Source organism: Pinus tabuliformis, chromosome 6, assembly GCF_031772625.1.
Source record: "Pinus tabuliformis cultivar Carrire ecotype Pingquan chromosome 6, CPIR1, whole genome shotgun sequence".
Taxonomy (NCBI): Eukaryota; Viridiplantae; Streptophyta; class Pinopsida; order Pinales; family Pinaceae; genus Pinus; species Pinus tabuliformis.
The window spans coordinates 2,008,521,742-2,008,665,920 of NC_142292.1; positions in this window are offsets into that span (position 1 = coordinate 2,008,521,742).

Here is a 144,179-nt window from a genome sequence, read left to right on the forward strand (position 1 = left end):
CTTCCTCTCCTCCTTCCTCTTCGCTTGATGAAGCTGGTAAAGCCAAAAATCAAGTAACTGAGAAGAAGAAGGAGCCGAAAGCGAAAAGGAGCAACCAAGCATCATCTAGCGAAAATCCACACACTGCACAGACCAGGCCTAAATCACCATGTGTCATTTGCAAAGGATACCACTATCATCGAGATTTTCCTTGCATCCCTCAGATCTTAAGGGACTGGTCTCCTTGTTTGCACAATCTGGTGTCGTCAACCTCTGATGATCATGTTGAAAGTACACCATCAACTAGTGAAAGTGAAGCCCCTGGACAAAAAGGAAAAAAACTTCCTTGTAAACTATGTGAAGGCGATCACACCGTCCACCGTTGTCCCTTCTTAGATGAGGCTAAAATATTTTTGGACGACCGCCCGGTTTCACTGTTACGGCTTCGTCCTGGATATAAGAAACTCTTGCTGAGTCCGTCACTAGTTGAAAATCTGGCTGACGCACCCTTGTGGTCGGCTGAAGCATCTATCATTGAAGATAAACCATCTGAATCCACACCAAACGAAATTCAAAAGGTCGAGGCGGCAGTTGAGCCGGTCTTGCCTTCAGAGGATCCATCTTCAGATGATATAGTCATCGAAGAGAACAAGGATGACACCGTCCAAATTCTTTTTGTAAGCACAGACTCCGATGAAAATAGGGGCAATCTACTCGTTCCTTTACCGCAGGAAGGAAGTTCGTCTGAGTCGTATCCGGCCGTCTATTCGGTCCCACCTCCAAGAAACCTGGTTGTTTCCTTTGACTGGAACCCACTAGGCAGACCCCGTTTACCGGCTAGTGCACCATTTCGAATCATTGCTCAAATATATAGAATGGTCATGGCTGGTACCATCATAGATGAAGGGGCTTCTTTGAGTATCCTCTCCTCAACTGCTTGGAAAGCGCTTGGTTCACCATCACTTTTGCCTGAGATGAGAAATCTAACAGGCTTTGACAAAGGAACTATTCGACCATTAGGGATCCTTCCCAATGTGCCCATAACATTGAGAGGGAAAACTGTTCACACGAATGTAATGGTAGTCCAAGGACCCCTGGATTATAATCTACTCCTTGGACGAGACTATATTTATTGCATGGGAGCCATTATCTCCTCACTCTTTAGAGTAATGTGTTTTTCGAATGAAGGAAAAGTGGTCAAGCTCGTAGACCAACTTTCATTTCCCGGTCCACACATAGCAAATAGTCATATACCAACCCTGAATGGTCTTTTCATGCAAGGAATGTCTCATCAATTCACAGTCTGTCCTCCTGATGAGTGTGAGTGATTCGGAGGATATGACTAAAACCTAGGGGGCATGCACCCTGGTCTGCTTCGACAGGGAAATTTCAGGTATAGGGTAGGTTTCTGCGAAGGATATATGACTAGTATAACACACCCGTCCGTTTAGGAAAATGGGATTAGACTGGAATAAGATTCCCTCGTCAAAGTTATGTGAGTGGAGGCGTTTGCACCACTCACCTTTGTCTATTTCGGTAGACATCGCCAAAGAGGTGTTTTGTTTGTGGTACAGATAAAACAATCTTTGGGAACCTGAAAAAGGTAGGCCTTTCCCGGTAAAACAAATGTTTTATCTGCAAATTGAGGGGTAACCTCGAAACTCTATTCCACTATACCTGGGGGCATGCAAGCAAAGAGCGACCATTTATTTTTTAAATTTGTAGGTCCTCTAACCCTTTAAACTCTTAGGATTGGTTGTTTCCTAACTTGCATAAAGAAAGGATGTGGGGCAAACTTTGAAAAATGCCGCTTTTAGATGAGACATTCTTATTATACGACTAGATCGAGTAGTTTTAACGTGGACTTCAAGCTCGTTAAAAAATAAACATAAGCAATGAGCAAATGTTCCTCCAAAGTTTAAGCTCATTTTAAAATAAAAAATGAACCAATTTCCGGTAAATAACCATCGTGAATGTAGTACTTCAGCCTTTAAAGCCTTGGTCGTGCTCTCATCATCACCTCCACTCTGTATTGGCCGATCATTCAATTCCACTTGATTGTTTACCCCTTTTGAGGAACAGCTGCGAAGAGTGATCCTTTTAGCCATCCTTGTGACACTACCGTGATTGGAAAATTCCAAACCTTACCTGGAATCAGCTGCTCCCTGAATTTATCACTCGTTCCTCAAAAAACAAGTCTTCTTTAAGCTCTTTTCAACTAACTCATAAAATATGAAAAGATTGCTGAGCCATTGGCCTCTCCAGCTCGTTAAAGTGACCGGAAGTGCTATCCCTCCTTTAGATTTTAATCTTTTTGGGCCTAAGGGATTATTACACAAAAAGATCGAGCGCTTGTTTTGTTCGGCTCGTTAAAATTACCGAAAATTCATCCATTTTGTATTATTTTATACTTTTTCGGACTTAAGGGATTAGATGACGAAAAGGGATATTTGGAGTTTCCTTTAGGTCCCTTTTCAGACTCTTTAAAAATTGAAAAGGACCAAGTTATCTTTGTCGTTAAACTCGTTAAAACCTAATAGCGACAAACTTGTCCATAACAGACAAGAACGAGTTTCACTATTGCTAGGCTCATTAAAACATAGCGATGGGTTTGCACGAAGGGCGAATTATAGAACAAGCATATGTTATCCTCCTCAAGCTTGACAAAAATAAAGAGGTACTGGTCAACAATGACTACGGAAAAATTGGGAAGAAAACTTGAAGAAACTTTGTTGGTAGCAAGTCGCTCTTGAACATGACACTTTCACTCCGCATCCGAGTCGGGTTGGGTTGTTCCATTCACTGGTCACATCACCATGGTTCCATCACACCATCCACATTTGGGGTTAATGCTACCAATCCATCACGTCAGTGTCGCCAATATGTTCAAGAGAAGTCGCTCAGAGAATTCACCTGTGTCTCACCCACTGCAATACATTTACGCTTCATTCTTTCATGACCGCCACCCTGAACCTTATATCACCAGATCATTTTCACCTCCATTAAAATCATTTGCTCCATTCCGTGTCATTGATGTGGGATTCCCTAAGGCCCTCCTATGATGGATCACTTCTTGTCTACATCAACTCATTATCCAAGAAGTCGATCTAGGAACAACCCTTTCAGTACTTTGAAGCTTGCATGCCTCAATGGCAAGTTCCTCACTTCCGGCGACAGGTTTACATCAATGGCCTTCGACCGAAAGATTTTGCGTGGTGTTTGACGCCAAGTCCTTTATTCACACCACGTGAATTGTACTGTAGTACCTTGAGGGTCATCATCATTATTGGTGATTCCTCTTGCGCCTGTTAATAGCTTACATCATTGGTTGGTAATCAGGCGATGTCTTTCCATGTTCGACTCCAGAACAACTCTCACATGGATCGACTTGTACTTTGAGTGAAGATCGAACAAGATTGAAGACCCCAAATCTAGTTTCATCCATCCAGGCTGCGATACATATTCAGGAAAAATAAAGGCATCAAATGTACATCATGGCTGCACAGATAATCATCCAATCTAAGGGATGATGGCTCTACTAGAATCATTAGTCTACACTCAAACGATTGTCTGTCTCATGTACATAAAAAATGAATTTATAAATCTGAGCATGGGAATGCCTACCTCAACTAGATCATGAAAATATTATGAAGATAATGTATTGTATTGTATCTTATTACAGGTCTCCTTCCAGCTTGAAAGAACTTCAGATCCTCATGATAAAGTATTTCACCCGACATCGACAGATTAACGACCTCATGCTTTAGGGGGCAACTGTTATAGACATTTTTGGGCACTGCAACCCCAATCATAAATGTCAATAAACCAAGGGCTCTTAAGTACCTAAAAGTTTTTTTCCGACCCCTAAAAGAAAAAGGTCAACTGATTACATCTTCTCCCAGAAGTTCTCCATGAAAAACTACTCAGAACTGGTCAAAACTGGACCATTTCACCTGCTCCATAGGCAAAGTGCGTTGCATCCCACCTGAATACACACAGTAGGTGTGATTCAATTCAAAAAACCATTCTATGGGGTGCGATGGGTGAGAAAGGACAAATGGCAAGGTCAATCCGCAAGGTGGAGGAGCATGGAATCTTCCAGAAACCTCTCCTGTGACACTTGCCTCTCTGAATTCGACCAGGGATGAGTAAGAGATCATCAATCTCCAAGTGGAATCAAGAACTATCAGAGAGAAGACACTAATCAAATCTCAAAAGCTGACTCACCCCCCTTGCAAACATCTATATATGGATCCCTCATCCCAGAGATCCAGAGGCTCGAATTGTGTATCTTGTAAGGAAGTGCTGCTGGTTTCTTAGTGAAATATCATAGTGTTGGGTGATATAAGCTTTTCATGAGGTGAAGCATGGCTTCTTGCTGAGAGGATGATGTTGGGTCAGAACAATTGGTTGTAATCCTCTTTGTTCTTTCTTGATTATCAATAAAGCTATTCAAGTTTTCCTCCACATTCTTGTGTAATTGATGTTGTATGCATTTGTGTGGTTAATATACATATGGTCCTATATTGTTTATGATAATAGATCTATGTTCTCGTATAGTGTTATGCTACTTTGATTCTACGGGTGCTCTTTAATGCTGGGTATACAAGGAAGCACGTAGCAGAGGACTATCAGAAGCGAGAGGAATCAAGCAAGGAACCAAGCGCAAGACTAAGGTTGGTCTCCTTTATTCTTCTCTCATCTATTTCCCATAAAAGAAAACGAAAGTAGTTTAGTGTGTTTGTTTCTAAGGTAGCTATCACTCTTAGTGGGACTAGCAGTTCTGCATAGACACTAGTTTTCCCAATAACACTTAGCATGCCCTAGAACTCCTTAGCTATCATGCCCTCACAACTATCCTTACATTTTTTACAACATGGGAACCCAACAAAATCCTACCTCAACTGTAACAACAACTTAACTGTAACAATAGCTTGACCAAGTTACAATTACTACAACTAGACTATGCCTTGTTCACCTAAGAACTTCCTATAACTCATCATAGGCTACTCATGTATAATTTCAACTTATCCAACTTAAAAAGTTACGAATACAAGGCTCACATCCAACAATGGTCATAAAATTAAACATTAACTAAGCAACAAATTTTACATCTTGACATGCCATAACATCTAGCACGCCCAATAATCCCTTGGCACTATGTAGCACGTGTTAGCATCCCCTGCATTTCTTGGCATGCTTTGGCACTCCCTAGCACTCCATGACACTCAGCACACCTCATATTCGCTAGATAACACTCTCTGTCACACTCTTATTCATTAATTTCCATGCATTTGAAACTACTGCTCCCTTTTGTTTCCCTAGAACTTGGCCCTAACACTCCCTAGCATGTGTTGGCGTGACACCCTCGTGCCTGGAACTTCTTGGCATGCCTTAGCACCTAGCATGTCTTGGCATGCCTAAAATTCCTTAAAACTTTCTACCATGTCTTATTACTTCCTAGAATTCCATAGAACACCTTGGCACTCCCTAGCTATCATACCCTCACAGATAGCCTTTCTTTTTTTGTGACTTGGGAACCCAACCAAGTCATTGACAAAACAATGTTGTTCCCAACCCAAATGCTCCCTTTGTTTGAAACTACTTTGTACACACCTTATCACAACCATAGTCTTGTCTCCTGCAAGTCCTATTTTGAACTTATCCTAACACACTTTGTCCTTGGGGCACCTGGAATTCATTGACACTCCTTGTCACACTGCACTCTTATTTGTTCATTTCCAAGAATTTAGACATAGTACTCCCTTGTGATGCCTTAGTACTAGCTAGTATAACTTTTCACTCCCTCCTTAGCACACCTAGAACTCACTGAAAATTCATTTCCATGCATTTGAAATGAGTTCTCCCTTGTGTTTCCCTGGCACTTGGCCTTCACACTCCCTAGCATGCATGGATAAAATATTTACAAAATTTTCCCATATCCTACCATCTACGGTTTGGTTTTTGACTAACTAAAAATGTGATAACTGAAGAGCTAATCATGGGATATGATATAAAAATCCTCAAACTTAATTATCCAAATATATTTTAGATCAACCATGCCAAGTTGGAGGTCCACCAAGTCAAATTTCAAAAAGTTCTAGAATCTTGTCAGCAACTTTGGCCTAGCAAAATTGTGAACAATGGGTCTCAAAGTGCCACCTGTAACTCCAAGAAAGTAACTGCTATGTAAAAAATGAGAGAGGATTTTGTTTTTGGGTATGTTATGAACAAAAAAACTCCTCCCAGTTTCACAAATACTTTCACATTTGTCCAGGATCCAAGTTTGAAGTTGGTCACACAAAAACACAACAAATCCTGGCAGAAGCGCAACAAATAGTTGACTTGAAATTTTGATGACTTTAATGAGGTTTTGACTATTTCTGAAGACTTTTGAAGAAACTTGGAGATTTCCAATACACCCTGGAGTCTTTAAAACATGAAAAAACGTCATTTTAGCCTCTTCAAACTTGATTTCAAAACTAACTGTCTAGAAGCGCAACAAAAAGAGCAGGAAGGAAGAAAAACTCATATCTCTTTATCCATAAAATTTGTGCAAAAACAAAAGGAGTTTATTGTTCTTCATTCCACAGTTAACAAAAACCCCCTTTGGTTTTCCAATATTCATGTCCATTTGTTCATAACTATCTTTTGAAAATGATGATAAAGACATAGTCAAAAGCACAACAACTCTCCTATAGCAATTATATTTTGGGCATATATCCCAAACGGTAAATCCAAATTTGCTGAAATGTTTACAGAAAGTTAAAAACATCCTAATCCATCTCCACAAAAATTTTCGCCCATTTAGAGTCACAAATCGCGAGAACATCCCAAAATGGCTATAGCTAATGATGGCTCATTTCTCGAAAATCGTGCATCGTTTTGAGCTGAAATTGAGTGGGTGTTTTCATTTCATATCCATTCATCTCCTATAGCAATTGCATGGAAAACATGTGTGAGGTTTAAGCGATATGATGAGAACATGGTGACTAGGTAAAAGCACAGCACAAAAGAGCAGCAACTTAGGGAAAGGGAATGAGAGGGAAGGGAGGTAGGAAAAATTATGGGAAAAATATGGGGGATAGGTATGGGTGTTAGGAAAATAATAGAAGTGGAATTTCTCAAAAATAGTGAGAAAAAGGGGGGAAAGGTCAAAACATAGACCTAGGATAAAAGCGCAACAAATTTCTAGGGTTTTTGTTAAAATAAGGAAATGAAAGGATTTTGGTGAGGGGAATGATGGAGAATGGTCAATGAAGGATGAAGAAGAACTATAAGCTTAAAACGAATGCCTTTGGCTCCTGAATGAAGCTATGAACCATGGAAAAGGTAAAGTGCAACAAAAACCCTAGTAGCAAAATTTTGACCCAATCTCTGAGGAAAGAAGGTGCAAGTATGATTGATAGGGTTTCATTGACCATGATTAATAAAATTACTCATGAAATATGGAGATAACCTACCTTGATGAAATGATATCTTCATTTTTGGAGTTGGAGTAGAAATGACACCTATACAGTGGCTCATATTCTTTGCTTTATAACTTGGCAAATTTTGCTAGTATAGACCAAAATTTGGCTTTTGATGTTGATTGACTTGAAAGATTAACAAATCTGGATTACTATGGAACATAGGACCCTAATAGAGACCATATCAGATATTGAGGAATATCAGCAAGTTTTATGCACAACCGTCATGCTTCTATACATCGAGTACCCATATGGAAGAGTCGACCTTATTTCATCTAGTATTTAACCAAGACATACCATGCACATGATTTCAAATATATTTCTACATCTAACTCTTCCTACCATATCTATGAATCATGAATTTTACTTTCTAAACAGGAGCTCTTATCTAAATATGTGCATACCTCTTTCCTTCACTTTGTCATCTAGTCAACTTCTTTCACGAACTACCTCTTTCTTTGAAGAAAATGTCTATGATGAGGCTCCTTTCTCAAGATGATAAAATACTTCAATTATGCCTTCATGTTGCTACTAAACTAGTAAACTTCTTTGATGCTTGCTTCCATAATATGCCAGACTGCATCCACAAACTTCTAGTGGAATATACTCTTTCCAAGACTCTTCCATATATTGAATAACCTTCTCATCAAGGATCTTGTGATCCTTTCCTGCTAGAAGACTATTTCTATAACATGCCATGCCTTCTAGAGGGCATCACTGAGGTAAAAAATTGTTGTCAATGTATCATCAGTGAGAAATTCGGCTTGTTGCAAACAAGGCAAGGTCCTTGTCACTACTACAGTGATATAAAAAATAAATAAGGATCCTTTAAAAGGGAAAAATGGTGGTTGTTACAACCTCCCATGGATATGCACGAATTTTCTTTTCAAGGAACTTGGGTCATTTCTTTATAACTTGGCATCAATGAGACTATTTAATTCTGGCTCCTTAAGCTTCAAAAAGAAGAAACATGCCCGGTTAGGACTTAGGAGTCAGGACCTTAGAATGCTAACCATTCATCACATGTTCTAGCAATATCCCTTTTGTAGTTGCTGGTGAAAAGGCAATAGCATCGCAGCACCATACCATCATGTCTTCAGTGAACATGTTTGCAGTATTTTCCAGAATATTCACAACCCAAATATGAATTAATTTTCAACAAGCATTAAGGCTGAAATAGAGGTTGTTAAAGTAGCTAAAAAACCTCTTTCCAAATCTGTAATTTTATTACCATTCTGAAAAATCCTTTACTCTAAAGCAAGGGAACAAGTCCTTGCAACTTTCCTTGTCATAATACTAACAACCTTCAATCGCATTGGAATGACTTGGAGGTCAATGATCCATGTGTGGGGTGCCTTCTAAGACTAATATGGTCCCTTTCCATTATCAAAACTTTCATTAATTATTTTAAACACCATATTAGCTACTTATGCATCCACAATTATTTTTCTTTTATTTACCTTAGTGTGGGTTGTAACATACATCTACAATATAGCTACTTCTTCTATAAAGCATTTTCTTGATTTTGGTTTTGGATATAATATGTTAATTTAGTTGTAGGATGAATCCCATGATTCAAATTCTAATAAACATGCAACATTGGCTGCCTTAGAATACATAAAGTTAAGCCATTGTACTAGTCTATAATCAGCTATAAGAGAATATAAGATAATAGTTATTGAGAGATTATCCAAAATGTGAAACATGCCTATTGTAGATAATTCTATAAGAAGGTTTGTTTACTAGCTTCATTAAGATTTTTTCTTCCTACACTTTGTATTGGCATAGAGAATATTAATTTCATTTTCCATGTAAAAGCTACAAGGTATAATGAACAATTCTGGAGGTCAAGCTATTGTTTGGCTATTGTTTGTATATCCAACATACAAACAATAGAAAAATAGTAGCTTGACATCTAGAATTGTTCATTGTTCATATATCATTGCATTCCTATGTCACCGAAGGGCTTCCTCCAACAATATTTTGAAAGGATCTCTTGCTCCCTCATCTTTCTTTTCTTCTGCCATGGGATTTCGTCGGGGTTTGTGAGGTTGGTCCTGTAAAGGTTCAACGCGTTCGAGCCCTAAATCCTTATACCTTGACCTCATTGGCGACATGCAAAGAGAAAAAATAGAGAAAGAGCAAAATGCTCTCATACCACTAATCTGGACTTATACAGGAATGTGAAAAAATACAGATAAAAACATAAACACAAAGATGCAGTAGAAATAAATCTTCACTTCATTAATATCAAAGAATTGAAATATGCTTACAGATAGAATAGAAATAAAATAGCTCAAGCGATGGTATCTTATATTTCAGAAGAGATGTGGCAGATACATGCCTTTGAATTGTGATACAATGAGGCTCAAGGGCCTTTTTATTATTGAACAACAAGAGAAATCCCTAAACAACCAAAATCCTAACCCTAGGAGATGGAACACCAAGGGTTTGTGGGCCCCATCGGGGTTAGTTGGGCAGCCAACTTCCCAGGGTCATTATAATTTGGTCATATTATCTTCGTTTAGTGCGTACGATACCTCGTCAGAAATATCTCTTCGAGTACTAAAGGATTTACGTCCTATGAAGACGTGCTTGTTGTAGACCTCAAAAAAACTCCATTTAGTGGATCAAAATTGCTCAGGAAGTTCAGGACCCAGAAAACTGCTAAAAATAGCAAATGCTACTAAAAATAATGAAACTAGTGAAACTGACTGGAGGTCTAGGTGGAATAGGTAGGTGACCACCAATATCCAACTAGATCAGGCCACCATCAACAAGTAGGTCAAGTGTTGTCTTTTTCAGGATAAGCTGGTTGTCAAAGGACTAACACCAAGCCCTAGTTGTATTCCTTGTATCAATGTGATTGTAAAGGGTCATGATCACCAGTATGGGAGCTCTAGCCTATTGTATTATAGTTTGTAATATAATGAAGAAGGGTTTGAAAATGTTAAAAATTGTCATGCGTATTATTTGATACCCTAATGTGTTTATATTTCATCATGCATTAAAGTAGATGTGTTGTGGCACTTGAGTGTGTTTGCATCAAAGATTCTAAGACCAAACCCAAATTATCATTTGTCATGGAAATTCAACACATGCCTTGTTCACCTAAGACCTACATGTAACTCATCTAAGGCTACTCATGTCTAATGTCAACTCACCCTACTTAACAAGTTACCTAGACAAGGCTCACATCCAACCATGGTATTAAAACAACTAAGCAACAAAGTTTACATCTCGACATGCCATATCACCTAACATGTCTTAGAATGTCTTGGAAATATGTGTCACGTGTTAGAATCCCCTACATTCCATGGCATGATTTGGCACTCCCTAGCACACACTACGACTCCTTGACATGCCTTGGCACTCTAGCATGCCTTAGCACTGTCGCGCATATAACCTTGTCACTCCCACCTTAGCACACCTGAAACTCACTGACACTCCCTATCACACGCTCTTTTTCATTCATTTCCATGGATTATGAACTAGTTATCCCTTGTGTTTCCATGACACTCCCTAACACTCATTGGCACACATTGACACACCCTAGCACATGCCACATCTTGGCATGACACTCCCTGTTACACACTCTTATTGATTCATTTCCATGCATTTGAAACTAGTGCTCCTTCGTGTTTCCATGGCACTGCCAAACACTCCCTAGTCTACTTTGTCACACCTTGGTACCTAGCACATCTTGTCATGTTTCCTTGGCCTCTAGCAAGCCTTAGCACCGCCTATCATACCTTGTCACTCCCTCCTTAGCAGACCTGCAACTCAGTGACACTTCTCATCACAAACTATTATTCATTCATTTCCATGCATTAATTTAACCTAGTTCTCCCTTATGTTTCTCTGAAACTCCTTAACACTTCCTAGCATTCATTAGCATACCCTAGAACCTAACTATTGTATGTATGTCTTACACTAACATGGCAACTCAATTTTGTGTCTTACCCCTTCGATTAGACTCCAATAGTAACCAAATGATCATGTCTTAGGAGTCTTCAATGCCTTAAAAAATGCTCGACATAATACTCAAGAATTTGTTGTTATTCACTAAAGAAGGAGGCTAGTTGTGTTTGTGTCTCTTCCTTTAACAAATATGTACACTAACCATGTGACACAACCTATTATCACCACATTAAGAATTGTTTGACTAGGTGGTGAAGGGGCCAACGGGCTCCTTACTCATGTTGCAAGGGGCAACACCCTATAATTCTAGCAGTTGCTAAAAAGGCACCCCTTTTATCTAAATCCTTTGCAATTGCATTATAATCTGCAAGTGTAGTTTCATACAAATTAGTGTGCTATAATACCACGAGAATGTTTATGAAGGCTCTTTATCATAAAATAAGATTTCATTGCATTTGTTTCACAAAAATAAAAACACTTCAACATGAACAAGAATCCAAGAAGAATGAAACTTTGTGGCCTCAGGAAGATGTTTTCCTAACAAGATTTCATTCCATATAATATTAGCAAGGGTCACTAGCAACCCAAAGACTTTGCCAAGGCCCATGTAGATTTGGCCAAGGGATAAAACTAGAACACGTGTTTTAGGGTTTTAATTCATCTACAATGGGAGCACCATGAGTTCTAAACTCTCAAGTATATTAATATTTTATTTACAAGTATGCCCCCCATCATTAGTGATTATACAAAAAAGACTCTCTATGGCCTTACCATCGATTTTCATAGTTTTCACCACAAGGAGACCTAGGTTTTTCTTTTGACAAAATAGTTTGTTCAAATAACGATCAAGGATAAGATTAAAATAAAGCCACATGCAATACATATTAGGCTCATTGTTTCATGAAAATTAAAAAACAACCACATTTTCAATCTCACCACCAATATTTAGGTGATTGAATTATTAACATAAAAATGAGACCAATTGAATCAATTTATAAACTTGTTCCAAAATAATATTATTAGGGCTTAGCTAACATGTATGTAAGCTTGAACCACCACTATGGAAACTAAACCCTTAGATTCTAGTTTAGGTACACAATAACATTTATTTGAAATGAACAATGGTCAATAATTGGTTTCTAGAAACGTTTAGTAGAAATAAAATAATATTTATTTAAATTAAGTTGAAGTAATAATAGCAATTGACTTCTCCAAAATTTTAGGGATCAAAGTTCCAATAAAATTTTGGTTTCTAGAAAAGATTAGTAGAAATAAAATAATATTGATTTAAATTAAGTTGAAGTCATAGTAGCAATTGAGTAACTAATACCTTAGGGTCACACTAAAAACCCAAGTGATGGAAGGAAAACAAAAGATTAAATCTTCATCCTCAATTTGGTCATTAATTTCATCTCTGAGAAAAATGTAGTCACTGGAAAAATGTTGACATAGGTGCTTGTTCATCACCAGAGCTTGGCATCATCAAGAAGAGACTTATCATCACCATCTTCAAAGGATCCCTTGCTTCTCATCCTAAATCTTCCTTATAGTGCTCTTAGACTACCCCGCATGTGCCTGAAGGTGCCCTCCTTTTCATTGCCCTCAACGATGACTGTCTTCTCCCTCGTCTTGGCCACCTATTTCTTGGTGGCCTTCAGCTTCATATATGATTTCATCGTTGAGCCACTGGGCATTGGGAGTGTGCAGGGTCCTATCATGTGAACATAAACTGGTTGTCTTCCTATCTGGATGAGTGAAAGGGCTCTCGTTAGGGTTTATGTTCTTGATTCATGGGGTGGGGATAATTTTGTTGTACTTTTCCCTGGACAAACACAGAGCGAGGAGCATCAAGGTCTCCTTTGGGGTGTCCAGGGTTTCTCCTTTGGCGATTTCTTATATCATGAGTAAGTTATTCATTCACATCAAAATTCCATCATATTTATGTTAATCAGGGTTATGAATAATGAATCTAGATGTTTTAGGTCCATTGCTAGTTTAGTAGAACATCTGTACTGTTTTTTTATTTTATGCTTAGTGTAATAGTTTGCACGACCATTTCTGTATCTGATACACCTCCCATTAAATTAAGTGGAACTAGAAAGGTGATATCTATAGGATTGTAGACTCAAGCATTGAAAAACAGATGAATGAGATCAAGTTTCCTTAACAGCTCGTAATCTGAATGATAAATGAAAAAGAAATAGATATTTCCCTTTACAAAAAGCCACTATTCCATTATGTTTCCTCTTACTTCTGACTTTATCTCACAGTAATATGGTTTGGAAGGCCAAGTCAGAGATGGACAGATGCAAGCATTTTGAACAAGACAAGTACAAATAAATTAAACTCAACGGATTGGCAGTTGCCTGGAAAGTACAGAGAACATTTTTTTCGATTCTTCATGGATAGGCAGTGATTTCAACCATATTTAACCATATAATAACTGCTATTTTAAATTTGATCAAACCAAATTGAGATAAATGAGAGCTCGATACGTATTTATGTAAAATAGATAAACCAAACAACTATAAGGATAGAAGCTTGGGGTTTTGTTGTATGTTGTCTAAGTTAACTATGTATTACATGCCCAAGAAATGATGAATGGCAAGCAACAATTTAAAATAGGGCCCATTGAGACAATGTTTGGTCAAGCATGCACTCTCTCTGGTTGCTTTCCTTCGTCTTTTAACTGCTCATCCTCGATGTAGATGCATGAAACCTATGAATTTGCTTTCCCCATCAAGGCCAACCTATGATTAATTTTAAATATATTCCTCTTGTATGGGCTTAATCTCAAACAACAAGAACAAATGACAGCGGAATTGGCCAAATAGATATACCAAGCTAGAACAGACCTTTTTAATTCTACAAACTGATGTGGTCAGATTAATGACAGCAGTTAACATGCTATTTCAAGGAAACAATTTTAAATTACTTTAGAATAGAAAGTGTGCATTTCCATTCACAAAAGAAGGAAGTATTCCACTTGCAAATATAACCTTAACCAGCATGCAAGCAGGATCACAGAATTTATCAGAGTCATGAGACATTGCATTCAGCCATTTCAACAAACAGTCAGCTTACAACTTATATTTCCTGGGTACATAGCATGTTATAGTATTTTTAGTGTTGTATCCTCATATATCCTTCTCTCAAAACAGCATACAATTGCTAGTGTTGAAGGTTATTATCTAGATGAGCATTTTCATCAACCACGTGAAATATTTCATAGACTAATTTGCTGATTTCTTTATATATCTTGACAAAATAATCATACATAAATCAGCAACTAGAATAAAGGCCCAACACTCGAAGAAACTTGCAGTTAGGACAGAAGGGCACACTTTGTCACACAAAATAGAGGTAAACTTTTCTGTGTGAGGGTGAAAGGCCCCAACACTTCAGATGTACAACAATGTCAAGGTGCATGTTGTGCTAAAGAACAAATGATTTTATTTTGAAGATTTGGCAACTCAGACAAGTTCTAGATCTGTTGTCCAAGAAAAAGTGAGTCAAAGAGTGGAATTGATGGCTGAAGAAGTGACCAGTGCTGTGTATAATTGAGCAAATGGGGTTTAGGGTGCCCAATGAGGGAAATCACCCTGCTGAAAAGGGACAGGCACACTAGTTGAGGAGTTATAATGTAGCAAAATCCTACCTTTGATAGTTAAGTGAACACAAAAATCTCCTTGATGTTCCCTTGCCATAATGGATAAGAAAACAAATCATGGAAGCTATGAGCTATGAGAAAACATTTCAAAATGAAATTTCACCATGCATATAGAGAACCACCTCATATGTACGATATGATACAGGGAACCATGTAACCTTTCGGCTTATGTATAATAGCTCTGCTGAACAAACCCCTTGCAGGGCTCGGGCCAAGGATTCCTTTGGTAGTCAAAACTCATGGCTTCAAAGAGTTCCTCCTGTGAAGGCAAAACAAGTTCTAAGAAATCATGAGAACTACAAGGATCAAAAGAGGGAATTAAAGGGTCCCATGTCCTTATAGGATGAATCTCTTGGTCAATTGTCGGGACCAAGTCCTAAGAAGAAAAATAATAAGTCAAAGGATCCTTCTTAGAAGCGATTGAACCTTGAGGATTCAATGTCACATAATTCACCCATGGAGAGGTAGAGTCTACTTGAACACTTGGAACAAACCAAGGGGCATTCTGAAGTAAAGTCGAATTAGAGTGGTGATTATCAGATGCAAGTTGATCAATAGTGACAATATTCCCATTATGAGGAAAGCACATTACTTGAAAGAGTGAAGACACCACAACATTCATAGCATATACATAATCACGCCCAAGTAGCATATTAAAGTCTAAGGGGCTATCAACCACCATCATATCGATTAAGATAGTCTTCCCACCTAAAGTGATAGGCAATTGAGGAAGAACACCCATAGATTCACCAGGTCTTCTATCATAGGCTAACAACTGACTCTGAGTTGTCAACAACTTTGGGGAACCCAAAGCTTTCCAAGTCAAAGAGGATATAATACTTGCAGAGGATCCTTCATCCACCATACATCGATAGACATTTGTGGAATTAACTCTGACCTTTATTTGGAAAGGTGCAGCAGAAGGAAGACGAAGCTCAACAAGACTATCCCAATCAAAGGAAACACTCTTAGCACTTGGAGGGGGAACATTCGAAGAAACCAGAATGCCCCCTATACCAGAAGACTCTGTACTAGAGATCAAACAGACTCTTTTGTTAGGCACTTCACCCCCCAAAAGAGGAGTGTAATCGGCCAGCGATTGCACTGGCTTTACCAAATTATCAACCAATGGTTGATGGGATTGATGAGAAACCATATCAGATCTAGGAGTAGAAGAACTTTCAGACTCGGACCATATCCTTTGAACCTCTGGAATACCAGGGCATAAATGAGTAAGATGGTCTCCCTTGCATATCTTACAAGGGAACTTAGGTTTAAAACTTCTACGTCCAGGTTTCTTATCAACCTCCATTCCGCTAACATGACTAGCAGTGGTTTGCGGAGAGTCCTGAACATGACTTGCAGAGGTCAGTGACTCTTTGCTAGTATGACTCGCAGTGACTAGACTCATGCCCCCAGCATGACTTGCAGTGGCTGAAGACTCATCTCCAACATGACTGGCAGAGGTTGAGGATGAAGTGCTAGTGTGACTTGCAGTGACTAGACTTGTGCCCCCAGCATAACTTGTAGTGGCTGAAGGCTCATCTCCAACATGATTAGCAAAGGTTGAGGATGAAGGGATAGAATTGTTCTTCTTCTTTGACTTCCTCTTTCTCCTCTTTTTAGATTTCTTGTTACAAGAAGGACGAGAAGAAGGAATCCCAGATTTCTCTTTGAAAGAAGATGAACAATTAGCACCCATGTGATGCCCTTGAAATAAAGCATTCAACTGAGAAGCTTCAAGAGCATTTGGAATATTCGGAGTGAACCACAACCAAACGGGTAGTCCAGCATTCAACACAGGAATATTCAAAGTGGCCATCAAGGGAGTACCAACGTTTCCAAAGAAAGGAAAAGCACAAGGATCCCCTTTTGGGAGGGTACCTTGGTTGGCTTCCACAGGAATATTGGCCATATCTAACTGATCCAAAGACCCTTCCCTTAAGGGAATATAGAAATAACTTTTCAAGGAATATGGATAAGAAATCAAAACCTTTGCCCTTGAGGAGGCAACTCCAAAAATTCTGAAAGGCCGACCAAAAGCCTTACAAGATCGGTAGAGTGGTAAGCCGGTCACTCAGAACACAAAGTCCATAACGTGACTAGACAAAAATACCTAAAGCCAACTATATACAAGGAACAAAGAGCACACACTATAAAGTCCCTAAAGATATCAGCCAGTCAAAAAACTTCCAAGTATTTCCGCTCCGGGTGATGAGGACCGAACACCAAAATACAAGAAAGTGGAGTTAGGGGCCTTCCGAAGATAGTCTGGGATAATGACGGCCCAGTCCTATCAGCGAAGGTAATAGAGGAAGTTACACTGACCTCCTAACAATAGCCTGCACCGGTGCAAGCCCCCGAGCTTCGCGAGGGTGCCCTCCAGTAGTACCGTTGAGAGTGATGTAACGTTGACCTCAGGTGCCACGGGATTCCCCTTCGTAACCACCTGTGTCGATCCCTAGGAGTAGCGACTATGGATACGAACTCGTTGCAGAAGCCAGGCGAAACAGTCGTGAGGTAAGTTCGGACAAGTAGGAGAGGGGGTATCTCTCTTCCCTGTCTTTACAGAACCTCGTGCTTAACTCCGAGATCCGGAGCTTTCCTGGTCTTCCTAACGCTATTGGATTTTTCACTCGCTATTCAAACTCCTACATTTGACGTTCATATGGCCTTGGAGAGTTAACTCTCCACTCGCCTAATCCAAGGCCCTAAAATCCTAAACTTGTTGGTGTAACTTGACTTAAACAAAAAGTTCTAGTGAATTTTACTTAGCACTTGATTTTAAATTAGGTTGTTCTTTAAGTCACAAGGTAATAGAAGTGAAACTAGTGGTGTTTTCTGATGCAAAAGAAATTAATAAAAACTTAACTACATGCACATGCACTTTTTGTTTTTCGATGAAGAGCAATTTCTATAGGGTTCAGAGGAACTTCTAATAAAATATATTTTTCTTTTTTTTTCGTTAATTCACGCTTCACACTCACAAAAGCTAACAAAGCTATGTATGCCTAAAAAGGGGATGCAAATCTATCCTAATGCAACAAATACATGCGGATGCAAGATTTAAAAACTACTCTAAAAACAAAAAATGAAAGTTGCTTGCTTATCAATTTTTATCTTGCCACTTACACTGTCTAGATGGAATATGAGATGTTACAATTCATTTCGTCTAAACACTAAAAACAAGTTCTAAGACAAACATAAAGCACTTTCATTCACTAAAAGGAAATCAAATGAAAACCAAGTTCAAGAAAACAAAAACTAAGTTTTTCAAAAAGATTTTCTTCAAAAGTAACAAACAAAAAAGAGTCTTTTCAAAAAATGCTCTCAACAACCCTGAAACTTGTGATTGAAGAATAGGCAATTAAACACTTTTGCGAATCAACACCACTCAATGGATGAAAACTCAACAAAAATAAATGTGTTTGAAATCGCTCTTAACAATCAAAAGCAGCAATGAAAGCTTTGGCAATGAAAACCAAAAAAGATCAAAAAGATAAATTCCAAGAAAGTGTCAAACAACAACTTTCATGAAACAAAGAAGTAGATGGTCACAAAAAGCGATTTTGTCAAGCAAACAAAAAGTCACCAAAAGCAAGATTAACACAAAGATTGAGATCAATCTTCCTACCCTGATGAATCAGAGCAGCCAAGGTTCCTAGCAATAAATCTTGCGTGCTTTAGCGAAAAACGATGACGCTTGCAATCAACAAAAAACAAGACCAATACCTCTTATAATTAGAGATAATTCAGAACAATATTCTCGTAAAACAAATAACTGATACTGGAAAATGATTGTTTCAAACTGACTCAAACCACCAGACAAACCTCCAGAGACAAAAAGATTTATAAATCTTGAAAATTGCAAGATATACGTGATTGTACTTATGTACAGAATGCATGTATATGCTACTGTAACTAAGGGAACTTGTGTATACGTGGGTTCACTTAAAGAAACAAGCGTATATACACCTATGTAACTAAGAAAAACAACGTATATGAAAAGCTTCAAGAAAAATAAAAAAAAAAACAAACTGAAGAAACTGGCAAAGCTTAAAGTTCAAGAACAGACCAGACAGTAACAGCAAGCAGACAAGGCAGCTGAGCCCTGATTGGCTTGAAAAACACCCAAACTAGGAACAACAAGAGTGTTGTCCCCAGCAGAGTCGCCAATTCTGTTGGAGGGAATTGTTCCCCTAGGGCTTTTTACGTTGAAACCCTAGCAGACTGAAAGTTATCTATTCAAAGAAACATGCATTCACACAACCATTATGCTATTATAAGCAAATTCTATGATAAGGGTACATACCTTTGGTCCTACGTTTGAGAAGGCCCTTAGGGTCCAAACCCTTCTTGGAGTTCCCTTCTTCTCTTTTGTCCTGCAAAACAACCAATTCAAAGAACACAGCAGTATATGGACAAAAACGTATAAAGAAACCATCTTCATGTTATAAAGAAAGGTAGTTAGTTATGAAATCCAAACAACCATTTACATATGAATTCTAAACATGAATATCATTAACATAAAGAAAATTCATTTCGGGAACCAAGACATGTGTTTCTTTTATTATAGACAAATAAAGTACATAAAAAGGAATATTTTCACCTGAGCCACCTTCAGCAGGCTCCAAGCAAAGCTTCCTTCCGGATCTGTTCCAGCCTCAAGCCTTTAACGAACTCCTTCCAAGACTCTCTCCATGATGTCACAAGTAATGGATGAACATCAACACACACAAGGAAACAAGAGTTTCCTGTACAAATGGGGGAAGTGCAGAAGGCACAAGGGACTTCAGACCTGGCCAGGGGCAAAATCTCAGCATAATAACCTTTCTCTCTCTTCTCCCCTCCCTTAGGCCTTCCCTTTGAGGTCTTTTTATACCACTCCCAAAGTAGTATTTTAGTTGGGAGTTGGTTGGGAACAGTTGGGCCATGGGCACTAACAGGTGATCAGTAGGTAAAACCCGTGATCTCCACCCAAAAATAAGGAGCTTTATATTTTTTTAAGTGTTTTAATACATACACGCGGGTCGGCTATACACATACCCGCGTATACACGCGTTTAACTCAGGGCAATGTCGGGTATAAGGGATAAAACACTGTTTTTTAAATTTTAGGACCAGGTCTGGAAGGAGGGGTTCTCCTAGGCCATGAGGACATCATCACAAACCATAAGAGTGAGATTTGGAGCTATAACAAGATTATTTCAATTACAAATAATTTATTTAAGAGTTGAAATTTACCAAATGTTAATAAAGGTGGGAAAATCAAATTCCATATGTTGCATAAAGTTTAAATACATTTATTTATGACCTGTACCTTGAAATAACTTTAACAATCTACTTAACATTCATTACCAATTAATTATTCCATGTGTTGTTAGGAAAAACATTTCATATTAAATGGAGTTTTATTTTTAAAAAAAAGTGTCACATTTACACACTTAGATTAAACCTCATGATATGAAAATAAAAGTCATTAAATGGCTTTATATATATTTACTTACATTAAGAGTTACATTTAAAAATTGCATCACATCACATTTATGAACTTCTATCAATGCATATAGCCAAATAGAATTCTTCAAGTCATATTGGATTCTATGAAATTATTTAAACCATAAAGAAACTATTTATGAATTGAAAATGACAAAATGCTAATATGGATTGAAAAATCAATGTCTTATGGTGCAAAAAGTTTAAATACAACCATTTTTTACCCATTTGTTTAATGAGTCTAGATGGTCCACTTAACACATTGTTAATTAATTATTCCATGTTTTATTAAGAAGAGAATTTTGTTTTTCATATAGTTTTGTATCAAAACAATACAATATAAGATTAATACAGTCTTAATAGATTACGTGATAGACAAATAAAAGTCAATAAATGGATTCCTCATTAAATTAAATGAGATGAGATGATTGCATATACAAATAGTTGATTCAAGAATATATGAAAAAAAAAAATGTGTTAAAAATCGAATGCCCTGCAATTTAACAAGTAGTATTCACTTATGAGTCATAACCCGTTAGCCTAAATAGTCCTCTTAATACTTATTATCAAGAAATTAAAAGACTTATTTTTCGAAAAAATGCATCATAGTATATGGCTATTATAATCACATTTATACACTCATATTAATGGACATAACTAAGTACAAGTCAATAATATAATTATAGCTCAAGTGATATAATTTTAGTTTATTTAAAAGACAAATTTACAAGAAAAATGACTTTAAATAATGAAATTAGATGCCTTACGGTTCAAAAATTTCAATGACATAATTAATCCATGATAGTATCTAATCAAACCTTGATAATCCACTTATCAATCATTATCCTCATATATATGTTTTTTTAAGAAATGCAAAATTATTTACAATATATTTTTATCTAAATAATTACATATCACATTTATGCACTCATATTAGTGCATTTTATATGTAAACAATGAATAACTAACTTTGTGCCTTATTGATTTTCAATATGATATGATTGTGTTAGGATATTCCAACACATAGGAAATAGTTAAGTACAACTTGGTCTAGTGTAGAGTTAGGTATAGAGTTAGGTAAAGTGTGTTTCTTTACCGTTGTACATTTTGTAACTTACAATCCGACGGTCACGATATGTAGTGATCCGACGGTTCATTCTCTCCTCGGTATTACCGACACTTGATCCATGGCTTGACACCCGATTGGTCCATGAATTCTATTTAAAGCACATGGAGGGTCATTTGTAGGGTAATCCGTGCATGAGAGAAACATATGTAAATTTCCATTCTTTTATTAATAAATTGTCTGAAGTTGCCGCGTTGGCTCAGGCCGTGGACTGTTTCCCTCTTTGAGGGTCTTAACCACGTCAAAATACTGGTGTATTGATCTGTGATCTGGTTGTGAGCGGTGTCCTTTTGGTGTTCTATCTGAGGAACTTACCCTGTAAATTCCTACATGGTATCAGAGCTATTTGAGGGCCGTGTCCGTTGGTGATCCAAATCTGAAGCCGGTAGAACTGCATCCGACTGCCGTTTCCTAGATCTGTTGTTTCTGACTGCTTTCGGGTCGAGAGGACTGCTCTGTTGTGTTGGGAGCATCTGTTCCAGTGAGGAACCCCTTTCGTTTCACGCGAAAAGGTTTCTGGTAGCCCTAGCTGCATCATTTTTAAGATCTGGAGGTATACAGTGTTTATTTGCAGTTTACTGTTATTTTCTCTCTGTTTATTTCGGTTTCGGTTTATTTATCCTTTTTATTACCGGATCTATACCTTTCATTTCTGCGTATGCTCTTTGCCCTGCGACTCTGTGCGATCTGGGCAAATCAGAAACAGAAAGGAAGGATTTTTCTCATGCGTATGCTCTTTTCCCTGCGCCTTAGGGTGATCTCGGAATATCAAAAACATTGAGGAAAATATTTAGTTTCCGGCCAAAGCTAACTTTGAGCCGCAAGGTTCATTTTTGAAAATATTTAGTTTTTCGGCTAAAGCTAACTTTGAGCCATAAGGTTCATTTTCTTTGCATGTCCGTGTTGGGTTTTGTGTTTTTTGTTTTGTAGGGAAAAAGAGCTTTCTCAAAGCAAGCACGCAACCCAAAGCACCCCCCCCCCCCCCCTCTCTCTTTCTCTCTCTCTCAAATTTTTTGTATAGATCAATTGGTTCAAAGCTATTTTAAGAGAGTAGAGGTCTTGGGTTCAAGTCTCCATTTTTTGGGGGCGGACTTTTTCATTTCTGCACATTCCCGCACTTCGTCGGCAACTTCAACAACTTTTTTTCAAAAAGCCATAACTTCTTCATTCGGAAGCCGTTTTTAGAGCCGTTTTTTTTAAACCAGCCTAATTTTTCGAGATCTATCCATTGGAACACTTATTTTCAGCATATTTAGCTTCAGTTTCCATTGAAATGGAAAGTCAACCAAGTTACCCTTGACAGCACCAACTACTTCCAATGGTTGACTTACATTGAGGATTTACTTAGAAGTAAAGGTCTCTACAGAATAGCCTCAAGCCAAGAAAAGAAACCAAAGGATGAAGATAAGGCTGCTAAATGGGAAAATAGGCAAGATCAAGCACGTGGATTGATAGGGATGTCTATTTCTCCAGATCTTAGATTCCATATTGCAGAAATTGATACTCCTGATGAAGCCATGAAACAAATCAATAAAGTTTTTGGGATTAAAAATGAAATTAGAGCCCATCAACTTGAAAATGAGTTGCTTACATTGGACCCTAATAATTTTTCTTGCATTGAAGATTTCTTGTCCAAGTTCAAGACCTTTAGATATCTTTTGGAAGGTGTTAAAGTTAAGAAAGAAGATAGTAACCTTATCTATTCCATTCTTACAAAGTTGGGACCAGCCTACTCTGTGTTTGTTTCCACCTTCCATTCTATAAGAGAAGCCTTCATTTCTCAAGGAACAGACTACAAGCCCCCTTCCTTTAACTCTTTTTGTGATTCTTTAATAAGAAAACAAGAAAAACTCTTACACCTTGGTCTTCTTAATCTTGGAAACTCTTCCAAGAAAGCATTAGCCACTCAGCAGCAACCAAATTCAAAGAATCCTAAGAAGTCATATCCTAAAAAGAATGGTCCTAAACCAAACAAGGGTCCAAAGCAATTTCAGCCCCAAAATGAAAAATCATTTCAACAAAATGATAAGACAAATAAAAAAAAAGGGAAGAAGACTGATAGACATTGCAATTTTTGTAATCGAGATGGCCACTTAGAATCAAAATGCTTTAAAAAGATGGAAGCCTTGGAAGCAGCAATGAAGAAGCATAACATCCATTTGGGGCAATCTTCAACTTCAACTTCATCTTCACGAATGGCACTTTCTGCATGTGGTTGTCAAGCATCTCGGTCTGGCTATGCATTAAATGTATCTTCTTCTTCTCATCTCATGAGTGGCTCATGATTCTGGAGCTTCTTATCATATGGCCAAAAACAAAGCCATGTTTTCTTCTTTAAATGATTGTAACACCAAAAATATATATGTTGGTGATGATAGATCTCTTAATGTTGTAGGGACTGGAACTGTTCATCTAGACAATGGTCAGTTTAATGATGTATTATGTGTTCCAACCTTATCCTGCAACCTTCTATCTGTATATCATATAACTCATTCAGGTGAAGGTAAAATCGTTGAATTTTCACCTCATGATGTTGTAATCAAGGACTTAAGAGATCCTAAACAGATTTTGGCTACTTGCATTGCTGATGATTCCACAAGGTTGTATAGGTTTCACATATTTGGGTCATCAAATCTTCCCTCAATATTTGTTGCTCATAACGATGAAGTGAGCAAACTTTGGCATGAGCGATTTGGTCACTTAAACTATCGCTCCCTTCAGCATCTATGTAAAGAAAATATGGTGACAGGTCTTCCTATGGTATCTTGCAGAGATGGTGTTTGTTTCGGATGTGTACTCGGAAAACATCATTGGGACAGTTTTGAAAAATGTGCCTCTTGGCACGCCTCAGCCCCTTTACAGCTTGTGCATAGTGATTTATTGTTGGGATATTCCGACACATAGGATATAGTTAAGTTCAACTTGGTCTAGTATAGAGTTAGGTTAGAGTTAGGTAAAGTGTGTTTCTTTACCGTTGTACATTTTGTAACTTACAATCCGACGGTCACGATATGTAGTGATCCGACGGTTCACTCTCACCTCGGTATTACCGACACTTGATCCGTGGCTTGACACCCGATTGGTCCATGAGTTCTATTTAAAGCGCATGGAGGGTCATTGTTCGGGTAATCCGTGCATGAGAGAAGCTTATGTAAATTTTCATTCTTTGATTAATAAATTGCCTGTAGTACCCACGTTGGGACAGGCCGTGGACTGTTTCCCTCCTTGCACTTTGAGGGTTTTAACCACGTCAAAAATACTGGTGTATTGATTTGAGATCTGGTTGTGAGCGGTGTCCTTTTGGTATTCTTTCTGAGGAACTTACCCTGTAAATTCCTACATGGTATCAGAGCTATTTGAGGGCCGCGTCCGTTGGTGATCCAAATCTGAAGCCGGTAGAACTGCATGCGGCTGTCGTTTCCTAGATCTGCTGTTTCTGACTGCTTTCGGGCCGAGAGGACTGCTCTGTTGCGTTCGGAGCATCTGTTCCAGTGAGGAACCCCTTTCGTTTCACGCGAAAAGGTTTCCGGTAGCCCTAGCTGCGTCATTTTTCAGATCGGGAGGTATACAGTGTTTTTTGCAGTTTACTGTTATTTTCTCTCTGCTTATTTCGGTTTCGGTTTATTTAGCCTTTTTTTTAACCGGATCTATACCTTTCATTTCTGCGTATGCTCTTTGCCCTGCGACTCTGTGCGATCTGGGCAAATCAGAAACAGAAAGGAAGGATTTTTCTCATGCGTATGCTCTTTTCCCTGCACCTTAGTGTGATCTCGGAAAATCAGAAACATTGAGAAAAATATTTAGTTTTTCGGCTAAAGCTAACTTTGAGATTTTTTTTTAAATTTCTAGTTTTTTGGCTAAAGCTAACTTCGAGCCGCAAGGTTCGTTTTTCTTTGCATATTCGTGTTGGGTTTTGTGTTTTGTGTTTTGTAGGGAAAAAGAGCTTTCTCAAGGCAAGCACGCAAACCAAGCCCCCCCCCCCTCTCTCTCTCTCTCTCTCTCTCTCTCAAATTTTTTGTATAGATCAATTGGTTCAAAGCTATTTTAAGAGAGTAGAGGTCTTGGGTTCAAGTCTCCATTTTGTGGGGGCGGATTTTTTCATTCCCGCACATTCGCGCACTTTGCCGGCAACGTCAACAATTTTTTTTCAAAAAGCCATAACTTCTTCATCCGGAAGCCTTTTTCAGAGCCGTTTTTTTTAAAACCGCCTATTTTTTCGAGATCTATCCATTGGAACACTTACTTTCAGCATCTTCAGCTTCAGTTTTTTTTTTAAAATGGAAAGTCCATGCCAAGTCATTCTTGACAGCACTAACTACTTCCAATGGGTAGCCTACATGGAAGATTTACTTAGAAGTAAAGGTCTCTTCAGAATAGCCACAGACCAAGAGAAGAAACCAAAAGATGAAGACAAGGCGGCAAAATGGGAAAATAGACAAGATCAAGCACGTGGTTTGATAGGGATGTCTATTTCTCCTGATCTTAGATTCCACATTGCAGAACTTGAGACTCCTCATGAAGCATTAGAAAAACTTGCTAAAGTTTTTGGGATTAAAAATGAAATTAGAGCCCATCAACTTGAAAATGAGTTGCTTACTTTGGATCCTAATAATTTTTCTTGCATTGAAGATTTCTTGTCCAAATTCAAGACCCTTAGATATCTCTTGGAAGGTGTTAAAGTTAAGAAAGAAGATGGTAACCTTATTTATTCCATCCTTACTAAGTTGGGACCAGCCTACTCTGTATTTGTTTCCACTTTCCATTCTACAAGGGAAGCTTTCATTTGTCAAGGACAAGACTACAAGGCCCCTTCCTTTGACTCCTTTTGTGATTCCTTAATAAGAGAACAAGAAAAACTCTTACACCTTGGTCTTCTTAATCTTGGAAACTCTTCCACGAAAGCGTTAGCCGCCCAGCAGCAACCAAATTCAAAGAATCCTAAGAAGTCATATCCTCAAAAGAATGGTCCTAAACCATCTCAGCCTCAAAATGAAAGATCATTTCAGCAAAATGATAAGACCAATAAAAACAAATGGAAGAAGACTGATAGACATTGTAACTTTTGTAATCGAGATGGCCACTTAGAATCTAAATGCTTTAAGAAGATGGAAGCCTTGGAAGCCGCAATGAAGAAACATAACATCCATGTGGAGCCTACTTCAACTTCAACTTCCGGAATGGCACTTTCTGCATGTCATTGTCAATCATCTCAGTCTGGTTATGCATTAAATGTATCTTCTTCTTCTTCTCATTCTCATGAGTGGCTCATTGATTCTGGAGCCTCTTGTCACATGGCCAAAAACCAAGCCATGTTTTCTTCTTTAAATGATTGTAACACCAAAAATATATATGTTGGTGATGATAGATCTCTTAATGTTGTAGGGACTGGAACTGTTCATCTAGACAATGGTCAGTTTAATGATGTATTATGTGTTCCAACCTTATCCTGCAACCTTCTATCTGTCTATCAGATAACTCATTCAGGTGAAGGTAAAATTGTTGAATTTTCACCTCATGATGTTGTAATCAAGGATCTAAAAGATCCTAAACAGATTCTAGCTACTGGTCTTGCTGATGATTCCAAAAGGTTGTATAAGTTTCACAACTTTGGGTCATCAAATCTTCCCTCAGTATTTGTTGCTCATAATGATGAAGTGAGCAAACTTTGGCATGAGCGATTTGGTCACTTAAACTATCGCTCCCTTCAGCATCTATGTAAAGAAAATATGGTGACAGGTCTTCCTATGGTATCTTGCAGAGATGGTGTTTGTTCCGGATGTGTACTCGGAAAACATCATCGGGACAGTTTTGACAAACGTGCCTCTTGGCACGCCTCAGCCCCTTTACAGCTTGTGCACAGTGATTTATGTGGTCCTCTTCCTGTTGCTTCATTCTCTGGCTGCAAGTACTTCTTAACTTTCATTGATGATTTCTCCAGACGCACTTGGGTATACTTCTTAAAACTCAAGAGCGAAGTATTTAACACTTTTTTGGCCTTCAAAGCCTTTGTTGAAAAACAATCTGGACATCAAATTCTTAAGCTAAGAACTGATAATGGTGGAGAATATGTTAAAAACACATTCATCAACTTTTGCACCGAAAATGGAATTCAAATGCAACATACTGTTCCATACACTCCACAACAAAATGGTGTAGCTGAAAGGAAAAATCGCACCTTAAAGGAAATGGCTAATTGTATGCTGCAATCTAAAGGACTCAGTCTTAGTTTTTGGGCCGAAGCAATTAATTGTGCAAATTATATAATCAATCGCACTCCTACTAAGGTTCTAGAGAATATCACTCCAGAAGAAGCTTGGAGTTCCATTAAACCAGATGTAAGTCACTTTCGTGTGTTTGGAAGTGAAGCATGGGCCCATATTCCAGATGAAAAGCATAAAGCTTTAGAACCTAAGAGTGAGAAATGTACTTTTGTTGGATATTCTGAAGATGTAAAAGGTTATAGACTTATTCCATTTAAGTCCAAAAATGTTATCATTAGAAGAGATGTAAAATTTGATGAAAATAAATCGGCCTGCGAGCCTAGTCCGGCGGATGTGCCACCTCTTCCTATCTCTTCTACTTTTGAAAACATTTCTTCTTCAGATGATGAAAGCGAGGATGATAATCCTCCCCCACCTTCTCAGGATCCTCAACTTCCAAGATGGGTCCGTGCTACTCGGGATGCAGCAGGTGATCTTGCCGGTGATCCTACAGATCAGCGACGTACACGTTCTCAGTTTGAAAGAGCCTCTTCTTTACTGGCTCAAGCTCCAGTAAATCATGATCCTGACACTTTTGCAGAAGCTTCAGGCCATCCACATTGGGAAGCAGCTATGAATGAAGAATATCATTCATTGATGACAAATGATACATGGGATCTTGTTCCTCTACCAAAGGGACGCAAACTTGTTAGATGTAAATGGGTTTACAGAACCAAGTATGGACCAGATGGGAAAGTTGATAAACATAAAGCTCGTCTCGTTGCTAAGGGCTTTTCACAGGTTGAAGGCATTGACTACACTGAAACCTTCTCCCCTGTTGCCAAAATGAACTCTATCCGCCTTGTTCTTTCCCTTGCTGCCTCTTTAAAATGGGAAGTCCATCAGATGGATGTTAAATCTGCCTTCTTGCATGGGGACTTGCAGGAAGAAATCTATATGGAACAACCCATTGGCTTCATACAAACAGACTCCAGCCTTGTTTGTCGACTTAAGAAATCCCTTTATGGCCTCAAGCAAGCTCCTCGGGCTTGGTATGCCAAAATGGATAGCTTTCTTTTAGAATCTGGCTTTTCTAGGTGTCATTCTGACAATACTGTCTACACCAAGAAAGTGGGCAACTCTCTTATCATCCTTGTTCTTTATGTTGATGATCTTATTCTTACTGGTAGTGATCCCAACCTTATAAACCATGTGAAGTCCAGCCTTAAAAAGAAATTTGAAATGACAGACTTAGGACACTTACACTATTTTCTCGGTCTTCAAGTCTTGCAATCCCAAGAGGGTATTTTCCTTTCCCAGTCCAAGTATGCTTGTGATATTCTTCGTCATTTTCACATGGAAGACTGTAAGCCAGCCCCTTCTCCCTTTCAGTCTGGAGTCAAACTTTCAGTCTCTTGTACTTCTCCTGAAGTTGATGCTACCTTATACCGTCAACTTGTCGGAAAACTCTTGTATTTAACCCATACTCGTCCTGATCTTTCCTTTGTTGTTGGCCTTGTTGCTCGTTTTATGCAAAACCCCCGTGAAAGTCATTGGAAAGCAGCTAAAAGAATACTTCGTTATGTTCGAGGTACAGTACAGTTTGGGATTCATTACAGTGCCAAAGCAGCTCCTCTGTTAGTTGGTTTCACTGATTCTGATTGGGCTGGTGACCCTGATGATCGGAAGTCTACTGCCGGTTATGTCTTCACTCTTGGTTCAGGACCTATTACATGGGCTTGTAAGAAACAGGCTGCCATTTCTCTTTCGTCAGCAGAAGCAGAGTATCGTGGTGCCGTGGAAGCTAGTAAGGAAGCCTTGTGGCTTCGTCAGATCCTATCAGAGTTTGGCTTTGAGCAGCAGCATCCAACCACACTTTGGTGTGATAATCAAAGTGCCATTCAGCTATGCAAAGATCCAGTCCAGCATCAGCGCAGCAAACACATTGAACTACACATGCACTTCATCAGAAAGCTCATTCATGACCATGTTCTTGAAGTGCAATATTGTCCAACAGATGATCAGGTTGCAGACATCTTCACAAAGGCTCTCACAGAGGCGAAGTTCACTAAACTTCGATATATGCTTGGAGTTCAGGAAGTTGTCACTAAGGGGGGATAGGCTCTAGTGCCTCCTTCCTTCTCCTATTGTGTCATATTTGTAAATCCTTCAATCCTATCCCAAGTTGTTCTTAAGGGGGGATGTTAGGATATTCCGACACATAGGATATAGTTAAGTTCAACTTGGTCTAGTATAGAGTTAGGTTAGAGTTAGGTAAAGTGTGTTTCTTTACCGTTGTACATTTTGTAACTTACAATCCGACGGTCACGATATGTAGTGATCCGACGGTTCACTCTCACCTCGGTATTACCGACACTTGATCCGTGGCTTGACACCCGATTGGTCCATGAGTTCTATTTAAAGCGCATGGAGGGTCATTGTTCGGGTAATCCGTGCATGAGAGAAGCTTATGTAAATTTTCATTCTTTGATTAATAAATTGCCTGTAGTACCCACGTTGGGACAGGCCGTGGACTGTTTCCCTCCTTGCACTTTGAGGGTTTTAACCACGTCAAAAATACTGGTGTATTGATTTGAGATCTGGTTGTGAGCGGTGTCCTTTTGGTATTCTTTCTGAGGAACTTACCCTGTAAATTCCTACATTTATGTGGTCCACTTCCAGTTGTGTCATTCTCTGGCTGCAAGTATTCTTAACTTTCATTGATGACTTCTCCAGACGCACTTGGGTATACTTCTTAAAACTCAAGAGTGAAGTATTTAACACTTTTTTGGCCTTCAAGGCCTTTGTTGAAAAAAAATCTGGACATCAAATTCTTAAGTTAAGGTCTGATAATGGCGAAGAATATGTTAAAAACACATTCATCAACTATTGCACTGAGAATGGAATTCAAATGCAACATACTGTTCCATACACTCCACAACAAAATGGTGTAGCTGAAAGGAAGAATCGCACCTTAAAAGAAATGGCTAATTGTATGTTACAATCTAAAGGACTTGGTCTTAGTTTTTGGGCAGAAGCAATTAACTGTGCAAATTACATAATAAATCGCACTCCTACTAAGGCTTTAAAGAATATCACTCCAGAAGAAGCATGGAGCTCCATCAAACCAAATGTAAGTCACTTTCGTGTTTTTGGAAGTGAAGCATGGGCCCATATTCCAGATGAAAAGAATAAAGCTTTAGAACCTAAGAGTGAAAAATGTACTTTTGTTGGATATTCTGAAGATGTCAAAGGCTATAGACTTATTCCATTTAAGTCCAAAAATGTTATCATTAGAAGAGATGTAAAATTTGATGAAAATATATCGGCCTGCGAGCCTAGTCCGGCGAATGTGCCACCTCTCCCTATCTCTTCTACCTTTGAAAACATTTCTTCTTCAGATGATGAAAGTGAGGATGACAATCCTCCCCCACCATCTCAGGATCCTCCTTCAGCTCCTGAGCTTCCAAAATGGGTTCGTGCTACTCGAGATGCAGCAGGTGATCTTGCCGGCGATCCTACAGATCAGTGACGTACACGTTCTCAGTTCGAGAGAGCCTCTTCTTTACTGGCTCAAGCTCCAGTAAATTATGATCCTGACACCTTTGCAGAAGCTTCAGGCCATCCAGATTGGGAAGTAGCTATGAATGAAGAATATCATTCATTGATGACAAATGATACATGGGATCTTGTTCCTTTACCAAAGGGACGAAAACTTGTTAGATGCAAATGGGTTTACAGAACCAAGTATGGACCAGATGGGAAAGTTGATAAACATAAAGCTCGTCTTGTTGCTAAGGGTTTTTCACAAGTTGAAGGCATTGACTACACTGAAACCTTCTCCCCAGTTGCCAAAATGAACTCTATCCACCTTGTTCTTTCCCTTGCTTCCTCTTTCAAATGGGAAGTCCATCAGATGGATGTTAAATTTGCCTTCTTGCATGGGGACTTGCATGAAGAAATCTATATGAAACAACCCATTGGCTTCATACAAACAGACTCCAGCCTTGTATGTCGACTTAAGAAATCCCTTTATGGTCTCAAGCAAGCTCCTCGGGCTTGGTATGCCAAAATGGATAGCTTTCTTTTAGAATCTGGCTTTTCTAGGTGTCATTCTGACAATACTGTCTACACCAAGAAAGTGGGCAACTCTCTTATCATCCTTGTTCTCTATGTTGATGATATTATCCTTACTGGTAGTGATCCCAACCTTATAAACCATGTGAAGTCTAGCCTTAAAAGGAAATTTGAAATGACAGACTTAGGACACTTACACTATTTTCTCGGTCTTCAAGTCTTGCAATCCAAGGAGGGTATTTCCCTTTCCCAGTCCAAGTATGCTTGTGATATTCTACGTCATTTTCACATGGAAGACTGTAATCCAGCCCCTTCTCCCTTTCAGTCTGGAGTCAAACTTTCAGTCACTTGTACTTCTCCTGAAGTTGATGCTACCTTATACCGTCAACTTGTAGGAAAACTTTTGTATCTAACCCATACTCATCCTGACCTTTCCTTTGATGTTGGCCTTGTTGCTCGGTTCATGCAAAACCCCCGTGAAAGTCATTGGAAAGCAGCTAAAAGAATACTTCGTTATGTTCGAGGTACAGTTCAGTTTGGGATTCATTACAGTGCCGAAGAGTTTCACTGATTCCGATTGGGTTGGTGACCCTGATGATTGGAAGTCTACTGTCGGTTATGTGTTCACTCTTGGTTCAGGACCTATTACATGGGCTTGCAAGAAACAAGGTGCCATTTCTCTTTCATCAGCAGAAGCAGAGTATCGTGGTGCCGTAGAAGCTAGTAAGGAAGCCTTGTGGCTTCGTCAGATCCTGTCAGAGTTTGGCTTTCAGCAGCAGCATCCGACTACACTTTGGTGTGATAATCAAAGTGCCATTCAGCTATGCAAAGATCTAGTCCAACATCAGTGCAGCAAACACATTGAACTGCACATGCACTTCATCAGAAAGCTCGTTCATGACCATGTTCTTGAAGTGCAATATTGTTCAACAGATGATCAAGTTGCAGACATCTTCACAAAGGCTCTCACAGAGGCGAAGTTCACTAAAATTCGATTTATGGTTGGAGTTCAGGAAGTTGTCACTAAGGGGGGATAGGCTCTAGTGCCTCCTTCCTTCTCCTATTGTGTCATATTTGTAAATCCTTCAATCCTATCCCAAGTTGTTCTTAAGGGGGGATGTTAGGATATTCCGACACATAGGAAATAGTTAAGTACAACTTTGTCTACTGTAGAGTTAGGTATAGAGTTAGGTAAAGTGTGTTTCTTTACCGTTGTACATTTTGTAACTTACAATCCGACGGTCACGATATGTAGTGATCTGACGGTTCATTCTCCCCTCGGTATTACCGACACTTGATCCGTGGCTTGACACCCAATTGGTCCATGAATTCTATTTAAATCGCATGGAGGGTCATTTGTAGGGTAATCCGTGCATGAGAGAAACATATGTAAATTTCCATTCTTTTATTAATAAATTGCCTGAAGTGGCCACGTTGGCTCAGGCGTGGACTGTTTCCCTCTTTGAGGGTTTTAACCACGTCAAAATACTGGTGTATTGATCTGCGATCTGGTTGTGAGCAGTGTCCTTTTGGTGTTCTGTCTGAGGAACTTACCCTGTAAATTCCTATAGATTGGAGTTACAACCATTAATTGATTTAAGCATATAAATTTATAAAAACTATCAATTGAGAAATCACATATCTTATGCTTCAAAAGATCAAATCATTTACCTATGGCACATTTCTCATTAACCTTAATAATGAATAATGCATTGTGAATAGTGAATAATGCACATAACATTTATCAAGTAAATTGTTATAATTTCTTTAGTAAGAATAGCACCTTTGTTTGCAAGGAGTTCTATTTGAAAACTTATATTTCACATTTATATATGATTATTGATACATATAATTAAACATAATTCATTAAAAAAAACATGCTTAGATGGTTCATATAAGATAATTTGAATGGAAAACAATTCATTTAAGAACACACGCGCATACACACACATCTTAGAAAAAAATCGATACAACAGTCATTGCAAAAATAATTATAAATAATAAGAAATAAACATATTAATATAATTGGCAATTTCCATCTATTTCAAAAAATATAAAATCATACAAATTGATTCAACAAAAGCTATGTCCAAGATGTATTCAAAATTTGGAATGTACTTTTCAACAAATTTATAAAAGAAATTATCTCCATGAACTACAACGAAGTACATGTTCTATTGAACATTCGAATGTACTCATGTTTTTGTTTGATACGATGAAGTGTCTTAAGAAAGGGGAATAAAACTTGCATAAGCCACGTATCTTGCTCTTTTCCTATGTACGATTTTATCAAGATGTGGTTCGATCGATATCCCATGAATTGAGAAGTATGCTTTTCTGTATCTATTAGCAATACATTTGATTCTTCATAATTATCTCCATATTGGCACCACACATCAATCAACTTTTTCTCATAAAATTGTCTTGTTCTCCCTGCTTCCAATTTTGTTTGCAAATGACAATGAGATCTGTCCCACGCAAATTTAAAGTCCTCTATATCAATATTTGATTTTTCAAGTACTTTTCATATGTACTTGTCAGTGACATTTAATGTCCATATTGTGACATCATAATTTCTTAAGCAATATTTTAATACTTCTGAATGAAAAGGCCTTAAAAAATAGGACCTATCACCAAATTGCCAGTCTGGTTCTCTTTGAATATGAAAATCTTGTTCATCTTTGGTGTATGATTGGAAGAATACTCCTTCCATTTCGAATATCAACAACATCTTTTGACTTGTAGTAATTCCCATCTACATTTTCACTGCAACCACATGTATGATATTAACATATCTCCACTTCAACACTTCATTTCTTAAGGACATAAAAACCTATCATTTTAAAAATGATGTTAATATTTATTATGAACAATTTCCATTTGTATGCAAAGGTAATTTTACAATGAGTTCAAAGTATCACAAAATACAAATACAATTGCCCCATTAAAATGAACAAACAAATAATATGTTTACTTTATACATACAACCTAATACCTTTATTTAATTTGTATGGAACAAAAGTATTATAAGAAAGCATTGACCCACCATTTAGATCATTAATTTTAAGACTTATAATGATTTATATAATATTGAAAATATAATTATAATGGGCTAGCACAACCAAACAAACTAATTTTTTATTAATTTTCCCATACAATATAACACAATTTTTAAATTTCAAACCTAATTAATTATATGTTAATTTATAAGTTTCTACCTTAGTTTTTTTTGTGCTTCTTTTAGTGCAAATTGTATGTTTATTGTTGGTGTTACATACAACTTAATATAATTTTTCAACTTATATGGAATAAATATGGTTATAAGAATGCAATGGGTCATCCTTCAAATTACTAATTTCTAAGAGGTATAACAATAACTTAAACCACATTTAAAGCAAATAATTGTAATGATCTAATTAAAACAAATAGAACAGTTACCTATTAATTTTACATACAATGTAATCCATTGTAAAACAAAAAACATAGCATGGGAAATTTTGATATGAAAACATTAAATGACCATTCATCTCACCAAAAATAAAAAAAATAAAAATATTTGATTTTTAGTAATGACGAACCAAATCAACAATTCTTTTATTAGTGTTGTGAAATAAAAGTAATCAATCATGATGTCATACATATAACAGCATGATATAGACATATGTAATCTTAAGGTACTTCTAAATATAATTGGACATCCTTCAAAATAGCTCACACATCCGTAGCCTTGTTGAGTTTATGCAATATTCTCCATAGCTCATGGATCAAAAAATTATCCCCTTGATTTGCTCCAATGAATGGAGGGGCAAGAATCACATTTTCTTTTGGATTCTCTTTCACTCTCTCAATTAAACAATCAACTATAATAGTATTGGTTGCATCATATTGGGTATGCATTTCCCACACTTTTTTCAATGATTTAATGTGTATAACTTTCGTTGAATTGTCAATGACCTTATGTCCCTTTTGTGGCTTACAGTCTGAAGCAGTCCAGTTAAACAGAAATTTATCTTGAAATGTTTCTGAAACCAACTTTTTTAGAAATCTTGTTGTGCTTTGTTTCAAAGCTGTCGTCCAAATTGCAATGTCAAGAGATTCATTTTTGAAACACATTTCAAAAAATTATTTTGCATGTGGATGAATCCAAAATAGTTTTTTCTCTATTGTGTAATCAGCATCAGCTCCCATTTTCTCAATATGCCCTTTGTTTGTTGCTGCATCATCAATGCTATGATAAAAAATGTCCTTTAGTTCAAAAATAACTAGTTTCTTTTCAGTTATTTTGGTTGCAACACAATGGAAAATAATATAGTCAAACCATTTTATTCATGTTGCAAAAATTACTAAAAAAATTGTTGAAACAATACACTTACCTTGAGTGGTTTTTTCAATATTTATAGATGAAACAATAAGTTCTTTTATCATCTGGACAGGACCTGGAGTAAACATATTAAACCTTCAATCAAATACCGATTGTACTTCTATTTAAACCTTCAATCAAATACCAATATCAAGAAAAACATTAGTAATTCAACCTTTAAAAAGGAACACACACACACCTTAAAAATTATTTTGATTGTTAATTTTACCCTTTTTATTTGTTCCTATAATAAAAATATACAACATTATGGTAGTTACAAGTATTTGAGTTTGAAGAATAATAAGATAAACAAGAAGACAAGTTATAAGTATCTGATATGACATTATCTTCATATTTGTAACGTTGCACCACATCATCATCTTGGTTACCTTTATTTGTTTCCAAATTAAACATATAAAATATTTTGAATTGTGAAAATTAATAGAATCATTAAATAACAAGGAAAACAAGTGGACAAATTATAAGTACGTGATGTTATATTTTGTTCTTGATTGTAGTTTTGTGGGACAATACCTTGGTCATTATATTCATTCTCTTTATTTCCAACTATAATCAACATATGAAATGGATATGAATCACAATAAAAATAATAATAATAATAATAATTTAGAATAATAATAAAATAAAAAAAGATAGAGATACAATGATTAATACCCATTTCTATCTCCATCGTTCCATGGTCATTGTCTTGATTAATTTCATTCATCTCATAATTCCCTATAATAGTCATCCAAAAATATTATGAATATGGAAATTAAATAAATTGAAAAATTATCAAGAGAAAAAACTAAACAAATTATGTACTTGTTATGATAACTTCTTCCTCTCCTCCTTCTCCTCATGTTTCCATCTCCATACTTTTTTCAACAACATAAGAACTATGTCGATTAATTTGTTTCTTCCCACTTTCATCATTCTCTGTTTTAGAATCTCCATCATTAGTCATTTTAGTAAACACTTTGACAATTAAGAAATATGAAAAAAATAGTATCCAATGTATTATAAGAAAATAAAGAAATGAATTGTAGTACCTAAATTTTCCAAGAAGTTAATGGGTACTGGATTTGATTGTTGAAAAGATTTGTAATTATTTAAAATGATTGTCCTTTGTGACTCTGTTTGCACAACACATGAAATTCTTCTTCCATATGTACAACAGGCCTTGATAACAAATTTCCCTGCATAAAGAGAAATAACCACTTTTGCATCACTACATTGTTGGTGCTTTTCCACTAAATCCATCCAAAAATCATAATCTCTCTCATTTTCATAAAATGTGTCTTCAAATGTGTGAGTATTTTATAGCCTCCAAAATTTTTAATTCTGAAGTATAGAAATGTGTAGTAAGAACTATATCATAACTATAATTGTTTTGGCAATTATATTCATAAATGCCACTAGTCATTTTATAGTTGAACTTTGAGTTCTTTATGGAAATTTCCAAAGACTGGCGTACATCATTACAAAACCAAAGTTATACTAAGAGAACTGTAGTAAAGTCATTCAACTCATTTTTTTTTTATAAGAAATCGAAAAAATTCAACGTAATACCCCTTGTTGAATTGTTCTTTTTTCAAAGCTAGTGTATCTAAAACAACAAGGTCAGTATGTAAAACTGGTTGCAACTGACATGGAAAAGAGTGAAAAAGTGTTGACAAAAGATCAGGGCCTCCAAAATGACAACCAAATTCAAAATTGTTATCAACCTGTTGAACACTTGTTGATCCATTTATCATTCTGTCAAGGACTCCACATGCTTGCTGAGAAAGGGACTCTATCTTTGTATTACGTGTTCCTTTGACATAAGTAGACCCCTCCACCGTGTTGCAAAAATTGGTGAATATGATATCATTAATTTCATAATGCTCAAGAATGTTGAATGTGATAAGAGTCATCTCATTCAAGTTCTGATCATGACTTTGACAATATGTAACCATTGCATCCAATATTGTTCTGTTGGTTTTCAATTTAGAACAATAATCTTTTATTTTTATGGCATTTGTTGGATGATTAATTGGAAGAGAAAACCAAATGGTTCCATCCAATAGCTTATCTGCTACTGAAGCAATTTCTTCCATGGTTAATCTCTAAAGGGGCCGAAAAGTAGCTCCCGTCAAACTGTGTAGACTATTTTTCTTGTAGTTCTCAAAATCAGGTTGGCTTGGAGAACACTTTAATGTGCCTAGTTGGTAACAGTTAAAAATAGTGTCCCATTTATCCCAAATAGATTCATCAAGATATAAGAGAATTTTTTTATCAGAAAAATTTGTAATTTGACAATCGAAGAATAAGCACAACATTTCATCATCAACCTGATAAAATAATAAATATAAACTAATAAGAATCCAATGTAAAAATGAAACTAAATAAGGTGTTATAATCTAATGTGAAATCATCATAAATATCAGAAAATATGACTTATATTACCGGCTTTAGTAATTTATCTACAATAAAATTAGATACAATAATAAAATGTTAAATGTAAAAATAATTAAACTTACATACCTTGTCTTCAGCCGTCTTAGAGCATCCAATCCTTCTTTTCTTTAATTTGTCATTGGCAATTAAGAAATGCCTTGCCAAGCACACACAATCAATAAATGGAGTTTTATAAAATACCTTATTTGCATAATTTAATTGACAACAAATGCCGATCACATCAATGGGTTCAACTAATGGATGCAAGAATCGAGCATTACGTTTCTCTATTTTTTTTTCGCTTCTGTTGATACATTATATTTAGGATTTGTTAAAATTTCTTTCGCTGCTTGAATGGTATGTTGACCATCAACTATCTAAAAATTGATATTCTTAGAATTTAGGTCTGTCTCATTTATAATTTTGATAGAGTTGACCAAAGGATCAGGCTCATTGATGTCAAATGGAATAAGAAGAGCATTAGGTAATGAGGTTTGAAATTTTTCTAGGAATGATTTCACTAATACTTGAACATTTAAATCATATCGTGATCTTAATTTGAACACCTTAGGAGCTTATTTACATCTTTCAACAGGCACTTTTCTATTAAAGGAGTTTGAAAATAGATAGCAATGCTTGAAAGCTTCATGAATCTCATCACATTGATTTGCAAGGTTAGTTGTCTCAAATTCAACTTTCCTAGTTTTTTGAAATTCTGTAGTGGGCTTGAAATCACTTTCTTTTAAGTTCTCCTCCAAATCAGATAAATATACTCTTCTCAAAGCAAGTAATTGAGAATCAATTTGATCATCTGGTATTTTATCAAAAAATTTACCCTTTTGTTGTAAATGAAGAAGTACAGATGATGTTTTTTTACTTCTTACATAATGATATCTCAGAACAGTGGTAATGTGTTTTAAAAGATTTGCACAACTATTTAGTCCAGATTTAGAGAAGCTCTCAAAGTTATCCAACTTGAACATTGAATTTTTTATCGTATTTGTTGAATCAGTACTTGAAGCTTCAACCAAATCTGGTCAAAAATTTGTATACTCCACTTGACATGAAATTAACTTTACCTCATTTTCTTTAATCATTTCCACTTGAAAGTCAATGTCATTTTCATTGCAAGCATAGCAATTAATTATTATTCCTAATATCTTTGGTTCATTTCCGTCTATTGATCCAAATAGGTACATATCACGAAACATATTCATGGAAGTTTCTATTTGGATGTACCAATCTTGCACGAACTCATATTTATTATTTGTATTGTATTTTTTAATCATTTCAAAAGTAGAAGTTGAAGGTGTTATTGATATTGCCTTTTGAGTTGAATAACTTTTCTTTTTCTTAAGTGATGGTTGTAACATTTCATTTGCTTTTGGGCCAACCAATTCTGAAAATAATAGCAAAAAAAATATTTGCATTAATCAAAATGAAAATATAATTTCAAATATTGTCACATAATGTTCTTATAAATACTGAAAACCCACCTAATCTAACCATTTCCAATATAGTGTACATAAAATATAAAACCACCATACCAGTTGAAGGAGGCAATATTTGTACATCACTTTTTTTTTGTCTTTTCTTCACTACTTTACTTTGAATTTCAGGCACACCAGATTCCGGAGTTTCTAGAAAAAAAAATTATGGAATACATGAAATACTAAATATTATTAAACAACCTTATAATATATGATTTCCATTTACATGCACAATAATAAATGAGTACATATGCTATGCAAGTTTACTATATGACACCAATAGTTATCACCTGGGTAAAACTGATAAGAAAAGAAACCACATAATCCAACCATTTCTAAAAGAGTACATAAAATATAAAACCACCATACCATTTGAAGGGGGCATCATTTGTATATCACTTGTTTTTCATTTTGTCTTCGCTACTTTACTTCGAATTTCAAGCCCACCAATTTCCACGGTTTCTAGAAAGAAAAATTTAATGGAAGACATGAAATAACAAACAGTATTAAACAACCTTATAATACACAATTTTCATTTACACACACAATAATAAATGAGTACATATGTTATGCAAGTTTAGTATATGACACCAAAAGTTATCACATATCTAAAATTTCTTGGAAAAAAAAATACCCATGTTAGTATGGGTTGTCCTCATTAAAACCCCAATCCTAAGGCTATTTCCATGGGTTTTATTAATCAACAACCAGTTATTAACACAATGTCTAACAATTTTAACAAAGTATAAATTAAAATTGTCATACCAATTAAAGAATTTGGTGTCGTGTTTCTTGAACTTCCTTTTTCCTTGGATGCTTCCTTTGAATTCGCACTAGCTTCATAGTCCATGGTATCTGAAAATAAAGTAAAAAAATTGTTATCACAATTTCGAATTATTGAAGAAAATATGAACTTATAAATACTACAACTATTCGCATAATTATATGTGTAACAAAATGAACAAGAAAAATAACAATTATATAACTCACAATAATAGCTAATCAAGGTTAGAAAAAGGGCACCCCAAAATAATTTTTTATATTCTTTTAATTGTGAATATAGGAAAGCAAATATCTACTAGGTTTCCTTCCAGCACAAGCATAAGAACATTTCCAAAAGACATTACATTGTGAATAAACAAAAAAAATTATATAGACCAAAATAACAACATATATACACAAATTTTATCTCTTATAGTCATGTATATTCTTAGTTTGCTTTAGATAAAATAATAGCAAAACACAATAAAATAACATTAACTATGGCAATCATTATATTTTCTTCTAGATCTTTGTCTAGCACAAAGACAAACACATAGCAACTTTGCAAGGTGAAATAAATATAGAATGTGATAGAATTACTTCTAACATGAACAAAAGCATATTGCCAACAAGAATCTTGCAAAGAAAAATAAATATTTGCATCCTAGATTTATTTCTATTACAAACGCATGGATATTGTAAAAAAAAACATTGTAAGGTGAAAGAAATATAGCACGTGCTAGAATTATTTTTAGCACGAACACATTCATATTTCCAAGAAAAACATTGCAAAACAAAATAAATATAGCACAAGCTAGATTTCCTTCTACCACAAACCACAAACATATTGTCATTAAAATATTGCAAGGAAAAGGAAATGAAACCCATGCTAGACTATATTCTATCGCATACAAGAAGATTGCCAACAACAACATTGTATTGTAAAGCAAAAACATAAACACAATGTCAATAAAGTCATTGGAATAATAATATTTCCTGGGACATTTGACCTTGCCTTTTAGAGACTATGAAGTTTTAGTCCATGCCTACATAGACTATTGTTACAATATAAAAAAATTTAAACCATTAAATGATTAGAAGGCCCTTCATATGGAATATGTGGTCTAAGAATGGGATAGTGTACAAAGATTTCCTCCTATAAAAAAACACAAGAACGTTGCAAATAACAACATTACAAGGTGAAAGAAATATAATTCATACTATAATTCCTTCTAATGCGAAATTAATCACATAACAACATTGTAAGGTGAGAAAAATTTACTCAGAATTACATTTACTTATAACAAACATATAAATATATCCAATGACAACACTACATGACAAAAAAAAATCTAACACAAGCTAGATTTTCTTTTAGCCTAAACAGAAACATGTTAGCATTAACAACATTGCAATGTAAAATAAAATCTAACATGTGTTAGATTTCATTTAGTGCAAACTCGAGCACATAGAAACATTGTAGAGTGAGAAGTCTATCAAGTGCTAGATTTATGTCTACCACAAATACAAGCACGTTGCCAACAACAATGTTGTAGAGTATAAGAATTCTAGATTGTGTTAAATTTTCTTCCAACAAAAACACAAACACATTTTAATTTGAAAGAAATTTAACACATGTTATATTTCCTTTAAACGCAAACACAAGAACATAACAACATTGTAAGACTAAACAAGTTTATTGTGTGCTAGATTAACGACATTGCAATTTAAAATAAAATCTAACATGTGTTAGATTTTCTTTTAGTGCAAACTTGAGCACATAGAAACATTGTAGAGTGAGAAATCTAGAAAGTGCTAGATTTATGTCTACCACAAATAAAAGCACATCGCTGACAACAACATTGTAGAGTATAAGAAATCTAGCTTGTGTTAAATGTTCTTCCAACACAAACACAAGGACATTTAAATTTGAAAGAAATCTAACACATGCTATATTTCCTTCTAGCACAAACACAAGAACATAACAACATTGTATGACTAAATAATTCTATAATGTGTGCTAGATTAACAACATTGCAATGTAAAATAAAATCTAACATGTGTTAGATTTCCTTTTAGCTCAAATTGGAGCACATAGAAACATTGTCGAGTGAGAAATCTAGCAAGTGCTAGATTTATGTCTAGCACAAATACAAGCATGTTGCCAACAACAACATTGTAGAGTATAAGAAATCTAGCTTGTGTTAAATTTTCTTCCAACACAAACACAAGCACATTTAAATTTGAAAGAATTCTAACACATGCTATATTTCCTTCTAGCACAAACACAAGAACATAACAACATATTAGGACTAAATAAGTCTAATGTGTGCTAGATTAACAACATTGCAATGTAAAAGAAAATCTAACATGTGTTAGATTTCCTTTTAGCACAAACTCAAGCACATAGAAACATTGTAGAGTGAGAAATATATCAAGTGCTAAATTTATGTCTACCACAAATAAAAGCATGTTGCCAACAACAACCTTGTAGAGTATAAGAAATCTCGCTTGTGTTGAATTTTCTTCCAACACAAACACAAGCAAATTTAAATTTGAAAGAAATATAAAACATGTTATATTTCCTTCTAGCACAAACGCAAGAACATAACAACATTTTAGGACTAAATAAGTCTAACGTGTGCTAGATTAACAACATTGCAATGTATAAGAAAATCTAACATGTGTTAGATTTCCTTTTAACACAAACTCAAGCACATAGAAATATTCTAGAATGAGAAATCTAGAAACTACTAGATTTATGTCTAACACAAATGCAAGCACATTGCCAACAACAACATTGTAGAGCGAGAAATCTAACATGTGCTACATTTATGTCTACCACAAATACAAGCACGTTGCCGACAACAACGTTGTAGAGTATAAGATTTCTAGATTGTGTTAAAATTTCTTCCAACACAAACCCAAGCACAATTTAATTTGAAAGAAATATAACACATGTTATATTTCCTTCAAGCACAAACACAAGAACATAACAACATTGTAGGACTAAATAAGTCTAATGTGTGCTATATTAACAACGTTGCAATGTAAAAGAAAATCTAACATGTGTTAGATTTCCTTTTAGCGCAAATTCGAGCAGATAGAAACATTATAGAGTGAGAAATCTAGCAAGTGCTAGATTTATGTATACCACAAATCTATACTACCATCTAAAGCGGAAACAAAATATATCCTACCATCTCAAGCTTTGGATAGAAAGCTTGGTAAAAGAGATGGATTTGGTCTAGGATAAGTCTCTATATAAGGAAAAGAGGTCCTCTGCATGGAGCTGGCAGAAGGGAGTTACCTAAAAATCTATCATGAGTTATCTAGAAACTCCATACGAAAACATCACGTGTTTTCTTATTAAAGGATAGGCTTCTTCTCATAAACCAATAATTCATTGCTCCCTGTATCCCTTGCAAAGACTCTATATTTTTACCGCGTTGTATTAAAGGTTCTTTCACCAATTGTTGATAATATCGGCGATATTAAAAAATATCGTGATATTTTTGGCAAAACGATATATCTCCGAGACAATATCGCAATATTTTTTGTTTTGAAAATATCATGATATTTACAAAATATCGACAAAATATCGGCTATGTTTAAAATTTTGAAAAAAAAAATATTTTTTATGCTTGTCGATATTTGCCGATATTTTGTTGATATTTTTGCCGATATTTCCAATAAGATGTTTTCAGGACCCTCGCCGATATTTTGCCAATACCAATATTTTCAACACTGCTTTCAACTACCCTATTGATCATATGCTCCAAGTACAAACTCAAAATACTATATGGAAGACACATGATCCTCATGCATGGGAGACATAACATATACGTTTTCTTGGAGAGTTTCTTTCCCTGTCATTTTTACATTCTTCCTCATGCTGAAAGAACATATCTCATTCTTACATTCTTCCTCATGCTAAAAGAACGCATGCCTCCATAGTTGGAATTCAATAAAACCAACCTAAGAAGCCAATGATCTTGAAATATGTGTGATTTTGTGCCAAGATAGAGGTGTCGTGGCATAAGTAGAAGGAAGGAATTTTTCTAAATTTGAAGACAGAGTATAGTAAAAAACATGAAATCTCATTACGCACTAGTTAAAATCAATGTTCACTGCAAATAAGATAAGGTGTCCTTCAAATCACATTATAAACTAGTCTGAATCATCACTGCATTGAGCCACGGTATACGAATTGTAAGGATACCCAAAGAGTAGCAGTAGCTAAAAATTTTTATGCCAACACTATGGAACTAGAGGGAATGGATTCAATGGAGATCAAGACCTTGCATTGTGTTTTTCTGAGTGGAAGAAGTCCCTAGAAATTAAAATTTTCCTGGAGATAGGGAAAAGCAACTAATAACAAACGGAAGCACTAACAATGTATCAAGGAGTCAGGTTCTTGAAGGACATTGTGCAAAGGGATGTAGTTATTGTTGAGGACTCCAACATAATCACAAGATCACTGAAGCAGTTCCCTCCTCCTAAGCCCTGGCATGCATCTATCATAAAATGGTCCTGCTACTCAATGCATTTAAATAAGTCCACTATTTTCAGGTTAGAAAAAGATTCAACTCCCAAGTCAATCAGATGGCTAAGCAAGCAATTTCAGTTGAGGACTCCAACACAATCACAAGATCACTGAAGCAGGAAAGAGCTCCCTCCTCTTAAGCCCTGGAATGCATCTATCATAAAATGGTCCTGCTACTCAATGTATTTAAATAAGTTCACTATTTTCAGGTTAGAAAAAGATTCAACTCCCAAGTCAATCAAATGGCTAAGCAAGCAGTTTCAGAAGACAAAGGAACTCTCTGAGTATGCATCAAGGGGGAGGAAAATCCCTCTACATCTCAATAACATCATCAATAAAAAGTCCCAAGGAGAGGAAGCATGAAGGGTGGCACTCTCTACCCAAATTGTGATACATAGAAACAAAAGGAGTTTGGCTCACCAAATAAGAAGGCACAGGGACAGTTTGCTAACAGAGAGTTTGATAACTGGGACAGTTTGCTAACAGGGACAGTTTGATCGTATGTTCCAAGTACAAACTCAAAATACTAATGGAAGATAGGTGATCCTCATGCATTGGAGACATAACATATACGTTTTCTTGGAGAGGCATGAGACTGAAGCATAGGTTGACATTATTTTTTATTACAGATTTCCTTGACAACACGTTAGCATTCTTTTTACTTGAAGATTTCCACAGGCTTGGGGTCCTCTGGAAATTCTTCTATTATACTATCTTCTGGGTTATGATCTTCCAGTGATTTTTTTTCTTTTTTTAATTATTTGTGTTTATTATTATTATCTTCTCACTGAACGTCTTGGTAGGCTAAAATTTCACCTCATCCCACTCTAAAGTATAATGATTTAAAGAAAATGATTTGTTGATATTCCTACCTGGGAACAAAACTGGCAGTTAAGTTCTCATATTTGGTTGCTCCTAGGATTAATCATTACATCATAGGTGTGCATAGGTTATACATTAGAATATATATACATTCATGTATATCCCTTATCACTGGGAAGTGAAAATGTCATAATTCAACGGAGCACATGCTGTACTATCGTTAAGGTGCATTACAAAACATGAAGTACAAGTTTGATACGTCTTTGAAGTCAAGTCCACTAGGAACTAGGAACTATGTCTGATCAATGAGATTTCTGTAGGTCTAACAAATACACAGTTGTGAATAATTATTCCCTACAAATACATGCCTAGGTGGACACAGTTGCAATGGATCTTGAGCATTTTGTTAGCTACTTGAGCACTGAAGAGGTGCCTTTTGCATAATGAGTAGGATCTCGGATGATGATCATCAACATTTCTACTTGTGCCATCTCAATTCTCAAGACAAGGCTTTGAGTAGTGACAAAGTACAAGTCAGTGAGTGTGAGAAATAAGGGAGAGGTGCTAAGTTTGGCTATGCCACTGCCACAACTACATCTAGTAGAGCATACTTTGGATGAAAAGGTACCGTGCATCCTCTTGGGGTTATCTAATATGTGGTGACCTCAGGATGATGGTAATGAAGGATGGAACTTCCAGTGATATTTATGTTTCCCAATGTTTTGGGATGGCCTTCAAAGCTAATCAATGATGACCCTCCCTGTTCTACTACGGTGCAGGTGTTCAGCTGCCATATCATTTATTTTTCATTGTTTTGTTGATGTGACTCACCCTTCAAGGTTTTAATTATGTTGATGGTTGTACTGGACTTTGGGCCAAGGGTCTATTTTGTTCATAACTTCATATTTCAGTTGGATCTAGGCATTTAGTGCATAGGGGATTTTTAATGTTGCTCCTATGTTGACATTATGGTGGTGGTCCATCTATTCAAGCCACACATTCACACAATGGGTAGTGGATGATGGATCTAGTGGGCAGGTATGGGTTTGTTGGAGGGTTACATGTTTGAGGTGGCATTTAACTCGAGGGAGGAAGATGGATAAAATCAAAATCTATGACCAAGTTCCTGGTGCAGACAGGGAACCTTGGAGGGGCTGTTAAACCAATCTTTATACGAGGAAGAAGGGAGGCAGCCCTGTGCCCCCAACATGGCTAACATAGAGGGGATCAGAATATATGTAGAAAACACAGAAGTCAAAGGCCAAGGAGAAAGCAGATGAACCGAGTAGACTACATCAGATCTTTAAGGGGGTGCTCAGCAGAAGCTACTGCACCTGTTCAAGTGAACCCAATCATATTAACTGCAAAAAAGGATTGGAATAAAAGAGAGAAGCATCATTATGTTGGCTGCCTCTAGAAGCAACAAAATAAAATATTAGAGTGTGATAGGAGAGGGTATTTTCATTTGAGTGCAATTCTTAATAAAACTTAGACGACCATTTTTTTCCTAAAATGCAATAAAGAGAAGCATTAGAACTTACTACACTGGAATTTTGCACAAGAGACAAATAATCTCGAACAAGATAATAGGATAGTGATTAAAACACAGTTAACAGACTTATAAACATTTATCAAATACCATCACACAATTGGCATGGTTAATATCATCAAAAGGCACGGCTATTAGTGCAGCAACGATGAAGCATTTGGCACACGAAGAATACAGCAATGCAACAGCTGGATATAGTATTTGAAAATGAAAAATAGAAGATACTAGAATGCCATAGTTGACATTATAACATAGTGCTTGGCACAGTTAAGAAAGAAAATAAACATAGTTAGAAAAGGCTATTGATTGCAGCAAAGTAGGCACTTAGACATAGTGAATTCAGATGTCCCATTTTTGGTTTGATATTCCTTTTTTTGCTCTGCGTAATGAATTTCCGGGAGGAAACCCACTGGGTACTTCCGCTCATTTTGAGAATGGTAGCCAGGGTAAACTGGATTCTTCAGGGCTCAAGGCCAGCTCAACTGTCAGCAATTAGCTCATGAAGAGAGCAAGCATGTCACAAAGTGGAATATGAACCCGGATGTAGGAGGATAACTAGTTTCCTCTCAACAACTGGAGCTACACTGAATTGGCTAAATTTGATATATTTTTGTAAGATGGTTCTCTCATGGGGAGTGGGTACAGCAGATGGAGAATTACGTTAGATCAAGTCAGAAATGTGAGAGTAAATAGCCATGAGAGAAAAATCTATGGGAGACAACTTTTTTGTGTGCGTAGAGAAGGATACTAAGAGCAAGGATTAATGTGCAAAGGTGGTGGTACGCAAAACAAAGAAAGGAAAAAAAAGATCGAAAGGGTAAACAGAAATGTCTCCTCTCATTTATATATTTTGCTGATTTGAAAAAAAGCTTACTCATTTTCATTATTCTTCCTTGTCTGTTTGTTGTCCCATTTTCTGCTGCTATTGACTTCTTTCTCTTTGAAACCAGCCCATTTCTTTATCTTTTTATGTCCTCATCCATTCTCTTTCAAAATGTTTCGATTAAAGGTTTGGTCCATGAATTTCACATAAACTCATCATCGATATCTATTGATCTTCATCATTTGAGTCTCAGCAGGACCATTTTTTTCTCTGATACCTATTTCCATGGTTCTTTCATACCTTCAAAGGAGAAGCAGCTTCAAGATGCACAACCATGAGAAAAGCACTGAGAAAAGATGAAGAAGGCAATGGAGATGTAGGACAATAAAAATCTCGCTATTTATACTTGATGAATTGCAAATAAATGATAGTCTCAAAGTGTGGTAATTGAGAGGACAACTGCCTTCACAGTAAGTTCATTTTTTCCCTTTTTGAATGTAACATGGCATATTAAGGTTTAGGAATCCCCTGATAGGAAAGTATCTTTTAATTTAACACAACAAATTAAGGAACTTATGAATTCCCTGATTGGAAAGTACTACTAACAAACACTTAAAAATGGAATTACCATACGCTGCGATATCCATGATGGTTGGATCACCAAGAAACTAGTACTGTTATGCAGCATGGATGGACTGTTAAATTTGAAGATAGAGTATGGTTGGATAACCAAGGAACTAGTACTATTATGCAGCATGGATGGATTGTTAAATTTGAAGATAGAGTATAGTAAGAAACATGAAATATCATTACGCACTAGTTTAAATCAATGTTCACTGCAAATGAGATAAGGTGTCCTTCAAATCACATCATACACTTGTCTGAATCATCACTGCATTGAGCCATTGCTAACAGACAGTTTGATAACAAAGACAATTTTCTAACAGGGACAGTTTGATCATATGTTCCAAGTACAAACTCAAAATACTAATGGGAGATAGGTGATCCTCATGCATTGGACACATAACATATACGTTTTCATAGACGTTATCTATTCACAACTAAAACTTCATTCCCTATGGGCCTTTCCACTATACATGATTAATTAGCTTTACAAAAAACCCCTTTTCCAATCTATCTACTACCTGAGGTTATATAACCTTATCTTCTTCAAAAAACCCTTACTTTATAACATAAGGGACATGATAGGAAGACTTCAAAAAGAAGTCTGTAGAATCTTTCATCACACCGTCAAGAACTTGTAAATATTTATGGCAACAGGGGACAAATTCAAAGTCCCCTTTGATAACTCATTCACTGAAGTATTGAGTTCATGAAGAATGTCCCTGAAAGAATATTTGTCAAAGTCTGTTGAAGTGTTGAGTTCGTGAAGAATGTTCATGAAAGAATTTCATTTAAAAGATATAATTGGGTTATAAAAGTCCACCAACAAATGACATAGATTTATATTTATTAATTGATGCTTTCCTATTGGCCTAATCAATACAAGGTTGGAATCACTCATGATCTGCAACTTCTTAACACCTCTAAGCATAAAAACCTCAATAAGTTTTCTTAGGGAAGTAAACTATGCTTGGTTAGTTGATCCTCTATCGAGAGAATATTGAATATGGAAATAGTGATCAGGAATGAGAAAAATAACAACACATACCCCACAAATGCAGGGATGGTCTTAACTAACACCATAAATAAATAAACTCAAAATCCAAAGCTATCATTACTGATAGCTTAGGCTTCCTTGTGGGTATATCCTCCAACCTTTAATGGGCTACATATAATAGAGCCAACAATAATAGAAAGAAGAATGTCCTTGTCTTGAAAAATGCTAGAGTTCTTTGTTTACCAAATACCATATATGACTAACACTACAAGAGCTTCAAAGCATTTAAGAAACTTATTAAAGAACCAAACTTATGCACATTCCATCAAAATAACATAGGACCAAGGAACCTTTGGCTTGAGCTCAATGAAAAATTTAAATAGGATTTGAACAATATAACGACAGGAGATAAACAAATGATGAACATTTTCCTCATTGTTTTTGCACAACAGACATTGATGAGGCCCAACCTAACCTATTTTAATTCCACTTGCCCAAGTGAGAAGTTAATTTGATAAGGCTAACTACAATGTAATTATAATTTCCAAAGGAAAATGCACTTATCATAATAAATCCCACCACCACTCACTTCTCTTGAAAATTGAGATTCCATAATTACCTTATACCTTGTTTAATAGTGAAATCACTTCTACTAACGTTTTGACACCAAATTGGAACATCTTCTATATCATCTTTAAGATTTCCTTGATCTTAGGATCGACATTCTGGGTTATGATCTTCCAGTGATTTTTTTTTTTAATTATTTGTGTTTATTATTATTATCTTCTCACTGAAAGTCTTGGTAGGCTAAAATTTCACCTCTTCCCACTTTGAAGTAAAATGATTTAAAGAAAATGATTTGTCGATATTCCTAAATGATAGCCTCAAAGTGTGGTAATTGAAAGGACAACTGCCTTCATAGTAAGTTCATTTTTTCCCTTTTTGAATGTAACATGTCATATTAAGGTTTAGGAATCCCTTGATAAGAAAGTATCTTTGAATTTAACACAACATATTAAGGTTTAGGAATTCCCTGATTGGAAAGTACTACTAACAAACACTTAAAAATGGAATTACCATAAGCTGTGATATCCATGATGGTTGGATCACCAAGAAACTAGTACTGTTATGCAGCATGGATGGACTATTAAATTTGAAGACAGAGTATGGTCGGATAACCAAGAAACTGGTACTGTTATGCAGCATGGATGGACTGTTATTTTGAAGACAGAGTATAGTAAGAAACATGAAATCTCATTACGCACTAGTTTAAATCAATGTTCACTGCAAATGAGATAAGGTGTCCTTCAAATCACATTATACACTTGTCTAAATCATCACTTCATTGAGCCACGGTATACGAATTGTAGGGATACCCAAAGAGCAGGTAGTAGCTAAAATTATTTACGCCAACACTATGGAACTAGAGGGAATGGATTCAATGGAGATCAAGAGCTTACGTTGTGTTTTTCTAAGTGGAAGAGGTCCATAGAAATTAAAATTTTCTTGCAAATAGGGACAAGCAACTAATAACAAGCGGAAGCACTAACAAATGCATCAAGGAGTCAGGTTTCTGAAGGACACCTCGAACTGATGATCTATATCAGTATATGTCAAACATAAAATAAATTCAAACCGCTTCAGTCCAATCCTAAAAAAACTTATTGTAGGAAAACAAATTTGCAACTAACCAACCAATGTGAAATGAATTTTCAATGAAATTATCAAATATACTACACAAATTGATGATATATATATGAAAAACAGAGCATTTATCAACCAAAATTAAGGCATCACATCTATAAAATGCCAGTCATTGTACAATTGTTCTCTGCTTAAAAAAGTACCATGCGAGTATTCCAAACAAAAATTGTGGGGATTTTTGTTCTATATCAATAACATCGTCTAGTCCAACTGGCGAAAATACTAGTTGGTCTTGTCCTAAGCTATGTGGCCTCAACTAAACAGGTCATCAAGAGCAAAATGTTGGACTTATGGTTGAATCAACCTTCACAACAAAGACACAGTGAATTATTTCATTCGACCTATGTCTCGATTTGTAGATGGAAATGCAGTTTGTGTGGAGAACTAGTGTAGTAAGGATATCTCAGATGCAGAGCTTTGTCTATCTCATGATAGCTACAATGGTCATAGAGACAAACTATGAACAGTGGAACTGACAAAGACACTGTTTGAAAGAAACTAGGGGATGGGGCCTGAAATTTCTTGACAAAAGCCTTCATAATTCAAAATCAATACATTCACATGATCAAGAGGACTTTTCCAAGTCAAAATGTAACAATAATTTTGCAGTGAGCCCTACCCCAATTTCAACATGACATCGATAAAAATGCTATTATGATGGCCCCCCCAAGAATGATTGGACTGAATTTCAACTTAGATTTCAGTCCTTCAACTACTTGTAAACATGGATATTTTCAATTTTGAGGGTTGGAAAATGTGTTTTTTAATGCTCCAGATGTTATTAACAAACAGGGTTTATGTTTTGCAGGTCAGGCATTGTGCTATTGAACAAAATCTATGGCCATTTTGATGACTTATGATGGGACTTACAGTTCAGTCTTTCCACTACTTGTAAGCATGGATATTTTCAATTTTGAGGGTTTATATGTTGCTTCATTGTGAAGGAAAATGTGTTTTTTAATGCTCCAAATGTTATTAAAAAATGGTGTTTATGTTTTGCAGGTCAGGCATTGTGCTATTGAACAAAATCTATGACCATTTTGACGACTTATGATGGGACTTACAGTTCAGTCTTTTCACTACTTGTAAGCATGGATATTTTCAATTTTGAGGGTTTCTATGTTGCTTCATTGTGAAGGAAAATATGTTTTTTAATGCTCCAGATGTTATTAAAAAACGGGGTTTATGTTTTGCAGGTCAGGCATTGTGCTATTGAACAAAATCTATGACCATTTTGACGACTTATGTTGGGACTTGTTACAACAGATAGTCCATGCCCAATGATATCAAAATCTTCTATTCATGAAAAAGAAAGAGGGTGGTTTCGTATAAAGATGGAAGCCTCTCAAATTAGTCTTCCTGAAAAAAAGGTGAAAGTTATTGTTGAGGAAATGGCTAGGGATAGGTCACTAAAAGAACAACCAATTTGTATCTTTTCTGGACGTAATCTGGGTAGCTCTCATCTCAAGCGTTCTTGTGGTAATATGCTATTGAAAATAAGAAGACTTGTGGGAATATGCCATTGAAAATACACCAATTTGTATCTGTTCTGGACATAATCTGGGTATCCCTCATCTCAAGCATTCTTGTGGTAATATACCATTGAAAATAATAAGACGTCCTAACATTTCTACCCTGAATGTGCATGGTGAAGATGTTTCGGAAGCAATAAAGATTTTTCTGCTTATCAATGTACTTCAAATAACTTCAAGGCAAGACAAAATGATGTCAAGTAGCTGGAACAATCTTAAAGAGGACGAGGATATGGAAACAACAAAATGTACATTTATTTTATTCCTATCAGAATGATATGTCAAGTAGCTTGTATTTTTCAATCTTGTACATTTATTTTATTCCTATCATATAACTTGGATTGGAAAAAAGTGCTCTTAAGACATTGTGTTCTCATTGTGTAGATTCATGCAAAGCTCATGTCATGGTTGTAACTTGTAACTGGCTTTGCTCTGATTGGTTGGCTCTCCTGCTTCTCATTGTGCAGATTCATGCAAAGCTCATGTCATGGTTGTAAGTATAGGAATCCATAGAATGTGCCCTTAAAAGCTTGGGTGAAGATGGCTCAAGTTAGTTGTCAGAAGAACAATTTTTTTCTCGACCAATGAGGTAAATTGGATTCACCTTTATGATAGCATGAATACTAGTATTATTTTAGTGGTTTCTGAGGCATTTCCATTCACATCTTATGATAAATAAATGTCTTTCAACTATTTGAATCACGGTACAATCACTACACTACTCAAATGGATTTGGTTAGTACTCCCTAAATACAATTGTGGGAAGATTTGCTAGTTCAATCCTAAAAGATCCTATATCATGGAATTTGACAGTCCCACTTTTTATGCCTACGATCTGAATTTATTCCTCAAGCCAGATGGGATAAGGAAGTCTCATCCTTTTACTGTCAATATTCATCTAGAAGACAAAGTTATTGACATATGTGATGGATATTCCTTGGTAGAAAAACAAAGAGTATGTTATAAACACACCATTATTGAAGCTTTAAGTCAAACAAATCCATTTCCACCTATAGATAGCGCTATTGTTGACAATAACAAAGTTGGACAGCCCCAGAAGATTGATTAAACCTGTAAACCCTCAATGACATATACAACTACAGTGCTGAGAATGAAAACAATGTCAAGAAAATCATTGATGAAGAATACAGGCTTGACCAAATAAAAAATTTCTCTCTGGACCACATCAAATGCAAATATGTTCTCTTCTCCATGAACATGTGGACAATCATTCATGCACTAGATTTTTAAAAGGAAATGTAGACAACAAACCTCTAACAAATCCACATGAAGTCAATGCTGAGCGACAATTTTGGGGCTTGGAGAGGCTCCTTCGCTGTCCCAAAAGAAGGTTCTTCATCACAGTAAGGAGGCTTCCATACGCTGTCAAAGGAAGCTCCAAAAGAGCCCTAGTTGCAGTTTTCTATTCACAGCTAAGACACAATCAAAGGGAGCCTAAATGAACCCCTAATCCACAATAAGAAAGAGACTCAATACACAGTCCTAAAGGATGTGTTTTAGGTGTTATTCAAGTAAGGATATCTAGCACGTCTTAGTATTTCAGTGGAAACATGATGATGACAGCACTGTGATTGAAACTATTCCTGAGGACTATTTATAAGGTTGGTAACCTACAGTCATATTATATTAATGAAATCTGTCCTAGACCAAAGTTCAAGTCAGTACACTTAGATTGAGTCAAGTCCTTGTACGATTTATACTACTGCATTGATAGTATTTGTTGACTGAAGATCAGAGGCCATACTTGCTGCTAGGCTAGACCACAGGACATAGCTAGCAGCAAAGGTATTGACTTAAAAGTGTGACAGTGGTGGACCTGCACCTCTAGGTCATGGATTGGTAACTGTGTGAAAGAAGAGGATTTAATGTTGATGCCATATCTCATAAAGCAGTTACAGCTAGTGCAGCAAGTAGTTATCAGTGTTTTTGGGAGCTGTATTGTGTCAAGGGTTGACCATGTTCGACTTAGATTGATGAGCATCCTATTCGTGCCATATCGATGAACTTACATTGATGTCAGAGTGTCAGCAAGGAAATTTGCAAATCACTTAACACAAAGAAACAAGTAATCAAATTCCGTTAAAATGCACTTAACTTTACATATGCCCAAAAGCAGAGGAAATAACTGAGCTAGAATCCAATCCAAGAAAATACAACGTATTATCATCCTATGCTTAGTAGAGCTTACAAGGAAACGGTTTGGATATGTGTTTAAAGTCTGCAAAATCAAAAAGATATAATCTAAAGGTAGCCCCAACAATCTGAACAAGAAACAGGATATGATAATAATTTATTCAAAGATATATTTTTTAACAAAACAAACAGAAAGCCTAAACACATACCTGTTTTAGGCAAAAACTATGGAAGATCGGCCTCACAGAAAAAAAATGGAATTAAATGCAAAGCTTATAAAACAAAGCTTATAAGACAAAGCATTTATCAACCAAAACAGAGCTTATAAAACATAGCATTTATCAACCAAAATTAATACATCACGTCTGTAAAATGCCAGTCATTGTACAATTGTTCTCTGCTTAAAAACGTACCATACGAGTATTCCAAACAAAAACTGTGGGGATTTTTGTTCTATATCAATAACATCGTCTAGTCCAATTGCCGAAAATACTTGTTGGTTTTGTCCTAAGCTATGTGGCCTCAACTAAACAGGTCATCAAGAGAAAAATGTTGGACTTATGGTTGAATCAACCTTCACAACAAAGACACAGTGAATTATTTCATTCGACTTATGTCTCGATTTGTAGATGGAAATGTAGTTTGTGTGGAGAACTAGTGTAGTAAGGGTATCTCAGATGCCGAGCTTTGTCTATTTCATGATAGCTACAATGGTCATAGAGACAAACTATGAACAGTGGAACTGACAAAGACATTGTTTGAAAGAAACTAGGGGATGGGGCCTGAAATTTCTTGACAAAAGCCTTCATAATTCAAAATCAATACATTCACATGATCAAGAGGACTTTTGCAAGTCAGAATGTAACAATAATTTCATAGTGAGCCCTACCCCAATTTCAACATGGCGTCGATAAAAATGCTATTATGATGGCCCTCCCAAGAATGATTGGACTGAATTTCAACTTATAGTGTTGGCATTATGATGCATGTGTTGTACTTGATGGCAACCCTCTCATAGAAGAATATCTCACTTATGTATAACTGGGTGAATCTTCAGAAGAGATATCAGATGTGACTGATGGAGGATAGCTCAAAGGAATCAGATCATGAATCTTCAGAAGAGATATCAGATGTGACTGATGGAGGACGGCTCAAAGGAATCAGATGATAGTTCTAAGTGTAGATGATAGTTCTAAGTGTGACAAGTTAGCTTTGCCATCAAGTCCAAAGGGGGAGATTGTTGGCATTATGAGATAAGTGTTGTCCTTGATGGCAAACCTCACTGATGACAAATCATAGTACAGAAGGTCAGCAGCAAGGAATTGATGATCAGACTATAAGAAGAAGAGAAAGTTTATACACGCAGGTTCGTTAAGCCCAAGTCGCGTGTACACGCAGGTTGGCTTCAGAAAAAGAGCGTGTATGTGGAAAAGTACCTTTGGTCCATGGCGGTTATTCCTTGGAAGTTGTGCCTATGGTTTTGGACCTTGGCGTCTCGGCGGACGTGTTGATCCCTAGTTTTGAAGTTGATGGTATTGGATTTCTATGGTTTTGGCTCTTGGTATTGAACAAGGCCTAAGGCTATATAAGGAGAAGGAAATCATTAGGCAAGTGCATCCGAAAATGTCTTGAATATCTGATGAAGCATTAGATCCAGTATGCAGGGTTATGGGTTGATGATGCATTGCTTGATCTGAGCTAAGGAGAGATCTCACCTGTTGATGGAGAACTAGATCTAAGGAGAGATCGGGATCAAATGGTTTGAAATGAACTATCTTTATGATGCTTATTCTAGATCTACATACTGACGCATGTATTGTTCTATAAGTGTTATGAGTATGACTGATGTCTGGTACAGCTGCAAGTTATGAGAAATTATTTTTAGATCTGTACGCGGGTTGTCTTTGATAAAAGCGCGTATACACGCGGGTTTGATTCATCGAAGTAGCGTATACCTTGTAAATCTTAATATTTGAAGTTGCAGATGGATCTGATGGTTATTACAGAGTTCTGTGTCTGCTCTGTGTTCTGGTGACTGTTGTTAACAGGGTTTCAGTGATTCAGAGTTTGATGATTGGATGATTGTTTTGAGCTTCAATGATAGTTATGGGTCCAGTATGAAAATTGGATGAAATGTGGCCTTTCAGATTATGTGTTGTGCTTCAGTGTATCCAGTCTGAAAATTGATGAAACGTGGTACCTGGAGGAGAGAAGATTGTAGGCAAGCACCTACGTACTAGTATCTAAGCTAGTACAAAATCTAAGGGAGATCTTTGGAGCATTGTAGCAGGTAGCAGCCTGTGTACTAGTAAATGGATCGGCTAGTACAAGAGCAAAGGGGGTTGTAGCTCCCGTACTGGTATAAGACTGCACCAGTACAAACATTGTAAAAGGATTTTCTTATTAAGAAGAAGATTGAGATGACTTGCAGCAGGTGGTTTTCACCCACATTGGGTTTCCACCTTATACCTTTGTGTTCATGTGTGTGGCTCTTGTGTGATGTTCTGTTCTGATATTCTGCACCTGGTTACTGTTAATATGCTTAATAATGATCTGATGCATTTACTGAAGATTAAGCTAACTGAATTATAAGATCTCTGTATATACGCGAGTTTCATTAGACACAGTAGCGTGTACACGCGGGTTCACTTAATTGAAGTAGCGTATATATTTCTGAGCATGAAATTGAAAAAGTTTGATTGATCTGATAATACTGATTCACCCCCCCCCCTCTCAGTATTATTTCCAACAATTGGTATTAGAGCAGGTCCTTTGATAGAAGCTTGATCGCTTGAAGGAGATCCGTGGAACAATGGGAAAGAAGCTTAAGAAGAAAGCTCATAAGAAGAAGAAGACTTCTCAGAAGGACTATGACAGTGGGAGAATCGATTGGGGATTAGGTATAAGAGGCTCTTCAGATTCAGAATCATTATCAGGTATGAATGTGTTATCCTCTGAAGTTCCTGCTATATTTCCTTGTGAAAGTGATGGAAGTGATAGTGAAACTACTGAACATGCTTTTATGGGTGAGCAAGAAAAGTATCAAATAGAGGCAGTATTTAGAAGGCTTACAGACAAAGTTAAAGATCAACAAGATCTATTGAACAAAAGGGAATGTGCTTTCAAAGAAGAAGTTACCAAACTAAAGGCCCAACTAGAAGAAGGAAACAAGGTAAGAAAGCTACTCAAGGACAAGGAAGACCAATGTCAAAAATTGCAGCATGAAGTGACATCATTAAGAAAAGAAGTCAACGAAAGAAGCACAACCATCAAGAAACTCAAAGATAGATCCAGCTACTATGAAAATCTTGAAGCTACGATCCTCTCACTAAAGGAAGATCTTGAAGAATCCAAGAAGCAGAATGAAGATCTACACCAAGCAATTGAAAAACAAGACAACGAAGTCATCAGCTTAAAATCACAGTTGGAATGTGCCTTCAGAGTTCGTCAAATTCAGCAGGATCTGTATGAAAAGCAAGAAAAGGAGATACTCAATCTAAGGCAACAAATGGAAGAAGGAAGAAAAGATGGAGAAGACATGAAGAAGCAATGTCTAGAAAAGGAGGAACAACTTCAAGTTGAGGTAAATATCTTGAAAGGTAAATTAGAAGAAAAGGATAAACTTTTGAGATTTCAAGATAGTACTAAGGCCTTGGATGATATTCTTAGTAGTCAAAGGTCTCCTGCAATCAAGACTGGTCTTGGTTTTCATGAATCTGTTGAAGGTGAATCTAGCTCACAAGGTGAGGCAAGGAACTCTAAAGAGAAAACTAAAATGATCAAAAGGGAGATGAAAGGTCAACCCCATCAACAATCAAGGAAAGAGACTCCTCAAAGAAAATCGTTTACTCCTCCTATGAATAATGTTGAATGTTATGTATGTCATAATCTTGGACATGTTGCAGCTAGATGTGGAAGAAGAAGGGTTCAAGACCATCATGTAGAAAGATCATCACATTCAAGGTACTTTAATGGATATTGCTTTGCTTGCAATATGTTTGGTCACAAAGCTGCTGATTGCTACAGGAGGAATATGAAATATGTAAGATGTTATGCATGTAACACGCTTGGACATTTAGCAAAGGAATGCAGGAACAAAGGATGGACATCACACCAAAAGGAGAAAACCTCATCACACTTGAAGATATGGAGGAAGAAGGAAGTACAGTCAGCACAATGTACTGAGACACAGCACAGCACAGACATATCAGACTCAGGGGGAGCTGAAAGTGTAAAACTTCAGTGTCCTGAATCTCATACGCAAGTTCCTTAAAGGGAAGTCGCGTATATACGCGAGTTAGACACTGCAAAGTCGCGTATATGTCAGTCTGAGGAAAAGCAGTGGGAACAGGATCAGAAAAAGGATCTGATATGATTCAGTCTATTAGTTGCTCTATTGGTTACAGTCTGCTGAGGATGTGTGGAAATGTTTTGTTACTTGTATGATGTCTAGAAGTGTTTTGATCCTAACTTGAGGTTGATGATGTTTTGATGCTTATGCATGATCAGATCTAACAGATGGCACTGGTTGAGGGGGAGCATATGCCTTTAGTAATTCATTGTTGGCATTATGGTTAATAATCCTTGGTGATGATTCTTATATGGCTAAATGATATATCTTGCTATGATGTGGTTGTGAGTTGTCTATGATAAACTCTCATTCTTGAAGTTATATAGAAGATGTTCAGATCAGATCTATGGTTGATTCTTTGATGATGCATATATGGTTCTTACATGGTGATCTTCATAAGGACAAGGAGAAGTACAAAGCTTGAATACACATCTTCCTCACTTGATGATGAGTCACTTATATACTGCTGTTGTCATATGCATAAAGATCATATAGTTATGATGCAGGCACTCATGTGGATAAAGATTGTTGCTGATGATGATATCAAGAAGCTTTGTCAAAAGAGTTTGAGCTCAAGATACATAGTGCTAATTCATGGATGACTCCTCAAAGTCACTTTGTTGGAGACATGATGATGAGTTCGTATCTATATGATGATAGGTTTATACTTACATATGTTCCCAAGTAATGATCATGTAGAGCTTGATGAAATGGCTATGGTGGTTTCACACATGATACAATGTGAATGACTCTGAATTCTATTCAAAGGGATGAATTGATGCAGACATACCTTGTTATAGGTTGATGACCTATTCTCTACAGGACATTTACAGGTTGCTGATATGGAAATTTGAGTACGCGTGTTGTTTAAAGGATATCCGCGTGCATACGCCGTTTTACAAGGGGATAGTCGCGTATATGGTGTACACATGTTGCGTAAGGGATATCTGCGTATATACGCCTATTTATGTGTATACAGACGCGTATATGGAGATTTGAAGAAAATCAGCAGGGACAGATGTTGGTTGCAGAAAGTCTGATATAGGTCTGACAGAGATCATCTGGCACAGGTTCAGGGGGAGCAGATAATCTTCCAATGATGCATTGTTGGCATTATCTTAAAGCTTTTGGTTCTAGTTCACATTTGGTGTTGATTTCAGGAGGAACAAAGGCGAAAGGAGAACAGAAGGATCTCTTGGTTGCTGATCTGAATGGTGATTATCAGATGCTGCTGGTGACTTTCATAAGTCTTGGTCTAGTTATTTCGTCTATATGTCATATATCTCTTTTGTGGTATCTCTTTCATGGTGTCAAGGTCATGTAACGGCCTATTTTGGTTTCCCCACTATGCCTGGGATGATTGATGCAATGTGATTGGTTGTCATATGTAAACTTTTGATGTATCCCCACTTGGTTGGGTGGATGAGTCAATTTTTTTGTATATCCTCACTTAGTTGAGAGATGGATGTATGTATGAGTCTTTGGTGATAGGAAGGTCTTTTATGATGTAGAGAGTCATGTTCTTCTTGAAGAACATCTTTTGCAGATCTTGCCTACAATCCGGAAGAGCATGGACAGATTGGTACACCTTGGCATATACAAAGGGGGAGATTATTCAGAGATTTCAGCAGGTACTCAGGGGGAGTATGGACAGTGGAATGATTCAGCAAAGGAAGAGAATATCTTGGTCCACCCTTTGCCCTTGATGTCAAAGGGGGAGAGTGATTTGGTGTTGTTGCCATCAAGTCCAAAGGGGGAGATTGTTGGCATTATGATGCATGTGTTGTACTTGATGGCAACCCTCTCATAGAAGAATATCTCACTTATGTATAACTGGATGAATCTTCAGAAGAGATATCAGATGTGACTGATGGAGGACGGCTCAAAGGAATCAGATGATAGTTCTAAGTGTAGATGATAGTTCTAAGTGTGACAAGTTAGCTTTGCCATCAAGTCCAAAGGGGGAGATTGTTGGCATTATGAGATAAGTGTTGTCCTTGATGGCAAACCTCACTGATGACAAATCATAGTACAGAAGGTCAGCAGCAAGGAATTGATGATCAGACTATAAGAAGAAGAGAAAGTTTATACACGCAGGTTCGTTAAGCCCAAGTCGCGTGTACACGCAGGTTGGCTTCAGAAAAAGAGCGTGTATGTGGAAAAGTACCTTTGGTCCATGGCGGTTATTCCTTGGAAGTTGTGCCTATGGTTTTGGACCTTGGCGTCTCGGCGGACGTGTTGATCCCTAGTTTTGAAGTTGATGGTATTGGATTTCTATGGTTTTGGCTCTTGGTATTGAACAAGGCCTAAGGCTATATAAGGAGAAGGAAATCATTAGGCAAGTGCATCTGAAAATGTCTTGAATATCTGATGAAGCATTAGATCCAGTATGCAGGGTTATGGGTTGATGATGCATTGCTTGATCTGAGCTAAGGAGAGATCTCACCTGTTGATGGAGAACTAGATCTAAGGAGAGATCGGGATCAAATGGTTTGAAATGAACTATCTTTATGATGCTTATTCTAGATCTACATACTGACGCATGTATTGTTCTATAAGTGTTATGAGTATGACTGATGTCTGGTACAGCTGCAAGTTATGAGAAATTATTTTTAGATCTGTACGCGGGTTGTCTTTGATAAAAGCGCGTATACACGCGGGTTTGATTCATCGAAGTAGCGTATACATTGTAAATCTTAATATTTGAAGTTGCAGATGGATCTGATGGTTATTACAGAGTTCTGTGTCTGCTCTGTGTTCTGGTGACTGTTGTTAACAGGGTTTCAGTGATTCAGAGTTTGATGATTGGATGATTGTTTTGAGCTTCAATGATAGTTATGGGTCCAGTATGAAAATTGGATGAAACGTGGCCTTTCAGATTATGTGTTGTGCTTCAGTGTATCCAGTCTGAAAATTGATGAAACGTGGTACCTGGAGGAGAGAAGATTGTAGGCAAGCACCTACGTACTAGTATCTAAGCTAGTACAAAAGCTAAGGGAGATCTTTGGAGCATTGTAGCAGGTAGCAGCCTGTGTACTAGTAAATGGATCGGCTAGTACAAGAGCAAAGGGGGTTGTAGCTCCCGTACTGGTATAAGACTGCACCAGTACAAATATTGTAAAAGGATTTTCTTATTAAGAAGAAGATTGAGATGACTTGCAGCAGGTGGTTTTCACCCACATTGGGTTTCCACCTTATATCTTTGTGTTCATGTGTGTGGCTCTTGTGTGATGTTCTGTTCTGTTATTCTGCACCTGGTTACTGTTAATATGCTTAATAATGATCTGATGCATTTACTGAAGATTAAGCTAACTGAATTATAAGATCTCTGGATATACGCGAGTTTCATTAGACACAGTAGCGTGTACACGCGGGTTCACTTAATTGAAGTAGCGTATATATTTCTGAGCATGAAATTGAAAAAGTTTGATTGATCTGATAATACTGATTCACCCCCCCCCCTCTCAGTATTATTTCCAACAATTGGTATTAGAGCAGGTCCTTTGATAGAAGCTTGATCGCTTGAAGGAGATCCGTGGAACAATGGGAAAGAAGCTTAAGAAGAAAGCTCATAAGAAGAAGAAGACATCTCAGAAGGACTATGACAGTGGGAGAATCGATTGGGGATTAGGTATAAGAGGCTCTTCAGATTCAGAATCAGATTCAGAATCATTATCAGGTATGAATGTGTTATCCTCTGATGTTCCTGCTATATTTCCTTGTGAAAGTGATGGAAGTGATAGTGAAACTACTGAACATGCTTTTATGGGTGAGCAAGAAAAGTATCAAATAGAGGCAGTATTTAGAAGGCTTACAGACAAAGTTAAAGATCAACAAGATCTATTGAACAAAAGGGAATGTGCTTTCAAAGAAGAAGTTACCAAACTAAAGGCCCAACTAGAAGAAGGAAACAAGGTAAGAAAGCTACTCAAGGACAAGGAAGACCAATGTCAAAAATTGCAGCATGAAGTGACATCATTAAGAAAAGAAGTCAACGAAAGAAGCACAACCATCAAGAAACTCAAAGATAGATCCAGCTACTATGAAAATCTTGAAGCTACGATCCTCTCACTAAAGGAAGATCTTGAAGAATCCAAGAAGCAGAATGAAGATCTACACCAAGCAATTGAAAAACAAGACAACGAAGTCATCAGCTTAAAATCACAGTTGGAATGTGCCTTCAGAGTTCGTCAAATTCAGCAGGATCTGTATGAAAAGCAAGAAAAGGAGATACTCAATCTAAGGCAACAAATGGAAGAAGGAAGAAAAGATGGAGAAGACATGAAGAAGCAATGTCTAGAAAAGGAGGAACAACTTCAAGTTGAGGTAAATATCTTGAAAGGTAAATTAGAAGAAAAGGATAAACTTTTGAGATTTCAAGATAGTACTAAGGCCTTGGATGATATTCTTAGTAGTCAAAGGTCTCCTGCAATCAAGACTGGTCTTGGTTTTCATGAATCTGTTGAAGGTGAATCTAGCTCACAAGGTGAGGCAAGGAACTCTAAAGAGAAAACTAAAATGATCAAAAGGGAGATGAAAGGTCAACCCCATCAACAATCAAGGAAAGAGACTCCTCAAAGAAAATCGTTTACTCCTCCTATGAATAATGTTGAATGTTATGTATGTCATAATCTTGGACATGTTGCAGCTAGATGTGGAAGAAGAAGGGTTCAAGACCATCATGTAGAAAGATCATCACATTCAAGGTACTTTAATGGATATTGCTTTGCTTGCAATATGTTTGGTCACAAAGCTGCTGATTGCTACAGGAGGAATATGAAATATGTAAGATGTTATGCATGTAACACGCTTGGACATATAGCAAAGGAATGCAGGAACAAAGGATGGACATCACACCAAAAGGAGAAAACCTCATCACACTTGAAGATATGGAGGAAGAAGGAAGTACAGTCAGCACAATGTACTGAGACACAGCACAGCACAGACATATCAGACTCAGGGGGAGCTGAAAGTGTAAAACTTCAGTGTCCTGAATCTCATACGCAAGTTCCTTAAAGGGAAGTCGCGTATATACGCGAGTTAGACACTGCAAAGTCGCGTATATGTCAGTTTGAGGAAAAGCAGTGGGAACAGGATCAGAAAAGGATCTGATATGATTCAGTCTATTATTTGCTCTATTGGTTACAGTCTGCTGAGGATGTGTGGAAATGTTTTGTTACTTGTATGATGTCTAGAAGTGTTTTGATCCTAACTTGAGGATGATGATGTTTTGATGCTTATGCATGATCAGATCTAACAGATGGCACTGGTTGAGGGGGAGCATATGCCTTTAGTAATTCATTGTTGGCATTATGGTTTATAATCCTTGGTGATGATTCTTATATGGCTAAATGATATATCTTGCTATGATGTGGTTGTGAGTTGTCTATGATAAACTCTCATTCTTGAAGGTACATAGAAGATGTTCAGATCAGATTTATGGTTGATTCTTTGATGATGCATATATGGTGCTTACATGGTGACCTTCATAAGGACAAGGAGAAGTACAAAGCTTGAATACACATCTTCCTCACTTGATGATGAGTCACTTATATACTGCTGTTGTCATATGCATAAAGATCATACAGTTATGATGCAGGCACTCATGTGGATAAAGATTGTTGCTGATGATGACATCAAGAAGCTTTGTCAAAAGAAGTTTGAGCTCAAGATACATAGTGCTAATTCATGGATGACTCCTCAAAGTCACTTTGTTGGAGACATGATGATGAGTTCGTATCTATATGATGATAGGTTTATACTTACATATGTTCCCAAGTAATGATCATGTAGAGCTTGATGAAATGGCTATGGTGGTTTCACACATGATACAATGTGAATGACTCTGAATTCTATTCAAAGGGATGAATTGATGCAGACATACCTTGTTATAGGTTGATGACCTATTCTCTACAGGACATTTACAGGTTGCTGATATGGAAATTTGAGTACGCGTGTTGTTTAAAGGATATCCGCGTGCATACGCCGTTTTACAAGGGGATAGTCGCGTATATGGTGTACGCGTGTTGCGTAAGGGATATCTGCGTATATACACCTATTTATGTGTATACAGACGCGTATATGGAGATTTGAAGAAAATCAGCAGGGACAGATGTTGGTTGCAGAAAGTCTGATATAGGTCTGACAGAGATCATCTGGCACAGGTTCAGGGGGAGCAGATAATCTTCCAATGATGCATTGTTGGCATTATCTTAAAGCTTTTGGTTCTAGTTCACATTTGGTGTTGATTTCAGGAGGAACAAAGGCGAAAGGAGAACAGAAGGATCTCTTGGTTGCTGATCTGAATGGTGATTATCAGATGCTGCTGGTGACTTTCATAAGTCTTGGTCTAGTTATTTCGTCTATATGTCATATATCTCTTTTGTGGTATCTCTTTCATGGTGTCAAGGTCATGTAACGGCCTATTTTGGTTTCCCCACTATGCCTGGGATGATTGATGCAATGTGATTGGTTGTCATATGTAAACTTTTGATGTATCCCCACTTGGTTGGGTGGATGAGTCAATTTTTTTGTATATCCTCACTTAGTTGAGAGATGGATGTATGTATGAGTCTTTGGTGATAGGAAGGTCTTTTATGATGTAGAGAGTCATGTTCTTCTTGAAGAACATCTTTTGCAGATCTTGCCTACAATCCGGAAGAGCATGGACAGATTGGTACACCTTGGCATATACAAAGGGGGAGATTATTCAGAGATTTCAGCAGGTACTCAGGGGGAGTATGGACAGTGGAATGATTCAGCAAAGGAAGAGAATATCTTGGTCCACCCTTTGCCCTTGATGTCAAAGGGGGAGAGTGATTTGGTGTTGTTGCCATCAAGTCCAAAGGGGGAGATTGTTGGCATTATGATGCATGTGTTGTACTTGATGGCAACCCTCTCATAGAAGAATATCTCACTTATGTATAACTGGATGAATCTTCAGAAGAGATATCAGATGTGACTGATGGAGGACGGCTCAAAGGAATCAGATGATAGTTCTAAGTGTAGATGATAGTTCTAAGTGTGACAAGTTAGCTTTGCCATCAAGTCCAAAGGGGGAGATTGTTGGCATTATGAGATAAGTGTTGTCCTTGATGGCAAACCTCACTGATGACAAATCATAGTACAGAAGGTCAGCAGCAAGGAATTGATGATCAGACTATAAGAAGAAGAGAAAGTTTATACACGCAGGTTCGTTAAGCCCAAGTCGCGTGTACACGCAGGTTGGCTTCAGAAAAAGAGCGTGTATGTGGAAAAGTACCTTTGGTCCATGGCGGTTATTCCTTGGAAGTTGTGCCTATGGTTTTGGACCTTGGCGTCTCGGCGGATGTGTTGATCCCTAGTTTTGAAGTTGATGGTATTGGATTTCTATGGTTTTGGCTCTTGGTATTGAACAAGGCCTAAGGCTATATAAGGAGAAGGAAATCATTAGGCAAGTGCATCTGAAAATGTCTTGAATATCTGATGAAGCATTAGATCCAGTATGCAGGGTTATGGGTTGATGATGCATTGCTTGATCTGAGCTAAGGAGAGATCTCACCTGTTGATGGAGAACTAGATCTAAGGAGAGATCGGGATCAAATGGTTTGAAATGAACTATCTTTATGATGCTTATTCTAGATCTACATACTGACGCATGTATTGTTCTATAAGTGTTATGAGTATGACTGATGTCTGGTACAGCTGCAAGTTATGAGAAATTATTTTTAGATCTGTACGCGGGTTGTCTTTGATAAAAGCGCGTATACACGCGGGTTTGATTCATCGAAGTAGCGTATACCTTGTAAATCTTAATATTTGAAGTTGCAGATGGATCTGATGGTTATTACAGAGTTCTGTGTCTGCTCTGTGTTCTGGTGACTGTTGTTAACAGGGTTTCAGTGATTCAGAGTTTGATGATTGGATGATTGTTTTGAGCTTCAATGATAGTTATGGGTCCAGTATGAAAATTGGATGAAACGTGGCCTTTCAGATTATGTGTTGTGCTTCAGTGTATCCAGTCTGAAAATTGATGAAACGTGGTACCTGGAGGAGAGAAGATTGTAGGCAAGCACCTACGTACTAGTATCTAAGCTAGTACAAAAGCTAAGGGAGATCTTTGGAGCATTGTAGCAGGTAGCAGCCTGTGTACTAGTAAATGGATCGGCTAGTACAAGAGCAAAGGGGGTTGTAGCTCCCGTACTGGTATAAGACTGCACCAGTACAAACATTGTAAAAGGATTTTCTTATTAAGAAGAAGATTGAGATGACTTGTAGCAGGTGGTTTTCACCCACATTGGGTTTCCACCTTATACCTTTGTGTTCATGTGTGTGGCTCTTGTGTGATGTTCTGTTCTGATATTCTGCACCTGGTTACTGTTAATATGCTTAATAATGATCTGATGCATTTACTGAAGATTAAGCTAACTGAATTATAAGATCTCTGTATATACGCGAGTTTCATTAGACACAGTAGCGTGTACACGCGGGTTCACTTAATTGAAGTAGCGTATATATTTCTGAGCATGAAATTGAAAAAGTTTGATTGATCTGATAATACTGATTCACCCCCCCCCCCCCTCTCAGTATTATTTCCAACAATTGGTATTAGAGCAGGTCCTTTGATAGAAGCTTGATCGCTTGAAGGAGATCCGTGGAACAATGGGAAAGAAGCTTAAGAAGAAAGCTCATAAGAAGAAGAAGACTTCTCAGAAGGACTATGACAGTGGGAGAATCGATTGGGGATTAGGTATAAGAGGCTCTTCAGATTCAGAATCAGATTCAGAATCATTATCAGGTATGAATGTGTTATCCTCTGAAGTTCCTGCTATATTTCCTTGTGAAAGTGATGGAAGTGATAGTGAAACTACTGAACATGCTTTTATGGGTGAGCAAGAAAAGTATCAAATAGAGGCAGTATTTAGAAGGCTTACAGACAAAGTTAAAGATCAACAAGATCTATTGAACAAAAGGGAATGTGCTTTCAAAGAAGAAGTTACCAAACTAAAGGCCCAACTAGAAGAAGGAAACAAGGTAAGAAAGCTACTCAAGGATAAGGAAGACCAATGTCAAAAATTGCAGCATGAAGTGACATCATTAAGAAAAGAAGTCAACGAAAGAAGCACAACCATCAAGAAACTCAAAGATAGATCCAGCTACTATGAAAATCTTGAAGCTACGATCCTCTCACTAAAGGAAGATCTTGAAGAATCCAAGAAGCAGAATGAAGATCTACACCAAGCAATTGAAAAACAAGACAACGAAGTCATCAGCTTAAAATCACAGTTGGAATGTGCCTTCAGAGTTCGTCAAATTCAGCAGGATCTGTATGAAAAGCAAGAAAAGGAGATACTCAATCTAAGGCAACAAATGGAAGAAGGAAGAAAAGATGGAGAAGACATGAAGAAGCAATGTCTAGAAAAGGAGGAACAACTTCAAGTTGAGGTAAATATCTTGAAAGGTAAATTAGAAGAAAAGGATAAACTTTTGAGATTTCAAGATAGTACTAAGGCCTTGGATGATATTCTTAGTAGTCAAAGGTCTCCTGCAATCAAGACTGGTCTTGGTTTTCATGAATCTGTTGAAGGTGAATCTAGCTCACAAGGTGAGGCAAGGAACTCTAAAGAGAAAACTAAAATGATCAAAAGGGAGATGAAAGGTCAACCCCATCAACAATCAAGGAAAGAGACTCCTCAAAGAAAATCGTTTACTCCTCCTATGAATAATGTTGAATGTTATGTATGTCATAATCTTGGACATGTTGCAGCTAGATGTGGAAGAAGAAGGGTTCAAGACCATCATGTAGAAAGATCATCACATTCAAGGTACTTTAATGGATATTGCTTTGCTTGCAATATGTTTGGTCACAAAGCTGCTGATTGCTACAGGAGGAATATGAAATATGTAAGATGTTATGCATGTAACACGCTTGGACATTTAGCAAAGGAATGCAGGAACAAAGGATGGACATCACACCAAAAGGAGAAAACCTCATCACACTTGAAGATATGGAGGAAGAAGGAAGTACAGTCAGCACAATGTACTGAGACACAGCACAGCACAGACATATCAGACTCAGGGGGAGCTGAAAGTGTAAAACTTCAGTGTCCTGAATCTCATACGCAAGTTCCTTAAAGGGAAGTCGCGTATATACGCGAGTTAGACACTGCAAAGTCGCGTATATGTTAGTCTGAGGAAAAGCAGTGGGAACAGGATCAGAAAAAGGATCTGATATGATTCAGTCTATTAGTTGCTCTATTGGTTACAGTCTGCTGAGGATGTGTGGAAATGTTTTGTTACTTGTATGATGTCTAGAAGTGTTTTGATCCTAACTTGAGGTTGATGATGTTTTGATGCTTATGCATGATCAGATCTAACAGATGGCACTGGTTGAGGGGGAGCATATGCCTTTAGTAATTCATTGTTGGCATTATGGTTAATAATCCTTGGTGATGATTCTTATATGGCTAAATGATATATCTTGCTATGATGTGGTTGTGAGTTGTCTATGATAAACTCTCATTCTTGAAGTTATATAGAAGATGTTCAGATCAGATCTATGGTTGATTCTTTGATGATGCATATATGGTTCTTACATGGTGATCTTCATAAGGACAAGGAGAAGTACAAAGCTTGAATACACATCTTCCTCACTTGATGATGAGTCACTTATATACTGCTGTTGTCATATGCATAAAGATCATATAGTTATGATGCAGGCACTCATGTGGATAAAGATTGTTGCTGATGATGATATCAAGAAGCTTTGTCAAAAGAGTTTGAGCTCAAGATACATAGTGCTAATTCATGGATGACTCCTCAAAGTCACTTTGTTGGAGACATGATGATGAGTTCGTATCTATATGATGATAGGTTTATACTTACATATGTTCCCAAGTAATGATCATGTAGAGCTTGATGAAATGGCTATGGTGGTTTCACACATGATACAATGTGAATGACTCTGAATTCTATTCAAAGGGATGAATTGATGCAGACATACCTTGTTATAGGTTGATGACCTATTCTCTACAGGACATTTACAGGTTGCTGATATGGAAATTTGAGTACGCGTGTTGTTTAAAGGATATCCGCGTGCATACGCCGTTTTACAAGGGGATAGTCGCGTATATGGTGTACGCGTGTTGCGTAAGGGATATCTGCGTATATACGCCTATTTATGTGTATACAGACGCGTATATGGAGATTTGAAGAAAATCAGCAGGGACAGATGTTGGTTGCAGAAAGTCTGATATAGGTCTGACAGAGATCATCTGGCACAGGTTCAGGGGGAGCAGATAATCTTCCAATGATGCATTGTTGGCATTATCTTAAAGCTTTTGGTTCTAGTTCACATTTGGTGTTGATTTCAGGAGGAACAAAGGCGAAAGGAGAACAGAAGGATCTCTTGGTTGCTGATCTGAATGGTGATTATCAGATGCTGCTGGTGACTTTCATAAGTCTTGGTCTAGTTATTTCGTCTATATGTCATATATCTCTTTTGTGGTATCTCTTTCATGGTGTCAAGGTCATGTAACGGCCTATTTTGGTTTCCCCACTATGCCTGGGATGATTGATGCAATGTGATTGGTTGTCATATGTAAACTTTTGATGTATCCCCACTTGGTTGGGTGGATGAGTCAATTTTTTTGTATATCCTCACTTAGTTGAGAGATGGATGTATGTATGAGTCTTTGGTGATAGGAAGGTCTTTTATGATGTAGAGAGTCATGTTCTTCTTGAAGAACATCTTTTGCAGATCTTGCCTACAATCCGGAAGAGCATGGACAGATTGGTACACCTTGGCATATACAAAGGGGGAGATTATTCAGAGATTTCAGCAGGTACTCAGGGGGAGTATGGACAGTGGAATGATTCAACAAAGGAAGAGAATATCTTGGTCCACCCTTTGCCCTTGATGTCAAAGGGGGAGAGTGATTTGGTGTTGTTGCCATCAAGTCCAAAGGGGGAGATTGTTGGCATTATGATGCATGTGTTGTACTTGATGGAAACCCTCTCATAGAAGAATATCTCACTTATGTATAGCTGGATGAATCTTCAGAAGAGATATCAGATGTGACTGATGGAGGACGGCTCAAAGGAATCAGATGATAGTTCTAAGTGTAGATGATAGTTCTAAGTGTGACAAGTTAGCTTTGCCATCAAGTCCAAAGGGGGAGATTGTTGGCATTATGAGATAAGTGTTGTCCTTGATGGCAAACCTCACTGATGACAAATCATAGTACAGAAGGTCAGCAGCAAGGAATTGATGATCAGACTATAAGAAGAAGAGAAAGTTTATACACGCAGGTTCGTTAAGCCCAAGTCGCGTGTACACGCAGGTTGGCTTCAGAAAAAGAGCGTGTATGTGGAAAAGTACCTTTGGTCCATGGCGGTTATTCCTTGGAAGTTGTGCCTATGGTTTTGGACCTTGGCGTCTCGGCGGACGTGTTGATCCCTAGTTTTGAAGTTGATGGTATTGGATTTCTATGGTTTTGGCTCTTGGTATTAAACAAGGCCTAAGGCTATATAAGGAGAAGGAAATCATTAGGCAAGTGCATCCGAAAATGTCTTGAATATCTGATGAAGCATTAGATCCAGTATGCAGGGTTATGGGTTGATGATGCATTGCTTGATCTGAGCTAAGGAGAGATCTCACCTGTTGATGGAGAACTAGATCTAAGGAGAGATCGGGATCAAATGGTTTGAAATGAACTATCTTTATGATGCTTATTCTAGATCTACATACTGACGCATGTATTGTTCTATAAGTGTTATGAGTATGACTGATGTCTGGTACAGCTGCAAGTTATGAGAAATTATTTTTAGATCTGTACGCGGGTTGTCTTTGATAAAAGCGCGTATACACGCGGGTTTGATTCATCGAAGTAGCGTATACCTTGTAAATCTTAATATTTGAAGTTGCAGATGGATCTGATGGTTATTACAGAGTTCTGTGTCTGCTCTGTGTTCTGGTGACTGTTGTTAACAGGGTTTCAGTGATTCAGAGTTTGATGATTGGATGATTGTTTTGAGCTTCAATGATAGTTATGGGTCCAGTATGAAAATTGGATGAAACGTGGCCTTTCAGATTATGTGTTGTGCTTCAGTGTATCCAGTCTGAAAATTGATGAAACGTGGTACCTGGAGGAGAGAAGATTGTAGGCAAGCACCTATGTACTAGTATCTAAGCTAGTACAAAAGCTAAGGGAGATCTTTGGAGCATTGTAGCAGGTAGCAGCCTGTGTACTAGTAAATGGATCGGCTAGTACAAGAGCAAAGGGGGTTGTAGCTCCCGTACTGGTATAAGACTGCACCAGTACAAACATTGTAAAAGGATTTTCTTATTAAGAAGAAGATTGAGATGACTTGCAGCAGGTGGTTTTCACCCACATTGGGTTTCCACCTTATACCTTTGTGTTCATGTGTGTGGCTCTTGTGTGATGTTCTGTTCTGATATTCTGCACCTGGTTACTGTTAATATGCTTAATAATGATCTGATGCATTTACTGAAGATTAAGCTAACTGAATTATAAGATCTCTGTATATACGCGAGTTTCATTAGACACAGTAGCGTGTACACGCGGGTTCACTTAATTGAAGTAGCGTATATATTTCTGAGCATGAAATTGAAAAAGTTTGATTGATCTGATAATACTGATTCACCCCCCCCCCCCCCCCTCTCAGTATTATTTCCAACATATAGTTCAGTCTTTCCACTACTTGTAAACATGGATATTTTCAATTTTGAGGGTTGGAAAATGTGTTTTTTAATGCTCCAGATGTTATTAACAAACAGGGTTTATGTTTTGCAGGTCAGGCATTGTGCTATTGAACAACATCTATGGCCATTTTGACAACTTATGATGGGACTTAGAGTTCAGTCTTTCCACTACTTGTAAGCATGGATATTTTCAATTTGGAGGGTAACATTGCTCAACTTAGTTGTCAGAAGAACAATTATTTTCTTGGCCAATGAGGTAAATTGGATTCACCTTTATGATAGCATGAATACTAGTATTATTTCAGTGATTTCTGAGGCATTTCCATTCACATCTGATGATAAATAAATGTCTTTCAACTATTTGAATCATGGTACAATCACTACCTTGACTGCTTTAAAGGTAATTCACTACTCAAATGGATTTGGTCAGTACTCCCTAAATACGATTGTGGGAAGATTTGCTAGTTCAATCCTAAAAGATCCTATATCATGGAATCTCCTGCTATTTTTTATGCCTACGATCTGAATTTATTTCTCAAGCCAGATGGGATAAGGAAGTCTCATCCTTTTACTGTCAATATTCATCTGGAAGACAAAGTTATTGACATATGTGATGGATATTCCTTGGTAGACAAACAAAGAGTATGTTATAAACACATAATTATTGAAGCTTTAAGTCAAACAAATCCATTTCCACCTATAGATAGCTCTATTGTTGAAAATAACAAAGTTGGACAGCCCCAGAAGATTGATTAAACCTATAAACCCTCAATGACATATACAACTACAGTGCTGAGAATGAAAATGATGTCAAGAAAATCATTCTTGAAGAATACAGGCTTGACCAAATAAAAAATTTCTCTCTGGACCACATCAAATGCAAATCTATTCTCTTCTCCATGAACATGTGGACAATCATTCATGCACTAGATTTTTAAAATGAAATGTAGACAACAAACCTCTAACAAATCCACATGAAGTCAATGCTGAGGGACAATTTTGGGGCCTGGAAAAGGTGCACTCACAGGGATTAAATCACGGTGAAGAGAGGCTCCTTCGCTGTCCCAAAAGAAGGTTCTTAATCACAGCAAGGAGGTTTCCATACATTGTCAAAGGAAGCTCCAAAAGAGCCCTAGTTGCAGTTTTCTATTCACAGCTAAGACGCAATCAAAGGGAGCCTAAATGAACCCCTAATCCACAATAATAAATAGACTCAATACACAGCCCTAAAGGATGTGTTTTAGGTGTTGTTCAAGTAAGGAGACCTAGCACGTCTTAGTATTTCAGTGGCAACATGATGATGACAGCATTGTGATTGAAACTATTCCTGAGGACTGTTTATAAGGTTGGTAACCTACAGTCATATTATATTAATGAAATCTGTCCTAGACCAAAGCTCAAATCAGTACACTCAGATTGAGTCAAGTCCTTGTACAACTTATACTACTGCATTGATAGTATTTATTGACAGAAGATCAGAGGCCAGACTTGCTGCAAGGCTAGACCACAGGACATAGCTAGCAGCAAAGGTATTGACTTGAAAGCGTGACAATGGTGGAGCTGCACCTCTAGTTCATGGATTGGTAACTGATAAAAAAAAAAAAATTTAGACCACTTCATTCCAATCCTAAAAAAAACTTATTGTAGGCAAACAAATTTGCAACTAACCAACCAATTTGAAATGAATTTTCAATGAAATTATCAAATGTACTACACAAATTTATGATATATATATACGAAAAACAGAGCATTTATCAACCAAAATTAAGACATCACGTCTATAAAATGCCAGTCATTGCACAATTGTTCTCTGTTTAAAAAAGTGAGTACAATGAGAAGTACCTGTATTTTTCATGAACTCTAGCTTCCAAAAGAGGAAAATCTGAACCCTACTTGTAAGTTTCAACAGTTGTTCTTCTTAAAATCAGTCAAAATCGTGCATGGAAGTAAGTTTAACAGTGCAATTGTGGTGGGATCAATCCTGAGATCAGAACTGCTCTATTTATACTGAGTGATGATCTAATCATATTAGATGATGGGGAGGGGTCAACACTTAGTTTATTATGAGCAAATTTATTCTTACTAACTATTTTCAGTTACTTCAACAGCCTACATTTACTCACAAAATCGTGCATGTATTTGCTGACAAAATAGTGCAGTAGATGAAGGTTGGTATTTGGAATGGAATTGTGAGTAAAATTTCCATTTGAATGCATAAAATATATTTTTTTTATTAATATCAAATAAGGAATTTAGAAATTACTAAAAGAAAAAAATTAGAGATTTTTCCTTATTTCAAATAAGGAACTAGTTCAGATAATGAATTTAGTGGTTATTAAAAAGCTAAAAGTAGAGTTTTTTCTTTATTTCAAATAAGGAATTTAAGAATTTGTTAATTACTCCCCATCTCTATTTTTCTACCAATATATACTTGTCTTATATAAAACCTCAAGTAATAGGCTTGGTAACACCCCTGAAATAATATTTTCTCTCATTTATTAAATATTTTGTATTTCCACTTTTCAACTTGAGTCACAAAGAAATAATAAATCTATTTAATATGCTAATATCGAGGACAAGTTTGACATGGAATCTAGGTTAGTTCGGGCTTTTTGCACAATTAGGAGATGGGGAGCACTATTTTCCATCATTATAAACCATAGCTATATAGATGTTGTATGGGTGTTAATGTGAGGATAATTTTGCCCCACAAGGATGGCTTTGTTTGGGGCCTTGGACATCATCTAAGGAGAAACACCATTATCATCCCAGGGCATATGAGTGGTTTTGGTTGGTTCAATAATAATATAGATTATGCACATGGTACAAAACCACCTCCCAGTGCCTCTAAGGTGAATGATTGGCCTAGTGGTGCTCATCGCCAACATCAAGGTTTCTTGTTGGTGGCTAGTGTCCTACTTACTAATGTCTATTACCCAATATTGTGACATTTTGATAGGTCGATGTACCAACTAATACATAGCATTAGTGTTGGTTGACCTTGAGGTGTCCTTGATACAGTTAACTCGAACTTTGACCTAGACTTGATGGACTATAGTCCCCAACCATGGAGTGAGAGTCCTTGAACCCCCTATCTAGATCAGCTAATGGATAATGTAGGATGATATGCTAATATCGAGGACAAGCTTGACATGGCATGTAGGTTAGTTGGGGCCTTTTGCATATTTAGGTGATGGGGAGCACTATTTGCCATCATTATAAACCAAAGGAATATAGATGTTGTATGGGTGTTAATGTGAGGATAATTTTGCCCCTGGACAAGGATGGCTTTGTTTGGGGCCTTGGACATCATCTAAGGAGAAACACCATTATCATCATAGGGCCTACGACTGGTTTTGGCTGGTTTAGTAAAAATATAGGCTATGCACATGGTACAAAACCACCTCCGAGTGCCTCTAAGGTGAATGGTTGACCTAGTGGTGCTCATCACCAACATCAAGGTTTCTTGTTGGTGGCTAGTGTCCTACTTACTAATGTCTACTACCTAATATTGTGACATTTTGATAGGTGGATGTACCAACAACTAATACATTGCATTAGTGTAGGTTGACCTTGTTAAGGTGTCCTTCATACAGTTAGCCTGAAATTTGACCTCTCGATGGACTATAGTCCCCAACCATGGAGTGAGAGTCCTTGAACCCTCTATCTCCATGAGCTACATTATGGATAATGTAGGATGATATGCTAATATTAAGGACATGTTTGACATTTTGATAGGTCGATGTACCAATAACTAATACATTGCATTAGTGTTGGTTGACCTTGAGGTGTCCTTGATACAGTTAGCTAAAACTTTGACCTAGACTTGATGGACTATAGTCCCCAACCATGGAGTGAGAGTCCTTGAACACCCTATCTAGATGAGCTAATGGATAATGTAGGATGATATGCTAATATCGAGGACAAGCTTGACATGGCATGTAGGTTAGTTGGGCCTTTTTGCACATTTAGGTGATGGGGAGCACTATTTGCCATCATTATAAACCAAAGTAATATAGATGTTGTATGGGTGTTAATGTGAGAATAATTTTGCCCCTGGACAAGGATGGCTTTGTTTGGGGACTTGGACATCATCTAAGGAGAAACACCATTATCATCCCAGCGCATACGAGTGGTTTTGGTTGGTTAAGTAATAGTACGGACTGTGCACATGGTACAAAACCACTTCCTAGTGCCCCTACGGTGAACGGTTGGCCTAGTCGTGCTCATTGCCAACATCAAGGTTTCTTGTTGCTGGCTAGTGTCCTACTTACTAATGTCTACTACCCAATATTTTGACATTTTGATAGGTCGATGTACCAACAACTAATACATTGCATTAGTGTTGGTTGACCTTGAGGTGTCCTTGATACAGTTAGCTCGAACTTTGACCTAGACTTGATGGACTATAGTCCCCAACCATGGAGTGAGAGTCGTTGAACACCCTATCTAGATGAGCTAATGGATAATGTAGGATGATATGCTAATATCAAGTACAAGCTTGACATGGCATGTAAGTTAGTTGGGGCTTTTTGCACATTTAGGTGATGGGGAGCACTATTTGCCATCATTATAAACCAAAGGAATACAGATGTTGTATGAGTGTTAATGTCAAGATAATTTTGCCCCTGGACAAGGATGGCTTTGTTTGGGGCCTTGGACATCATCTAAGGAGAAACACCATTATCATCCTAGGGCATACGAGTGGTTTTGGCTGGTTAAGTAATAATAAAGACTGTGCACATGGTACAAAACCACCTCCCAGTGCCCCTAAGGTGAACGGTTGGCCTAGTGGTTCTCATCGCCAACATCAAGGTTTCTTGTTGGTGGCTAGTGTCCTACTTACTAATGTCTACTACCCAATTTTGTGACATTTTGATAGGTCGATGTACCAACAACTAATACATTGCATTAGTGTTGGTTGACCTTGAGGTGTCCTTGATACAGTTAGCCCGAAATTTGACCTAGACTTGATGGACTATAGTCCCCAACCATGGAGTGAGGGTCCTTGAACCCCCTATCTAGATGAGCTAATGGATAATGTAGGATGACATGCTAATATCGAGGACAAGCTTGACATGGCATGTTGGTTAGTTGGGGCTTTTTGCACATTTAGGTGATGGGGAGCACTATTTGCCATCATTATAAACCAAAGTAATATAGATGTTGTATGGGTGTTACTGTGAGGATAATTTTGCCCCTGGACAAGGATGGCTTTGTTTGGGGCCTTGGACATCATCTAAGGAGAAACACCATTATCATCCCCGGGCATACGAGTGGTTTTGGTTGGTTAAGTAATAGTACAGACTGTGCACATGGTACAAAACCACCTCCCAGTGCCCCTAAGGTGAACGGTTGGCCTAGTGGTGCTCATCGCCAACATCAAGGTTTCTTGTTGGTGGGTAGTGTCCTACTTACTAATGTCTACTACCCAATATTGTGACATTTTGATAGGTCGATGTACCAACAACTAATACATTGCATTAGTGTTGGTTGACCTTGAGGTGTCCTTGATATATTTAGCCCGAAATTTGACCTAGACTTGATGGACTATAGCCCCCAATCATGGAGTGACAGTCCTTGAACCCCCTATCTAGATGAGCTAATGGATAATGTAGTATGATATGCTAATATCGAGGACAAGCTTGACATGGCATGTAGGTTAGTTGGGGCTTTTTCCACATTTAGGTGATGGGGAGCACTATTTGCCATCATTATAAACCAAAGGAATATAGATGTTGTATGGGTATTAATGTGAGGATAATTTTGCCCCTGGACAAGGATGGCTTTGTTTGGGGCCTTGGACATCATCTAAGGAGAAACACCATTATCATCCCACGGCGTACGAGTGGTTTTGGTTGGTTTAGTAATAATACAGACTGTGCACATGGTACAAAACCACCTCCCAATGCCTCTAAGGTGAACGGTTGGCCTAGTGGTGCTCATCGCCAACATCAAGGTTTCTTGTTGGTGGCTAGTGTCCTACTTACTAATGTCTACTACCCAACATTGTGACATTTTGATAGGTCAATGTACCAACAACTAATACATTGCATTAGTGTAGGTTGACCTTGTTAAGGTGTCCTTCATATAGTTAGCCTGAAATTTGACCTCATCATGGACTATAGTCCCCAACCATGGAGTGAGAGTCCTTGAACCCTCTATCTACATGAGCTAAATTATGGAGAATGTAGGATGATATGCTAATATCAAGGACATGTTTGATATTTTGATAGGTCGATGTACCAACAACTAATACATTGCATTAGTGTTGGTTGACCTTAAGGTGTCCTTGATACAGTTAGCTCGAACTTTGACCTAGACTTGATGGACTATAGTCCCCAACCATGGAGTGAGAGTCGTTGAACACCCTATCTAGATGAGCTAATGGATAATGTAGGATGATATGCTAATATCAAGTACAAGCTTGACATGGCATGTAATAATATCTGATTATCATCCTAGGGCCTACGACTAGTTTTGGTTGGTTTAATAATATATAGACTATGCACATGGTACAAAACCACCTCTGAGTGCCTCTAAGGTGAATGGTTGGCCTAGTGGTGCTCATCGCCAACATCAATTTTTCTTGTTGGTGGCTAGTGTCCTACTTACTAATGTCTATTACCCAATATTGTCACATTTTGATAGGTCGATGTACCAACAACTAATACATTGCATTAGTGTAGGTTGACCTTGTTAAGGTGTCCTTCACACAGTTAGCCTGAAATTTGACCTCTCGATGGACTATAGTCCCCAACCATGGAGTGAGAGTCCTTGAACCCTCTATCTCCATGAGCTAAATTATGGATAATGTAGGATGATATGCTAATATCGAGGACATGTTTGACATTTTGATACGTCGATGTACCAACAACTAATACATTGCATTAGTGTTGGTAGACCTTGAGGTGTCCTTGATACAGTTAGCTCAAACTTTGACCTAGACTTGATGGAGTATAATCCCCAACCATGGAGTGAGAGTCCTTGAAACCCCTATCTAGATGAGCTAATGGATAATGTAGGATGATATGCTAATATCGAGGACAAGCTTGACATGGCATGTAGGTTAGTTGGGGCTTTTTGCACATTTAGGTGATGGGGAGCAGTATTTGCCATCATTATAAACCAAAGTAATATAGATGTTGTATGGGTGTTAATGTGAGGATAATTTTGCCCCTTGACAAGGATGGCTTTGTTTGGGGCCGTGGACATCATCTAAGGAGAAACACCATTATCATCCCAGGCCATATGAGTGGTTTTGACTGGTTAAGTAATAGTACATACTGTGCACATCGTACAAAACCACCTCCCAGTGCCCTTAAGGTGAACGGTTGGCCTAGTGGTGCTCATCGCCAACATTAAGGTTTCTTGTTGGTGGCTAGTGTCCTACTTACTAATGTCTACTACCCAATATTGTGACATTTTGATAGGTCGAAGTACCAACAACTAATACATTTCATTAGTGTTGGTTGACCTTTAGGTGTCCTTGATACAGTTAGCTTGAACTTTGACCTAGTCTTGATAGACTATAGTCCCCAACCATGGAGTGAGAGTCCTTGAACCCACTATCTAGATGAGCTAATGGATAATGTAGGATGATATGCTAATATCGAGGACAAGCTTGACATGGCATGTAGGTTAGTTGGGATTTTTGCACATTTACGTGATGAGGAGCACTATTTGCCATCATTATAAACCAAAGGAATATAGATGTTGTATGGGTGTTAATGTCAAGATAATTTTGACCCTAAACAAGGATGGCTTTGTTTGGGGCCTTGGACATCATCTAAGGAGAAACACCATTATCATCCCAGGGCATACGAGTGGTTTTGGTTGGTTAAGTAATAATAAAGACTATGCACATGGTACAAAACCACCTCCCAGGGCCCCTAAGGTGAACGGTTGGCCTAGTGGTGCTCATCACCAACATCAAGGTTTCTTGTTGGTGGCTAGTGTTATTCTTACTAATGTCTATTACCCAATATTGTGACATTTTGATAGGTGGATGTACCAACAACTAATACATTTCATTAGTGTTGGCTGACCTTGAGGTGTCCTTGATACAGTTAGCCAGAACTTTGACCTAGACTTTATGGACTATAATCCCCAACCATGGAGTGAGAGTCCTTGAACACCCTATCTAGATGAGCTAATGGATAATGTAGGATGATATGCTAATATCGAGGACAATCTTGACATGGCATGTAGGTTAGTTGGGGCTATTTGCACATTTAGGTGATGGGGAGCACTATTTTCCATCATTATAAACCAAAGAAATATAGACGTTGTATGGGTATTAATGTGAGGATAAATTTGTCCCTGGACAAGGATGGCCTTTTTTGGGGCCTTGGACATCATCTAAGGAGAAACACCATTATCATCCCAGGGCAGTTTTGGTTGGTTCAGTAATAATATAGACTGTGCACATGGTACAAAACCACCTCCCAGTGCCCCTAAGGTGAACGGTTGGCCTAGTGGTGCTCATCGCCAACATCAAGGTTTCTTGTTGGTGGCTAGTGTCCTACTTACTAATGTCTACTACCCAATATTGTGACATTTTGATAGGTCGATGTACCAACAACTAATACATTGCATTAGTGTCGGTTGACCTTGAAGTGTCCTTGATACAGTTAGCCCGAAATTTGACCTAGACTTGATGGACTATAGTCCCCAACCATGGAGTGAAAGTCCTTGAACCCCCTATATAGATGAGATAATGGATAATGTAGGATGATATGCTAATATCGAGGACAAGCTTGACATGGCATGTAGGTTAGTTGGGGCTTTTTGCACATTTAGGTGATGGGGAGAACTATTTGCCATCATTATAAACCAAAGGAATATAGATGTTGTATGGGTATTAATGTGAGGATAATTTTGCCCCTAGAGAAGGATGGCTTTGTTTGGGGCCTTGGACATCATCTAAGGAGAAACACCATTATCATCCCAGGGCGTACGAGTGGTTTTGGTTGGTTCAGTAATAATACAGACTGTGCACATGGTACAAAACCACCTCCTAGTGCCTCTAAGATGAATGGTTGGCTTAGTGGTGCTCGTCGGCAACATCAAGGTTTCTTGTTAGTGGCTAGTGTCCTACTTACTAATGTCTACTACCCAATATTGTGACATTTTGATAGGTTGATGTACCAACAACTAATACATTGCATTAGTGTTGGTTGACCTTGACATGTCCATGATACAATTAGCGTGAAATTTGACCTAGACTTGATGGACTATAGTCCCCAACCATGGAGTAAGTGCCCTTGATCCCTCTATGTTGATGAGCTAATGGATAATGTAGGATGATATTCTAATATCAAGGACAAGTTTGACATGGCATGTAGTTTAGTTGGGGCTTTTTGCACAATTAGGTGATGGGGAGCACTATTTCCCATCATTATAAACCATAGGTATATAGATGTTCTATGGGTGTTAATGTGAGGATAATTTTTCCCCACAAGGATGGCTTTGTTTGGGGCCTTGGACTTCATCTAAGGAGAAAAACCATTATCATCCCAAGGTGTACAAGTGGTTTTGGTTGGTTTAGTAATAATACAGACTATGCACATGGTACAAAACCACCTCCAAGTGCCTCTAAGGTGAATGGCCGGCCTAGTGATGCTCATTGCCAACATCAAGGTTTCTTGTTGGTGGCTAGTGTCCTACTTACTAATGTCTACTACCCAATATTATGAAATTTTGATAGGTCGATGTACCAACAACTAATACATTGCATTATTGTTGGTTGACCTTGAGGTGTCCTTGATACAATTAGCCTAAAATTTGACCTAGACTTGATGGACTATAGTCCCCAACTATGGAGTGAGAGTCCTTGATCCCTCTATCTCGATGAGCTAATGAATAATGTAGGATGATATGCTAATATCGAGGACAAGTTTGACATGGCATGCAGGTTAGTTGGGGCTTTTTGCACAATTAGGTGATGGGGAGCACTATTTTCCATCATTATAAACCATAGGTATATAGATGTTGTATGGGTGTTAATATGAGGATAATTTTTCCCTACAAGGATGGATTTGTTTAGGGCCTTGGACATCATCTAAGGAGAAACACCATTATCATCCCAACGTGTTCGATTGTTTTTGTTTGGTTTAGTAACCCAACACGACTTCCTAAGAATAGTAAATCCTCCTTACTACTACTGCGTGGTGATCCAGGAAACAAGATCTGGGTTTTTATTGCTTATCGGAAGGAAAGCATTCCTCCACTCAAGGGGTTTTCCTCCTATCCACTTGTACAAACAATAGGCTTGAGTAGGATAATAGGATTAGAAGAAAATCATAGGAAAACATGTGAATAATGCGAGAGGTTTAGATTCCAAGATTTTTTTGTAACTTTGTCATCTACAAAGTTACAAACAACATGTTTGTTAATAGAAGTGATATTTGATTTCAGCGCTTAGTTTAGCTTCCTTCTAAGGTTTTTTAGTTTCCTTGTGTTAACTTGGCCCATTGACCTAGGTGGTCAATATCCCTCTTGTATCATTTATGTTCACATATTTGTTTATGAGCAATTTTTTCTTACAACTTATCTTAACATTTGTTGATGATAGTTGTAGCACTCTTACATTAGTTAGATAGAATTTTTACTTTGAATTTAGTTCATTTCCATTACTTTTTTTAATTTTTTGTTCATTATGTGTTATTCATTGTTACTTACACTCTATTCTGTTTTGCAACTACAAAAAACACTACAGCCTCAACCTTGCATTTTGGTAGATTAACCCTACCACAAGTTGTTTTAATGCATTGGATATGTTCACTTTCCAATTTTCCAACTTCTCATTAGCATCATTTCCATCCAATACCACATTTAGCATATTCACCTTCACATTAGACTATTTCTTGTAGAAAAATAAGGACACTTGTATCAGTTTGCAACCCGACTTCTAAGCTTGCCCAAATTCACACGAAACATAAGATAATATGTGATTCAACGATTTGGGAAACTTTTGAACAGACAGATATTCAATGATCTGTGTGCTTTGATAATCCGTGATCCGTGTGCTTTGACGAGGGGATGCACACATTATATCCAATATGGTCGGGGGTATCCTGTAGCATTAACAGGTGAGGTGCATCTGTCAACAACCCTTTCGGACGGCCAAGACTGTTTTATAAGCTATGCATTTAATTCCATTTTTTTCTGTGAGGCCGATCTTCCATAGTTTTTGCCTAAAACAGGTATGTGTTTAGGCTTTCTGTTTGTTTTATTAAAAAAAATCTCTTTGAATAAATTATTATCATATCCTGTTGCATGTTTAGATTGTTGGGGCTACCTTTAGATTATATCTTTTTATTTTGCAGACTTTAAACACATATCCAACCCATTTCCTTGTAAGCTCTACTAAGCATAGGATGATAATACGTTGCATTTTCTTGGATCGGATTCTAGCTTAGTTATTTCCTCTTCTTTTGAGCATATGTAAAGTTAAGTGCATTTTAATGGAATTTGATTACTTGTTTCTTTGTGTTAAGATATTTGCAAATTTCCTTACTGACACTCTGACATCAATGTAAGTTCATCCATATGGCATGAACAGGATGCTCATCAATCTGAGTCGAACATGGTCAACCCTTGACCCAATACAGCTCCCAAAAACACTGATAACTGCTTGCTGCACTAGTTGTAACTGCTTTATGAGATATGGCGTCAACATTCAATCCTCTTCCTTCACACAGTTACCAATCCATGACCTAGAGGTGCAGCTCCACCATTGTCACGCTTTCAAGTCAATACCTTTGCTGCTATCTATGTCCTATGGTCTAACCTAGCAGCAAGTCTGGCCTCTGATCTTCTATCAACGAATACTATCAATGCAGTAGTATAAGTCGTACAAGGACTTGACTCAATCTGAGTGTACTGATTTGAACTTTGGTCTAGGATAGATTTCATTAATATAATATGACTGTAGGTTACCAACCTTATAAAACAGTCCTCAGAAATAGTTTCAATCACAATGTTGTCATCATCATGTTGCCACTGAAATACTAAGACGTGCTAGGTCTCCTTACTTGAACAACACCTAAAACACATCCTTTAGGACTATGTATTGAGTCTCTTTCTTATTGGGGATTAGGGGGTCATTTAGGCTCCCTTTGATTGCGTCTTAGCTGTGAATAGAAAACTGCAACTAGGGCTCTTTTGGAGCTTCCTTTGACAGCGTATGGAAGCCTCCTTGTTGTGATGAAGAACCTTCTTTTGGGACAACAAGGAGCCTCTCTTCACTGTGATTTAATCCCTGTGAGTGCACCTTTTCCAGGCGCCAAAATTGTCCCTCAGCATTGACTTCATGTGGATTTATTAGAGGTTTATTGTCTACATTTCCTTTTAAAAATCTAGTGCATGAATGATTTTCCACATGTTCATGGGGAAGAGAACATATTTGCATTTGATGTGGTCCAGAGAGAAATTTTTTATTTGGTCAAGCTTGTATTCTTCATCAATGATTTTCTTGGCATTGTTTTCAGTCTCAGCACTGTAGTTGTATATGTCATTGAGGGTTTATAGGTTTAATCAATCTTCTGGGGCTGTTGAACTTTGTTATTGTCAACAATAGAGCTATCTATATGTGGAAATGGATTTGTTTGACTTAAAGCTTCAATAATTGTGTGTTTATAACATACTCTTTATTTGTCTACCAAGGAATATCCATCACATATGTCAATAAATTTGTCTTCCAGATGAATATTGACAGTAAAAGGATGAGACTTCCTTATCCCATCTAGCTTGAGGAATAAATTCATATCGTAGGTATAAAAAATAGCAGGACTGTCAGATTCCATGATATAGGATCTTTTAGGATTGAACTAGCAAATCTTCCGACAATTGTATTTAGGGAGTGCTAACCAAATCCATTTGAGTATTGAATTCCCTTTAAAGCAGTCAAGGTAGTGATTGTACCATGATTCAAATAGTTGAAAGACATTTATTTATCATAAGATGTGAATGGAAATACCTCAGAAATCACTGAAATAATACTAGTATTCATGCTATCATAAAGGTGAATCCAATTTAGCTCACTGGCCAAGAAAATAATTGTTCTTTTGACAACTAATTTGAACCATCTTCACCCAAGCTTGTAAGGGCACAGTCTATGGATTCCTATACTTACAACCATGACATGAGCTTTGCATGAATATGCACAATGAGAAGGAGGAGATCCAACCAATCATAGCACAGCCAGTTACACGTTACAACCATGACATGAGCTTTGCATGAATTTGCACAATGAAAACACAATGTCTTAAGAGCACTTTTTTGCAATCCAAGTTATATGATAGGAATAAGATAAATGTACAAGATTGAAAAATACAAGCTACTTGACATATCATTCTGATAGGAATAAAATAAATGTACATTTTGTTGTTTCCATATCCTCGTCCTCTTTAAAAATTTCCAGCTACTTGACATCATTTTGTCTTGCCTTGAAGTTCTTTGAAGTACATTGATAAGCAAAAAAACCTTTATCGCTTCCGAAACATCTTCACCATGCACTTTCTGGGTAGAAATGTTAGGACGTCTTATTATTTTCAATGACATATTACCACAAGAACACTTGAGATGAGGGATACCCAGATTATGTCCAAAACAGATAGAAATTGGTGTATTTTCAATGGCATATTACCACAAGTCTTCTTATCTTCAATAGCATATTACCACAATAATTCTTGAGATGAGAGATACCCAGATTACGTCCAGAAAAGATACAAATTGGTGGTTCTTTTAGTGACCTATCCCAACCAATTTCTCAACAATAACTTTCACCTTTTTCTCAGGAAGACTAATTTGAGAGGCTTCCATCTTCATATGAAACCACCCTCTTTATTTTTCATGAATAGAAGATTTTGATATCATTGGGCATGGACTATCTGTTGTAACAAGTCCCAACATAAGTCGTCAAAATGGTCATATATTTTTTTCAATAGCACAATGCCTGACCTGCAAAACATAAACCCCGTTTGTTAATAACATCTAGACAATTAAAAATCACATTTTCCTTCACAATGAAGCAACATGGAAACCCTCAAAATTGAAAATATCCATGCTTACAAGTAGTGGAAAGACTGAACTGTAAGTCCCATCATAAGTCATCAAAATGGTCATAGACGTTTTTGTTCAATAGCACAATGCCTGACCTGCAAAACATAAACCCCGTTTGTTAATAACATCTGGAGCATTAAAAAACACATTTTCCTTCACAATGAAGCAACATATAAACCATCAAAATTGAAAATATCCATGCTTACAAGTAGTGGAAAGACTGAACTGTAAGTCCCATCATATGTTGTCAAAATGGCCATAGATTTTGTTCAATAGCACAATGCCTGACCTGAAAAACATAAACCCCGTTTGTTAATAACATCTGGAGCATTAAAAAACACATTTTCCAACCCTCAAAATTGAAAATATTCATGTTTACAAGTAGTGGAAAGACTGAACTATAAGTTGAAATTCAGTCCAATCATTCTTGGGAGGGCCATCATAATAGCATTTTTATCGATGTCATGTTGAAATTGGGGTAGGGCTCACTGTGAAATTATTGTTGCATTCTGACTTGCAAAATTCATCTTGATCATGTGAATGTATTGATTTTGAATTATGAAGGCTTTTGTCAAGAAATTTCAGGCCCCATCCTCTGGTTTCTTTCAAATAGTGTGTTTGTCAGTTCCATTGTTCATAGTTTGTCTATATGACCATTGTAGCTATCATGAGATAGACAAAGCTCGGCATCTGAGATACCCTTACTACACTAGTTCTCCACACAAACTGCATTTCCATCTACAAATCAAGACATAAGTCTGGAATGAAATAATTCACTGTGTCTTTGTTGTGAAGGTTGATTCAACCATAAGTCCAACAGTTTGTTCTTGATGATCTGTTTAGTTGAGGCCACATAGCTCAGGACAAAACCAACTAGTATTTTCGGCAATTGGACTAGACGATGTTATTGATATAGAACAAAAATCCCCACAATTTTTGTTTAGAATACTCGTATGGTACTTTTTTAAGCAGAGAACAATTGTACAATGACTGGCATTTTATAGACGTGATGTCTTAAAATTGGTTGATAAATGCTCTGTTTTTCGTATATATGTCATCAATTTGTGTAGTATATTTGATAATTTCATTGAAAATTCATTTCACATTGGTTGGTTAGTTGCAAATTTGTTTGCCTACAATAAGGTTTTTTAGGATTGGACTGAAGCGGTCTGAATTTATTTTTTTGTTTGACATATACTGATATCAGTAATGATAGCTTTGGATTTTGAGTTTATTTATTTATGGTGTTAGTTAATACCATCCCTACATTTGTGGGGTATGTGTTGTTCTTTTTCTCATTCCTGATCACTATTTCCATATTCAATATTCTCTCGATAGAGGATCAACTAACACGGCATAGTTTACTTCCCTAAGAAAACTTATTGAGGTTGTTATGCTTAGAGGTGTTAAGAAGTTGCAGATCATGAGTGATTCCAACCTCGTATTGATTAGGCCAATAGGAAAGCATCAATTAATAAATATAAATCTATGTCATTTGTTGGTGGAATTTTATAACTCAATTATATCTTTTAAATGAAATTCTTTGATGAACATTCTTCACGAACTCAACACTTCAACAGACTTTGACAAATATTCTTTCAAGGACATTCTTCATGAACTCAATACTTCAGCGAATGAGTTATCAAAGGGGACTTTGACTTTGTCCCCTGTTGCCATAAATATTTACAAGTTCTTAACTGTGTGATGAAAGATACTACAGATTTCTTTTTGAAGTCTTCCTATCATGTCCCTTATGTTATAAAGTAAGGATTTTTTTGAAGAAGGTAAGGTTATATAACCTCAGGTAGTAGATAGATTGGAAAAGGGGTTTTTTGTAAAGCTAATTAATCACGTATAGTGGAAATGCCCATAGGGAATGAAGTTTTAGTTGTGAACAGATAACGTCTATGAAAACGTATATGTTATGTCTCCAATGCATGAGGATCACCTGTCTTCCATTAGTATTTTGAGTTTGTACTTGGAGCATATGATCAAATGGTCCCTGTTAGCAAACTGTCTCTGTTATCAAACTATCTGTTAGCAATGTCTCAATGCAGTGATGATTCAGACAAGTGTATAATGTGATTTGAAGGACACCTTATCTCATTTGTAGTGAAAATTGATTTAAACTAGTGCGTAATGAGATTTCATGTTTCTTACTATAATCTGTCTTCAAATTTAATAGTCCATCCATGCTGCATAACAGTACTAGTTTCTTGGTGATCCAACCATACTCTGTCTTCAAATTTAACAGTCCATCCATGCTGCATAACAGTACTAGTTTCTTGGTGATCCAACCATCATGGATATTGCAGCGTATGGTAATTCCATTTTTAAGTGTTTGTTAGTAGTACTTTCCAATCAGGGAATCCCTAAACCTTAATATGTTGTGTTAAATTCAAATATACTTTCCTATCAGGGGATTCCTAAACCTTAATATGCCATGTTACATTCAAAAAGGGAAAAAATGAACTTACTCTGGAGGCAGTTGTCCTCTCAATTACCACACTTTGATACTATCATTTATTTGCAATTAATCAATTAGAAATAGAGAGATTTTTGCTGTCCTACATCTCCATTGTCTTCTTCATCTTTTCCCAGTGCTTTTCTCATGGTTTTGCATGTTGAAGCTGCTTCTCCTTTGAAGTTATGAAAGAACCATGGCAATAGGTATCAGAGACAAAAATGGTCCTGCTGAGACTCAAATGGTGAAGATAAATAGATATAAATGATGAGTTTATGTGAAATTCATGGAGAAAACCTTTAATCGAAACATTTTGAAAGAGAATGGATGAGGACATAAAGACATAAATAAATGGGCTGGTTTCAAAGAGAAAGAAGTCAACAGCAGCGGAAAATGGGACAAAAAACAGACAAGGAAGAAGAATGAAAATGAGTAAGCTTTTCTTCAAATCAGCAAAATATATAAACGAGAGAAGACATTTCTGTTTATCCCATCGATATTTTTTTTCCTTTCTTTGTTTTGTGTACCACCACCTTTACACATTAAGCCTTGCTCTTAATATCCTTCTCTACATACACGAAAAATTTGTCTCCCATAGATTTTTCTCTCATGGCTATTTACTCTCACATTTCTAACTTGATCTAACGTAATTCTCCATCTGCTGTACCCACTCCCCATGAGAGAACTGTCTTACAAAAATATATCAAATTTAGCCAATTATCAAACCATATGTCAATTGGGTGTAGCTCCAGTTGTTGAGAGGAAATTAGTTATCCTCCTACATCTGGGTTCATATTCCACTTTGTGACATGCTTGCTCTCTTCATGAGCTAATTGCTGACAGTTGAGCTCGCCTTGAGCCCTGAAGAATCCAGTTTACCCTAGCTACCATTCTCAGAATGAGGGAAAGTACCCAGTGGGTTTCCTCCGGAAATTCATTATGCAGAGAAAAAAAGGAATATCAAACCACAAATGGGACATCTGAATTCGCTATGTCCAAGTGCCTACTTTGCTGCAATGAATAGCCTTTTCTAACTATGTTTATTTTCTTTCCTAACTGTGCCAAGCACTATGTTACAATGTTAACTATGGCATTCTAGTATATGCTATTTTTCATTTTCAAATACTATATTTAGTTGTTGCATTGTTGTATTCTTCGTGTGCCAAATGCTTCATTGTTGCTGCACTAATAGCCGTGCCTTTTGCTGATATTAACCATATCATTTGTGTGATGGTATTTGATAAATGTTTATAAATGTTGATCAGGAAATACCAATTAATCATAGTTAAATGGTTAATTACATGTGTGGTCTCAATTGCACATTTTTTTTACCCAAATAAAGGGGGTTTGATGCCAACGATATTCAAAACAATTGAGCTTACTATTTCCAGGGATAATTATTTGGATAGAATGTTTATTATTTTTTCCTGAAACTTTATATATTTTTACTGTTTAAATTTTTGTTCTAACAGCCACAGCATATCTACTGCCTATGACTTTTGAATTCCAAAGTTGGTTAATAAGGTATCCACAATCTAAATTCACTTGTATTTACTTGTATGAGGAATTACAAATACAATGCACTTATTAAATTCGATATGAAAACTGAATTACTAAATAGTTTGAGTTAACAACATTTCAATACTGAGACAATCTTCTATTACAAGTGAAAAGAGTGCTAAAATATGGTCATTTGTTTGGAATTCACTCTATGTGCCACTGTACCCAGTTAGTTGTATTGTTCTGTTTATCTGGTTTTACTTATAACACTTAAAAAGAGGGTGAGAATGGAAACAGTAAAGGAGTAGAGAAACATATTCCTCTGCGATAACAAAAGCTCTGGTGGAATGGTAAACACTCCTCATATATTCACACCTTAGAAACCTTATCTCGAAATGAAGCTAGTCCTCACTTGCATTAGAGCAAATCCATTTGAACCTTGTTGGGCCTTGAAAGAGAGATCAAATTTCTCCAAACACCTCGTAAACAAATATTATTGTAAATTCTTTATATTTTTTAATACAAAACAGCTAAAAGGTAAGATAGGCCCCATATAGTTGACTCAGTAATAAAATTTAATTATTTTTAAATTTGATTTTTTTCATACAAAACATGTCTCCTTGAACAGAACATACTGAAAAGGAAGATAACCCGATAACCCCATATAGTTGGCTTAGTAATTAAAATTTTAAGTCTATATGGTATCAAATTCCTCATGAAATTTCTTTCCACATCATCCAGTGGTAAAAAATATATCGAAGAATTCAATATATTTTAATACACAATATATATTTTTTATTTTTTTACATAAAATTTTATGTTTATCGTATCAAATATTTCATATTTATAAGAAAGATTAAGTTTCTAAGAGTTTAATATCTTTTAATATGTAGCATATATTTTTAATAGACAATATATTAAAGGGAAAGATAATAAGATAACTTTTTTGTAAGTTAGTAAAGTTTCAATATATTACTAAATAAACATACAATACAAAAATAGTAGCTGGTTTACCAAACCAGTTGTAGAAGAAGATTATCTTTGTCACACATTTAACCAAGCATGCCATTAGATTTTTTTGTCTTTACTTTCCCTTATATAGTTCAAAAAAGTTCCCCTTCCCACTACTACTAAATGTACTTCTGCCTATCTGAATAGCTATATAGCTTTGATCTTCAGACCTAAACTTGAAAAAATAACTACAATACTACCTATATAAACATAACACAAAACTAAACAAAAGATTGGTTGATGCCATGATCAACTAACACAATATTATTTGCTTGGAGTTGTTATCATCGTTTGCCCCATTGTTGGGTCCTCCACAAGGGTTGTCACTGGAGCCTCTAGGGTTGCCAGTGGACAGCCGCCTGCAGCGCAAGCCTCTCAAACTCGATACTTCCTCAAGCGGGCCAAATCTCCTATCTCTACACCCATCGATATATCCACATTATCGATATAATTTAGATAGATTGAGAACATTTTGTTAAAATCCCCAATTTTGCCAACATGCAATTTCTCTATGTTAACCAAACCCTTGAGAGCCTCTTCAATTCCTTTTAGGCGTTGGTCTATAGATTTTAACTCGATTTCTGTCTCGATTTGACTCTTTTTCCTCTACTCTGCTGCCTCTACTTGCAGCTTTTCCACTAGAGTCTTGACATGCCAAGCGGTATCCAAGGTATTTTGGTACACAGTCATCTATGTTTTGGATTTCCTTGTGTTGATTATCCAATCTCCTTCCTCCTCTATTCTACCATCAAAGATAGCCCTAAAATGTCTTTGAACCTCACTCTCCCAGATTTCCACTATATCATTCCCTTTTGTGTGACTATTTAGCAACAACCTCCGCTGCTTCCTCCATGCATGTCTATTTGCAAAACTCAAAGCCCTGATCATCCACTCAGGAACTACCTCTTGGCCTACTAGCATCACTCTAGCTCTTACTCATTGCACTCCCTGATAACTGAATTTCCCTCATAGAAATTACTATCACCAACTCACAATTACACCACCTTTCAGTGTTTTTCCTTATGTCGATGAAGCTTGCTCCCTAGCTATGATTTAAAGATGACACCCCAGATGAGACTTGCCTTGCCGATATTTTAGTACTTTCCCTCTCCATTTTCAGTAACTCTGACCTACTAGCGATGTTGTTGTTCATTCATGTGTACTTGTGGATGTCCTTCCTCTCATTTTCCCCTGCGAGCGGTTTGTTCAAAATCATAATCACCCCGACCTTGCTCTTGTATGTTTCCCCTCTTGATTCCATACCTTCCCACTCCTCTTGCCACATCCCCTATTAATGAGACGATCACACTAACAATCTATTATGGGGGAAATCCTCTCCTTCCCATGATTAACCATCACTCTATCATTGTATTGCAGACACATGCCCCTTCTTGTTTCCTAAGTATGTCCACAATGAAGGATTATTTGTTCGTATGAACTGGTAGATCATTGTCCTGATTCGGGCCCACCCCTTCTCTATCAACCTGCCTTAATGGCATGGAGTGATCTCTCTTTGCCAACCTTTGGCTTTCCTCCTTTAGCTAGCCCTCTGAAAACTTGCACATCACGTTGGTGAGCAAATGGACATTATCTACCCCTTTATTTTCCACCCTATCCACCAACACATTCGAAAACCACTGAACTAAGGTGAATTCCACGATTTTCAACACCTCCAGATGTTTTTGAATGCGTTGGATTAATGGGGGCAAGTGCCAGTTCCATGTTACTTTACTTATTTATGTGCCACATTGTAACTTACGTGTCACTTGAATGATAAGAGGTGCGGTTCCTACTAGGTCTGGTTCCATGGGAGTTTGCATGGGCTTACAGCCATTCATATGGGATTTCTCAATAAGTGTCTTGGCATATTTTCTTTTATATACAAATATCCGGTGATGTGTCTGTCACACCTCCAAACCAAGACAGTAATGCAATAGACCAAGATCGGTCATGTCAAAGGACCTTTTCAAATCCTGCCAAAATTCTCTTCTCATAACTACCTGTGATTACTAAGTCATCGACATACACAACGATGATCACAATATCCCCCCTTGATCTTTGCAGTAGAGGTTAGGATCATAAGGGCTTCTCTTTCAGCCGTGCTGTGCAAAATGCTCATCAATTTTTATGTACCAGGCTCTGGGAGTCCGTTTTATACCATAGAGATATTTGGTTAACTTACACACCTTTGTTTCTTGTCCAGGTGCTACCTTTCATTGATTTCTCAATTCAACATTGGGTGGAGATTCTCAGGTACGGAGATCGGCAGATCGTAGAGAAAGTTCCCAAAATATATTCCATTTAAGAAAAATATAATGCTTAATATTTTGCAAAATAGATACAAATGGATTACTGCCATGTAGTAATATCTCTGAAAGAGTATCTAAAAGCATATTTTCAAGATATTTACACCATGCAGAGGTAAAAAACCAGGGCATATATGTTTAAATCCCTCCCATCAAAGTACCATGAGGTCCCTCTAATGGTGCAAGCCTAGAAGAACTCCAATTAGGAAAAAATTGTATCAAACCTTGAGGATAGGGTGAAACAATGGAATGTCAAAGCCCTAAACCTGGTTGGTCATCTAATTCTAACAAACACAGTGCTACAAGATATTCCAAGGTATATGTTATCTATCCTCCCTTCTCGCAAAGGAGTACTACAAAATATCTGGGACATCCAAAGGAACTTCTTATGGCGAGGGGTAGAGGTGAAACGAAAATGGGCGCTAGTGGCCTTAAATAGAGTGCAAACCAAAAGATGTAGGTGGGCTAGGTCTTCAAGATCCAGAGGTAACCAACAAAGAAAATGGAGCAAAATTATGGTGGAGATGGTTAAAAGGGGGGTCATCACCTTGGGAAAGGCTTTGGAAATCAAAATATGCACCTAATTTCCATACAAAAAAGTTAGTTTGGTTATCAAGTTCCACTCAGGGGTTGGCAATTTGGAATTTAGCATGGAATAAAAGAGGTATCATGCAAAAACATTATTCTGGGAAATTAGAAATGGAAAGGAGGCCCTATTTTGGGATGATGCATGGTAGAAACAAGCTAAGTTATGCAGGGAGGAATGGCATCCCTTCAAACTAAGCACAGAAATATGAGAGTATAGAGAATTCCACCAATTCTAGGATCAAGGACTAGAAAATAACATGGAGGCGATGGAATTTTAATATATTTCAACGACCAACCCAAAATGACTTATCTATTCAGTATCTAACAGAGGAACTAAGAAAATGAAGAGTTATGTTCAATAATGACCAAGACCAACTTAAATGGGGGAAAAAAGAAGATGTGGAGTTCAATCTCAAGGAAGTCAAAGGTTATCTTAGTGAGGGATATACTGGTACAAATGATCCATCGTGGAGAAAACTATGGATGGTGCCACATTGGCCATAAATTAAAATTCTCATGTCATTATTTTTACACCAGAAGGTCCTAACTTGGGACAAACTTATAAAGAGAGGATTTATAGGTTCCTCTTCGTGTTTCCTCTCCGAAAACACAAAAGAGAGGCTTAATCATTTACTAAACACCTGTAACTATATGGAGGCACTATGGGACTAATTAGCCTCAATATTTAGATAAAGAAACCAAAGTCGAGAGAGCATACAAGAAACAATAAAGAAATGGCGGGTGCATTATACAAAACATGACGTGGTGAACCTTACCTGAAATTTCATTCGAGGTTTCATCCTTTGGGAAATTTGGAAGGAGCACAATAGATGAATATTTTCTTATAATAAGCTCCCTGTTGACAACCTAGTGGAAGGAAAAATGTGTCAGCTAAAGGAAACATTAATTAGTACAGGAAATCAACCATTAGAGGAACAACCACCCCCCCAAGGAAACGCAAATTTTGAAGTGATGAGACTTCATGTTTTTCACCCTATTTTCCCCAAATAAATATATTCTAGCAGGAAGAATTATTCATTACTTTCCCCTCTTACAAGCAAACACTCGGAAAAAAAAGGATTTCACACCTCGGAGTTTTTTTGTAGGATAAAGGGAAAGGTGAGTGGGTATCCTGTAGTAGTTGCATTGGTCTTATTAGCATTATGCCACTTTTCATATGGGTCTTCACAACAAATAATCACCATTACACTTTGTTGATTTGTTTTAAAAATAAACATAACACACAATAGATTTCCTTTCGGATGCAATGTTGTTGTTGGTAGTATGATTGTATTTATGCCACATGTAAAGCTAATATGCGTTAAATTTCTTTCACCTTGCAATATCTTTATTGGAAATGTGCTTGTGTTTGGGCTAGAAACTATGCTAGATTTCTTTTGCTTTGCAATAGTGTTGTTGTCAATTTGGTTGTTTATGATAAAAGGAAATCTAGCAAGTGTTAGATTTCCATCACTTTGGCAATGTTATTGGAAATGTTGTGCTTGTGTTTGGGCTAGAAGTTGTGTTAGATTTCTTTTGCTATGCAATGTTGTTGTTTTCAATTTGGTTGTTTATTATAGAAGGAAATATAACACGTGTTAGATCTCTTTCACCTTGGTAATGTGCTTTTGTTTGTGTCAGAAGGAAATATAGCATGCACTAGATTTCTTCTGACATAAAATGTTGTTATTGGTAGTATGCTTGTATTTATGCTACATGTAAAGCTAGCATGCGTTAAATTTATTTTACCTTGAGACATTTTTATTGGAAATGTGATTGTGTTTGTGATAGAAGTTGTTGGATTTTGTTGGATTTTGTTTTCCCTACAATGTTATTGTTGCCAATGTGCTTTTGTTTGTGCTAGAAGTAAATCAAGCATATGCTAGATATCTTCTACACTGTAATGTTATTTTTGGCAATGTGATTGTGTTTGTGCTACAATAAACTCTAGAATGTGTAAGATTTCTTTTACTTTGAAATGTTTTTGTGAGTAATATGCTTCTATTTACGTTAGAAGAAAATTTAGCATGTGGTGGATTTCCTTCGCCTTAGAATATTTTTATTGGCAATGTGTTTGTGTTTGTGCTAGAAGAAAATCTAGCATGTGCTAGATTTATTTGACCATGTAATGTTGCTTCTAGCAATATGCTTATGTTTGTAGTAGAAGGAATGATATTGATTGTTAGCTTTCATTTGAGGAAACAATGTTTCATTACATACAACATGACTACCATAATATTTTTATTTTTGCATTTATATTACTTTTTCAGAAGTTGTGTGTTTTTGGGGAAATATAAAGTCATACTTTACATGGTTCATTCTTTTAATTACAAGTTACGATGTAATTGTTGTTACAGAATTGATGCAAGCTACAATGGAAAATATAATTTTGGCAAAAGGGGACTATGTTGATCTCCTTATTAATGATCAAGTCATTGGGCTAGCAAGGGTTGAATCTGCAGAGTTTGGAACTTATTATGTTGGAAAAAGGGTTAATGTTGGTTATGTTGCAATTTTTATAATTGATCTCATTCAACCACATTTGATTGATGATGACGTTAATGAAGGGGACATACATCCATGGAAGATTGTGGATTTGAGACACCACATAGGTAAATCAAACTATTGAAGCATGTGTTATATATTATTGATGCTATAATAAATGTTCTTTTTTTGAGTAAATACTAACATTATTTACATTTGTTTATAGGTACAAATGTTTCTTCTACATTTTCTATTGGAGACAAGGTAAATCTTCTGCAACATGGAGTGAAGGTGGGAAAGGGCTCCATATTCAATACAGATCTTGGGCATAAAGTGCATGGAAAGATGGTAAAGAAAGGATGCATAGTGGTTAAAATTGAAAAGGTGTTAAAACATAATGCTCCTCTACCACATCCAACAAGGTTTGAGCATACACTTGGGGGTGCATTAGAATCTTATGAAATTTGGCCATAATCAGATTTGGAGCCTCACTATCATGATCATGCCATAAATGTTCCCCAGGATAGGGTTAAATTCATATGTGCAAAGGTTTCTCTTACACATGAATGCATGGGAACAAGCATGTGCATTGCCAAAGGAATGCTAGTTCATGTTCGCGAGGATGACATTGTTGAGGGTGAAACACTAGGTGAAATGGATTTTGGGGTTTTTCTAGAAGAGATAGATGGAAATTGTGAGATATACAGAATTGGTGATAAGTCTATACATTCTTTGGTTAGATTGCCAATAAATAAGTTGGTGGAAAACAAAGGTGTGATATTAAGGGTCAAGGAAAAGTTCAAGGAACCACCCAAAGAAATGGTGATATGGGATGTTATAGAGGATGCAAATCCCTTGAACAAATGGGATGGGTACCTTTGTAATGAAAAAGATAGAAACTCAATTGATATGAATGTAACAAGGCCATATAAAAGGATTAAACGAGTTATGGCTACAAAAAAAACTGCAAAATGTCAAACAAAAATAGATGAAGAGAAAGAAATTCGACTTTTGGCAGCAGATGTATGTTGTAGAAAAGATTGTCTTCAACATGTCGATAGGAAGGCCATTGCAGGTGCTAGAAGGGGTATGATACAAATAAATACAAAGGGTATTATATAATTTGTCTTGAATTCAATCATGTCAAACACAGTGATGTCAAGCGGCCATGGCCATGGCCATGGCCTACCACCTATTGCTAGAAATGTAAAGGACATGAGATTTAATGGGAATATTATTTGTAAGAAGGAATGGTATAAGATACATAAAATTCCTCAAAGCACATTCTATAACTACCAGCATTATTTCCAACATGGACAGATCAAAGCCATTCATGGTAACACCAACACATGCAAAGCACGAGCTCACACAGTGGCAGCTATAGAAATATTGCACAAAATTGTAATGGATAATTCAGATTTTTCACCAAATCAAACACGTCAAGTTGAAGAAGATGGAACATCTGCTCCTTTAAGACTACTTCCTTTGACTTACACACAAAATTCTTTGTTAAAAGAGATCAATGAGGCTCTTCAAAAGCTCAATTACCCATCAATATCACAACCAACAATGAGCAAGAACTAGAATACTAAGTTTCGAGATTTGGCATTTTCAAAGAACACCAACTTCAGTAAATGCAGTGAATGTATTGTGTTGAAAGCACAAATGAAGTCAACAACTACAAAAGAGTTGGAAGAAAAGGCACGATGTAGGTTGACGAAACATAACAAGATTGTTATGTGTGGAAGATATTGCTACTATGCCCATAGAATTATGTCAGAGCAGTTTCCAAAGGAGTATTTGAGGATTATCCATGATAAAATGGACAAAACAAAGATGTCAATCCCAAGGCTACGTGTCAAATCAAAATCTGTTGTAGAAACAAATTTGGGTTTGTCATTGACAGGTATGCTTACACATGGGCATAAGGCATGAGATTTTGGTCATTTCTCCTTACCATTTGTCCATATGGGATCACAATTTACTATTACATCCCTTTCAAAGTGCTTAAGGGACCTTGAAGACCCACAAATGGATATGTATGGTGATCTACTTTATGAAAGTGGAATTTCAAGAAACCCACTTACAAATGCATTACTTGACACCTATATTTACCCAAAATGTCAAGGGTACAAGGATGATTTTATATCTCATGGAAGTTCAAAAAGTCAAAATGTTGATTTTAAACCTCTTCCTCCAAATTTGTTGTTACAGTTGGACAATGCAGCAAGTGATAATAAGAATCGCTATCTTTTCATGTTTCTATCACTTTTAACTGCACTTGGTGTCTTCATCACTATTGAGGTTGGGTTCTTGCCTGTGGGGCACACCCATGAAGACATAGATGGAACCTATGGAAGAATGTCTTCCAACCTAAAAAGTAAAGATATTTATTCTTTACCTGAAATGATGGATACATATCGCATAATTGAAGAAAATAGAGTGTTTCCACCTACACTTATTGACAAGGTCTATGACTTCAAAAGTTTCTTTAATGGATACATTAAGGAGGGAAAAAATGCACTAGTTGGACATCTTAATGTTCAATACTTCCAATTTCTTATACTCAATGATGTTCCAGTACTAAGGTATAAAGAATCAATTAGAGATACTGAGTGGTCAGAACCAGTTGAGTTATGGAATATAGATGATGAAGGTCGACCTATAATTCCCATAGGGAAGCCATCTTTCTTAGCTTCCAAACAGAATGATGTCTATTTAAAAGAACTAAAGGAAGGTATAACATCATACATAAAAATGTGGAAAGACACTATTGGGAATGAGGATACACCAATTCTTACAGAGGAATGGAAAAATAAAGTGGTGTATTGGGAAAAATTTCTTGATACATTAGATGGAATCTATAATGATCATAGAATAATAGATGGAAATGATTCATCTTATGAGGATTTCTGGCCCAAGACAAGGAACATTGTTGATGTTGATCGTAATGCACTCCAAGTAATCTCAAGTATTATGGATGGAGATTTTGATAATGCGATAGATGAACCAATATATGTTGGACCCAAATGCAACAAGCCAAAGCCAACATTCAATCCGATGATTGATGTTGAGAAAGGAAAGATGTTTCTAGTTAGATCAGGAAATGAGGATGCAGGTGAGATGATTTGGATGGCAAAATCCATCTCAAATATCTTTAGGGATAATGAAAGTGAGAATCTTCATGTAAAGGTTGACTGGTGGAAGCCTATGTCAGGGAAGTACAATGGAAAATTTTTAGAGCAATATTGGGTACCAAATCTTGATGACAAAGAACTTGGCTCTATTCTAGTTAATACCATAGTGTGGGCATGGATGCCAAAGAAAGAACATTGCAAGAAGACCAAGATAAATAAATATGGTGTAGAAGCCATTCTTGATCTACTTGAGCGAATATCTTAAGAGTAGGTTTATATGATACATAAATGTAATTTTTTTTTGGAGGATCTATTAATATACATTCAGACACACTTTCCCATATTTGTTGTATAAATATTCTCTTCATATTTTTTTTGAAGGAGTTTTATATTATTTAATATTTCAATGTAATCATGTGTTATACAAATTACATGATAATGCCATAAAATATTTAAGTTTTCAAAGCTTTATTTGACCAGCATGACTTCTCACCATATCAAATATGCATAATAAAATTCAATAATGCACCTAAAAACATCTTCTGAACTTGTTATATTAAAACAACAGTGGAGTACCTAATTAGTATTCTATTTAATATAAACCATTTAAACACTTAATGAATAAATGCTAGACGCTTGATATAATGTTTGAGGTGAGTTTTCCTTAATTTTCCTTATTATAATTGATATAATGAAATTCCCTATTTTGTTGCACTTTAATTTATAAAAAAAATATTTTGATCATTGAACAACACAACTAGAATTATAAAATATTTCTACTTATAGATTTTGAAGTGGTGCCAACATTATACTAGTATAATTAATTTGTACTCAACTTAGGAAAAGTAGTTAGTGTCAATTTAAAATGGTCAATAATAATAAGAAAAACAATATTAATATATTGTTAAATAACTTTATAGGTAAGATTTTTTTTACACAATCTAGTATTCACGGTCAAATTTAATACATAAATATAAATGTTAATGGTAATAGAAATAATGTAAGGAATTTAAGTTTTAGATGAATGTTAATATGTTCTTTTCAATATAGTATCCTTAAACATTACAGGGATAAAAACTAAACATGTGTAATAAATATCTTAATCATTTTTCTCTCTTTCTTGTTGTATTTGAAAATAATCAAATTGTACTACTTTGTTACTATTCTAATTCATGATTGATTTTGATCATTAAAATGATTAGAAATTGAGACGAGAGGCTCATTTTACAGCCGAATATGGGGGGATGTGTAAGTTTGTCTATCCGTCTGTGCCCGTTTAAAATAAAAATTATGTTTTAAATAGAAAAATATAAAAAAAAAGAATATTTTGTAAAGTAATTAGAAGTAAAAAAAATGTGTGAATCAGAGGTTTAAATCTTATACTTTTCAAAAGTATCTATTTGAAGATTTATGTTAACTAATTTATGTCAATATCAACTTCATATATATCTATATATATAAAAAAAAAAGTTTCTTATGGTTAAAATTATTATTTGTTCATATATATACTCTATTTAGCATTCAAAAATATAGTTTCAACAATTAAAAATAACACATTGTATCTTTCACTCTAAAAGTGTTTGCACTTGAAGAAATTTGATCCCTACATCTGCACTTAAAATGGATCTATGATGGTATATATTGGACACATTACTATGATCATTTGTCATTGAATAACTTTATACTTAATATATAGCTTGCATATTAATATATTATTCATTAAGTAAGCCTCAACCAACTTCGTTTCTTACATAAAAGTACAAATAATAAATAAAAATAAATTATATTCAACATTTAATTTGATCCTAAAAAATTATTTTCTCCTTAACTCTAAAATGGTGCAAACTTCCTACAATAGTATGTAATGATGATGGTGATAATAATGATTATCATCCACTAAGACAAAATATGGTATATAAGAAGGTAAAAAGATATTACTAAAAGTTATTTTGAATTTTAAATTGTGCCAACATTGTTTTAGTAATAATCGTAACTTAACATATACATGATATTTACTATATCGGATTATCGGTTAATAATATTTACACACACATCATTATTTTCATAAAATAACCTTAACAAACTTATATTTTTAATATAAACCATAAAAATATTAAAATAGATAATGTAAGGAATCCAAGATTAATATGTGAAATATTTTCTTTTTCAAGTTTATATAAATTTGTTTTATAAAGTTTATCATGATAATTTTTACACAAAAAATGGTGATTATCTATATAAAAATTAGTGAGCTAAGTGACTTTCTAATTCCTCATTTCGAAAAAATATAATCTAGTTAAAGTTCTAAATAATGGTATATATTGGACACATTAACAAAAATTTCATTTGTCATTAAATAAATTTATACTTAATATATATCTTGCATATTAATCTATTATTCATAATGTGAGCCTCAATCAACTTCTTTATTAACATAAGCGTACAACTAATAAATAAAAATAAAATTATGCTACTACTCACATTCAACATTTAATTTGATCCTAAATTTATTTTTCTCCTCAACTCTAAAATGGTGCCAACTTTCTACAATAGTATGTAATTATGATGGTGATAATGATGATTATCATCCACTAAGACCAACTATGGTAAATAAGGAGATAAAAGTATATTATTAAAAGTTATTTCGAATTTTATTGTTATGCTGAAAAAGCATTAAAAGAAGTGTTCCAATATCATCATAATTTTGTTTAGTTAAAAAATCAAAAAGGTTGGTAGCGTCACAAATATTTTGAAATTTAATTCTAATATGAGTATAAACTCGATGATCTTTGAGGGTTTTTTAATCTTCAACCATAATATAACTAGTGTTGCAATGGTGATAGACTTTTAAATTGTGCCAACATTGCCTTAGTAATAATCATGACTTAACACATACATGATATTTACTATATCAGATTATAATTAAATGGATTAATAATAGTAACATATGCATCATTATTTTCATAAAATAACCTTAACAAACTTATTTTTTACTATAAACCATAAAAAAATATTAAAATAGATAATGTAAGGAATCCAAGATTAAAATGTGAAAGATTTTTTTTAGCAAGTTTATATAAATTTGTTTTATAAAGTTTATCATGATAATTTTTACACAAAAATGGTGAATATCTACATTAAAATTAGTGAATTAAGTGACTTTCTAATTCCTCATTTTGAAAAAACTTAATCTAGTTAAAGTTCTAAATTCTAGATCCACTGAATACTTCCATATTTAATGAAATGTGTGTTTAAAGGAACAAGGTCAACTGATTACATCTTCTCCCAGAAGTTCTTCCTGAAAAACTACTCAAAACTGGTCAAAACTGGACCATCTCACCTGCTCCATGGTCAGGGTGCGATGCATCTCACCTAATACACACGCGAGGTGTGATGCATACTAAAAAGCCCTTCTATAGGGTGCGATGAGCGAGAATAGACAAATGGCAGAGACAGTTTGCTAAGTGGATGATCAAGGAATCTTCTAGAAACTTCTCATATGACACTTACCTCTCAGAATTCGCCCAACGATGAGTAAGAGATCAATGAAATCTCCAAGTGGAACCAAGAACTATCAGTGGAATGACACTAATAAAAAACCCAGAGCTAACTCACACCTCTGCAAATATCTATATATGGATCCCTCATCTGAGAGATCTAAAGGCTGGAATCTTGTATTTTGTAAGGAAGTGTGGCTGGTTTCTTTGTGGTACATCATAGTGTTGGGTGATCTAAGATTTTCCTAAGGTGAAGAAGGGCTTTCATGCTGGGAGGATGACGCTAGGTCAAATCAATGGGTTGTAATCCTCTCTTCTACTCTTTCTATCAATAAATTTATTTGAGTTTTCCTCCACATTCTTGTATGTCTGAGTTGATATATGCATTTGTGTGGTCAATATATATCTGATCCTATATTACTTATCTTTGTAGATCTCTATGCTTTGATGGTATTATGCTGCTTTGACTCTATAGGTGTTCTTTGAAGCGGGACAAGCGAGGAAGGAGCGGCAAAGATCTGTCAAAAGGGAGATGACACAAGCAAGGAGCCAAGCGAAAGAATGAGGTTGGTACTCTCTACTTCTCTCTCATCTACTTCTCATAAAGGAAAAAAATAAGTAACTTTAGTTTGTTTGTTTCTAAGATAGCTACCCGTCTTAGTGGGACTAGCAGCTCTGAATGGACACTAGTTTTCTCGATAACAAAATGGTGACTCCACTAGGGAGCGAATAGCTTGTTTGCTTGTTTATACTTGTTTTCTTTATAAACTACAGACAGAGCCTGAACTTAAGCCAACTAGCCTTCGAACTGCATTTTCTATGCGAATGCAAAGTAGATCAATGTTGCTTCATTCCATCTTTGGCTTTTGTTTATAAACTGAACAACTAACTTGAAAACATCATAATTGCCCTAGTTGTGGCTCAAGTAACCTCATTAGATCATCCCCTGTGCTTTGTATTTACTGACTATCATTAGCGCAGCCTAAATCCCTGAACTAAGTTGCAAACTATGACCAAAAATCAAGTTAATGTCTCGTCCCTGTACCATCGCACTACTCCTTTTGACAATTTGGATGCATTGCACCTCCCATGTGTTGTAGGTGAGATGCATCCCTGTTTCCATGTGTTACAGGTGCGATGATTAGATAAGATTGTTTCTGCCTCCAGATTTTGGTTTTTTCTTCATTGTCTTCAGCTTTGTTCAAGAGTTTTGCTATCTGTGATCAGTATACCACTGTTGAAACTCCCTTCCTTTGCATTATTCAGCCTCCATTTTACAAAGAATTGTGAATGTTTTTACGTATTTTTCACCATTTACAGCTCTCCTTTACAAAAATTAGCTTAATCGAACTGTCGTCTTTTGATTTGTAAGTGTCGCAAGTGTCGTTTTTAGTCAAAGAAAAGAATCCTACTCTTTTTTATAGTCGATTACACTATTACTCTTCTATTTGATTTGAATTAATAGTATTTCAAGTGTCGAAAGTAGTTTTCAAATACAAATTGAAAGTGCTTCCTTAGCCTTCCTTTTGTTTTTTGAATTCGAAATTGCAAAGTAGTCTTCCTTTAGTTTTTTGAATTTGAAATTGCAAAGTGTCGTCTTCGTCTTCCTTTCATCTTTTGAAGAGAAAATTGTTAGTATTGTCACTTTGAAGGAAAATATAGTTCATATTTGTACTTAGCATTCTTTTTGTCATTCACACATTAAGAAAGTAGAAAACAAATACATGCATGTGCATTTGCATTTAGAATGCTTACTGATTTTGATTTAGGACAATGCATCTAGTTTGTGCTCTCTGCTCTATGTTGAAAGAATTTCACTTCTCTTTCCTTAGTAGCTAGGATTTTCATTGCAAAAAGAAGAGTAAACGACTGTTTATCATCTTAGATTGCATATTTAGGAATTGTATATCTACATCACGTGGTGAACCTTAAAGGCAAACTTCTTAAGAAAGATCAACTGTAAAATAAATTCAATGAACATAAAAATGCTTTGGAACCTAACTCACAACATTTAGAAGTCTAGGCTAGAGATGTACTCTGGCGTCGTAAAGCCTAGTAACTATTGCTTTCATCGTAGGTTGGGTGATTCCTCCTCTTTGAGACAACAAGTGCCAGTATGGACTTGTGCTCTGACATACCGTCAAGTATATATTGGGAGACCACAATAGGCTACATTCTTTATCCTTAGAAAGTCGTTTCTATCGCCCTATCGATCGCAATGCACTAAACACAACATTCGGGAAGATTGACTGTTGTACTGTAAAAAAGTATTCTGCAGTTTTGCGATTGGTTTGGTAATTCCTCTGTCTAGATTTCCAGAGTGGTCACTTTCATTCCTTTTCAAACTCCTTAAAAGAAAAGGTCCATCTGAGCACTTGTCACTTCAAGCTCATTAAAAATCGAAGGCGACTAGAGTCATCTTTAGCTTTTTCTCGACTTCTTAAAAATTGAAAAAGAAAGTTGTGGAAGCGTCTAAAATTCATTTAATTCGGAATCACATTTTCCCCTTTTTATTTTGAGTTGATCAAGTAATCCGCAATCATGGAAGAAAGTCAATCAAAACCCTGTCATTCGCGGAGACTAACGAGTCAACCATCTTTGACTCCAAAAACGAAACCATTCTAGGCCAAGCGAACTTGTTTAACTGGGTCAAAGTCTCCTGGTTTGTTTGAAACTTGTGTTTGGACATCCTCAGAGACTCCAGTTATTTCGGCCATTTCTGGTATCCCTGCCTCTACATAAGAAGTTTCGCAGTCATGAGAGGACATTAGGATTGATCCTAGTGTAACATTAAACGCTTCTATTCCTAAACCAGCTCCATCTGGGGTTGATTCGGAAGGTGTTGCCCCTCCAACATCGGTTGCTGCAAAGTCTATACCTTCTTCAGCACCAGAAATATTTTACGGACCTGACAGTCTACCTCTTCCGCCTTTACTGATTGCTATAGAAGAAATTACGAAGGATCTTCCATCTAGTACTCCATTTCATTTGGGAACTGGGATCCACCTATACGCTTCTACTTAAGAAGATAGTATGCCTTCATCGCAAGTTCCTGTAGAATCTCTAGGAAGTCTTTTGGATAGACTTGATATGTCTGGACAACCATCGACATCTAGGACTGTGTCGTCTAATACAGCAGCAGCAAAACCTCCTGCCGCCACTCCGACAATGTTTGCTATTATACCATTTGCCCTAACTAGCTCTAAACCGCTTGAGGAAGTCCACCCAAGGACTGTTTCGACAGTATGGTCTGTTCCCGTTTGTTTGTCCGGAATAATATCTGGAATTTCTTATGTTGAGTCTCAACAAATTGATCCTTCGCAACAGTATCAATTTGGGCAGTCCGGTGTCCAAAGGCCAATCTTCCCTTTGAACACTGGGTTGTCACTGTATGGGGGGCAGTATGCCCTTTCATTGTTCCATCCAAGAGAACAACCTTATGAGAGTTCACAATAGAATTCAAGGCAAGCTGGAATTACATCCAGCAGTTGGGTGCCAATACTACCTCAACATCCAAGAGTTGTATATTCAATGCAACCAAGTTTACTTGTGTCAAATATCCCCACTACATCGACTATTGTGATGGTGTCACAAGTACAAGTGTTTCCCATTGTATGTCAGCCTCAAGTTTCTCAGGTCGTAATACAGTAGCCTCTTGTCTCCACGACACAACCACAATTGTCAAATAGTGGCTCCTTAACTGGAGTGACTCAAGCTCAAACGGGTACTATTACCCCTCATCTTGGTCAAACATCCAGTATTGGACAACAGCAAATGGTTTCACAACCATGGCTGGTGCAATATCAACAACCGCAATTCCAATAAGCTTACCCAGGACCCGAGCAACAAAGCTTTGCAAGTAATGGGCAGCCATATATTCAAAACGGTCAACATCAATCATATCATAATGGTTATGCCCATCAACCTTACCAAAGTTATCAGCATCAAATACATTATGTTGATATGCAAAGACCCACTGCTCAGGTAATCCCATCTTATCTTGGGTATGCTTCGCTGAACCTGAATCGGCAATTTCCCGTCGTGGCGACTTTAGAGTTACCAGATTTAAATCGGCTAACAAATGATCCAATTGCTTATGCCCCTTGGTGGCCAATGATTCCTCATAAACTTATGTCAGATATTCCTAAATTCAATGGAAATCCTGGTGAAGATCCGTCGAATCATGTGATGACCTTTCATTTGTGGTGTTCATCCAACACTCTCAATGATGATTCGATTAGGCTTCGCCTTTTTCAGCGAACGTTAACTAGTCTGGCAGAAAAATGGTACATCAAATTGCCTAGAGCTTCATTCGATAACTTCAGCGCCCTTGCCACCACCTTTTTAACCCATTTTCAGTTACCCATAAGGTATGAAACAAGAACGGAGCTTCTTACCAATTTCAAGAAAAATGACAGCCACTCACATATCTAATCATATTCATGAGTGGAAACGTCATCGTAGAATGGTAAAAACATATGCTCCGGATCAGCTCCTAGCTCAATGGTTTATTAAGTCATTGTTACCTTCTATTACAGAATATGTGGCAAAGGGAGGAGTCATCACTAAAGAGCAAGTCATTTCTCGTGCGCAATATCTAGACTTGATCTATACTCAGTCTGGCACATTGTACGACAAAATCCCTGATGCTCCTAGACGAGAGTTTTATGTTCCTCCTCGTCCTAAATCAAACAAAGACTCTCATGTTGGTGATGGTGTGATAGGTACGACGAGCACGAAAACCACAATGGCTATGTCTAAGAAAGCCCACATGGTTTCTGGTCAAAATGAAAATGAAGAAATTCTCGCCTCGGAGGTTAATGTCGTGTCGACCAACAAAGGAAAAGAACCAAAGCAACCAAGAGGCAAGAAGAAAAATAAAGGGAAAAAGAAGAAATGGGATGATTCATCTCCTTAAAAGTATTCGGCAAACCCTTCTAGAGAAAGGAAGCCTAGTCATCCATGCCTTATATGCGATGAGGATCAATGGACGAAAGGTTTTCCACATAAAGCTGAGCTTAAGAAGTTCTTCAAGAATTCAAAAACCTCAGCGGTATTGACTGATCAGTTTCTGAACCCAGAAACCAATTTGGTTGCTAGAGACAATGCTTCCCCATCCCAAGTGCTTATGTTGTCCATTTCGAAATAGCAAAATGATGCTTTGATATCGACAAGGAATAAAGATAATGGGAATCCACAACTATCTAACAACAAGGCTACTGATCAACCTAGTAGTTTGACGACAACTTCAACCGAAGTTGTGCCACCCATCATTCCTGAGCTAACGATAGAGCCACCAAAAAGAGTAGTACACAAATCGACGTTTAATCCTCATGCCAGAGCAGCACATTGTGGAGCGATAAAAAGGTGTCTTGTGAACTCCTAATTACCTCACATTAATTATCAACCCAGGGACGACTTTTTATTTCAAGAGTGTACTCTGTCTGAGGCGGCTACTTATTTAAGAGTAATGTTTCGCAGTATAGTGCTTAAAACCCAAAAGTAAATGAATGCTTGAAACGAAATCTAATTGAAACAGCAAGAAACTAAAATGTCTTAAACTAAATCATTCATTCAAACAACCATCAATCGAGGATATAGCAACAATAACTCATTCCTCTAGAAATTGATGAAGGAAAAGGAATTAGAGTATGGATCATGGATCTGGGAGCATAATAGCGTCTGCTGTGTCTCACGACAGCCTTGATCCTCCTCCCACACTAAAACAGTAAATGCAAGTAAATGGAATGGAAATTAGAGCATGGACCAAATATCTGGGAGCTAAGCAGCGGCTTGCTGACTCACTACAGCTTTAGACCTTCTCTCACACCAAAGCAATAAAGGCAAGTAAATAAATCAGCAGAAAGTAAAATGGAACAGCGAAATGGAAATGGGACAGCAATAAATGATGCAGCAGTAAAATGGAACAGCAATAATCAAATGGAACAACAGCAATCAAATGGAACAGCAAACTCCGATGTATGTACGCGTTCTATACTATTGTAGCGATCCGAGTTAATGTATGATGTGACTATGTTTCTGAACAAAGTGATATTATCTTCAAGCCTCACAAATACTTATTTTATATGAATCCAATAATGATAACATTCATACCAATATCTTGCTGTAGAAATGGATGCAATTCGAATAGATTCAGTTTGTGTAATACAGAGACGTGAGTTAAAGAACTTATTCATATTCAGATATTAATTAAGAAGCATAGTCTATCATATAAAAGATATATCGGATTACTGAAACAAGAGAAATAAGCAAACCACACAAATCACCGTATGATACAAAGGCAAGTGTCCTCCGGAGCCGGGCCCTTAGCTGCCGATGGTACACCGCCTTAGATTACTCCAGACGCAGAGACGGAATGAATCACCAAGTCTTTTATATTAGTTGCATCCACAAAAGTATAACAAAGTCAGGTCTCAATGAGACTCAGCGATCAAAGTTTATTCCGAAAGTGTAAAATTACAAAAGCAAATCCCCCTCCTCTGATCTTTGGTTTCATTTAAATAGAGAAAGATCAGAGCATAGATAATTACAACATGATAAATTTGGGTTGATTCTAACCAGATGATCAACAAGAAAATATATTCCCTCTCATCTCTTCAACAAAAGCAAGACGAATTTGGGTTTACAGCTGAGATTTGGAGGGCGGCCGCAACTGCAAATCTGAGAAAATTGTGCTCAAAGAACCCTGCGTTTCTCCCTGTACAAGCCGAATTTGGGCAAACTGTTCTCTTTGAAGATAATTGGGCCCGTTCTGGACAAAACCCATGTTCCGGATTTTCCAAATTCGTCTTCATTTTCTCAGAATCTTAACCGCAAAATTGTCACTCCTTAAACCAGCGAATTTCTGAGTTGGCTGATTTAAAAATCAAATCTTCAATCTGGAAGTTACTTTGGAGGCTAAAAATGGTAAATAAGGTTACAACCAACTTATTAGAACTATCATTGGTAAATTAATGCATAATAATCAATTTATTAGAAATAAAGGAGAATAAATAATATTTATTCATGAGAGCATAAATAATTAATAAAATGGATTTAAATGATAAATTATAATAAATGGCATGATGAAGAATGGTAGAAATTGGTGAAATAAACGTTCACAAGCGACAATAATAATGGTATATTAACGACTCTACACACCCCCACACTCAATATATTGCATGTCCTCATGCAACGAAAACTGAATATATTGCATGTCCTCATGCAACCCAAAGACAAAAACCCATGTGTTAACCAAGCAATAATAAAAAAAAAAAAATATGTTCATCTCAGCTCATGAAATGGATAGAACAAATGAATTGTTCCTTAATTAATGAATATTCAATTTTAGTAATCTTGATGAAGGCATAACAATTTTTACATTGACATTCAATTATATGTATATATGAAGTTGCAACAAAATATGATATATGTAACAGCAAACTTCATGAACCATTTTCTCAAAAACATACAAACCAGCTTTTGTTGAAATTTGGCAAGTAAATTTATAATATATGAATGCCTTTATGATCCAAGAATCAGATTGTTTTGATGCATGGATCATGAGATATAAACAAAATGGCTGTAGGTGAGAGTGCATGATTTCTGAAATTTTATGAACCATTATTTCTTGAAATTGTGTGGGTTTGTATTAATGATAGGTATGTGTTTTCCAAAAATTACAAGAATTGGGTTCATAGTTTTTAAAAAATATGTGGAAATCAAAAAATGAAATTGTATGCCTTAAATAAGGAAGAAAGTAGAAAATATCCATCATGCATAGCAATTCCTCCCCCTCTCTGAAAAATTAGCATGTCCTCATGTGATGCTAGAAAACAAATAGAGGTGGTTGCTACCAGCTGTTGAATTCTATGCTTGATGTAAAACAACATGGAATAAGGGCGGTGTTGAGAGTGAATAAGAATAGCAATGGATGATAAAGAATATAAATGGCGTGGTGATAAGAAAAAAATGAAGAAACACGCCCCCATACTCGGAAATGATATGCTGCTGAAAAATGGGAAGTGGTAGAAATGAAGGATGGTAAATAATGCTCAAAATGGATTTTCATTAGATTCTCCCAAATTTATAATAAATTAGAAAACTATGCAATTTTACCTCAAGTTTTACCTCCAAAAATGTGGAATGACATATATGGACTGGCAGTTGTTGAAGCTGATGTAGATAGAGTTGGTGCTGAACGTGATGCAAAAGGTGGAATCCAGAGAAGCACATCATGTCTGAAGAATTGTTCACGTTCGCGAGCCTCTACTGTGAAGTGCAATAGTGTGGTCATGCTACGAATAGAATTTTGCTCATACTTGTTGTTCTCCTGTAAACAAAGCACTATTTTGCATACAAGGTGCTTGAATCCATAGTGTTAGCTTTGAATAGCAACAGATAAGATGCATGCAAAATTGCAATTAGAAAAACTTATGTATACATGCAACACTAATATGTTGTCAAATCAACAAGGTATGGCAAAGTGTAGTAATCATATCGCATGCAATTCCATAATGCATACATTCCCCCCCTCCAATTGGAAAATGGGTTCCATAACCATAAAGCATATGAAAGGGGTGGTGTTGATGGCAAGGCAAGGGAGTGAACAATACAATAGTAAATGAAGCAGAGTACACTTATCAATGATAGGACGGTGAAAATTATGGTTATTTTGAGAGCAAAGTGTGTAAAGATAGTTATGAATAAGAGATAGGGCGCTTTGGAGTGATGATAGTTTATGCAAAACGAAAAAGGACAACAATATGCTAAAAAGATGCTTTGCTGACGGTATTCTAGCTAAAAATGATGTGATTGATCATAAAACAATTTCTCATGCATAAAGGTTCAAACAGGGAAAAAGTTAAGGAAATAACTTCTCTGATAAAAAGAAAATAAGAAAAGGGTATTATAATAATAATTGACGAAAAGATATAACTTCAATACCATAAGCAGAGCCGTTGCTGCCAGCAGGCGTCCATAGCCTCGGCAGGGTTGCTTTTTAACCCATATGAGCCAGAATCCTCAATTTATAAGTAGAGAGTTTCAGTGTTGTTCTACAGAAGAGATCAATGTGCTGGCATGGTAACCAGATAATCACACTGCCATTCACTGGGATGTAGCAAAAGTGATCAGGCCGGCTCGTGATGAGACCTCCTGTTCCAAGGATAATTTGGCTATCCAATGGATCATAACCCTGGTGTGGTGGCCATAATGGGAATGTCACTTTGTTACAGCCTTATGAACATGGTAGGCTGGCTCGTAATGAGACCCCCTATCCTCCATCTGTGAACAAAATTTTGTTGTTATTGCATATTTTTATGATAAAATGAGGGAGGCTCAGTACTCCTTAAGAGCAGGGATGGCAGAAGAAGTTGAAGATGTCAATAGAAAAAAATATACCCATAATCTCATTTATTACAGACAGAGAAGATTATAACCAGGAAGGGTGGAACCAACATGGTATTAAGATGATCAATCAGTATCATGTACAGCAGAAAACAATGCAGTAAAGTAATATATAAATAATTGTGTCTCTTTTGAAAAAAAATCTATCATCAAGGAGCTGTCCTGTTAAAGATCATAACGTGAATGATAATACTTGCTTCAAAAGAATCCATAATTCTTGTCCTCATAAAAATAGTGTACTTCATGCCATGAAAGAGAATCAGGAGAATGTGGTTGAGCTGACTATGAATAATCCCACAAGAGAAAGGAAAGGGTTGCCCTCAAAAATATTCCCAAAGTGTTGCTCTTTTGAATGAACAGCAAAAACACTCACAAAGCGGTGTTTCGTGTAAGGAACATCAAAGAAAATGCACACCAAAAAACAAAAATACACACAGAAAACGCGAAAATGCAAATGTCGTTCCTTTTGAAAGAGAAGAATCCATGCAAGAAAAAACTCGAACTGCTGTTCCTTTTGAAAAAGGAACAGCAAAAACTCAAACTGTTGTTCCTTTTGAAAAAGGAACAGCAAAAAACTCAAACTGCTATTCCTTTTGAAAAAGGAACAGCAAAAAACTCAAACTGTTGTTCCTTTTGAAAAAGGAACAGCAAAAAACTCAAACTGTTGTTCCTTTTGAAAAAGGAACAGCAAAAAACTCAAACTGCTGTTCCTTTTGAAAAAGGAACAGCAAAAACACACCAAATGCTGTTCCTTTTGAAAAAGGAACAGCAAAAAACTCAAACTGCTGTTCCTTTTGAAAAAGGAACAGCAAAAAACTCAAACTGCTGTTCCTTTTGAAAAAGGAACAGCAAAAACACACCAAATGCTGTTCCTTTTTCAAAAGGAACAGCAAAAACACAAACTGTTGTTCCTTTTGAAAAAGGAACAGCAAAAAACTCAAACTGTTGTTCCTTTTGAAAAAGGAACAGCAAAAACACACCAAATGTTGTTCCTTTTGAAAAAGGAACAGCAAAAACACAAACGCAAAGAATGAATTAGCTGTTCACTGTATTGAAGCTGAGGATGGGTCACAGTTTGAATGAAGCAACACCTGAAACACAAAATATAAAAGAAATTAGAAAAAAACAACATTTTATTTAAAAACAATATGTAAAATAAATTGAGTTGCAACAGCTATGATGTTATGTAAAAAAATGATCTTTTTGAAAAATGTTTTGGCAGCAGTGACAAGACATGAATTTTGAAATTGAAATCAAATCTTCATTTGTTCTATTATGAATCCGTTGGGTAATGATTTGGATAAAATTCCTTTTTTTTATAAAAACTTCTTTGAAAAATCACTCGTCCATAAATTGACCTTCTTTATTTTCCCAGGACCTGCAAAAAACGAGTATCTACCTGCAATAAAGCATTAAATCATGAAGAAAGAGAGGTGTACGGGCTCCCTTAATCCAAGAATTATGCAAAAAACAACAAGTAGTTATTCTGTATAACAAATCCATAGAGAAAATAACAAAATAAAATTTATTTGTTACCTGCGGGAGAGCAGTGGTCGATCATACTAACCAGCAGTGTTTTAATTACAACTTCTTTGTTTTTTGTCCAAATTGAGTGATTCCAAAGCCAAATGAAAACTAATTCAAAGGTGTATCTCCAATAGAAACAGGTTTTAAAAAATCAATGATATGATATGTCAAATTTGTTTAGAACAACCTGCATAATAGAGTCATTGTCGATTACCCGGCTTAGACCAACAGTTGATATTTCAAGCATAACTTTTTCGTTTGATGTCAGATTCGAATGATTCAAATTGGAAATGAAAGTAGATTCATTTATTGATCTCCAATAGAAACAGGTTTTGAATACAAGAAGAATTGATAGGTCAAATACTTTAAGGAACAGCTGGAAAGACATAGTTTTAAGAGTGCTGATTTACGATAGACAGTCAGTATTTTGATCATAACTTCCCCATACGATATCGAAAATGAGTGATTCCAATTTCATTGTAAACTAGATTCATAGGGGAATCTACCATATAAATAGGTTTTAAAAATTCATTCATTTAGGCCTCCAAAAACTGACTGTCCCAACTCTGTTCCTGAGCTGCCCGCTAGACATCCGGTCAATGTTTTGGCTCTAACTTTTTCGTTTCAAATCCAAATTGAGTGATTCAAATTGGATTGGAAAGTAGACATCAAGGGATACTTAGGATAGAAACAGGTTTTAAAAATATGGTCATTTAGGCCTCCAAAAACTGACTGTCCCAACTCTGTTCCTGAGCTGCCCGCTAGACACCCTGTCAATGTTTTGGTTCTAACGTTTTCATTTCAAATCCAAATTGAGTGATTCAAATTGGGTTAGAAAGTATACATCAAGGGCTACCTAGGGTAGAAACAGGTTTTACAAATATTCACTTTTGGTCCCTCAAAACATGACTGTCCCGACTGTTTTTCCAGAAAGTTCATCAAGCCCGCAAGCCAAAAAAAATGAAATTCAAGCATTTTTTCAAATTGGTGATAAAAATGAAAATGAGTATTTGTAGAACTTATTATTTCCATTATGATTCATCTACATACACAAATTATAAAAAAATTATCACCGATGTTGATTTGCATAGCATGTTGCAACAAAAACCCTAGTTTTACAAAAAATAAAAAAAATGTGCTTGTTTTATTTCGTTATTTATTTTATTTTCTCCACTATCCTACTCTTCTTTGAGAATTGATTATGTTTATGTATAAGAGTATTTCCAGTGGAACCATGTTAGAAATAAGGCCTCATGTATGCACATACCCAAATTCGAAAAATGGATGTTAATGAAAATTAGGGTATGAGAAGCCATCTTCCCTTGAAAAAATGATATCAAAAATTGTTGAAGCATGGAGTGATGTTGCAAACAAATGATGGAGTGAAACCAATCTTCAATGTATCCTTTACTTTTTTGATCTTGCATAGTCATCATATCATGAAGTTCTTGGGCTTTTAAAATAGCTTGTTGATGCATAGTAAAAGAAACCTCATTTTCTTCCATAGCTTCTACAATTTTTGCATTTGAAACATTCTGAATCTCATTGTAGGTTTTCTTTAATGGCGCATGTGAGATAGAATGGGTGGGAAGGGTGGGTAAATTTGCCAACTCAACATTGTAAGCATGTTGTACTGGTTTATTATGGTGAGGGTGTGGAATTAGTTGAGCAGGAAAATGTGTATGGAATGGAGCATTTTGATGATGTGGCTGATTGGGTTGTGTGAATGGTTTTGATGGGCAAGCAAGGTGTTGTGAAAGAGCTGGTGGAGAATATGGAGAATGTGCTTGTGCTACAAGATGAGGGAGAGTAGTCATGCCATCATAAGATGAACCATGCCCAACTTGTAAACAAGATAGGTGGTTAAATTGAATTGACATGGCTGCCCTAACACATTAGTATTCCATAATGGATTATGCAAGTAAGAAAGTGGAGAGGGAGTGTTTTGAACCATACCTGTAGGCCATGATTTCCGTGGTTTTGACCTTGTTGCAGCTTCCTCATCTCTTTGATATGCTACTTCCATCGTAGATAAGGAAGAGTGAGTATCTATGAGATGCTCCTTTCGGTCATGAGAACAAAACACTTCATCAAATTCTTCATTTTTAAGAACCTGCAAAACATCCAATTTTTCATTTAGAGAGCTAATAAAATCAACTTTAAAATGTTCAAATAACACATTGATTTCAGCTCTTATGTCTCCTGTTCTTGTAGCAGATTTGGAAAACAAAGAAAAAACATCTCTAGGATTCTTACCAGCCTTGGAGATTCCTCTTGAATACCTTATGCACAACTCACAAACATCATCATATGATAACTGAAAAACATCACCTTTTCCTATCAGATTTAAAAGTTCTAAAAATTCATCTTTGATTCCTTTAAGAAGGAGTGTTTTTAAGATCTCTTTTTCCAAATTCTTATATTTTGATTTTTGAAGGTTGTATTGAAATCGATCTACATAATCCTCCAAACTTTCATCTTCCCCTTGTATCATACCGAAAATATCTTCATTGGATTTGCAATAATCTTGGTACTTTTTCAAGAATATGTTCGTCATGTCCTCCCATGATTGGATGCAATTCCCACCTAGGCTCATGAACCATCGGAGAGCTGCTCCTTTTAGAGTAAGAGGAAACACTTTCAATCTTTGATCATTTGTACAATAATCATATCCTCTACAAAGTATTTCAAACTCGAACATAAATGTATGTGGATCTTCATTTGCTAAACCATGAAAATTTGGTAAAGATGGGGGAATTATGTGCATTTGTGTCACTCCTAGATCTTTGATAGGAAATTCAAAAGTAGAAACGTGAGCCATTTCTTACCATAATAGAAGATGTTCTTCATGTGTTTCTTCAACGCTCCTTCTTCAAATGTTCCTGTCAATTAGTTAGTGAAATGGGTGGTGCTTACATCACCACTTAAGTGAAATCATGTGATTCATTTTTTTAAAAAAAATTCTATTTTTCCTAATAATTCACACAAAAATTCAAACATCTATTTCTACTCTAGGTTCTTTAACAGTCCTGCTGGAAAGCGGACGGGGGAGCAGGGCTTTTACATGCTCTGTACGCAGGTTCTTACCTTCCGTTTTTAAGATCCAACTCTTCCCTAGCAGGCACTCATCGGATTCACACTACTCTTTAGAAATGGCTACACTCTCCCCGGCAACGGCGCCAAAATGTGGAGCGATAAAAAGGTGTCTTGTGAACTCCTAATTACCTCACATTAATTATCAACCCAGGGACGATTTTTTATTTCAAGAGTGTACTCTGTCTGAGGCAGCTACTTACTTAAGAGTAATGTTTCGCAGTATAGTGCTTAAAACCCAAAAGTAAATGAATGCTTGAAACGAAATCTAATTGAAACAGCAAGAAACTAAAATGTCTTAAACTAAATCATTCATTCAAACAACCATCAATCGAGGATATAGCAACAATAACTCATTCCTCTAGAAATTGATGAAGGAAAAGGAATTAGAGTATGGATCATGGATCTGGGAGCATAATAGCGTCTGCTGTGTCTCACGACAGCCTTGATCCTCCTCCCACACTAAAACAGTAAATGCAAGTAAATGGAATGGAAATTAGAGCATGGACCAAAGATTTGGGAGCTAAGCAGCGGCTTGCTGACTCACTACAGCTTTAGACCTTCTCTCACACCAAAGCAATAAAGGCAAGTAAATAAATCAGCAGAAAGTAAAATGGAACAGCGAAATGGAAATGGGACAGCAATAAATGATGCAGCAGTAAAATGGAACAGCAATAATCAAATGGCAATCAAATGGAACAGCAAACTCCGATGTATGTACGCGTTCTATACTATTGTAGCGATCCGAGAGTAATGTATGATGTGACTATGTTTCTGAACATAGTGATATTATCTTCAAGCCTCACAAATACTTATTTTATATGAATCCAATAATGATAACATTCATACCAATATCTTGCTATAGAAATGGATGCAATTCGAATAGATTCAGTTTGTGTAATACAGAGACGTGAATTAAAGAACTTATTCATATTCAGATATTAATTAAGAAGCATAGTCTATCATATAAAAGATATATCGGATTATTGAAACAAGAGAAATAAGCAAACCACACAAATCACCGTATGATACAAAGGCAAGTGTCCTCCGGAGCCGGGCCCTTAGCTGCCGATGGTACACCGCCTTAGATTACTCCAAACGCAGAGACGGAATGAATAACCAAGTCTTTTATATTAGTTGCATCCACAAAAGTATAACAAAGTCAGGTCTCAATGAGACTCAGCGATCAAAGTTTATTCCGAAAGTGTAAAATTACAAAAGCAAATCCCCCTCCTCTGATCTTTGGTTTCATTTAAATAGAGAAATATCAGAGCATAGATAATTACAACATGATAAATTTGGGTTGATTCTAACCAGATGATCAACAAGAAAATATATTCCCTCTCATCTCTTCAACAAAAGCAAGACGAATTTGGGTTTACAGCTGAGATTTGGAGGGCGGCCGCAACTGCAAATCTGAGAAAAGTGTGCTCAAAGAACCCTGCGTTTCTCCCTGTACAAGCCGAATTTGGGCAAACTGTTCTTTTCAAAGATAATTGGGCCCGTTCTGGACAAAACCCATGTTCCAGATTTTCCAAATTCGTCTTCATTTTCTCAGAATCTTAACCGCAAAACTGTCACTCCTTAAACCAGCGAATTTCTGAGTTGGCTGATTTAAAAATCAAATCTTCAATCTGGAAGTTACTTTGGAGGCTAAAAATGGTAAATAAGGTTACAACCAACTTATTAGAACTATCATTGGTAAAATAATGCATAATAATCAATTTATTAGAAATAAAGGAGAATAAATAATATTTATTCATGAGAGCATAAATAATTAATAAAATGGATTTAAATGATAAATTATAATAAATGGCATGATGAAGAATGGTAGAAATGGGTGAAATAAACGTTCACAAGCGACAATAATAATGGTATATTAACGACTCTACACACATAATTATAATATAGTGGAGGACCTAGCCCAATTTCCGTCCACTATGTTGACACTTGAGGTACTGCAAAATTGCCCCCCCAAAAGCAAGGTCTATTATCAGCAATAGGTGGGATTAACCCAACGGATTCCAATCTCATGGCCTTTAATCATAAAGGATATGAACCTCAATTACTAGCTCAACTCGCTTTCCTCATTCAAGTGAAAGCCCTCAGCAAAATTGTTCATCGAACAATCATTGATGAGGGGGCATCTACATGTATTATGTCAATGAGTTGCTGGAAAACGTTAGGCTCACCACACTTCTCAAGGTCATCGATGACATTAAAAGCATTTAATGGATGAACATACACCCCATACGAGATTTTAAGTAACTTGAAAGTTGAACTGGGGGGCAAAACAGTAGAAATTGATGTTGAGGTTATCAATGGAAACCTTGATTACAACATCCTGGGAAGGCCCTAGATTTATGCTATGGCTACAGTTGTGTCAACATAATTTAGAAAGATTTCATTTCCTTTTCAAGAAAATATTGCAATCGTTGATCAACAAACCTTCCTCCCCAATAGTTCACAAGTTACGGGAAGCATTCCAATGATCCATGGAAGCTCTCAATCACTTCAAAATGTCAGAGTAGGCCTCCTAAAAGACCCTGCCTTAATGGGTACTTTTTCCGTACCACCTCCGAGTAATCTAGCGGAAGTGTCCATGGTGGAAACCTACAATATGATATCTTCTATATCTAAAATATTTAGAAGATTCCTGAACATGTTGTCAGCACGGATCATCGCCATTTTAGAAATATTATAGCAATCAATTTTCTTGGCCTGGGGGGAAAACCCAAATCAACGCTCATCGAGTGTTTGGATAGATAGGTCTAAGGAATATGGCACCTCTTCAGATCCTTGGTTGCATGTACATTCTATAGACGAAGGAATCATTCAGTCAATGATGATAGGAGAGGCACCATGGGAAGATTACCACGATCATCCCCATCTTCCAGATTACCACAAAGATCATTCCAGCAACCTTAATGATTCTTCAGTTTTTGATTTTCTATCAAATACTATAAATAAGTGGATTTCGAGGATGGTTCTTATCTCTTGTCAACCTCGTTAAAAAATGAAACAAGGAGTAATGAGGATAGTTCTTTTACTGTGTCAACCTCCTTAGAAAATGAAACAACTCCCCTTCCAAGTCGAGTCTTTCACAGATCTCGGAGGTAAACCTTCATTCCAACCACCATGTTGAATGCAATAAATCTTGCGGGCATGCATCTCGATTTGTGTTATTATGTTGGGGGGCATGCAAACTTATAACAAGCATAGTTTTTCATTTCAAGCTTGTGTAAACATGAAACCGAATCTGAGCACATGTTGTCGCATGGTTCAAGCTCATTAAAAATGAACCAATCCACGAGCAATGTTTCCACAAGGTTCAAGCTCGTTAAAAAATAAACCTAGTCACGAGCAGTTTTACACGAAGTTCAAGCTCATTAAAAAATAAACCTAGCAATGAGCACATGTTCCACCAGAGTTTAAGCTCATTAAAAAAAAATGAACCCACCTCCAGTAAATAACCATTGCGATCACATAATCATCAACTTTTGAACCTTGGTTGTGTTCTTACCATCACCTCCACTCTTTTTTAGCCGATCATACGCCTCCATTTGATTGTTTACCCCTTTTGAGGAACAACTGCAACAAGTGATTCTATTAGCCATTTCTTTACACTATTGTGATTGAAAAGTTCCAAACCTTGCCTGGAACCAACTACTATTCGAAAACATCACTCGTTCCTCAGAAAATGAGTCTCCTTTAAGCTCTTTTCATCTGACTCGTAAAATATGAAAAGATTGCTGAGTAATTGGCCTCTCCAACTCATTAAAGTGATCGGAAGTGTTATCCCTCCTCTAGATTTTAATCTTTTTGGACCTGAGGGATCATTACACAAAAAGATCAAGTGTTTGGCTTGTTTGGCTTGTTAAAACTATCAAAAAGTCATCCCTTTCACATTGTTTTATACTTGTTTGGACTTAAGGGATTATATTACGAAAAAGGATTACTAGAGTTTCCTTTCTATCTCTTTTTAGACTCTCTAAAATTGAAAAGGACCGAGTTATATTTGTCATTAAAATCGTTAAAACAATAGTGATGAACTTGTCCATGCAGACAAGAGTGAGTTTCACTGTCACTAGGCTCGTTAAAACATAGCGATGGGTTTGCCTGAAGGGAAAATTATAGAATAAGCATATGTTATCCTCCTCAAGCTTGAAAAAAATTAAGAGGTACTGGTCAGAAATGACTGGGGAAAAATTGGGAAGAAAAACTTGAAGAAACTTTATTGGTAGCAGGTCGCTCTTGAACAAGACACTTTCACTCCATCACGATGATTGAGTCGGGTTGGGTTATTCCATTCATCGGTCATATCACCAGTGGTCCACCATACCATCCATTTTTGGGGTTAACGCTACCAATCCATTTTAGTGTCGCTGATATGTTCAAGAGAAGTCGCCCATAGAATTCACCAACTCAGCTTGTGTCTCATCCACTACAATACCTTCACACTTCATTCTTTCATGATCGCCAGCTTGGACCTTGTATCATCAGATCGTTTTCACCTCCACAAAAATCATTTTCTCTATTCCATGTTGTAGATGTGGGATTCATTAATGCCCTCCTACGATGGGTCACTTTTTATCGACATCAGCTCATTATCCAAGAAGTCGACCTAGGAACAACCCTTTCAGTACTTTGAAGCTTACATGCCTCAATGGAAAGTTTCTCACTTCCGGAAACAGGTTTACATTAATGGCCTTCGACCGAAAGATTTTGTGTGGTGTTCGACAACGACTCATGTATTCACACCACGTGAATTGTACTGTCGTACCTTGACATTTATTATCATTATCGGTGATTCCTCTCATGCCTGTTAACAGCTTACATCATTGGCTAGTAATCAGGCGATGTCTTTCCATGTTTGACACCATAACATCTTTTCACTTGGATCGACTTGTACTTCGGGTGAAGATTGAACGAGTTTTGAAGACCCCAGATCTAGTTTCATCCATCCGGGCTGTGATATATTCAAGAAATTAAAAACATCAAATGTACATCATTGCTGCATAGATAATCATCCAAGCCAAAGGATGATGGCTCTATCAGAGTCATCAGTCTGCCACACAGATGGTTGTTTGTCCTATGTACATGAAAATGAATTTATAAAGCTGAGCATGGGAATGCCCGCCTCAGCTAGATCATGAAAATATTATGAAGATAATGTATTGTATTGTATCTTATTACAGGTCACCTTCCGATTCGAAAAACCTCGGATCCTCATGATAAAGCATTTCACCCGACATCAAAAGATTTACAACCTCATGCTTTAGGGGGCAACTGTTATAGACATTTTTGGGCATTGCAACCCCAATCTTATATGTCCATAAACCAAGGGCTTCTAAGTCCCTAAAAGTGTTGTTTCATACCCTAAAGGAACAAGGTCAGCTAATTACATCATCTCCCAGAAGTTCTCCCTGAGAAACTACTCAAAACTGGTCAAAACTAGACCATCTCACCTGCTCCATGGTTAGGGTGTGATGCATCTCACCTACTACACACGGGAGCTCTGATTCATACTGAAAATTCCTTCTATAGGGTGCAATAAGCAAAAATAGACAAATGGCAGAGACAGTTTGCTAAGTGGATGATCAAGGAATCTTCTAGAAACTTCTCATATGACACTTGCCTCTCAGAATTCACCCAAGGATGAGTAAGAGATCAATGAAATCTCCAAGTGGAACCAAGAACTATTAGGGGAATGTCACTGATCAAAAACCTAGAGCTGACTCACATCTCTGCAAATATCTATATATGGATCCCTCATCTGAGAGATCTAAAGGCTGGAATCTTGTATTTTGTAAGGAAGTGTTGTTGCTTTCTTTGTGGAACATCATAGTGTTGGGTGATCTAAGCTTTTCCTGAGGTGGAGAAGGGCTTTCATGCTAGGAGTATGACGCTGGGTCAGATCAATGGGTTGTAATCCTCTCTTCTACTCTTTCTATCAATAAAACTACTTGAGTTTTCCTTAACATTCTTGTATGTCTGAGTTGATATATGCATATGTGTGGTCAATATATATCTGATCCTATATTGCCTATGATTGTAGATCTCTATGCTTTGATGGTAGTATGCTTCTTTGACTCTACAGGTGTTCTTTGAAGCGGGACAAGCGAGGAAGGAGCGGCAAAGATCTGTCAAAAGGGAGAGGAAATAAGCAAGGAGCCAAGCGAAAGACTGAGGTTGGTACTCTCTACTTCTCTCTCGTCTACTTCTCATAAAGGAAAAACATAAGTAACTTTAGTTTGTTTGTTTCTAAGATAGCTACCCATCTTAGTGGGACTAGCAGCTCTAAATGGACACTAGTTTTTCCGATAACAGGCCACACAGAGATCACTTGAGGGGTTGTTTTGGGTTTCTCTTACTATCTCTTCTAATGGTGATACATTGGGAGGTGGATTCTGAATCAAACTTTCAATCATATCATCCTCATCTTGCGTTTTTCCCCCCATGGAGGTTTCTAATGCACAAAGTGGTTTAGAATAAACTTCATCCTCATCCTCCTCCTCCAACCAGAGAGGTATATCATGTTCTAGTGAGGGTTGGACAGGAGGATATAGGATTAACTACTTGGACATGTGCTCATTCTTTATGGTCATGTTCATAGCTCAGTAGCTGATGTAGGCATCGGCTGTAGCCAACCAGGGTCTTCCAAGAATGAGAGGATACCCAGTGAGCTTTGCCTTTGGCTGGAGAACTAAGAAATCAACATCGTACTCCCAAGAATAAATGGAGACCATCACATCTTCCACAATCCCCTCAGGGGTCACTATGGAGCAGTCTGCTAGCTGCAGCACTGTCGTGGTCTTCCTCAAGGAGCTTTGGAGATTAAGTTTGAGAATTGTGTCCTTTGTCATTGTCTAGTTAATTTAACGTCTTAAATTGTTCTACATAAATTATCAATCCGGGTATCGTAAACTGATGAAGTGTGGTGCACCATATGTGCTTAGTTAACCTTTTTCTTACTTCGTTGTTTTATAGTTTATGTTGTTTTTGGGGTTTTGTTCTTGTTGGTTTCCTAAAGTGCTTAATGCAAATGGAAATCCTATTCTAAGGTCTTCATAATACTTTTAAAGGTCAAGTATGGATGTAGATTTCAAAACAAGGTTTATGTCCCTTATAGTAACTTCCAAAACTTAGTACTTCAAGAGATCTCAAAACATGCTATTGATAAAATCAGTACTTGAAAAAAAGTGTAAATATGCAGCTAATTAAATCAAGAAAAAAATGAAATACTCATCATGAAATCACTGTCGTTGTTGCCCATCTAATTACAGAAATAAAATCTAAATTATTGCACTCAAAAAAACCAAAAATTTCAGACTAACGAAAGCAAGATCAATTTACTTCACTTATAATCTGATAGCTCGCCAAGTAGCTTTTTGGGGCTAATCCATGGCTCTGGAGATAACGTCAAATAACATGAAGAACTTGATATATAAATTACCTACTTGCAAATGAGAGTAAAATCAAGTCACTTCAATTATAGTCCGATAGCTCGCCAAGTAGCTTTTTGGGGTTAAGCCATGGCTCTGGAGATAACGTCAATATCATGAAGAACCTGATATCTAATTACAAAAATGAAAGTAAAATCAACTCACTTCACTCATAATCTGATAGCTCGCCAAGTCGATTTTCGGGGTTAAGCCATGGCTCTGGAGAAAACGTCAAATGTCATCAAGGACCTAATATCTAATTGCAAAAATGAAAGTAAAATCAAATTACTTCACTCATAATCTGATAGCTCGCCAAGTAGCTTTTTGGGGTTAAGCCATGGCTCTGCAAATAACGTCAAATGTCATGAAGAATTTGATATCTAAACTAACTAACAACATCAAATAAATAAGATTGAAATCAAAGCATAACTGAAATTGAAAAGCTAAAAAAAACAAAGTCAGCAGAGAGGCCAATCTCATGTCACTATTTGATGCAAAAACATGTAAATAAAAAATAATCTACAATAAACCGGTTGAACAAACTTGCATGAATTAAAATTGCATGAATGGAAAATCTAATCTATCAAACTTGAAAGCAATAAAATGACATACATGAATGAAATCAAAGCAAAATTACAAAATAAAATCTACTCTACCTTACATTCTAATGTGCTCCATGACATCTACTTCACGTCTCCTTCCATGTTGAGAACATCAAAGCTTTATTCAAATTCTTCAAAATTACAAATTACAACAAAGCTCTCTAAAGAATTTAAAAGCCATCAAGGAAGAACTACAAATTGCAAGCTAAGCTAAGATTCACAAGCTAACAAGCTAACCAATGAAGGAGAGAGATCTCTTATTTATACAAAAATATGAGAAGCCATCTCATTAATGAGAGTCCATGAATCTCTCCCTCTACCTCTAGAGTCCTAATCAAAATAGGAACTGATAAGACACATGTCTTCTTAGAGTTTCAATACAGTTAGGAGATGTGACACATATCCTCATGATCCCATGATTCTTTCCACTCAAATTCGAATTTGGCCTTAGAGTGCCACATAAAGGTCTTCTAGAAGCCTCCTTTTGACCTACAAATGTCAACAATCTCAACCTACTTGTTAGGTATAAGCATATGCACATTATTTTCTAATTTTTAACCACAAATTCACTTAAAAAGACTAAGAATGAATAAAGTTTGGAAAAACATAAATGTGGCCCAATGATAATGAAAGTGGGATGAATGTAGTGACATAGTAGTGAAATGGAGGTGATATAATGGACATAATAGTGAAATTGTAATGGAAATGAATGACATTTTCAAGACCCAATGGTCATCACATTAATGGCAGCTCCCAGATCAATCAAGGCATGTGGGACCATTGTGCCATTGATGTGGACATCAACTACTGGGCTTCCAGGGTCTAGATATTTTGGATAGATTATCTACCCCAACATGAGGTCAGACAGTTGTCCCATGACATTGATGGTTGGCGCATCTCTCTTGTGCCTTCCTAGATGCCTAAAGAACTTCTCTTTGATCAACCTATTGTATATAGGCACATATTTTGTGGCTTGGAGAAGTGGTATCTTCAAACATAAATGTTTCAATTCTCCTAGGATTTTAGTCTCTTCTCGGGCAGGCTAGATTGTCATGGATAGTCTCTCAGGAAAGGGTGGATTTGCTTTAGGTTCGATTTCCTCTTTATCTTCCTCAACCTCCCTGGGTGGAGGCTGGCTATCTGGGAGAACTTTCCTGGATCGCAAGTTAATTTCTTGAATCTCCATAGCACTAGTTGGGCATGATGGTTCCCCACTATACACTTGCTAAGTTTGTCTATTGTTCGGGTTCGGATTTGGTTGGGCAGGTATTTGGGGTTGCCTTGGTGGAGTAGAAGGGAACGGTTGTGTTCAGGCATGTAGTGGAGGCAGACGAGCAGGAGGAGAGTTGTATTAGGGCCTCCACCCCTGATGAGATGCATTCCACTGAGGTTGTGGCTGAGCAAAGGATTGAAATGAATGGGTGGTAGGTTAGGCATGATATTAAGATGTCTAGGACCAAGGAGGAGGCGTGGACCAGGAAGGATGAGTAGGGGGGCCCCAAGAAGGTATTGCGGTGACTTGGTTGGGGTTGTAGTATGCCTAAGATGTCCCTTGCATCCCCTGCTAGTATGGTCTAGGTACATGTGGCCTCCTTTGGTTTATGTAATAGGTCTATTCAATGACTCCTTCGGCCCCTTGGTATACAACTTTAAGTCCGAGCAAGGAAGGGCACTTATCTATAGAACGATCTTCTTCATAGACTAAACAAACCTCTATAGAGTTCAATGGGCATTCATTCCTATGATGCCTCTTCGTGCATCTAGGGCAAAAAATGGCCAAAGGCCTCTCTGCTTCCTCTTGTTTTCTTTTGATATGTAAGGTATCCATTTGCATGGCAAGAGTCTACAACATCTCACTCTTGAAGTCTTCCAGCATGTTTCCAATTTCACCTTTAATGGATGAATTGGAAGAAGAGGTATTGGCTATGGGTTGACTCCCCCTATCTTTCTTTATGGCTGCTCTAGAATGGTTTCTAAAAATTGTTGGGTTGTGTTATATTCTTTCCACGTAGTTAATAGGGGGTTTGAAGGGCACTTGTAACCCCACTTTATGGGGTCCGGGGCAGCGCCCCGGAAAATTTTGGTTTTGGACCATATGTTAGGTTGGGCGAACCCACCTATGGTTTTGTGCATGATTTTCGCACATGTTTTTTGGACGCGATGGTTTTCGTTCCATGGTATTGGATTCTTCGGCATGTATAAATATGTATTGTAACATTGAAAGGAACATAATGAAAAATCAAGCTGGTAGTCCCGGTTTTGGGATCCAGGGAAAAATCTCTGTGCATATGTGTTTTACGGGTTATGCTCTCGCATTGTTTATTTTCTTTGTTTAAGAATTCGTATGCAGGTAATTTTTGTACAGGGTTAAAACCTACATTTGGTATTAGAGCTGTTTTGGCTTCAAGGGGACGCCTTTGTTGCTGAGGGGTTTCGCTCGGGCCTGTGGTAGACCCTGTTCAGTGGGAGATCTGCGAGATCGATTCTGGTGGTGAAAGAAGATGGCGAGCAGTGGGAAGATAGAGATTGAGAAGTTCAATGGTTAGAATTTTGAGTTGTGGAAACTCAAGATGGAGGATCTGTTGGTGGATAAAGATCAGTGGATCGTGGTAGATCAGGGTACTAGACCATCGGGAGTGATCGATGAAGAATGGAAGAAGTTGGATCGGAAGGCAAAGAGCACAATAAGATTGTGTGTCTCGGATTTAGTATTGCTGAATGTATCAGGGGAAGCTACGACAAAGGCTTTGTGGGTCAAGTTAGGGACTTTTTACCAATCTAAGTCTCTGGTGAATAAACTGTTCCTGCGAAAAAAGCTGTATAACCTGAGGATGAAAGATGGAGACTCGGTGATAGAGCATCTGAATGCATTTAATACTGTGGTAAGTCAATTATTATCTGTTGATATTAAAATTTCAGATGAAGATAAGTGCATCAGTCTGTTGTGTTCTCTACCAGATTCGTGGGATAGTCTGGTTATTGCAATAGGTAACAATGCAACTGCTTTGCAGTTTGATGAAATAGTCTCAGCCTTGCTGATGGAGGAGATGAGACGGAAAAATATGGACAACCAAAATGGTGATGCCTTGTCTGTACGAGGATGGTCCCAGAACAGAAACAAAAATAAGTCATCGAGTGGGAGATCTAAATCTAGAGGGAGATCTAAATCTCCAGGAAAACCTACAAAGGTGGTGTGCTAGAAATGCGGAAAGGAAGGGCACTTCAGAAGGGATTGTAAATCTAAAGCTCCTGATAAAGGAAAGGGATCTGATGATGCTCCTTCTGCAGAGGCAAAAACCACCTCAGATGAAGGTGGGGATGTGTACATGGCTTCTTTAAGTACACATGTAGATCATGAAGCATGGTTGATTGACTCAGGTGCATCCTTTCACTTCACTCCCCATAGAGAGTTGAGAAATACGATGGTGGTGATGTCTTCTTAGGAGATGATAAGAAGGCTAGAATCATTGGTCGAGGAAAAGTAAAGTTGAAGTTGCAAGGTGGAAGGGTTAGAACACTTTCGGGTGTTCTACATATTCCTGCATTGGCCAGAAATCTGATTTCTGTAAGCAAGTTGGATGATGCAGGTGTAAATACGGTGTTCGAGAAAGATACCTGCAAGATGGTTTGAGGAGCACTGATATTAATGAGGGGAGTTCGGATTGGAACTCTGTACAAGCTGCAAGGTAGCACTGTTGTTGATGGGTGCAATAGTTCTATGGTTCCTGAAAATGGAGTAGAGAATCTAGTGGTCTCTGGAGAGAAGATCATGTTGTGGCATCAAAGGCTTGGACATATTGGAGAGAAGGGCCTTCGAATACTTCATGGTAAAGGTATGGTAGAAGGTATGAATAATAGCTCTCTGGATTTTGATTTCTGTAAAAATTGTGTATATGGGAAGCAGAATCGGGTGAGTTTCCCCTCTGGTGGTAAGAGGACGAAACAGATATTAGAGCTTGTGCACAGTGACGTGTTTGGACCTGTGAAGGTTCCATCACTGGGTAAGTCTGTGTACTATGTATCATTCATAGATGACTTCTCAAGGAATACATGGATATATTTCCTTAAGAAGAAATTTGAAGTATTTGACAAGTTTAAAGAAGTTAAGGCTCTGGTAGAAAATCAGACAGAGAAGAAGATAAAGGTGCTGAGGACAGATAATGGTGGAGAATTTTGCAGCAAGGAATTTGAAGAATTTTGTAAGAAGTGTGGTATAGCACAGTAGAAGACTACTCCATATACACCTCAGCAAAATGGAGTCACAGAAAGAATGAACAAGACGTTGATGGAAAGGGCAAGAAGCATGCTCAGTGGTGCCGGGTTAGGACAGGAATTCTGGGCAGAGGCGGTGGATACTGCATGTTACCTGATCAACAGATCACCTTCATCAGCGTTGGAGTATAAGACTCCACAAGAAGTATGGACTGGTAAGAAACCCTCTCTTTCACATCTAAGGGTATTTGGATGTGATGCATATGTACATGTTCCAAAGGAGAAACGAACCAAGTTGGATAGTAAATCTGAAAAGTGCATCTTTATTGGGTATAAGGATGGTTTAAAGGGTTATAAGCTTTGGAACCCAGTCACACGGAAGGTTGTGTACAGCCGAGATGTGTTGTTCAAAGAGGTAAAAGATGTTATTCAACATGAAGTCCAACCAAAGGAACCTGAGAAGATAGAGTTTGAGCCAAAGGAGGAATCAGAAGATGAAGAGCCACAAACTCTAGCTGTGAGAAGATCAGTTCGAGAAAGAAGGCAGCCAGAAAGGTATAGTCCATCTGCTTTCAATTCAAATTTTTCTTTGTCTGTTACTGATAATGATCCCAGAACTATGAAGGAAGCAGTGGATTCAGAGGATGGAAAACTGTGGAAAGAGGCCATGGTCGATGAAATGGCATCTTTGCACAAAAATGAGGCTTGGGATTTGGTGGAGTTGCCGGCTAGAAGGAAACCCATTGGCAGCAAATGGGTGTTCAAGAAGAAGACAAATGCAGAAGGAAAAGTGGAGAAATACAAAGCTCGGTTGGTAGCAAAAGGTTATTCCCAGGTGCCGGGAATTGATTTTGGTGATATTTTTTCTCCTGTTCCCAAGGTAACTTCTATTAGATTACTTTTATCTGTTGCTGCTACTTTTGATTTTGAGGTAGAACAGATGGATGTGAAGACAACATTTCTTCACGGGGATTTGGAAGAGGAAATCTACATGAAGCAACTTGAAGAATTTGCGGTGAAGGGTAAGAAAGAACTGGTATGCAAGTTAAAGAAGTCTATGTATGGGTTAAAACAGTCACCAAGGATGTGGTATCAGAAATTTGATACATTTATACGGGGACTTGGCTTCATTAGAAGCAAAGCAGATCATTGTGTGTATTTTAAATTAATTGGTGACCGTATTATTTATCTGGTCTTGTATGTGGATGATATGTTGTTGGTTGGAAATGACAAAGAAATTATCCAGGATTTGAAGACCCAATTGTCCTCCAAATTCGACATGAAAGATCTTGGTGCTGCAAACTATATTTTGGGCATGGAAATTAAAAGAGATCGGTCAAAGAGGAAGCTCTGGTTAAACCAGAGGAAGTATGTCGAGACAATACTCCAGAGGTTTAATATGCAGGATATTAAACCGGTGAAGGTTCCTATTCCTGTAGGTGTGAGGTTATCTGCTGAACAATGTCCCAAGACACAAGAAGAGGAAGAGGACATGTCCCGTGTTCCATATGCAAGTGCAGTGGGTAGCCGGATGTATGCAATGGTCTGTACTAGACCAGACATTGCACATGCAGTGGGAGTATTGAGCAGGTTTATGTCAAAACCTGGGAAGGAGCACTGGACAGCAGTGAAGCGAGTTTTCAGGTATTTGCATGGCACTAGTGATTATGGTTTGTGCTACCAAGGAAGACCAGGATTGGATAGAGTGTTGGATATTCAAGGATTTGTTGATGCAGACTGGGCTGGAGATCTGGATCAGAGAAGATCTACAAGTGGGTATGTGTTTAACCTATTTGGAGGTGTAGTCAGTTGGATGAGTAAGAAACAATCTGTAGTGGCACTATCAACTACAGAGGCAGAATACATGGCAGCCACTCATCTAAGCAAGGAAGCAGTTTGGTTGCAGACATTGTGTTCAAGTATGGGGTTAGTACAGGGAGCTATAAGAATAGACTGTGACAGCCAAAGTGCAATTTTCTTGGCAAAGAACCCTGCTTATCATTCAAAGACAAAGCACATTGATGTTCAGTATCACTTTGTGAGGGATATGATAGAAGACAGAAAGGTGTTGCTGGTAAAGGTGGACACTTTGAAGAATACTGCAGATGCATTGACAAAATTTGTGAGCTCTGAGAAGTTCTCTTGGTGTAGAGAAGCAATGGGAATCTCAGGGCTGAAAAATTGACTAAGCTCTCCTGTGGCCCCCTGTGGAAAGAAAACAACAAGTGGGAGATTGTTGGGTTGTGTTATATTCTTTCCACGTAGTTAATAGGAGGTTTTAAGGGCACCCGTAACCCCACTTTATGGGGTCTGGGGCAGTGCCCCGGAAAATTTTGGTTTTGGACCATATGTTAGGTTGGGCGGACCCACCTATGGCATTCATTCCTAGGATGCCTCTTCATGCATCTAGGGAAAAAAATGGCCAAAGGCCTCTCTGCTTCCTCTTGTTTTCTTTTGATATGTAAGGTATCCATTTGCATGGCAAGAGTCTACAACATCTCACTCTTGAAGTCTTCCAGCATGTTTCCAATTTCACCTTTAATGGATGAATTGGAAGAAGAGGTATTAGCTATGGGTTGACTCCCCCTATCTTTCTTTATGGCTGCTCTAGAATGGTTTCTAAAAATAGTCTTTATGTCCTCATAGGATAGTTGGTAGATGTCTCCCCCGGCCAGTAGATGGAGGGTGTCTAAAAGGTCTTCCTGAATTCCCCTAAGTAGGACTAACTTCAGAGACTCAGGGTCAAGTGTACACCTGGCCCTTTTGTAACTAAGCTAGAACCTTTCTTCATATTTTTCCAGGGACTCATCACTTCCTATGGTCATTAGGAAGATTTATTATTTAGTATCTTTTGACCTAAAATAGTCGCGATACTTGTCGTTAAAGGCCTGCTGCATCTGAGCCCAAGTTGTGATGTTATTGCTAGGTAATCCCATGAACCAACGCAATGTTGTGTCCTTAGTTTCAACTTTTTCTCGTCTTCTGCATAGTCATAAGTTCAACAAATGATAACAAATTCGAACTAGAAGGTGTCAGGATCTTCTGTAGTCATACCATGGAAGTGAGGTAGGGCTAAAGGACTTATATTCTTCATTTTGGTGTCCCCATTGGTCTCCCGAATGGGGAAGGTACCCTCTATTCTCTCTCCATTTCCCCTAGCATTTCTGTTTTCAGGCATTAGCTCTAGAGGAATGTTTTCTTCTTCTTCTTCCCCTATAGGTTCTTCAAATATGTCTCTTTGTTCACCTAAGGGTTCTTCTTGATTACAGCCACCGAAGAAGAGAGGCTGGATTTATTTGTTCTTCATCTATAAATATAGCCATATAAGAAGAAAAGATAGATCAACGCCTTAGAATTCAGCCTATTCGAGGGGGCAACCTCCTTTACATTACATAAATGAACAATTCTTGGATGTTTCAAATGACAAAACCTCCTTTCTATATATAAGAGTCTAAGGAGTCACAATATAATCCAGCAGACCTAACAATAATAATGTAAAGCCACAAAAATAAAATAGAGGGATTCTATGGGGCACAATAATAACAATATGGGGGCAATAGGGGCACAACAATATTAATAAGGGGTATAACTACAATAGTAATGGGGTAATCACTAGTATTATAGGGACCCAACATGCCCCTCTCCTTCAAAAAAGTGTTGTCCTCAATGCTTGAGTAGTTTTGGATACTTCTGCATAAAATCCTCATCCTCCCATGTGGAATCTTCAGCAGATAAGTTCTTCCACTTGATAAGATACTCTGAAATTGATCGAATTCGGTGCTGTCGAGTTCTTGTTTCTGTGACTGCTTTCGGCTCCAATATAATTTTTCCTTCCTCGTCAAGTTTTGGCAATATTGTTTGAACTAGGAGCTTGTCACCTATAACCTTCTTTAAACATGAAACATGGAAAACTGGGTGCAATCGAGAAGCTGCAGGAAGCTCCAATTTGTATGCCATAGTACCAATCTTTTGCAACACCTTGTACGGACCATAATACTTTGGTGATAATTTATTATCCTTCTTAGCTTGCTTGAGGGACATTTGCTTATATGGTTGTAGCCGTAGGAATACCCAATCACCTACATCAAAACTTCTTTCACTGCGATGTTGATCTGCCTGTTGTTTCATTCTATTCTGTGCCAACACGAGGTTATCCTTTAAGAGTTGGAGGACTTTTTGTTGATGTTCGATGTGATGTTCCACTACCTGAACCTTAGAATTTTCTCTTAAATATGATGTGATGGATGGTGGTTGATACCCATAAAGTGCCATAAATGGGGTCATTTTTGTTGCTGTATGGAAGGAAGTGTTATACCACCATTCAGCCAGAGGCAACCATTTGACCCATTGTGTCTGTTTATCAGATACAAAGCAACGAAGATATCCTTCCAAAAATTTGTTTACTATCTCAGTTTGCCCATCAGATTGAGGATGATAAGATGAGCTATGAGCTAACTGAGTACCAAGACAAGAAAATAATTTTGTCCAAAAATTTCCAGTGAAAATGGGATCTCTGTCACTTACAATAATCTTTGGGTTTCCATGTAGCTTTTGAATTGTTTCCATAAATGCAGTAGAAACTGTACTGGCTTTAAATGGATGTGATAATGCACAAAAGTGTGCATACTTGGTAAGTTTGTCAACTACCACCATGATGACACTCTTTCCCTCAGACTTGGGTAAACCTGTGATAAAATCCATTGAAACCTCCTCCCAATGTTGGCTTGGAATGGATAAAGGTTGTAATAGACCCGGTGTCTTAATTGTTTCAACTTTATTTTGTTGGCAAACCAAACATTTTGCCACAAACTTTTGAATATCTGATTTAAGGCCATCCCAAAAAAATTCCTTCTTAACCCTGTGGTAAGTTTTTAAAAATCCTGAGTGCCCTCCTAAGGGAGAAGTGTGCAATTCCATAAGAATCTTTTGTTTTAGTTGGGAATTCTTACAGAGGTATAAGCGATCTTTGTACCATAACAAATCATTTTTCCAGCTAAATGTATCAGACGTACTGGAATCTTGTTGTAACTTTCGAATAAGTGCCCACACTTCTTCGTCATTCTTCCATTCCTCCCTTGCTTCGTTTATCCAATCTGGTTGGATAATAGAAATGGCGCACAACAATGCTTCCACATCCTCATCCTTTCTTGAGAGTGCATCTGCCACCACATTTTGCTTCCCTTTTTTGTAGATGATTTCAAAGTCATAACCCAACATCTTTGTGACCCACTTTTGTTGCTCTTCAGAGGATAATCTTTGTTCTAAAAAGTATTTAAGGCTATCATGATCCGTTTTTACCTTGAAGTGTCTTCCCATTAGGTAGGGTCGCCATTTCTTAAGTGCATGGAGTATTGCCAACATTTCCTTCTCATAAATAGCTTTGCTTAAAAACTTTCCCTTGATTGGATGACTTTCAAAAGCAATGGGTCTTTCATCTTGCATTAGAACAGCACCAATTCCATTTCCTGAAGCATCACATTCCACAATAAAGGTTTTTGTGAAGTCCGGTGTAGCTAAGACCGGTGCTTGGCACATTGCCTCTTTAAGATGTTCAAAGGCCTTTGTTGCTTCCAGAGTCCATGAAAATGCATCTTTCTTCAATAATGTTGTTAGAGGTGCTGCTATTCTCCCATAATTCTTAACAAACTTGTGATAATACCCTGTCAACCCAAGAAATCCTCGCAGATGCTTTATGGATGTGGGGATTTTCCATTCCTTAATGGCTTTAATTTTGCTAGGGTCTACCTTAACTCCTTCATGAGATACAATATGACCCAAATATTCCACCTCCTGGACTCCAAAGAAACATTTGGATCTTTTTGCATATAATTGTTTCTCCTCCAATAGTTGTAGCACCCTGTCAACATGTTCAACATGATCCTTCCAAGACTTGTTGTAGATTAGTATATCATCAAAAAATACTAACACAAATTTTCTAAGGAATGGTTTGAAAATTGAATTCATCAAACCTTGAAATGTTGAAGGTGCATTGGTAAGGCCAAAAGGCATGACCAAAAATTCATAATGACCCTCATGAGTTCTAAATGTTGTTTTCGGAATGTCTTCAGTCTTCATTCTGATTTGATGATATCCTAAACGAAGATCCAACTTGGTGAAGTAAATTGATCCATGCAATTCATCCAGTAATTCATCAATGACAGGAATGGGGAACTTATCTTTAATAGTGAGCTTGTTGAGCTCCCTATAATCCGGACACATGCGCCATGATCCATCCTTCTTGTGCACCAATACTACTGGAGCAGAGAAAGAACTTTGACTCGGTTGAATTATACCAGCCTCTAGCATTTCTGCAACCATACGTTCAATTTCACTCTTTTGGACATAGGGATATCTGTACGGCCTGATGTTTGGAGGAACACTTCCTGGAATCAGATGAATAGCATGATCATGATCACGCATAGGTGGGAGACCTTTGGGAGTCTCAAATACCTTGGAATGATTGTCCAGGACTTTTTGGAGATCTGGAGAAATAGATGATTCCAATGTGGAAACATCTAGCAAGCATAATTGTGCAATTACACCTCTTTGCTCCTTTTTTAGAAGCTTTGTCATACCATTAGAGCTGATTATCTTTCCTGGTTTCCCTGCAATACCCCTTAATTCAACTTCCTTTCCTTCCGTAGAAAATTTGATGAAAAGTTCTTGAAAATTAAAAGCTATTGTACCCAAGGATTGTAGCCATTGGACTCCTAGTACAACATCAGCACCTCCCATTGGAATGGAAAGCATTGGGCTAGTCAATACATATTCTCCCATGGATAGCTTGATATTATGGCACTTTCCAGAGAAATTTATTGTTCCTCCATTTGCAATCATCACTTGACACTCTGGTGCTGGATATAGGAAGCAATTCAATTCTTTTGCTACCTTACAATGAATAAAATTGTGGGTGCTTCCTGAATCAATCAACACTATTACCTTTTTCTTCTTGATTTGTCCTTCTATCTTGATGGTTTGAGGAGTGGTAATTCCCGCCAATGCATTACAAGATATGGTCGGATTTATTTGTTCTTCATCTAGGCTTTGTTCCTGGAGTATATCCTCTTCTTTTGACCTTTCTCATTCCTTTTCTTCTTCCTCTTCACAATCTATGTAGAATAATTTCTTCTCAGCACACTTATGACCTTTAGTGTATTTGCTATCACAACTGTAACAAAGCCCTTTTGCTCTTTTTTCTTCCAATTTTTGTGGTGTCAACCTTATAGGTTGTGGAAGACTAGGGGCAACAACACTTCCATCTTTATAGTTGTGAATGGTATGCTTCCTGGTTGCCATAATTTTGCTTTCCATTTTTCTTGCTAACCTGAATGCCTTCTCTAATGAATCAGGTTCCCAAAGGCGAACATCATGTTGGATATTATCCTTTAAAGACCCTATGAACACATCAATCCTATGCTCCTCTGGAATATCTTTTACCCTTATGTTCAATTTTTGGAACTCCTCAATGTGCTCCATTATTGAACCCTTTTGTTTGAGACTTATCAATTGGCTAAAAAAAGTGTTGCTTTTTGTATCCTCATAATGTGCTATCAATTCTTCTGTAAAAATTGCCCAAGTGATAAATTGTTTACAAGAGCAAAGCCATTGATACCATACAAACTGATTTGGTTCCAAATATAAAGTTGCCATACGTACCTTTTGTGTGTTTTGCACATTATTGAGATCGAAGAATTGCTCCATCTATAATATCCATGTGGCAGGATCCTTGCCATCAAACTTCCTCATATCGATTTTTGGAATATGGTGAGTCTTCGATCCAACATTAGCGTCTATGGAATCATGATTAACATTTCTTTTGTTCTCATCATGAGTTTCCTTTACTACCTTTTCACCATTAGTAAGTATTTCTTGTAGAAAATTTGTCAAATCTGTCTTCAAATCTGCCATGCCTGTCTTGAAATTTGTGTTCAAATCTATATTCAAATTGTCCATCTTAGCTTCCATGCCATTCATCTTAGCTTCCACGCCATTTATCTTAGCTTCTGTTAGCTTTTGTGAGCGTGACATTTGTTGCACTTGTTCTTGTAATTTTGATATATCATGTAGCATTTCTTCCTCTTCTTCATGAGTCATGCTAGAGCTTTTAGGTTCCTTACTAGGTGTTTGCATTTTCTTTCCTCGGGGCATCAGTTACCGATAATAATGCTCTACTATTCCCTTTGAATTCCTTCAAAATAAATTTTCAAACCAAGCTTAAGCAAAAATTTAAAAAAAATCTACACACCTTTTTCACTTTGTAGGAGCTCGATATTGCCTCTGATGTATCTCTGTACTTTCCAATCATCTAGTTCTGATTTTGTGATATGTATTAGCTCTTTGTGTCCTATTTCCAATGCCACAAGTCTGACCCAAATTGGATTCTCCAAGGAAGAGTTATGCGAAATCTCCCATAGTGACTTGATTTTAGACTAGTTCAGTAGAGCAAACTTGTATGACGTGCCACGAGTCACTGTTTCGACCTTTAGACGTAAAAAACGTATTCAAGAAACTAAAGTCCATCCTCTTTTTGTACCTTCTTACTAAATTTCAATCCGATCCCCAGAGAGAAAGTTATGACGATTTTCCCCAGGTCACCTGTTTGGAATGTAATTCAGGAGTCTGCAAAAAGACCAACTTCCTTAGATCATATCTCCGCAAATATAGTGCGAAAAGCTCTGAAATTCGGGCCCAAGGTTCAGAGCGATTTCTTCTCAAATGGCTTCTTTTTTCAACTTCTGAAACGTCGCAGAAAAAAAGTTATAACGAAAATTCCACGATGACCTGTTTGGAGTAGCGAAACCCTAGAATCCAAAGCTCTGATGCCAAATGTTATGAAACCAGCTCAAGAAAAGATAGAAAAGATAGATCAACGCCTTAGAATTCAGCCTCTTCGAGGGGGAAACCTCCTTTACATTACATAAATGAACAATTCTTGGATGTTTCAAATGACAAAACCTCCTTTCTATATATAGGAGTCTAAGGAGTCACAATATAATCCAGCCGACCTAACAATAATAATGTAAAGCCACAAAAATAACAATAGAGGGATTCTATGGGGCACAATAATAACAATATGGGAGCAATAGGGGCACAAAAATATTAATAAGGGGTATAACTACAATAGTAATGGGGTAATCACTAGTATTATAGGGACCCAACAAAGTCACCACCCGGACAAAAAAGTATATCACAAAATAACCAGAAAGCAAGGAGCCCGGGACAAGGAACTTATCGTGTTGAGAGGCGAAAGGGCTGAGAGGAAAGAAATGATATGAATGTCGAAGAAACCAAGGACAGAAAAACTCTATCCCTGGCATTGGCACTAAAGAATGTTGTCACACAGATTGTCTAAACACCGTGACAACGCTTAGATTGGCGACTGTCACCCTGATCCCCAACCTCTCCATTTAAGTTGTAGACCCTCTGGAGAAATGGGATGAATGAGAACCAACTGGGAATCAACTGGATCGGGAGACACAGCAAGGCAATCAAATACTTGATTAAGGCTTAGCAATAGTTAAGATTGATAAGACTTTAAATGATTAATACTAGTGCCTTATGGAGTCAATGATCCAAGTAAATGATTCCACAATAGAACAAATTGCTTGGAAATATTTGCAAAATGTTTAACATATAACGAGCATTAAATAGTCCAAGCAATGACAATAGATAGATGCATGATATTTAACAGATGCACAATGCTCTAGCAATTAAATTCCAAGAGATCCAAATATTTTGAACAACCACGAAATTTAAAACCTAGCCAGTTTCAAAAAATGATTCACCACTTTCAAATAGTTAATCTTCAGATATAAAAATTTAAGCACATTTAACTATAGAGAAATGACAAATACCACAAAAATTTACCTTAGCACAAAAGACATCAAGAAGAAATTTTAGATTGATAACTTAATTATTCCTTAGGTGAATTTCTCGATGATCAAGACTAAATGTGACTGAAATAAATCAAAATTAATTTTTCTAAATTTTTTAATGGGCCAGAGGCCACACAAAAAAATTTAAAACCCTTAATTATGAAACTTGTTTTGAGTTAATACTTTGAAAAAATGTGAAGTCCCCTTTACCCTTTTTTAAGATTTTTTTTTTAATTATTCTTTTTTTTTTCTTTTTTTTTATTTTTAGAACTTTTTATCTTACAATTTTTCATCAAAGTCAAGATGAAATCAAAATCTAATTTTAAAATTTTTTTTTATCTATTTCAAAAAAAATATTTTTATTTTTTTAAATTTTTAAGGCTTTTCAAAATCAAAATGAAATTAAAAAAAAAAAATGTATTAGAGTCTAAATTTAAAAGAAAAATAAAAATCAAACTTGAATGTATACACACTAACCCTAAGTCTAACCATATACAAAAACCAACTAACTTAGCACAATTAAAAAAATTGAGGTGTATGTTAATCGTAATGTTCTCTTGTTTGTTGTTGCAGTTCCACAGGTGAGACCTTGATGAAGGCAGCGTGGAAATAGTGTAGGTGGGGTAGCTAGAGGAGCTTAGGTTTGAAGGAGCAGTCACGTGGATGGAGCGGTTTGGCCAGCAGGAGAAGAGAGCTGGATAGAGGTTGGCGTTGGTGTGTTTGCTTGCAGGTATATGTGGAGTTGAGAGGGATATGATGGTTGCGTATAGTTGGAATGGAGCAGCGGGATGGAAGGGGGGGAGAGCTAAGGAGCAGCGAATGAGTGGCACGCTGGTCTGGAGGAAAATCACAGAGAGATAATGAGGAAAGGGCTACGAGATATGGAAGATGGCGGAGAGCTGAGGGGATTTAGAATAACTGCGCGCAGGTGTAGGAGGAGCAGGGAAACTCCGATGGTGGAAGACGTGAGGGTATGGCAAGAAAAAAGCAAGTGATAGAAGTTGATGTCATGAGAGAAGAAAATGGACAACGAATAGGAGAGAATGGCACTACGTGAGGAGAAAATTAACTAAAAGGAACAACAGAAGGTTTGTTGCGTAGGAAAATGATTGAAGAAATGGATTGGGTACAACGTTTGAGAGCTGCGAGGGTTTCAAATAAATTACCCAAACAAAATCTCAAAATTTTTGTGCAACGAAACAAAAATGAAGACCCTAGGCAGCAGATAGAGAAAGAAATGGTTCCCAACAAAACTCAGAACTTACCAGATCTAAGATGCTATGTTCTGCTTCAGATTTATCAATTAGACCCTTACAAAAAAAAAATTCCAAATTAAAAAAAAAAAAAAAGAATTCAAACCCTTGGATAGCAAAACCGTACCCATGCAAACATTGTCTCTAAGGCCAGATCTTACCCTCCATGGCCTAGATCTAGCTTCAAAATCAAATTTTTACCTTTAGATCGGCAACCTATTCCTGAAAGCACAAACACAGATATACCAAAAATTGAAACCCCAGAAACCCTAAGTTAGAAAAATAGAAAATAACAATTACAAATCTATGCACATGAGTAGCAGATCTGGCAAGTGTGAGTCTAACTCTGCTCCCAGATCTGATAATATGTGGCTCTTTAAAGCCAAATTTATCAATTTTGCACATAAAATTTTAAAATTTTAAATTTAAAGACAGGGGATTCACAAAAACCCTTCATGCATCAACAAATAAAATTTCTGATGATAAGTCTGGGATTCAATCAAACTGAGCTCTTCAGAAAATGCTAATCGGGAGTTGGTTGGTCCAATTGAAAACTTCCCCAAACGCTTGATGATCTCAAAATTAAGAATTCCTTGCACAACTCAATTCAACGATTAAGGTACAACGAGAAAACAATAATAAAATTCAAATCTAATAGAGATACCTGCCATTATATCCAGAAATTAAATTACCATTCAAACCCTAGTGATCAAACAAGATACCTGTGCTTAAATCACTCTTAATAAAGCTATCATCAATGGCTAAAAGGAAATCTATGCATGAACATAACACATATTACAGTATTTCCATGAAGAGTAACACCAGTAGAAATTAACCCCAAAGTCTTTCTTTATTGCACATAAAAAAAAATTACAAGAGAGCTTTCACGTAGCACACGACTCGAAGATCGAATGATCTCAACTGACGACTGACCCCCTATTTAAAGATAAATTTCCCAACATCTAGTTCTAGTGATCCTTGTCAATGTGATCTCAATCGTTGATGAGGATCAAAAATTCTTTTAATCTCATCCGTCGAAATTTTAAATATTGAGGAAATTTTGAAATTTTTAATTAAATGTTTTTTAATAAATTCAAAAGTTTAAATTTTGCATTTATTTCCTCAAAACTTTGACTTTGACTTAACCCCAGGGACCTAAGACATAAAATTTAGCAAAATAATCAACTAACCTTAGTCCCTGGACCAGTTAAGATTTAATTTTTTTTATTTTTTTTCAAAGATCCACAAATTTTACCTCTGGAAAACTTAAATTTACCTAGGACCTAGGACCTATGAGAGGATAAATTATTTTTCTAACCCTCAAGACATTTTACATCATGATTTTTTACATCTCAAGGTGGAAAACCCATTTGACCAAGACCCTCACAGACTACCCATTTCTGCGACACAAATATAATCTAGCAAATCAAGCAATTTGTAATAAAATAACCTAACCAAATAATTAAGATTATTCCCAAATCACTTTTACATAGACACGATCTAGTACACTAAGACTCCCCTAACATTCTGGTGACAAAATCCATTTCGAATTTGGGGTAAGGCTGAAGGAAAACTCTACCGACCATGGATCGGTGAGACAAAAAACATTCCAGAATGTAGATCGTCATCAAAAAAATTAGGTTTACCTAGGCAATTATATACACAACACGGATCTACTGAGATTATTTACAATTTACACATGTAGAAAGGGTTTGCAATATAACATGAGTAGACTAATGATGATAGTTAGAGCGACACAGACACGTTGATCAAGCACTATAAAAGGGGGTGTACTCCTATGGGTCATTGACACGTAGTGGTCAACATATGACTTTTATGAGCTATTGCAATTCGAACTGATGCCAAATGTTGAGTAGAACTACGTGAGAAGATACATGGAGTTGCTCGGGTTTCTTCC